Raw genomic sequence first — 144,179 nt, 5'->3', positions numbered from 1 at the left:
AGACATCCCTTCTGTATCCACCCGTTCTCCCTTCATCCCCTTCCCCCCAACCCTCCACCCCGTCCTCACCATTATTGAGACCACCAAAGAATCCTTGGCCATGGCCACTGAGGCGGGGGTACCTTGCTTGTCGGACCGAGGCAGCGATGATTGTGATGATGGTGATGGTGGTGATGATGGTGATGATGATGATGATGATGGCATGGTGATTTCGGGGTTTGGCTCTGGCGAAGCTTTCGACTCTAGCCTGCCCCCGACTGACGATGAAGATTTTTACACCACCTTCTCCCTGGTAACAGATAAGATCTTGACCACATCGGCCTATGAAGGCGGCTACAAAGCCCTCGCGCCCAAGTGGGAGGCCAAGGACTTGAGGCCTAGCAAAGCCTCTGAGGCAGGTAGGACTACACCCACCTCGCCTCTGCCCGACCTCCGGGGCACGCCGCCGGCGGCAGTCCCCTCGGACACGCCACCCAAGCTGCCCGCCGGGAAAATGAACAACCGCGAGGTAAAACCCCCGCAGCCGGACATAGTCCTGCTGCCCCTGCCCACGTCCTTCGATCTGGACGGCACCAAGCCACGGGGCCCCTTCATCACCTCGCCCATGCTGCGCACGGTGCCTGCCGCTTTGCCCACTGTGCCCGGCGTGGTGCGGCGGGTGCCCCCGGGGGCCTCAGAGGTGATCCGGGAATCCAGCAGTACCACGGGCATGGTGGTGGGCATTGTCTCAGCCGCCGCCCTCTGCATCCTCATCCTCCTCTACGCCATGTACAAGTACAGGAACAGGGACGAGGGTTCCTACCAGGTGGACGAGACGCGCAACTACATCAGCAACTCGGCGCAAACCAATGGCGCTGTGGTGAAGGATAAAGCACCCAGCGGCAGCGCCAAAGGCAGCGCCAGTAGCAAGAGACCGAAAGACAAGGACAAGGAATATTATGTATAGAAATCAAAAGTCATTTCCCAACACATAGAAAAATAAACTGTTTGGAACACAGTTATAAACATTTTGACAGTACCATATTGGCAACTGTGATTTAAAAAGGATAAAATCTCCTAAGAACTCAAGACTTACTGAGTCACTGAAACATTTACAAACAAACTTTGGCTTATGGAAGCACACTTACTATTGTAAGCATTACAGAGAGACAATGCAGTACAACTTCACCGGGACTCAACGTGGATCTTTTTAAGGAGTCCCTGCTGGAGACATTTGGCAGTGTGAATAACATCACTCTCTAACATCCACACGACCCCAAGTGACTGTCGAGAGGTGTGTGATCCTTGGAGCTCTATCGACCTTGTCCATTGTAACCCTGTAAAATACGATCACTGTCATTTCGGCCATTCTGAGCATGCATGTGAGGTGTATGTGACGTGGTGCTGGCATCTGTGTAAGTGAGGGACCTCAAGAAACTATGATTGTCGGGAAAGTTGGAAGTCAAAAACATGATTTCGCATCACAAACGGTTTCATTAAATGTAGCTTTCATGGATGCGATATGAGCTAAAGTATACGTGTACTTTAAAGCCGTCTTTTTATTTCCTTTTGTTTTTTTTTTATTTGTTCATTTTTAGTAAGTTATTTATGCATTTATTGAATTTAGATCCTTTTTTTTGAAGGATGATTATCAGTCAAGGTTGACTAGGCAGTGCTCAGTGACCACTCAGCAGGATGTGATACAGTCATGTATCTCAATATTTCTCTCTCTCTCCCTCACGTCTCAGCTAAGGATTGGACTGCTATGCACGGCAACCAAATTCCCGATGGTGTTCAAGCATGTAAGAGTGGATCCACCAGGCAAAATGCACAAAACATTGTTATTTCTCTGAATTTTAAATCTCTGATAGTGTTTTTCTTTTCTTTTCTTTCATTTTCTTTCATTTTTTTGTCCTCATTTCTGCACATTTCCTGAGATGCTGTGGCAAAATGGTTGATGTGTGTCCGGCGGAGATTTAACTGTTGCAGTCTTTAAAAAAAACAAAAAACAAATCGAGGCTGAAGACCAGTGTGAACACGTGTGATTCTCTCTGTTGTCACAGACGACTGTGTCAAAAACAGCAAATATGTTTACATATTTTATTACATCATAGCCGTTGTGCTTTGCAGGTCAATATTGTACAGAAAATTCAAGTTTCTGATGTTTTTTTTTAAACCCTCTTCTTGTATAGACAGACCATTTGGTTTTACTGCTGTAGCAACACGACAGAGAAATGATTTTTATTCTTTTGCCAGGAAAAAAAAGAAAAGATGTGCACAGGAGCATTTGTTTAGGCGGGGAGAAAATGTTGTTAGATTAGACTTCTCGTCTCTCTGGATGGTGTTTCTCTTCAGTCGCATGAATATTTGACCACGGGAAGCTGTCAGTCAAATAGAAAACACCTCCCTTAGATCTTGTATTAGGGACTCCTCCTTATTCTGAAATTACTTTCATCATGTTATTTATTTTTTTATTGGAAATTTAAAAAACAGAACGAGAGAATAAAGACAGATTGTGATGGATTTGGAGATCTATTGCTAGCACCTTACTGACTTACAGGTGTTTTTTTTCTTCTTTTTTTCTCTTCCTCTATTTTTTTTTAACTGACTTCAATGTTTTCGTCTGCTCAACTCATTATTTTGCTTTTTTTCTGTTTATTGTGTAATTTCGTGTCTCATTTTTATGACATCCTCTTCTGACAATATGTTGTTTTTTATGTCATTATTTATCGCTGAAGTTATTTGTTCTCATTTTCATGCAGAATCAGTCGGTGTGTATGTTCACTTTGATTTTTTGTGTTGGTACTTGGCTTTTTCGACCAGTTAATTATTATTGTCTTATGCTCCTTTGACTCCAAACAATTCCCAGAAATAAAAAAAAAAAATGTTGTTCCCAAAGTTTTTTTTTTTGGATGTTCGACTGCGGCTGGCTGTCCCTCTCTCATCCATGTGAAATTTGGAAATCCAAAGACATCTCCTGTTTTTGAAGTTTCTGGCTATGATAAACAGTGTAATTTTGGCAATTTTATTTTGGCAGCCCAGCTGGTTTGGAAGGCATGTTTTCTTTAAAAACCACCAAAAATTTTGAAAGTAAAACAGAAATTCAATTTAATACAATTTTAAAAAAATCTGAAAAATTTTATATATTACTTAAATATTTAAAAGAAAAGAAAAACGATCAAGAAATCACAAAAAAAATTCAACGACAAAAAAAATCACCAAAAGGTTTTCAAGAAAAAAATACTCAATAGTTTTTTTTAAAAATTACCCACATTTTTTAAATAAAAATAGATTGTCTTCTTTTTTTAAAGAAAACATAACTTCCAAACCTGTGGTCATGTTTTCTTTAAAAATCAGTGGCAAAATAAACAAGAAACAGCCATTTAAAGTTGCCCTTCCCCTAAGCCAAAAAAAGTCCCTCCCCAGTGCTTAAGGACTTAACTGACATACCTTCTTCTTTAAGCACCACCTCCTCCCTTCCCATAAATAACGAACAGTCCCTAATAATGATCTGATAATCTGTCTATACTTGTACTTAGATTCATCCACTTTTAACAGAAATAGACTATTTTCCCAACTATAGTCAATACATTTTTAATGATAGAAGTATTCTGTTTCTACTCAGTACTGTTTATTCACAACTGCTAATATTTTTAAACATCACATTTCATAATTAAAGTTTTTAAAAGGGGGTTTTATAAGGTACCAGAGTGCATGAAAAGCATCAAAATAGAGCTTGCTCTTTAAAAAGTAGGATCCCCCGGACCCCCCTACAGAGGTCTGTGCTAAGCCCCCAGAATCCTCAATTCCTAGAAACGCCCCTGCTGTAAAGACTGTAAAGGCTGTAAAGGCTGTAAAAGCAGGTAGATGGAGATAGATAACGCTCCACGCCGAAAACTATTCACCGAAACCACAATTTCTCATCCATTTGCGATCACTTCAATGATTTCCTTTTATGCCAAAAAGTGGTATCATTTCCATTCAAATGAAGTCCGGAGCAGAGCAGCTCAACACTATCATTTACCTATAGATGATTATGCAAATTCATACACTGTTCATCGATGCAACAAGAGGAAAAAAAAAGGGACGGGTGGAGAAAAGGGTTATTAGGTGGTCCAGAGTCTTCACAGCAGCAGAGGAATGGCTTTGGGTTTCTTTAGAGTCGGGCCTCTATGCGAGCGCACAGCCAAATGAGATTCTCCACAACCATATGGTCGGGTTATATGAGCTACTCAATGGCAGCAGCACCTGCTTTCCCAGCCCGTTTTTACACTGTCCATATTTCGTGCAAATGGGCCTTCAAAGAGCTGGTCATTAACTTGCAATAGCCCATTGATGTAGGATATCAGAGCGCCGTGTGTGAGTATATCCAGCTCCGCACAATGACTACATATTAACTCATTCATCCTGCCACAGGCGACGGGAACAAGGAGGCCAGCAGGGATTCGTTCCACTGAGGGACCGAGTTTTACATTCAGAGGCAGACCCACATTTCAAAATTCATTTTTTTTTTTTACTTCAACCAAAATGTGTGGAAATTTGTTCTGTATAAAGTCAACACAATAAAAAGTTAATGCATAAAGGAAACAACATTCATTCTAGCGAGCAATGATATTCAGTCCGCACTTCATCCTGCTGCGGTAAACTGCCCTCCAACAGCGGAGAGACTGAGGAATACAGATTTAACCCTATGAAACCTGGACTGACACATCAGATTTTTTTGCTGATTGAAATGCCTTTTACGATTATTTAAACCTTGGAAACATTAACAAATTTGTCTTTCAAAAACATGGGGAAAAAAATGAAATTTCTGTTCTGAAAATTGCAAATGATAAAAGAAAATTATCAACTAATTATGGAAAAATATCAATACAAACTGCAATTGTAGTTATTATGATTATATATTTAAGAATTAGGTCAGAGAAAAGAGGAGGAGCTGACTTTCTGGAGCTGAATTTCTGTTTGTGAATGAAAAATTTAGCATTTAAAACTGTTTTTTGGTTTTGCGTTATTCATTTTTTCAAAGCTTTATTAAACAAAAATGTTAACAAAATAAAAATCTTTAAAAATAAAAAATCAACATGGACAACACAAAAATAATTCATATCCATATCACATTTGGGGTTTTTGACAAATACATTTTTGTCTAAAAATTTGTTTCATTTTGTTTTTTGTAAGAGCAAGAGAGGAAATGTTAAATTAAGATCAACCAAGAAACAATAGCAAGAGGGTTGTAAACCTAAAATGTTTGTTTATGGATAACAAAAACTCCATTAAAATAAAAAATAACAACATAGTTCAAGCATTTGTTACTTGTATCATTGTAATAACAGATTAATATATTTTATTATTAATTCATTAATTTATGTTTTTAAAAACTGTAACATCACTCATGAATTTACCCTTAAAGACATAGATTTTACTTAATAAAATATATCAGTTAATATTACTTATTTATATATTCATAATAAATTAATCAATAAATTAAATAAATTGTGTTATTCCTTTACCTGCATGCTACCAGCCAATCAGAGCGCAGCATGGCAGGACTAGGTAATTTGCAAATTGCAGAAAAACCGCACCTAATGGGATAACTGTAAAAGGTCCGTTAGACAATAAACTTAAATTAATCATTTTTATTTACACTGACATCTTTTTATAACATTAATATTTAACTGAGCCACAAAAAAATTCACTGTGGTCATGAGATACGACGCTGAAGTTAGCTTTCGTTTCGTCCCCGAACTCTAACACAAAAACCTTGAATCGGAATCTACGAATCTAAAACAAACTTCAGCGACGCTTAAAACATGGCTGCCGCTGAGTTTTGCTCCGGCGGTCGCCTGTCAAGCTAGCAGGAATTTAATTTGCTTTTTTTCTCTCTTTCAGTGGATTTACTGCCTCAATTATATGTGGACTGACTTACGAAGACGTCAACTCGTCGATATAACGTAAGACATTTTTATTTACCGATAACAGCGAGGGACGAATGAGTCAATTTAACTTTAGCTTTAGCCGAGGTTAGCCGCTGCAGCTAACGTTAGCTGTGTGGTTGTTTTTTAGATTAAATAAACTAATAAACTGTTTTAAATTCTACATTTCTGCGGTAAAATATTTATAACAATAAGCAGATGTCTAAACGCCAGATTCCGGGTGTAAACAGGGCTGACTCACTCTAAAGCGTTTTATTTAGTGGGTCAGTTTGTGTTTGTTTGCAAAAATACACAAACAGAAATGATCGATAAACATAATTATAATTATACAAATGCAGCGTGAATATAAACAGTACAGACTCAGCTCCTCTCCAGGACTTTTTTAAAGCCTTAAAGACGTTCAAAGTAATTCATCGGAAAAATAAAGCTTTAATTCATATTAAATGTCTTAAATCAATCTTTCAAAAGTCTTAAAAATGTAAAGAGTTGAAAAAATGAGATTTTATAAACCTCACAGTACTTAAAAAAAAAAACTTTTCTTAAAAATAAGAGTCATAAAAACTCTGGCCTGAAGCTGTAGAAACCCTGTTTAACCCTTTGAAACCTGAGCAGATTTCTTTGATTTGGTTAGATTTCTTTCTGAAACACAGGGGAAAATAGCAAGAAATGTCCCACAAATTACATGAAATTAGTAAAAGGTTACAAGAAAATTACCCCCAAAAAAGTAATCTCCAAAAACGAGTATGTTTTGCTGCGGCCGTCCACCACAGTACATCATTTATCTTCAGTGGAGGTGTTGTGGGACTGTGCTTCATTTATTAGAGGGGGGTGGCTCAGGTGTGACTTTTTTCATTTCAGTCAAATATAAAATACTGTCTTTTCAAGTTTTATGTCTCTTACCAAAGCCAAAATTAATAACACAAGTCCCTTCTCAGTGCTTACTTATTTTTAAATGCCTTACTGTTGTGCTGCACCCCTTACCCCCCTCATAAATAAAGAACAGTCCCTACCTGTATCTGCGCAGAGATTAGGAGAACACGCAAAACACCTAGTTAATCTAAAGTCAGATTTAGGTGTTTATACGACGAAAAAACTTGACTTCCAATCAGATTATCTCGGTGTGTCAGTCCGATTTTCAGAAGTGTGATTGAGTCAGTCGGACTCAGGTGTTCAGGTGTGTTTTCAAAGTCCAGTTTTAGTCGGACTGACACAATAATTTTTTTCTCAGGTTGCACTGACTGTTACTGATCTTCTTCATGATCTTTTGCCAAAACCTGACAGCCTCTTTTGAAATTACTTAAATGTTTATCTGGTATTTTGTAAATTTGAGCCTTGAAAATATTAATTTTAGTCTAATTGTGAGATTATATAAAGAAGGGAAGCTGTAACAACTAAAGTCATCCGGGAATGTGACTGAGAGTCTGCTGCATTTATTTTTTAAATAGGAAAATGCTGTTTGTGACATCCTGAAAATATGAATGGCCTTTTCCATTGTGCAGAGGGCAGAGATTAAAATAAAAGCCAAATTCTATGAGGCACTTAACAAGACAATAACATCAAGAGAACAGAAACAAAAACAAGCACCAGGGAAGGTAATTGCACTTTAATCACCACCGAGAAACAGAAAAACATAAAAAGCATTATCGCGGAGCCAAATATTTCCCCAAATAAACAATTAATATTATGATTTTAATGATTTCAACTCCCCAAATAAGGACAGAATTAACGCTGAAAAGGAGCAGTTTACATTTAGCTCCTGCGAAGCATACTGGCACAAACCGTGAAACAGTGAGGTATTGCCGTTTTCACAACCATTAGTCACTTTCAGATTTACACCAGCAGGGTGCCGGCAGAGGAAACGTATCCATTTGATATTCACAAGCTATTTGCTCACACAGTTGTTGGCTGACAAAGTTTATTGATTTGATTTTATGTGTAGCAACTACTTTTCCTTTTAGTCAAATTAGTAGAAGTAGATTACATCAATCCCGCTGATGTCGGCTGGATAATTCATATCTTAATTGACAGAAAAACAATTTACATTTGCTAATGGCTTTTCCAAATGGATTTCTGTGTGTGTTTGACTGCATTAGCGCTGCCTTCGCCCTGTATAGGCTCTCTGGAACGGCAGCTCGGCTCCCCTTCACGCATTTAAAGGCTGACAGTTGACCTGTCATGAATTTTTACTTCAACTAATGAACTGGTTAATTCCACCTAAACGCTTTATGGCGTGTTTTTCCTCTCAAACAAACAGCGGCTTTATAAGAGCGATGCATCAGCCCTGTCAGTGATTACAGATGAAATCTGTTTTTGTTGCTTCCTCCACAGAGGCAGGATGCTGTAAAACACCTTGAGCACTTGGGAACGTCTGCAGCTGGAGCATTTTATGGCTCCCTCTGTATAGATTTGAGACGTGCGGCTTTTTTTTTGTCCCAGTAAAGATTCAGGAGAGATGCTGTATCCTCGGCGGACCGAAACAAAGCAGCTGTGAAGGTGATGGTGATCATTCCTGACAGGTAAAATATGAGCTCGCTGACCTTAACTCCAGCATTATGAAGGGCACACACATACACACATGTGCAAACAAAGGCGTGTGTCTTTTTGTCTGTGTGTGTAGACGTTTGTGCACATCGGGCATCAAAGTTCATGCGTGCACAGAGAGAAATGGTTGCACGCGCACAGGTTAGGCATTTATATTCATATGTCACAGTGGGTGCACACAGTGATACATTAGCAGAATAGTCAGGTGTATATATGTGCACTTAATTCACTTTTGTGTCAGCCTGCAGGGAGCACACCTCCTCTTATTCTTCCGCTCCATCACTCAGCAGCCAAAGCTTTCAGTTAGCTCCTCAGCCCTAATTAACTGCCAAGATATGAATGCGCTAATCTGGGCTCTAAATCTTCAGTTCCACTGACAAAAGCTTTTACAGGCTGTCACAGCTGCATGATAAACAGCAGGGCTGCTTTCTCGCCCAGTGGACACAGTGCCATCTAGGGACCAGGTCTGGCAGCTCAGGATTTGCAGACTTGAGGGTTTTTGTTGCCATGCATACATAATGCATGTGGTGAAAGTGAAAAAACCTCCACAAACAACCAAGTTCCACTGTAATTTTGAGCAATTTGGCAAAGTGCATCTACTAGTCGCTAATTGTCCTGACATTAGAGTAATATTACCATAACTTCGAATGGATTATCACTGAAGTGGAACAAGATTTGTAAAAATTCAAGGAGGTTAGTTTCCCCCAGATGAGACTGGGTTGCGAAATATGAATGAGAGCAGAAAACCTGAGCTGCACACCAAAACTCTGCTTTACTGTTGCTCTGCAGTCAAAAGCATCAGCAGGCTCGCCAGGATGGAGACAGAGTGCGCACGGATGCTGAAGGGTGCATGAGTACCATGAGTACGTGGGTGCACATTTTATACTGTACGTCTCCTTCTGTGTGTGTCGGTGAGTGATGTTCAAAACTGAGCGAGTGTGTGTGCTGTCTGCACTACCCAGGGAGACGGGCCTCCTATCCGAGCCTGACAGCGTGATTGGATCCAGTGAGAATCCCAACCAAGCAATGAGCATCTCGGCGGCGACGGCGCTCCCGGGGGCCCCGTGCAGTCCGCGGGCCGGCCCCAGCCCCTCAGACCAGATGTACATGAGGTGGGATGGGATCGTGGAAGCAGAGAAAAAAAAAAAGGTGAGTGAACTGCAAACCGTTTCAGCTGCTGTGAAGGTGACTGCGGCAGAAGCAGCTGGAAAGATCTGATCGTAAGCGATGGCGGCAAATAATTGTTGAGGCCGTCTGACTGCGGTTCTGTCTGTGCTGCTGTTTGAATTCATAAAAACTCAAGCTGGAGTTTGAGGTGGTTTGGATACATTAAGTGATACCGATCAAAAACAGAAAATTTCAGCGATAAGTGGGACATTTTTATCAAGATTGTCAAGAAAACTATTTTGGCTCCTTTTTTTGCTGCTAAAGGTGACCCCATAACACTCTGCAAATCCAATACTGAATTTATCATGAGGCCTTTTTTCTCTCGCCAGCCTCTCGCAGAAAATAATTAATTGAATGAATGCTATTGGCTTCTATAAAAAGCTAGTCTAATTTTACTCCCAAGTTGTATTAAAAAGTCTTAAAAAGTCTTGAATCCCACTTACCTTAAGCTGCAGGAAATCTGGGTGAAACAAACATCAACAACAGCAGGATTTAGTTGCTCCAGTTACAAAGTTTGTGGTTAAAGCCAGTTTAACCCTTTGAAACCTGGAGTGACATCACTTTCCTGTGCTGCTTTCAGACGCCTTTTCAGAAGAATTTAAACCTTTAAACCTGATGAGATTTTTTTTTCAAAAACATTTGAACCTCTTGGTAAGAAATGTTCCACAAATTGCAACATATTTGTAGATTTAGATTTTTTCTTAAAGCTAAAGAAAAATGTCAATGGAAATAAAGCTAAAGAAAAATATTTCTATAATTATCATAATTAGATATTTAAATTTATGTCACAGAAATATTATACGTTTTTAAGCTTCTCCATGTCTTGTTTGCCTTTTTTGATTTTTTCTCTTCTTTTTTTTAAATTATTAGTGTTTGTTTTTTTAATCATATTTCTTGATAATATTTGCAGTAATTGCTATTTTTGTTGCGTTTTGCCTTCCAATGTTTTTAAAAGTGATCGAGGCAATTTTCTCAGGTTTAGCCCAAATATGAGCAAGAAATAAGTAAAAGGTTCAAAGAAAATTACCTGAAAATTAGGAGGAAAAAAGAAAAAAAAACCCACAAAAACCCACAAAGAAGTGCTTAAAGATTTAAAAACATAGAATTTTCAGCTAATTTTCAGATCATTTTCTTGTCACCTTTTGCTATTTTTTGTAGGACTGTTTTTTTTTACTGTGTTTTTGAAAGAAGTCAAACTAACTTCTCAGGTTTCAGGAGTTTAACTGAAAAAGAAATTGCTTAAATTACTCTACATAGCATCCAAAAGTTGAATTTGAAGTTTTAATACAGATAATATATATGATACAAAACCAATACTTATTGTCCGTTTGACGTCACGATGTTACAGAAATATTGCAGTATTATACTTCAGCGATTTTTTCCCCACACGTAGTAGAAAGTAAATTTTAGAAAAGAATGCAATGATTTGCAAATCCATTTTGACCTACGCTCAGTTGAATTTGGTACAAAGACCAGATCAATGTCCGGACTGATCGATGTTTTTGTAAATATGCCGTCTTTCTCGCAGCGTCAGTCCGTCTCAGATGAGCTCAGAGAATCTGCCGTGTTTCTGGATGTTGTTGATTTATGGATTTCTCGCTCGTTAGAGCCTGAGCATTTGTAGATGCAGCGATGGACTGACGGTGGTTTTCTAAACTGTTCCTCAGCTCATGTAGTGATATCCTCCCTACAGTCGTGTCAGTTTTTAATGCAGTGCGGTCTGAGAGGTCAAAGGTCACAGGCACTCAGTTTTGGTCTTCAGCCTCGATCCTTACGTGCAGAGATTTCTGCAGATTCTGTGAGTTTTTTAATGATAATATGAATGATAGATCCAACAACCATCTATCATGTCACTGTAATTTTAGACCCTTTTGCATTTTCTTACATTGTTGGCCGCTGCTTTATAGTTCTCCATGTTTCTGGATAGAATCAGAATCAGAATCAGTATCAGAATCCGATTCTAGATCTGGTAATCGTGGTTTGTGGTAGTGAGATTCAACTGTCCGCACATCACGACCTCTACAAGACGACCACACGGTTGCTCCTCCCGTGCATAGACAGCGTCGCTCTGCGTTGGGTCTCTCTGGACGGGCTTCCATCATAGATTTGCACAAAACTTAAGCGATATTGTCGAAATGTCGATAAAACACAATTGTGAGATGACTGCGTTTCCACTGAGTGATGCTTTGCGACCTCTCCTCTGGTGATAACATCCCAGTAACCATGGCGATGGATGTTAAAAACAGGTTTATTTCCGTTGCGGCCACCGCACTAGCCGTCATTGTTATCAATTAAAGGTGACTTGTGTGTGTAAATGGAGCGACAATGGGAAGGCGAGCCTCTCATACGCGGGAGCGGCCACGTATGAGGGATTTCTGGGAGGTCAACCTGTTTACATGTGAGATGTTCCAAACATGTTTTTTTTTGGTGTTTTTTTGAGCATTTTCAGGCCCCCAAAATGCTGTTGTCATGTGAACAAAAGGCCAAACCCCAACAAAAGTTTAATGTTTCATGCAAGAACTGTCGCCGTGTAAACGGCCTCGACGCTCACCAGGGTCACTGATATCACTGCAGCTGCACAGACAAGTGCTTTTACTTCATTTTTTTGTAGATTTCATCCAAACCTGTTTCAGAATCAGCAGTTTGAAGTATAATATGCTGATTAGAAACGTACACAGGAGGATCACAAAAACAAATTCAGACCAGTCTTCCGTTGGGCCTGAGAGCCGGCACCTCAGCGCAGGCTAATCACACATTCATGTGATGCAGCGAGTGATAAGAAATAAACTAATGACACTGAGTGTGTGACTGTTACTGTCACGTCACTCAAGTCAACTCACAGCCGGGTCGTAGCAGTCACCGTCTGGTTGCTGCGAGGCCGTGCAGAGCTGCTCCATGCGCTTCAGCACAGGTCCTCGCGGTGATGACACTCGAGCGTGGCATAAAGGACGTGATGAGCCTCCCACTCGCAGTGCCAGGAGAGGTCATTCTGGCACGGCGATTGGCAGGCTGAATGACTGGTCCTCCACACCTGTCCGCCATCAAACATGGAAATCACCCCACTCATCCGTGACTGCTGCATATTCCACGAGCACACAGTGTGCAGCACTTCATCTTATTTCAAAATGGGTTATAAATACAAATTGTTGCACAACAATGGCACAAAAAACATGTTTTTTTTTCTTCCTCTAAGCCCAGGAGAAAATGAGGTTGATACGGAGACTCAGCTGCAATAACCCATTCACTTATTGAACGACAGCGGCTGGATACACTCTCAGCCTCCAGGCTTAAACGAAAAAGCAGAGCATGGCTGCCTGATTGAATGGGTTTGTAATGCAAGCCAAATAGGTTTGTTCTAATGGGAATCAGCCTCGGTGGCTGCTGCAGAGGCTTACGCCAGCACTATAACAGCAGTAAGCAGCGGTGGCAAACACAGCGCCGCTGTCTGATTGGCTGTGAGAGGCAGAGGCAACACTAAGGCGTTGCTGTGTTTACTAATGGCCGTTTTAGTGAGGTAATATTAAATGAGCCTTAACTTTAGGAATCACAGTATTTGTAAGGAAGGGTTTATATGTTTGTATGTGTGTGTTGTGTGACTGTAGGTTATATTAGCGCACCAATAATGTGAATTTTCTGTCTAGGTGGGTGCAAGGTAACAAAGAGTGAAATTATTCCTATAAATATTGAATACAAACCAGGGAAGCAGCTTAAAATTTTAAGATATGACACTAATAAGCACAGTAACACCTCCTGACCTCCACTGAATGTTAGTTTCATTTGCCCATGTTTTAATATATTCATCAGAGACTTACGCTGTTAAAAAAGACAATTTTATATGTAAAAAGACGTCATAGTATAGCATCTTGTAAAATGTAAAAAAAAAAAAAAATAATTCATTGTATAGCATTTTGACAAAAAGTCATGGTAAGGTATGTCAAAATAACTAAAAAAAAGTCTTAGTATAGCATGTCAAAAAAGTCAGTATAATATGGAGAAAAATTAGTTTGTGGGTCAAAAAAGTCATAGTTCAGCATAGCGAACATCATAGTAAAGCATTTCAAATAATGTTTTAAAAAGTCAGTTTATTATGTCAAAAATGTTTTAAAAAAGTGAGAGTATGTAAAAAAAAAAAAAAAGTTGTGTAGCATGTGTGTAAAAAAGTCAGTATAGAATCTTGACACGAAGTCTTTGTTGTAGTTTTAAACTTGCTATACTAAGCATTTTTTGGGCTTGTTTTTTAGGATATTGGTCATGCAGTGGTGAGTTGAGCTGACACTGAGGGTTCAACTACAAACAGTATTTTTAAATGTGCATCCGACACACATTTCTGTGTAACAGTACATGTAGTGGGGAGCTGAGTGGCGTTGTTGGTGTGTCTGAATGTTGTTTTTTTTGGCCCGGTTGTGTGTCGTGATTGTCAGCTCTAAACATGCATCACCCTGCTAATGACCTGATTTCTGAGTCTTTCTGCATTCATGCAGACAGGGGAAGAAGCCTTCTGTGAGTCCCTCTGAATAGATCTGAATACTTCTGGCACATTTTAAATAATTTTTACTTGTCATACTGCAATTTATTCTGACAAGCTCAGACAGATGTGTGTTACAGTTCTCATGCATGTGCAAATGCAGATTATAAACTTTTTTTTTTTTTTGCATAGAGGCGGTCTTTTCCTCTGTGGGAAAACACAAATAAACACAAACCAGTGGGAAGCTCTGCATTTATTCATTACCATCTCTCAACCTGACAAAGTGGAGTAAAGCTGGACTAATGATGGGGCAGAATGTAAATAGGGAAACTAGTCTGCAGGGAGCAGCAGGACTGATCTATGAGTGTGCATGTGTTTTGCAACCTAATATAGCTTAGATAAGCAGACACTTTCCTGGGGACAGAGTTACAGTATAAAGAAGCATATTAGGGAGCCACGGTTCTCTGTGAGTGTGACTGAACTTGCCAAATGTGATTTATTTAGACAAATGCGAAGATATCAGTACTGTGATGAATGAGAGGGCGGAAAAGCATAAGTCAGAGATTGCTCATTATCTTCAAATTCAAGTCTGAGCACAAGTTTGAGCCTTGATGGGGAACGCATATTATTGCTAAAACTCTGCTCAACAAAGCAAAAACAATCCTAAATCTTCAATTTCATAGTCTACAGGTATCTGTAAGACTCTCTGGACACCCCATCCGTCTGTGTTTAGTGCTAAACCCTCTAAGTGAGCCGGCCTCCATGAGTCAATAGATAAATGTAAAATCTACAGCATGTTTAAGGAGTCACTAAACAAGTGCCGTCATGTTTGCTTGGAGAATTGTTCAAGATTTTCTCTGGACCTCGGCTTTCCACATGTACCCAGAACTTAAAAGGGGAAAGAGGGATTGAGCGAGGGCTTAGTACAGCTTCGCAGCTCATTTTTGCTCTAAGCTTGGTTGAGCTTTGCTTTTCTCCGGATGCTGCTTCATAAAACACAGACACATTTTGTCCGTCTGGACCTGTAATCGCCCGGACTATGTGGAGCACTTATTTTTGCCTTTGTTAATAAGTCTGTAAAAAAAACTTTGCCTCAGTTAAAAACAAGGCTTTTCTTTTTTTAAAATGATGTTGAAGAGATACCAGCAGTGTTTCCTAAGAGGATGAGACAGTAAATTAGGACTGTAGTGGGTTCAAAAATGCCAAAACTCACATAAGCTTTGATTTTTATTAAGGAGACTTAGCTGTCAATTAATTTTCTTCTCTTTGAATATTACAAGCTGCTGTACAAAAGACACCTGCAGGAGCTTTTAAAGGATTTGTGTTGTACAGCTGACACACGCAAAGCTCCAAAAAACCCCACAAGCTTGGATTTACTAAAGGTACTTGAATCATTCTTCTTTTGGGAAGTGAACTTCCATAAATTCATACTTGCAGGTCTGTTTCACTCTCCAAAGTAGCATAAAATTAATTTAGCTTTTTTGGAGAGTAATCAACCGTTACAATGTCACAATACCAAGCTGCAGGGATGTCATTTTTTTGTAGGTCCTCCTGGAAGTAAATGGGGCTCGAGCGGGTTCTTCTGCCTCATCCCGTTCCTGCTCGGGCCCTGGACGGCACGGTCACACACCAGACCCTCCAGATTCCTATGCTCCTATCCGGTAACCACCGTGAGTCCATCCGGTTCCACATCGTCTGCGTCTCATCTTGGGTCACCCTTGGCTTCGCCGGCACAACCCCCACATCGACTGGGAGACCGGCACCAGGCCCCCCCATTACCTTACCTGCCTGAAGCAAGCCTCACTGCTCCGCTCCAGTTCCTCACAGAGTATCACAACTTCTGTCAGGTCTTCAGCAAAGCCAAGGCTACGTCTCTCTGCTCTGGCCCTACAACTGCGCCATCAACCTCCTGCCTGGCACCTCACCACGTAAGGGCCGCCTATACTCCCTGTCCGCCCCTGAAAGAAAGGCCAGAGAGTTATTAATAACTCTCTGGCTGTAGGCATCATCCGCCCCTCTTCATCCCCAGCTGGGGCGGGCTTCTTCGTCGAGAAGAAAGACAAGACTCTGAGATCTTGTATCGTCTGCCTTTGACCTGCTTCAGGGGGCCACCATCTTTACTAAACTCGATCTTCGCAACTCCTACCACCGTGTCCGCATCAGAACGGGAGTTGAGGGGAAGACGGCGTTCACAAGATCAGCCTCTGACCAGAAGCTCCACCCCTGTGCCTTCTTCTCTCGGCGTCTGTCACCTGCCGAAAGAAACATTGTGAACCGCTACCATCCTTCCTTCTCCGTGTCATCGCCAGCTTGACCTGGGACATAAGGAAAGAGTGAGGACTGCCGCAGCCTTGTCCCAGCACCTCCCTGCCAAACTGCCTGTGCATCCCACAAGCCTTGAGGTTGGACGTGCTGCAGTGGGCCTACACCTCCAAACTCTCCTGCCATACTTCTGCAGCCAACTCAAAGCCTCCCATCAGGCCCCAGCAGGACTTCTTCAGCCTCTCCCAGTCCTGCATCGTCGATGGTTGCACATCTCCTTATTCTCACTGTGGTCGACCCCTTCAGTAAGACGGCCCACTTGGTGCTGCTGTCGTCATGGTGTCCGACCGGGGTCCCCAAATCTCTTCTGTCTTCTGGAGGAAATTCTGCAGCCCTTCCCTCTTGCCCCTCCTCCCTCCCAGCTGGGGATGTGGACTGGTCTGGCTCCCAGGAGTTTTAGACCCGCCCCACCCGACCTGGTGTTGTTTTTGGGATGTCGTGAGGCTGGGGCGGGGAGGTTTCTGTCACAGTCTGCTCTGCCTCTCTCCTGCTGCTGTGGGATTTTTTCCACTTACTCCACCCCCCACCTCTCCCTCCCCCCGGCCACTCCCTTCATCATCCACCTCCACCCCAGGCCCTCTACGAACTCTGCTGGACCTCTGAACTCTACTCCATCGCAGAACTGATAACTGACCCTACTAACCTGCAAGCTGATTATACTCACCTGTGCTCCATTCAACCTGCCAAAAGATTAAATAAAGGTCATTACCAGCTGCTCGCTGCTCTGTTGTGCTGCAGTGGGTCCTACCGCACCCGTTACAATAGTATAGTACGTCGAACAATGTCAAAATATGACCAAAAAAACACAGCTGAAAACCACGTAGTATAGCATAGCACACTGGGGGCAGCAACCCCAAAAGATTGAATGAATAACAAAAGAGAGAGAAAAAAACATGTTTACTGTTCATATTTCTGTTGAATATTGTGAAAGCAGAAAGGACTGTTTATAACAGAAGAAAGACACCGATTGTTAAGACAATGTAAAAAAAAAGTGACTAAAGAAATCTAGAAAAAAATTTAGGAGAAACATATGTTCACTGTTAATACTACTTTTGAATAAGAAATGACAAGAAATTTTTAAACCAGAGGAAATACTATGAATAAAATGAGGCAATTATATTAAGAAGTTGCATGTTTGATTTTTGCCATTATAATGTACATGTAATTTAAAAAAAAAAAAAAAAGATTGCAGCAGGGGGTCCGCGCCAGAGGCTAATGCAATTTGGGTGTCCGTAGCATGGGAAAGTTTGGGAACCCCTGCTACAGCATGTCGAGACACATCGAAAAATGGCCAAAAACGTGATGCAGAATGCAAAATGCAGCATGTTGAAAATAAAACGTCACAGTTTAGTATGTCGAAGACGAGGTGAACAAGGCTGCTTTATTTGTATAATATATTTAATACAACAGAGTAATTCAAAGTGCTTTACAGAGCGATAAAATATAAAAACAAAAAAAAAACAAAAACAGATTTACACTTGAAGACAAAAGCGATAAGATCTCACCAAAACGTCATAGTATAGTATTTAGTCTAAAAAAGTCATACTATCATCTGTCATCTGTCCCCAACGGCACAAAAATGACACAGAAAACCACACATTTGGATTTATTGATATTATATATATTTCCTTCTCATTCTATAAAAAATAGATGTTTGTGCCTGTTTGTTTTTACAAATTCATATATACTGCAGAACATTAAAAAAATTACAAAGACAAATGTAATCAATACAATAAAAGAGGTGGCAAAACATGGATTAACAGATGACACATTTTCATGATGAAAACACAGTATGTTGGTAAAAGAAAAATCACATCTTGTTCAAAAGGCACCAGTGTTTCGTTTGCGTAGATTTATGCATAGTGCAGTAAAAATACATCATGATGATTAGCACAAGTTGTTTATGAAGTAAACAATATGAAATATTTTGTAGTTTAAAATGTTGAAAGAAATGTAACAAATATTTTGGTGAAACATTTTTCAAATCCATCAATATCACTGAAGTTATTGTGAATAACATTTAAACACGTTACAGTATATTCTCCTTCACAGTGTCCTAACTTTTCTCACATCCTCCAAAAGGATTTCTGAAGTTTGCTGTCAAATGTCAGTCCTACCTTTCTGCTCTTGAACACCTTCAGTGATTGCCTGGTTGAGGTAGTAGAGGAGGATTAGTGTTGAGTGCAGGGCCTCCTACTGCGCTCAAGTTGTTCCTTCGTTCCGGATGAGCAGGAGGCAGGTAAAATTCGCTGTACGCGCTGTGTGTTAGGGTTGGTAGAGATATAGAAAAAGGTTCACTTGAGGTTGAGCTAATCTGTGAGGGGTTTGGCCCCGTTGACTTGGGAGTCATCCAAGTCTGAAGTGGTCAGGCGTTTGTGAAAAGCTGCAAGACAGGTGACAGGAAGCAAACGACAAACAGTTAAATTCGCTGTCTGCAACCAGTCAATGACATGGTGGATTCAGGACACTGTAGGGAAAAACAATATGATCATGAAAATGCAGTGATAGAATAACATCTCAAAATACATAAACATCTCGGTTAGCTGGTAAAAATGCCATTATGACCTGAATCACTAAAATCACAGTGAAGACAAAGAACTCATGCATCACCAAGCCATATTATGGTGATTTTGGCCGTTTTTTTGCAACTTTCTATGCTATGGCGTGTTTTGGCACGTTATTTAATGCGGTCTTCAACTGTTTACAGCTGTTTTTGGAACATGTCATTTTTTGACATTTTTGCCTTACTATAGCCTTGCTTTTTGGGTCATTTTTTGGACATGCCATATTATGGTGTTTTTGGCCGTTTTTTTTGCAACTTTCTATGCTATGGCGTGTCTCGGCACATTATTTAATGCGGTTTTAAACCATTTTTAGCTGTTTTTTGAACATGTCATTTTTTGACATTTTTGCCTTACTATAGCCTTGCTTTTTGGGTCATTTTTTGGACATGCCATATTATGGTGTTTTTGGCCGTTTTTGGCAACTTTCTATGCTATGGCGTGTCTCGGCACGTTATTTAATGCGGTTTTAAACCAATTTTAGCTGTTTTTTGAACATGTCATTTTTTGACATTTTTGCCTTACTATAGCCTTGCTTTTTGGGTCATTTTTTGGACATGCCATATTATGGTGTTTTTGGCCGTTTTTGGCAACTTTCTATGCTATGGCGTGTCTCGGCACGTTATTTAATGCGGTTTTAAACCAATTTTAGCTGTTTTTGGAACATGTCATTTTTTTGACATTTTTGCCTTACTATAGCCTTGCTTTTTGGGTCATTTTTTGGACATGCCATATTATGGTGTTTTTGGCCGTTTTTGGCAACTTTCTATGCTATGGCGTGTCTCGGCACGTTATTTAATGCGGTTTTAAACCAATTTTAGCTGTTTTTTGAACATGTCATTTTTTTGACATTTTGCCTTACTATAGCCTTGCTTTTTGGGTCATTTTTTGGACATGCCATATTGTGGTGTTTTTGGCCGTTTTTGCAACTTTCTATGCTATGGCGTGTCTCGGCACGTTATTTAATGCGGTTTTAAACCAATTTTAGCTGTTTTTGGAACATGTCATTTTTTGACATTTTTGCCTTACTATAGCCTTGCTTTTTGGGTCATTTTTTGGACATGCCATATTGTGGTGTTTTTGGCCGTTTTTGCAACTTTCTATGCTATGGCGTGTTTTGGCACGTTATTTAATGCGGTCTTCAACTGTTTACAGCTGTTTTTGAACATGTCATTTTTGACATTTTGCCTTACTATAGCCTTGCTTTTGGGTCATTTTTGGACATGCCATATTATTGTGTTTTTGGCCGTTTTTGCAACTTTCTATGCTATGGCGTGTCTCGGCACGTTATTTAATGCGGTTTTAAACCATTTTTAGCTGTTTTTTGAACATGTCATTTTTTGACATTTTTGCCTTACTATAGCCTTGCTTTTTGGGTCATTTTTTGGACATGCCATATTGTGGTGTTTTTGGCCGTTTTTGCAACTTTCTATGCTATGGCGTGTCTCGGCACGTTATTTAATGCGGTTTTAAACCATTTTTAGCTGTTTTTTGAACATGTCATTTTTTGACATTTTTTCCTTACTATAGCCTTTGCTTTTTGGGTCATTTTTTGGACATGCCATATTGTGGTGTTTTTGGCCGTTTTTGCAACTTTCTATGCTATGGCGTGTTTTGGCACGTTATTTAATGCGGTCTTCAACTGTTTACAGCTGTTTTTGGAACATGTCATTTTTTGACATTTTTGCCTTACTATAGCCTTGCTTTTTGGGTCATTTTTTGGACATGCCATATTGTGGTGTTTTTGGCCGTTTTTGCAACTTTCTATGCTATGGCGTGTCTCGGCACGTTATTTAATGCGGTTTTAAACCATTTTTAGCTGTTTTTGGATCATGTCATTTTTGACATTTTGCCTTTACTATAGCCTTGCTTTTTGGGTCATTTTTTGGACATGCCATATTATTGTGTTTTTGGCCGTTTTTGCAACTTTCTATGCTATGGCGTGTTTTGGCACGTTATTTAATGCGGTTTTAAACCATTTTTAGCTGTTTTTTGAACATGTCATTTTTTTGACATTTTTGCCTTACTATAGCCTTGCTTTTTGGGTCATTTTTTGGACATGCCATATTATGGTGTTTTTGGCCGTTTTTGCAACTTTCTATGCTATGGCGTGTCTCGGCACGTTATTTAATGCGGTTTTAAACCAATTTTAGCTGTTTTTTGAACATGTCATTTTTTGACATTTTTGCCTTACTATAGCCTTGCTTTTTGGGTCATTTTTTGGACATGCCATATTGTGGTGTTTTTGGCCGTTTTTGCAACTTTCTATGCTATGGCGTGTCTCGGCACGTTATTTAATGCGGTTTTAAACCAATTTTAGCTGTTTTTGGAACATGTCATTTTTTGACATTTTTGCCTTACTATAGCCTTGCTTTTTGGGTCATTTTTTGGACATGCCATATTGTGGTGTTTTTGGCCGTTTTTGCAACTTTCTATGCTATGGCGTGTTTTGGCACGTTATTTAATGCGGTCTTCAACTGTTTACAGCTGTTTTTGGAACATGTCATTTTTTGACATTTTTGCCTTACTATAGCCTTGCTTTTTGGGTCATTTTTTGGACATGCCATATTGTGGTGTTTTTGGCCGTTTTTGCAACTTTCTATGCTATGGTGTGTTTTGGCACGTTATTTAATGCGGTCTTCAACTGTTTACAGCTGTTTTTGGAACATGTCATTTTTTGACATTTTTGCCTTACTATAGCCTTGCTTTTTGGGTCATTTTTTGGACATGCCATATTGTGGTGTTTTTGGCCGTTTTTGCAACTTTCTATGCTATGGCGTGTCTCGGCACGTTATTTAATGCGGTTTTAAACCAATTTTAGCTGTTTTTTGAACATGTCATTTTTTGACATTTTTGCCTTACTATAGCCTTGCTTTTTGGGTCATTTTTTGGACATGCCATATTATTGTGTTTTTGGCCGTTTTTTTTGCAACTTTCTATGCTATGGCGCGTTTTGGCACGTTATTTAGTGCGGTTTTAAACCATTTTTAGCTGTTTTTTGAACATGTCATTTTTTGACATTTTTGCCTTACTATAGCCTTGCTTTTTGGGTCATTTTTTGGACATGCCATATTGTGGTGTTTTTGGCCGTTTTTGCAACTTTCTATGCTATGGCGTGTTTTGGCACGTTATTTAATGCGGTCTTCAACTGTTTACAGCTGTTTTTGGAACATGTCATTTTTTGACATTTTTGCCTTACTATAGCGTTGCTTTTTGGGTCATTTTTTGGACATGCCTTATTCTTGTGTTTTTGGCCGTTTTTGCAACTTTCTATGCTATGGCGTGTTTTGGCACGTTATTTAATGCGGTTTTAAACCATTTTTAGCTGTTTTTTGAACATGTCATTTTTTTGACATTTTTGCCTTACTATAGCCTTGCTTTTTGGGTCATTTTTTGGACATGCCATATTATGGTGTTTTTGGCGGTTTTTGCAACTTTCTATGCTATGGCGTGTCTCGGCACGTTATTTAATGCGGTTTTAAACCAATTTTAGCTGTTTTTTGAACATGTCATTTTTTGACATTTTTGCCTTACTATAGCCTTGCTTTTTGGGTCATTTTTTGGACATGCCATATTATGGTGTTTTTTGCCGTTTTTGCAACTTTCTATGCTATGGCGTGTTTTGGCACGCTATTTAATGCGGTTTTAAACCATTTTTAGCTGTTTTTTGAACATGTCATTTTTTGACATTTTTGCCTTACTATAGCCTTGCTTTTTGGGTCATTTTTTGGACATGCCATATTATGGTGTTTTTGGCCGTTTTTGGCAACTTTCTATGCTATGGCGTGTCTCGCATCGTTATTTAATGCGGTTTTAAACCAATTTTAGCTGTTTTTGAACATGTCATTTTTGACATTTTTGCCTTACTATAGCCTTGCTTTTTGGGTCATTTTTTGGACATGTCATATTATTGTGTTTTTGGCCGTTTTTGGCAACTTTCTATGCTATGGCGTGTTTCTACACGCTATTTCGTGCTATTCTAAGTCGTTTTCAGCTGTTTTTGGAACATGTCATTTTTTGACATTTTTGCCTTACTATAGCCATGCTTTTTGGGTCATTTTTTCGACATGCCATATTATTGTGTTTTTGGCCGTTTTTGCAACTTTCTATGCTATGGCGTGTTTTGGCACGCTATTTAATGCGGTTTTAAACCAATTTTAGCTGTTTTTGGAACATGTCATTTTTTGACATTTTTGCCTTACTATAGCCTTGCTTTTTGGGTCATTTTTTGGACATGTCATATTATTGTGTTTTTGGCCGTTTTTGGCAACTTTCTATGCTATGGCGTGTTTTGGCACGTTATTTAATGCGGTCTTCAACTGTTTACAGCTGTTTTTGGAACATGTCATTTTTTGACATTTTTGCCTTACTATAGCCTTGCTTTTTGGGTCATTTTTTGGACATGCCATATTATTGTGTTTTTGGCCGTTTTTGCAACTTTCTATGCTATGGCGTGTTTTGGCACGCTATTTAATGCGGTTTTAAACCAATTTTAGCTGTTTTTGGAACATGTCATTTTTTGACATTTTTGCCTTACTATAGCCTTGCTTTTTGGGTCATTTTTTGGACATGTCATATTATTGTGTTTTTGGCCGTTTTTGGCAACTTTCTATGCTATGGCGTGTTTCTACACGCTATTTCATGCTATTCTAAGTCGTTTTCAGCTGTTTTTGGAACATGTCATTTTTTGACATTTTTGCCTTACTATAGCCATGCTTTTTGGGTCATTTTTTCGACATGCCATATTATTGTGTTTTTGGCCGTTTTTGCAACTTTCTATGCTATGGCGTGTTTTGGCACGCTATTTAATGCGGTTTTAAACCAATTTTAGCTGTTTTTGGAATATGTCATTTTTTGACATTTTTGCCTTACTATAGCCTTGCTTTTTGGGTCATTTTTTGGACATGCCATATTATGGTGTTTTTGGCCGTTTTTGGCAACTTTCTATGCTATGGCGTGTTTCTACACGCTATTTCATGCTATTCTAAGTCGTTTTCAGCTGTTTTTGGAACATGTCATTTTTTGACATTTTTGCCTTACTATAGCCTTGCTTTTTGGGTCATTTTTTCGACATGCCATATTATTGTGTTTTTGGCCGTTTTTGCAACTTTCTATGCTATGGCGTGTTTTGGCACGCTATTTAATGCGGTTTTAAACCAATTTTAGCTGTTTTTGGAACATGTCATTTTTTGACATTTTTGCCTTACTATAGCCTTGCTTTTTGGGTCATTTTTTGGACATGTCATATTATTGTGTTTTTGGCCGTTTTTGGCAACTTTCTATGCTATGGCGTGTTTTGGCACGTTATTTAATGCGGTCTTCAACTGTTTACAGCTGTTTTTGGAACATGTCATTTTTTGACATTTTTGCCTTACTATAGCCTTGCTTTTTGGGTCATTTTTTCGACATGCCATATTATGGTGTTTTTGGCCGTTTTTGCAACTTTCTATGCTATGGCGTGTTTTGGCACGCTATTTAATGCGGTTTTAAACCATTTTTAGCTGTTTTTGGAATATGTCATTTTTTGACATTTTTGCCTTACTATAGCCTTGCTTTTTGGGTCATTTTTGGACATGCCATATTGTGGTGTTTTGGCCGCTTTTGCAACTTTCTATGCTATGGCGTGTTTTGGCACGTTATTTAATGCGGTCTTCAACTGTTTACAGCTGTTTTTGGAACATGTCATTTTTTGACATTTTTGCCTTACTATAGCCTTGCTTTTTGGGTCATTTTTTGGACATGCCATATTGTGGTGTTTTTGGCCGTTTTTGCAACTTTCTATGCTATGGCGTGTCTCGGCACGTTATTTAATGCGGTTTTAAACCAATTTTAGCTGTTTTTGGAACATGTCATTTTTGTCATTTTTGCCTTACTATAGCCTTGCTTTTTGGGTCATTTTTTGGACATGTCATATTATTGTGTTTTTGGCCGTTTTTTCAACTTTCTATGCTATGGCGTGTTTTGGCACGCTATTTAATGCGGTTTTAAACAAATTTTAGCTGTTTTTGGAACATGTCATTTTTTGACATTTTTGCCTTACTATAGCCTTGCTTTTTGGGTGATTTTTTCGACATGCCATATTATGGTGTTTTTGGCCGTTTTTGCAACTTTCTATGCTATGGCGTGTTTTGTACGCTATTTAATGCGGTTTTAAACCAATTTTAGCTGTTTTTGAATATGTCATTTTTGACATTTTGCCTTTACTATAGCCTTGCTTTTGGGTCATTTTGGACATGCCAAATTATCGTGTTTTTGGCCGTTTTTGGCAACTTTCTATGCTATGGCGTGTTTCTACACGCTATTTCATGCTATTCTAAGTCGTTTTCAGCTGTTTTTGGAACATGTCATTTTTTGACATTTTTGCCTTACTATAGCCTTGCTTTTTGGGTCATTTTTTGGACATGCCATATTATTGTGTTTTTGGCCGTTTTTTCAACTTTCTATGCTATGGCGTGTTTTGGCACGCTATTTAATGCGGTTTTAAACCAATTTTAGCTGTTTTTTGAACATGTCATTTTTTGACATTTTGCCTTTACTATAGCCTTGCTTTTGGGTCATTTTTCGACATGCCATATTATGGTGTTTTTGGCCGTTTTGCAACTTTCTATGCTATGGCGTGTTTTGTACGCTATTTAATGCGGTTTTAAACCATTTTAGCTGTTTTTGAATATGTCATTTTTGACATTTTTGCCTTACTATAGCCTTGCTTTTTGGGTCATTTTTTGGACATGCCATATTATTGTGTTTTTGGCCGTTTTTGCAACTTTCTATGCTATGGCGTGTTTTGGCACGCTATTTAATGCGGTTTTAAACCAATTTTAGCTGTTTTTGGAACATGTCATTTTTTGACATTTTTGCCTTACTATAGCCTTGCTTTTTGGGTGATTTTTCGACATGCCATATTATGGTGTTTTTGGCCGTTTTGCAACTTTCTATGCTATGGCGTGTTTCTACGCTTATTTAATGCGGTTTTAAACCATTTTAGCTGTTTTTGGAATATGTCATTTTTTGACATTTTTGCCTTACTATAGCCTTGCTTTTTGGGTCATTTTTTGGACATGCCATATTATGGTGTTTTTGGCCGTTTTTGGCAACTTTCTATGCTATGGCGTGTTTCTACACGCTATTTCATGCTATTCTAAGTCGTTTTCAGCTGTTTTTGGAACATGTCATTTTTTGACATTTTTGCCTTACTATAGCCTTGCTTTTTGGGTCATTTTTTGGTCATGCCATCTTATTGTGTTTTTGGCCGCTTTTGCAACTTTCTATGCTATGGCGTGTTTTGTACGCTTATTTAATGCGGTTTTAAACCAATTTTAGCTGTTTTTGGAACATGTCATTTTTTGACATTTTTGCCTTACTATAGCCTTGCTTTTTGGGTGATTTTTTCGACATGCCATATTATGGTGTTTTTGGCCGTTTTTGCAACTTTCTATGCTATGGCGTGTTTTGGCACGCTATTTAATGCGGTTTTAAACCATTTTTAGCTGTTTTTGGAATATGTCATTTTTTGACATTTTTGCCTTACTATAGCCTTGCTTTTTGGGTCATTTTTTGGACATGCCAAATTATCGTGTTTTTGGCCGTTTTTGCAACTTTCTATGCTATGGCGTGTTTTGGCACGCTATTTAATGCGGTTTTAAACCAATTTTAGCTGTTTTTGGAACATGTCATTTTTTTGACATTTTTGCCTTACTATAGCCTTGCTTTTTGGGTCATTTTTTGAACATGCCATATTATTGTGTTTTTGGCCGTTTTTGCAACTTTCTATGCTATGGCGTGTTTTGGCACGCTATTTAATGCGGTTTTAAACCAATTTTAGCTGTTTTTGGAACATGTCATTTTTTGACATTTTTGCCTTACTATAGCCTTGCTTTTTGGGTGATTTTTTCGACATGCCATATTATGGTGTTTTTGGCCGTTTTTGCAACTTTCTATGCTATGGCGTGTTTTGGCACGCTATTTAATGCGGTTTTAAACCATTTTTAGCTGTTTTTGGAATATGTCATTTTTTGACATTTTTGCCTTACTATAGCCTTGCTTTTTGGGTCATTTTTTGGACATGCCAAATTATCGTGTTTTTGGCCGTTTTTGGCAACTTTCTATGCTATGGCGTGTTTCTACACGCTATTTCATGCTATTCTAAGTCGTTTTCAGCTGTTTTTGGAACATGTCATTTTTTGACATTTTTGCCTTACTATAGCCTTGCTTTTTGGGTCATTTTTTCGACATGCCATATTATTGTGTTTTTGGCCGTTTTTGCAACTTTCTATGCTATGGCGTGTTTTGGCACGTTATTTAATGCGGTTTTAAACCAATTTTAGCTGTTTTTGGAACATGTCATTTTTTGACATTTTTGCCTTACTATAGCCTTGCTTTTTGGGTCATTTTTTGGACATGTCATATTATTGTGTTTTTGGCCGTTTTTGGCAACTTTCTATGCTATGGCGTGTTTTGGCACGTTATTTAATGCGGTCTTCAACTGTTTACAGCTGTTTTTGGAACATGTCATTTTTTGACATTTTTGCCTTACTATAGCCTTGCTTTTTGGGTCATTTTTTGGACATGCCATATTATTGTGTTTTTGGCCGTTTTTGCAACTTTCTATGCTATGGCGTGTTTTGGCACGCTATTTAATGCGGTTTTAAACCAATTTTAGCTGTTTTTGGAACATGTCATTTTTTGACATTTTTGCCTTACTATAGCCTTGCTTTTTGGGTGATTTTTTCGACATGCCATATTATGGTGTTTTTGGCCGTTTTTGCAACTTTCTATGCTATGGCGTGTTTTGGCACGCTATTTAATGCGGTTTTAAACCATTTTTAGCTGTTTTTGGAATATGTCATTTTTTGACATTTTTGCCTTACTATAGCCTTGCTTTTTGGGTCATTTTTTGGACATGCCAAATTATCGTGTTTTTGGCCGTTTTTGGCAACTTTCTATGCTATGGCGTGTTTCTACACGCTATTTCATGCTATTCTAAGTCGTTTTCAGCTGTTTTTGGAACATGTCATTTTTTGACATTTTTGCCTTACTATAGCCTTGCTTTTTGGGTCATTTTTTTGGACATGCCATATTATGGTGTTTTTGGCCGTTTTTGCAACTTTCTATGCTATGGCGTGTCTCGGCACGTTATTTAATGCAGTTTTAAACCAATTTTAGCTGTTTTTGGAACATGTCATTTTTTGACATTTTTGCCTTACTATAGCCTTGCTTTTTGGGTCATTTTTTGGACATGCCATATTATTGTAGTTTAGGCCGTTTTTTGCAACTTTCTATGCTATGGCGTGTTTCGGCACGCTATTTAATGCGGTTTTAAACCAATTTTAGCTGTTTTTGGAACATGTCATTTTTTGACATTTTTGCCTTACTATAGCCTTGCTTTTTGGGTCATTTTTTCGATGTGCCATATTATTGTGTTTTTGGCCGTTTTTGGCAACTTTCTATGCTATGGCGTGTCTCGGCAGGGTATTTAATGCGGTTTTCAACCATTTTTAGCTGTTTTTGGAACATGTCATTTTTTGACATTTTTGCCTTACTATAGCCTTGCTTTTTGGGTCATTTTTTGGACATGCCATATTATTGTATTTTAGGCCGTTTTTTGCAACTTTCTATGCTATGGCGTGTCTCAGCACGCTATTTAATGCGCTTTTCAACTGTTTTCAGCTGATTTTAGTCAACAAAAGAATTGAAAAAGTCATACTGTCCTCATCTGTCCCGAAACTACATAAAAATGACACAGAAAACCACACATTTGGATTTATTGATATTATATATATTTCCTTCTCATTCTATAAAAAATAGATGTTTGTGCCTGTTTGTTTTTACAAATTCATATATACTGCAGAACATTAAAAAAATTACAAAGACAAATGTAATCAATACAATAAAAGAGGTGGCAAAACATGGATTAACAGATGACACATTTTCATGATGAAAACACAGTATGTTGGTAAAAGAAAAATCACATCTTGTTCAAAAGGCACCAGTGTTTCGTTTGCGTAGATTTATGCATAGTGCAGTAAAAATACATCATGATGATTAGCACAAGTTGTTTATGAAGTAAACAATATGAAATATTTTGTAGTTTAAAATGTTGAAAGAAATGTAACAAATATTTTGGTGAAACATTTTTCAAATCCATCAATATCACTGAAGTTATTGTGAATAACATTTAAACACGTTACAGTATATTCTCCTTCACAGTGTCCTAACTTTTCTCACATCCTCCAAAAGGATTTCTGAAGTTTGCTGTCAAATGTCAGTCCTACCTTTCTGCTCTTGAACACCTTCAGTGATTGCCTGGTTGAGGTAGTAGAGGAGGATTAGTGTTGAGTGCAGGGCCTCCTACTGCGCTCAAGTTGTTCCTTCGTTCCGGATGAGCAGGAGGCAGGTAAAATTCGCTGTACGCGCTGTGTGTTAGGGTTGGTAGAGATATAGAAAAAGGTTCACTTGAGGTTGAGCTAATCTGTGAGGGGTTTGGCCCCGTTGACTTGGGAGTCATCCAAGTCTGAAGTGGTCAGGCGTTTGTGAAAAGCTGCAAGACAGGTGACAGGAAGCAAACGACAAACAGTTAAATTCGCTGTCTGCAACCAGTCAATGACATGGTGGATTCAGGACACTGTAGGGAAAAACAATATGATCATGAAAATGCAGTGATAGAATAACATCTCAAAATACATAAACATCTCGGTTAGCTGGTAAAAATGCCATTATGACCTGAATCACTAAAATCACAGTGAAGACAAAGAACTCATGCATCACCAAGCCATATTGTGGTGTTTTTGGCCGTTTTTTGCAACTTTCTATTCTATGGCGTGTTTTGGCACGTTATTTAACACTGTTTTAAGCTATTTTTGGAATGTGGCATTTTTTTTGACATTTTGCCTTACTATAGCCTTGCCTTCGGGTCATTTTTTCGAACGTTCCAAATCATTGTGTTTTTGGCTGTTTTTTCCACTTTCGATGCTATGGCGTGTCTCGGCACGCTATTTAATGCGGTTTCCAACTAATTTTAGCTATTTTAGGAACATGGCATTTTTAGACATTTTGCCTTACTTGCTTTTTGGGTCATTTTTTGGACATGCCATATTATGGTGTTTTTGGCCGTTTTTGCAACTTTCTATGCTATGGCGTGTCTCGGCAGGGTACTTAATGCGGTTTTAAACCATTTTTAGCTGTTTTTGGAACATGTCATTTTTTGACATTTTGCCTTACTATAGCCTTGCCTTTGGGTCATTTTTTCGGATGTTCCATATGATTGTGTTTTTGGCTGTTTTTGCAAGTTTCTATGCTAAAGCGTGTCTCAACACGCTATTTAATGTGATTTCCAACTAATTTTAGCTGTTTTTTGAACATGTCATTTTTTGACATTGTTGCCTTACTATAGCCTTGCTTTTTGGGTCATTTTTTCGACATGCCATATTGTGGTGTTTTTGGCCGTTTTTGGCAACTTTCTATGCTATGGCGTGTTTCTACACGCTATTTCATGCTATTCTAAGTCGTTTTCAGCTGTTTTTGGAACATGTCATTTTTTGACTTTTTGCCTTACTATAGCCTTGCTTTTTGGGTCATTTTTCGGACGTTCCATATTATTGTGTTTTTAGCCGTTATTGCAAGTTTCTATTCTATGGCCTTACTCGGCACGCTATTTAACGCTGTTTTAAGCTGTTTTAAGATATTTTTGGAATGTGGCATTTTTTGACATTTTGCCTTACTATAGCCTTGCTTTTTGGGTCATTTTTTGGACATGCCATATTATGGTGTTTTTGGCCGTTTTTGCAACTTTCTATGCTATGGCACGTTTTGGCACGTTATTTAATGCAGTTTTAAACCATTTTTAGCTGTTTTTGGAACATGGCATTTTTTGACATTTTTGCCTTACTATAGCCTTGCTTTTTGGGTCATTTTTTGGACATGCCATATTATGGTGTTTTTGGCTGTTTTTGCAAGTTTCTATTCTATGGCGTGATTCGGCACGCTATTTAACGCTGTTTTAAGCTGTTTTAAGCTGTTTTAAACTATTTTTGGAATGTGGCATTTTTTGACATTTTGCCTTACTATAGCCTTGCCTTTGGGTCTTTTTTCGGATGTTCCATATGATTGTGTTTTTGGCTGTTTTTGCAACTTTCTATGCTAAAGCGTGTCTCAAAATGCTATTTAATGTGGTTTGCAACTAATTTTAGCTATTTTAGGAACATGGCATTTTTTGACATTTTTGCCTTACTATAGCCTTGCTTTTTGGGTCATTTTTTGGACATGCCATATTATTGTGTTTTTGGCCGTTTTTGCAAGTTTCTATGCTATGGCGTGTTTTGGCACGTTATTTAGTGCGGTTTTAAACCATTTTTAGCTGTTTTTTGAACATGTCATTTTTTTGACATTTTTGCCTTACTATAGCCTTGCTTTTTGGGTCATTTTTTGGACATGTCATATTATTGTGTTTTTAGCCGTTATTGCAAGTTTCTATTCTATGGCCTTACTCGGCACGCTATTTAACGCTGTTTTAAGCTGTTTTAAGATATTTTTGGAATGTGGCATTTTTTGACATTTTGCCTTACTATAGCCTTGCTTTTTGGGTCATTTTTTGGACATGCCATATTATGGTGTTTTTGGCCGTTTTTGCAACTTTCTATGCTATGGCGTGTCTCGGCACGCTATTTAATGCGGTTTTAAACCATTTTTAGCTGTTTTTGGAATATGTCATTTTTTGACATTTTTGCCTTACTATAGCCTTGCTTTTTGGGTCATTTTTTGGACATGCCATATTATGGTGTTTTTGGCTGTTTTTGCAAGTTTCTATGCTATGGCGTGTCTCGGCAGGGTACTTAATGCGGTTTTAAACCATTTTTAGCTATTTTTTGAACATGGAATTTTTTGACATTTTGCCTTACTATAGCCTTGCCTTTGGGTCATTTTTTCGGACGTTCCATATCATTGTGTTTTTGGCTGTTTTTGCAAGTTTCTATTCTATGGCGTGATTCGGCACGCTATTTAACGCTGTTTTAAGCTGTTTTAAGCTATTTTTGGAATGTGGCATTTTTTGACATTCTGCCTTACTATAGCCTTGCCTTTGGGTCTTTTTTCGGATGTTCCATATGATTGTGTTTTTGGCTGTTTTTGCAAGTTTCTATGCTAAAGCGTGTCTCAAAATGCTATTTAATGTGGTTTGCAACTAATTTTAGCTATTTTAGGAACATGTCATTTTTTGACATTTTTGCCTTACTATAGCCTTGCTTTTTGGGTCATTTTTTGGACATGCCATATTATGGTGTTTTTGGCCGTTTTTGCAACTTTCTATGCTATGGCGTGTCTCGGTACGTTATTTAATGCGGTTTTAAACCAATTTTAGCTGTTTTTGGAATATGTCATTTTTTGACATTTTTGCCTTACTATAGCCTTGCTTTTTGGGTCATTTTTTGGACATGCCATATTGTGGTGTTTTTGGCCGTTTTTGGCAACTTTCTATGCTATGGCGTGTTTCTACACGCTATTTCATGCTATTCTAAGTCGTTTTCAGCTGTTTTTGGAACATGTCATTTTTTTGACTTTTTGCCTTACTATAGCCTTGCCTTTGGGTCATTTTTTCAGACGTTCCATATCATTGTGTTTTTGGCTGTTTTTGCAAGTTTCTATTCTATGGCGTGATTCGGCACGCTATTTAACGCTGTTTTAAGCTGTTTTAAGCTATTTTTGGAATGTGGCATTTTTTGACATTTTTGCCTTACTATAGCCTTGCTTTTTGGGTCATTTTTTGGACATGCCATATTATGGTGTTTTTGGCTGTTTTTGCAAGTTTCTATGCTATGGCGTGTCTCGGCAGGGTACTTAATGCGGTTTTAAACCATTTTTAGCTATTTTTTGAACATGGAATTTTTTGACATTTTGCCTTACTATAGCCTTGCCTTTGGGTCTTTTTTCGGATGTTCCATATGATTGTGTTTTTGGCTGTTTTTGCAAGTTTCTATTCTATGGCGTGATTCGGCACGCCATTTAATGCTGTTTTAAGCTGTTTTAAGCTATTTTTGGAATGTGGCATTTTTTGACATTTTTGCCTTACTATAGCCTTGCTTTTTGGGTCATTTTTTGGACATGCCATATTATGGTGTTTTTGGCTGTTTTTGCAAGTTTCTATGCTATGGCGTGTCTCGGCAGGGTACTTAATGCGGTTTTAAACCATTTTTAGCTATTTTTTGAACATGGAATTTTTTGACATTTTGCCTTACTATAGCCTTGCCTTTGGGTCTTTTTTCGGATGTTCCATATGATTGTGTTTTTGGCTGTTTTTGCAAGTTTCTATGCTAAAGCGTGTCTCAAAATGCTATTTAATGTGGTTTGCAACTAATTTTAGCTATTTTTGGAATGTGGCATTTTTTGACATTTTGCCTTACTATAGCCTTGCCTTCGGGTCATTTTTTTGAACGTTCCAAATCATTGTGTTTTTGGCTGTTTTTGCAACTTTCGATGTTATGGCGTGTCTCGGCATGCTATTTAATGCGGTTTCCAACTAATTTTAGCTATTTTTGGAACATAGCATTGTTAGACATTTTGCCTTACTATAGCCTTGCTTTTTGGGTCATTTTTTGGACATGTCATATTATGGTGTTTTTGGTTGTTTTTGCAACTTTCTATGCTATGGCGTGTCTCGGCAGGGTACTTAATGCGGTTTTAAACCATTTTTAGCTGTTTTTGGAACATGGCATTTTTTGACATTTTGCCTTACTATAGCCTTGCTTTTTGGGTCATTTTTTGGACATGCCATATTATGGTGTTTTTGGCCGTTTTTGCAACTTTCTATGCTATGGCGTGTCTCGGCACGCTATTCAATGCGGTTTTAAACCATTTTTAGCTGTTTTTGGAATATGTCATTTTTTGACATTTTTGCCTTACTATAGCCTTGCTTTTTGGGTCATTTTTTCGAACGTTCCAAATCATTGTGTTTTTGGCTGTTTTTGCAAGTTTCTATTCTATGGCGTGATTCGGCACGCCATTTAATGCTGTTTTAAGCTGTTTTAAGCTATTTTTGGAATGTGGCATTTTTTGACATTTTGCCTTACTATAGCCTTGCCTTCGGGTCATTTTTTCGAACGTTCCAAATCATTTTGTTTTTGGCTGTTTTTTCCACTTTCGATGTTATGGCGTGATTCAGCACGCTATTTAATGCTGTTTTAAGCTGTTTTCAGCTATTTTTGGAACATGGCATTTTTTGACATTTTGCCTTACTATAGCCTTGCTTTTTGGATCATTTTTCGGACGTTCCATGTGATTGTATTTTTGGCTGTTGTTGCAACTTTCTATGCTATAGCGTGTCTCGGCACGCTATTTAATGCGGTTTCCAACTAATTTTAGCTATTTTTGGAACATGGCATTTTTAGACATTTTGCCTTACTTTTTGGATCATTTTTCGGACGTTCCATATTATTGTGTTTTTAGCCGTTATTGCAAGTTTCTATTCTATGGCCTTACTCGGCACGCTATTTAATGCTGTTTTAGGCTGTTTTCAGCTATTTTTGGAACATAGCTTTTTTGACATTTTGCCTTACTATAGCCTTGCCTTTGGGTCATTTTTTCGAACGTTCCAAATCATTGTGTTTTTGGCTGTTTTTGCAAGTTTCTATTCTATGGCGTGATTCGGCACGCCATTTAATGCTGTTTTAAGCTGTTTTAAACTATTTTTGGAATGTGGCATTTTTTGACATTTTGCCTTACTATAGCCTTGCCTTTGGGTCATTTTTTCGAACGTTCCAAATCATTGTGTTTTTGGCTGTTTTTCCCACTTTCTATGTTATGGCGTTACTTGGCACACTATTTAATGCTGTTTTAAGCTGTTATCAGCAACTTTTGGAACATGGCTTTTTTTGACATTTTTGCCTTACTATAGCCTTGCCTTTGGGTCATTTTTTCAGACGTTCCGTATTATTGTGTTTTGGGCCTTTCTTTCAACTTTCTATGCTATGGCGTCACTCGGCACGCTATTTAATGAGGTTTTCAACCATTTTAGCTATTTTTGAATGTGGCATTTTTGACATTTTGCCTTACTATAGCCTTGCCTTCGGGTCATTTTTTCGGACGTTCCATATCATTGTGTTTTTGGCTGTTTTTGCAAGTTTCTATTCTGTGGCGTGATTCAGCACGCTATTTAATGCTGTTTTAACCTGTTTTAAGCTATTTTTGGAATGTGGCATTTTGTGACATTTTGCCTTACTATAGCCTTGCTTTTTGGGTCATTTTTTGGACATGCCATATTATGGTGTTTTTGGCCGTTTTTGCAACTTTCTATGCTATGGCACGTTTTGGCACGTTATTTAATGCAGTTTTAAACCATTTTTAGCTGTTTTTGGAACATGGCATTTTTTGACATTTTTGCCTTACTATAGCCTTGCTTTTTGGGTCATTTTTTGGACATGCCATATTATGGTGTTTTTGGCTGTTTTTGCAAGTTTCTATGCTATGGCGTGTCTCGGCAGAGTACTTAATGCGGTTTTAAACCATTTTTAGCTATTTTTGGAACATGTCATTTTTTTGACTTTTTGCCTTACTATAGCCTTGCCTTTGGGTCATTTTTCGGACGCCCATATCATTGTGTTTTTGGCTGTTTTTGCAAGTTTCTATTCTATGGCGTGATTCGCACGCTATTTATTTAACGCTGTTTTAAGCTGTTTTAAGCTATTTTTGGAATGTGGCATTTTTTGACATTTTGCCTTACTATAGCCTTGCCTTCGGGTCATTTTTTTGAACGTTCCAAATCATTGTGTTTTTGGCTGTTTTTTCCACTTTCGATGTTATGGCGTGTCTCAGCATGCTATTTAATGCGGTTTCCAACTAATTTTAGCTATTTTTGGAACATAGCATTGTTAGACATTTTGCCTTACTATGGCCTTGCTTTTTGGGTCATTTTTTGGACATGCCATATTATGGTGTTTTTGGCCGTTTTTGCAACTTTCTATGCTATGGCACGTTTTGGCACATTATTTAATGCAGTTTTAAACCATTTTTAGCTGTTTTTGGAACATGGCATTTTTTGACATTTTTGCCTTACTATAGCCTTGCTTTTTGGGTCATTTTTTGGACATGTCATATTATGGTGTTTTTGGTTGTTTTTGCAACTTTCTATGCTATGGCGTGTCTCGGCACGCTATTTAATGCGGTTTTAAACCATTTTTAGCTGTTTTTGGAACATGGCATTTTTTGACATTTTGCCTTACTATAGCCTTGCTTTTGGGTCATTTTTTCGGACGTTCCATATCATTGTGTTTTTGGCTGTTTTTGCAAGTTTCCATGCTAAAGCGTGTCTCAGCACGCTATTTAATGTGGTTTCCAACTAATTTTAGCTATTTTTGGAACATGGCATTTTTCGACATTTTGCCTTACTATAGCCTTGCCTTTGGGTCATTTTTTCGAACGTTCCAAATCATTGTGTTTTTGGCTGTTTTTTCCACTTTCGATGTTATGGCGTGTCTCGGCATGCTATTTAATGCGGTTTCCAACTAATTTTAGCTATTTTTGGAACATAGCATTGTTAGACATTTTGCCTTACTATAGCCTTGCTTTTTGGGTCATTTTTTGGACATGCCATATTATGGTGTTTTTGGCCGTTTTTGCAACTTTCTATGCTATGGCACGTTTTGGCACATTATTTAATGTAGTTTTAAACCATTTTTAGCTGTTTTTGGAACATGGCATTTTTTGACATTTTTGCCTTACTATAGCCTTGCTTTTTGGGTCATTTTTTGGACATGTCATATTATGGTGTTTTTGGTTGTTTTTGCAACTTTCGATGTTATGGCGTGTCTCGGCATGCTATTTAATGCGGTTTCCAACTAATTTTAGCTATTTTTGGAACATAGCATTGTTAGACATTTTGCCTTACTATAGCCTTGCTTTTTGGGTCATTTTTTGGACATGCCATATTATGGTGTTTTTGGCCGTTTTTGCAACTTTCTATGCTATGGCACGCTTTTGGCACATTATTTAATGTAGTTTTAAACCATTTTTAGCTGTTTTTGGAACATGGCATTTTTTGACATTTTTGCCTTACTATAGCCTTGCTTTTTGGGTCATTTTTTGGACATGTCATATTATGGTGTTTTTGGTTGTTTTTGCAACTTTCTATGCTATGGCGTGTCTCGGCACGCTATTTAATGCGGTTTTAAACCATTTTTAGCTGTTTTTGGAACATGGCATTTTTAGACATTTTGCCTTACTATAGCCTTGCTTTTTGGGTCATTTTTTGGACATGCCATATTATGGTGTTTTGGCCGTTTTTGCAACTTTCTATGCTATGGCGTGTCTCGGCAGGGTACCTAATGCGGTTTTAAACCATTTTTAGCTGTTTTTGGAACATGGCATTTTTTGACATTTTTGCCTTACTATAGCCTTGCTTTTTGGGTCATTTTTTGGATATGCCATATTATGGTGTTTTTGGCCGTTTTTGCAACTTTCTATGCTATGGCGTGTCTCGGCAGAGTACTTAATGCGGTTTTAAACCATTTTAGCTGTTTTTTGGAACATGGCATTTTTGACATTTTGCCTTACTATAGCCTTGCCTTCGGGTCATTTTTTCGAACGTTCCAAATCATTTTGTTTTTGGCTGTTTTTTCCACTTTCGATGTTATGGCGTGATTCAGCACGCTATTTAATGCTGTTTTCAGCTGTTTTCAGCTATTTTTGGAACATGGCATTTTTTGACATTTTGCCTTACTATAGCCTTGCTTTTTGGATCATTTTTCGGACGTTCCATATGATTGTATTTTTGGCTGTTGTTGCAACTTTCTATGCTATAGCGTGTCTCGGCACGCTATTTAATGCGGTTTCCAACTAATTTTAGCTATTTTTGGAACATGGCATTTTTAGACATTTTGCCTTACTATAGCCTTGCTTTTTGGATCATTTTTCGGACGTTCCATATTATTGTGTTTTTAGCCGTTATTGCAAGTTTCTATTCTATGGCCTTACTCGCACGCTTATTTAATGCTGTTTTAGGCTGTTTTCAGCTATTTTTGGAACATAGCTTTTTTGACATTTTGCCTTACTATAGCCTTGCCTTTGGGTCATTTTTTCGAACGTTCCAAATCATTGTGTTTTTGGCTGTTTTTGCAAGTTTCTATTCTATGGCGTGATTCGGCACGCCATTTAATGCTGTTTTAAGCTGTTTTAAACTATTTTTGGAATGTGGCATTTTTTGACATTTTGCCTTACTATAGCCTTGCCTTTGGGTCATTTTTTCGGACGTTCCATATCATTGTGTTTTTGGCTGTTTTTGCAAGTTTCCATGCTAAAGCGTGTCTCAGCACGCTATTTAATGTGGTTTCCAACTAATTTTAGCTATTTTTGGAACATGGCATTTTTTGACATTTTGCCTTACTATAGCCTTGCCTTTGGGTCATTTTTTCGAACGTTCCAAATCATTGTGTTTTTGGCTGTTTTTCCCACTTTCTATGTTATGGCGTTACTTGGCACACTATTTAATGCTGTTTTAAGCTGTTATCAGCAACTTTTGGAACATGGCTTTTTTTGACATTTTTGCCTTACTATAGCCTTGCCTTTGGGTCATTTTTTCAGACGTTCCGTATTATTGTGTTTTGGGCCTTTCTTTCAACTTTCTATGCTATGGCGCCACTCGGCACGCTATTTAATGAGGTTTTCAACCATTTTTAGCTATTTTTGGAATGTGGCATTTTTTGACATTTTGCCTTACTATAGCCTTGCCTTCGGGTCATTTTTTCGGACGTTCCATATCATTGTGTTTTTGGCTGTTTTTGCAAGTTTCTATTCTGTGGCGTGATTCAGCACGCTATTTAATGCTGTTTTAACCTGTTTTAAGCTATTTTTGGAATGTGGCATTTTGTGACATTTTGCCTTACTATAGCCTTGCTTTTTGGGTCATTTTTTGGACATGCCATATTATGGTGTTTTTGGCCGTTTTTGCAACTTTCTATGCTATGGCACGTTTTGGCACGTTATTTAATGCAGTTTTAAACCATTTTTAGCTGTTTTTGGAACATGGCATTTTTTGACATTTTTGCCTTACTATAGCCTTGCTTTTTGGGTCATTTTTTGGACATGCCATATTATGGTGTTTTTGGCTGTTTTTGCAAGTTTCTATGCTATGGCGTGTCTCGGCAGAGTACTTAATGCGGTTTTAAACCATTTTTAGCTATTTTTGGAACATGTCATTTTTTTGACTTTTTGCCTTACTATAGCCTTGCCTTTGGGTCATTTTTTCGGACGTTCCATATCATTGTGTTTTTGGCTGTTTTTGCAAGTTTCTATTCTATGGCGTGATTCGGCACGCTATTTAACGCTGTTTTAAGCTGTTTTAAGCTATTTTTGGAATGTGGCATTTTTTGACATTTTGCCTTACTATAGCCTTGCCTTCGGGTCATTTTTTTGAACGTTCCAAATCATTGTGTTTTTGGCTGTTTTTTCCACTTTCGATGTTATGGCGTGTCTCAGCATGCTATTTAATGCGGTTTCCAACTAATTTTAGCTATTTTTGGAACATAGCATTGTTAGACATTTTGCCTTACTATAGCCTTGCTTTTTGGGTCATTTTTTGGACATGCCATATTATGGTGTTTTTGGCCGTTTTTGCAACTTTCTATGCTATGGCACGTTTTGGCACATTATTTAATGCAGTTTTAAACCATTTTTAGCTGTTTTTGGAACATGGCATTTTTTGACATTTTTGCCTTACTATAGCCTTGCTTTTTGGGTCATTTTTTGGACATGTCATATTATGGTGTTTTTGGTTGTTTTTGCAACTTTCTATGCTATGGCGTGTCTCGGCACGCTATTTAATGCGGTTTTAAACCATTTTTAGCTGTTTTTGGAACATGGCATTTTTAGACATTTTGCCTTACTATAGCCTTGCTTTTTGGGTCATTTTTTGGACATGTCATATTATGGTGTTTTTGGTTGTTTTTGCAACTTTCTATGCTATGGCGTGTCTCAGCAGAGTATTTAATGTGGTTTCAAACCATTTTAGCTATTTTTGGAACATGGCATTTTTTGACATTTTGCCTTACTATAGCCTTGCCTTCGGGTCATTTTTTCGAACGTTCCAAATCATTTTGTTTTTGGCTGTTTTTTCCACTTTCGATGTTATGGCGTGATTCAGCACGCTATTTAATGCTGTTTTCAGCTGTTTTCAGCTATTTTTGGAACATGGCATTTTTTGACATTTTGCCTTACTATAGCCTTGCTTTTTGGATCATTTTTCGGACGTTCCATATGATTGTATTTTTGGCTGTTGTTGCAACTTTCTATGCTATAGCGTGTCTCGGCACGCTATTTAATGCGGTTTCCAACTAATTTTAGCTATTTTTGGAACATGGCATTTTTAGACATTTTGCCTTACTATAGCCTTGCTTTTTGGATCATTTTTCGGACGTTCCATATTATTGTGTTTTTAGCCGTTATTGCAAGTTTCTATTCTATGGCCTTACTCGGCACGCTATTTAATGCTGTTTTAGGCTGTTTTCAGCTATTTTTGGAACATAGCTTTTTTGACATTTTGCCTTACTATAGCCTTGCCTTTGGGTCATTTTTTCGAACGTTCCAAATCATTGTGTTTTTGGCTGTTTTTGCAAGTTTCTATTCTATGGCGTGATTCGGCACGCCATTTAATGCTGTTTTAAGCTGTTTTAAACTATTTTTGGAATGTGGCATTTTTTGACATTTTGCCTTACTATAGCCTTGCCTTTGGGTCATTTTTTCGGACGTTCCATATCATTGTGTTTTTGGCTGTTTTTGCAAGTTTCCATGCTAAAGCGTGTCTCAGCACGCTATTTAATGTGGTTTCCAACTAATTTTAGCTATTTTTGGAACATGGCATTTTTTGACATTTTGCCTTACTATAGCCTTGCCTTTGGGTCATTTTTTCGAACGTTCCAAATCATTGTGTTTTTGGCTGTTTTTCCCACTTTCTATGTTATGGCGTTACTTGGCACACTATTTAATGCTGTTTTAAGCTGTTATCAGCAACTTTTGGAACATGGCTTTTTTTGACATTTTTGCCTTACTATAGCCTTGCCTTTGGGTCATTTTTTCAGACGTTCCGTATTATTGTGTTTTGGGCCTTTCTTTCAACTTTCTATGCTATGGCGTCACTCGGCACGCTATTTAATGAGGTTTTCAACCATTTTTAGCTATTTTTGGAATGTGGCATTTTTTGACATTTTGCCTTACTATAGCCTTGCCTTCGGGTCATTTTTTCGGACGTTCCATATCATTGTGTTTTTGGCTGTTTTTGCAAGTTTCTATTCTGTGGCGTGATTCAGCACGCTATTTAATGCTGTTTTAACCTGTTTTAAGCTATTTTTGGAATGTGGCATTTTGTGACATTTTGCCTTACTATAGCCTTGCTTTTTGGGTCATTTTTTGGACATGCCATATTATGGTGTTTTTGGCCGTTTTTGCAACTTTCTATGCTATGGCACGTTTTGGCACGTTATTTAATGCAGTTTTAAACCATTTTTAGCTGTTTTTGGAACATGGCATTTTTTGACATTTTTGCCTTACTATAGCCTTGCTTTTTGGGTCATTTTTTGGACATGCCATATTATGGTGTTTTTGGCTGTTTTTGCAAGTTTCTATGCTATGGCGTGTCTCGGCAGAGTACTTAATGCGGTTTTAAACCATTTTTAGCTATTTTTGGAACATGTCATTTTTTTGACTTTTTGCCTTACTATAGCCTTGCCTTTGGGTCATTTTTTCGGACGTTCCATATCATTGTGTTTTTGGCTGTTTTTGCAAGTTTCTATTCTATGGCGTGATTCGGCACGCTATTTAACGCTGTTTTAAGCTGTTTTAAGCTATTTTTGGAATGTGGCATTTTTTGACATTTTGCCTTACTATAGCCTTGCCTTCGGGTCATTTTTTTGAACGTTCCAAATCATTGTGTTTTTGGCTGTTTTTTCCACTTTCGATGTTATGGCGTGTCTCGGCATGCTATTTAATGCGGTTTCCAACTAATTTTAGCTATTTTTGGAACATAGCATTGTTAGACATTTTGCCTTACTATAGCCTTGCTTTTTGGGTCATTTTTTGGACATGCCATATTATGGTGTTTTTGGCCGTTTTTGCAACTTTCTATGCTATGGCACGTTTTGGCACATTATTTAATGCAGTTTTAAACCATTTTTAGCTGTTTTTGGAACATGGCATTTTTTGACATTTTTGCCTTACTATAGCCTTGCTTTTTGGGTCATTTTTTGGACATGTCATATTATGGTGTTTTTGGTTGTTTTTGCAACTTTCTATGCTATGGCGTGTCTCGCACGCTATTTAATGCGGTTTTAAACTATTTTTAGCTGTTTTTGGAACATGGCATTTTTAGACATTTTGCCTTACTATAGCCTTGCTTTTTGGGTCATTTTTTGGACATGCCATATTATGGTGTTTTGGCCGTTTTTGCAACTTTCTATGCTATGGCGTGTCTCGGCAGGGTACCTAATGCGGTTTTAAACCATTTTTAGCTGTTTTTGGAACATGGCATTTTTTGACATTTTTGCCTTACTATAGCCTTGCTTTTTGGGTCATTTTTTGGATATGCCATATTATGGTGTTTTTGGCCGTTTTTGCAACTTTCTATGCTATGGCGTGTCTCGGCAGAGTACTTAATGCGGTTTTAAACCATTTTTAGCTGTTTTTGGAACATGGCATTTTTTGACATTTTGCCTTACTATAGCCTTGCCTTCGGGTCATTTTTTCGAACGTTCCAAATCATTTTGTTTTTGGCTGTTTTTTCCACTTTCGATGTTATGGCGTGATTCAGCACGCTATTTAATGCTGTTTTCAGCTGTTTTCAGCTATTTTTGGAACATGGCATTTTTTGACATTTTGCCTTACTATAGCCTTGCTTTTTGGATCATTTTTCGGACGTTCCATATGATTGTATTTTTGGCTGTTGTTGCAACTTTCTATGCTATAGCGTGTCTCGGCACGCTATTTAATGCGGTTTCCAACTAATTTTAGCTATTTTTGGAACATGGCATTTTTAGACATTTTGCCTTACTATAGCCTTGCTTTTTGGATCATTTTTCGGACGTTCCATATTATTGTGTTTTTAGCCGTTATTGCAAGTTTCTATTCTATGGCCTTACTCGGCACGCTATTTAATGCTGTTTTAGGCTGTTTTCAGCTATTTTTGGAACATAGCTTTTTTGACATTTTGCCTTACTATAGCCTTGCCTTTGGGTCATTTTTTCGAACGTTCCAAATCATTGTGTTTTTGGCTGTTTTTGCAAGTTTCTATTCTATGGCGTGATTCGGCACGCCATTTAATGCTGTTTTAAGCTGTTTTAAACTATTTTTGGAATGTGGCATTTTTTGACATTTTGCCTTACTATAGCCTTGCCTTTGGGTCATTTTTTCGGACGTTCCATATCATTGTGTTTTTGGCTGTTTTTGCAAGTTTCCATGCTAAAGCGTGTCTCAGCACGCTATTTAATGTGGTTTCCAACTAATTTTAGCTATTTTTGGAACATGGCATTTTTTGACATTTTGCCTTACTATAGCCTTGCCTTTGGGTCATTTTTTCGAACGTTCCAAATCATTGTGTTTTTGGCTGTTTTTCCCACTTTCTATGTTATGGCGTTACTTGGCACACTATTTAATGCTGTTTTAAGCTGTTATCAGCAACTTTTGGAACATGGCTTTTTTTGACATTTTTGCCTTACTATAGCCTTGCCTTTGGGTCATTTTTTCAGACGTTCCGTATTATTGTGTTTTGGGCCTTTCTTTCAACTTTCTATGCTATGGCGTCACTCGGCACGCTATTTAATGAGGTTTTCAACCATTTTTAGCTATTTTTGGAATATGGCATTTTTTGACATTTTGCCTTACTATAGCCTTGCTTTTTTGGGTCATTTTTTCGGACGTTCCATATTATTGTGTTTTTGGTCGTTGTTGCAAGTTTCTATTCTATGGTGTTACTCGGCACGCTATTTAATGCCATTTTAAGTTGTTTTCAGCTGTTTTTGGAACATGGCATTTTTTGACATTTTGTCTTACTTGCTTTTGGGTCATTTTTTCGAACATTCCATATCACTGTGTTTTTGGCCGTTTTTGCAACTTTCTATTCTATGGCATGTTTCGGCACGCTATTTAATGCTGTTTTAAGCTGTTTTTGGAACATGTCATTTTTGGACACTTTGCTTTACTTTTTGGGTCATGTTTTTGACATGCAATATTGTGGTGTTATGGGCCGTTTTTGCAACTTTATGTGTTATGTCGTGTTTAGATACATTAGTTAATGCTGTTTTCAGCTGTTTTCGGGACATGTCATTTTTTGACATTTTTACCATACTATAGCCTTCTTTTTTCTTGGGCAAATTTTTGATATGCTATATTATTGTATTTTTGGCCATTTTTGCAACTTTCTATGCTATTGCGTGTCCGGGCATGTTATTTAATGCGGTTTCCAGCTGTTTTAGGGACTCAAATTTTACAATTTTAGCCATACTAGCCTTGGTGTTTTTAGTGTTTTCAGACGATTTTTCGACATGCTATATTATGGTGTTTTTTCCAGTTTTTGCAAAATTCTATGCCATGGCACGCTATTTGATGCAGTTTCCAGCTGGTTTTGGGACATGTCAAATTTTGACATTTGTCGCCATACTATTGCCTTGGTGTTTTTGACATGCTATCTTATGGTGTTTTTGGTAGTTTTTGCAAAATGATATGCCATGGTGTGTCTTGGCATGCTATTTTATGTCCAAAATGCCATAAAAAGTCATATGATACCATGATGTCCATAAGACCGTAAAAAACTCATGGTGTAGTGTGTCATCCAATACAGCACAAAAAAGTCATAGCATAATATGCCGTCCAAAATAACACAAAAAAGTCATACTTTTGTATGTAGTTCAAAATAGCACAAAAGTCATACTGTAGCATGTCGTCCAAAATAGCGAACAAAAATTCATACTATAGCATGTTGTTCAAAAAGACATAAAAAAGTCATAATAAAGTAAATCACAGTCCAACATGAGGGAGTACTATACTGCCTTTGATCATTAATTGATAGACTCCAATGTAAGAAGTACTTCAGTGAATAGCGCGTACTGTTCCTGCCAACGCAGTCAGGAATAATTGTGATAACTTTATTGTATATTAACACTCGTGTTAAACAGCCACAGATATGTTTTGGACACTATAATTCTTGGCGGTAAATCAGACACAAAAAGCCACAGAAAAGTACGCTCCTCTCACACTGTGCCAAACATCAGTAAGCAGCTTAGCAAAGTGCTACAAGTGATTTTGGCTCCGAGCCACTGGCAGTGATACAGACAGACACACTTGCAGAGAACTGATGGAAAGTTTGAGCTCCGGGTGTCGAAATACTGAACGGAGAAGTGACAGTGTTTTCAGACAGAAATCCATCGTGTGTAATTATGTATATCACAACTTAAGCTTTATAATGATGTGCTGTGCTTTGGAATTAGCTGTAACCTGGATTTTCTTTTTAGCCGCCATTGTGCAGACCTGAGGTGCGCATTTGAAAGTATCGGTACACGTTTTCTAATCATCTGGCGATGCAGGAAACCATGACAACCATCAACACAGCTGATAGATAAGCTGTCAGAGCGCAGCGCCTGTAGCTTTTAAATACTCACTCAGTGTGTCGGATCTCGGCGAGCTGCTACGGAGAGTGCCGGAGCCTTTCATGGAGGAGGAAAGAGCAGCCAGTCTCAGGCTCCTGGAGGTGGCGTCCAGCTTCTCGTCCTGGAAGACAAGAAGACACAAGAGCTGTTAAAGGCTGAAGGTCTGCAGCGGCACTGTGAGACCGTCATGCACATTTACACACCTGAAAGAAATGTGCCTCTGCTTTGTTTTCAGTAGATGGAAGTCAGAAACTTAAGTCCAACACATTTACCATCATGAAAGGAGGAGAGACGTCACAGGAAAAAACTGTAGTTTGTCCACTGAGTTTATCGTGAAAGACAGTTGGTTTGAGTTTGTTAGATAACTGATGATAGACGCGCTAAGAATGAAGTTTAAGCTGTTATAATAACAATAAATATTAATTAACAGGACTACAGTTCTGTTTTTTTATTCACATGAGAAGTTGTATTGTAGAGAAACCTTGCAGTTCACTCAGTTTGTGGAAATATTTGTCAAAGGATATTTAAATAGCCAACGTCACGAGGAGTCACACAAATCACTGAGTCACCCACATGTAATTTCTTTATTCCTGACTGAAACTGACAAAATTAAATATGAATAAATAAATGCCTCAATTAATAAATGAAAATGCCAAAAATGAATATATGTAATTGCCCATTTATTTTTCCATTTTATTTATTAATTTATTTATTTTCATATGTATTTGCTTATTAATTTATGTATTATTTTCCTCTTTATTTGAACTCCCATTTTACAAATGTATTTATTCTTTTATTTATTTATTTATCTATGTATCATTTTACAATAGGCGGAAAGTTGAAACCCCCGTGACACACAGACCAGCCCCCCTCATTTGCCTGTGGAGGCAAATAGGGAAACTAACACATTAAAAAATGCATAAATAATAACAAAAATAAATTTAATCAATTTAAAAAAGTATGTCAAATGGAAAATAAAATGGGGATTAAATTAAGTAGAAAATAATACATACATGAATAAGCAAATAAATATGAAAATGAATAAACTGCTAAATAAAATGGGAAATGAAATGTATTTACTTATTAGGAAATTGTATTTTTTTAACCTTGCAACCTCATATGTTTTTGTACACATTTCTATTTTGTTATTTGGGTTTTAATGTTCTTAATTTTGGTTTTGTCATTCGTGGGCAGGGGAGCGCTGCATGGGTGTCATTTATTTTATTCTGTAAACATTTTTACTTGTGAAACGCTTTGTGCTTGAGCTTGAAAAGTCCTGCATAAATAAAGATTACTATTATTATTTTTATTTATTTATTTGTTTATTTTTAGCTAATTTTTAACTAATTTTTGGGCCATGTCTTGTTTGCCTGATGATACCTTCTCCCCGTGTTTTTTTAAGAAATTAAACCAAACTGCTCAGGTTTCAAAGGGTTAAAGTGGAGACTGCAGACTATTTTTTTGATTTATGTTTTGATAATTTAGTCTGTGAGGGAAATATAAATCAGGCAAAAGTGAAAAAATGCTTGTTGCAATTTCTCTTCGTCTGAGGTGACGCCTTCGAATTGTTAATTTTTGTCTGAAAAACAGCTGAAAGATATTTAACCCTTTAAGGCCCCCTCTAATATTACAAACACTTGTATCGCTCTGCACACAAAATGTACTTTAAATCTTTTCACTTTCTACTTTCAATTAGTTAATTTTTTTTCTAATCATAAATATCAAATGAATCGGTTCCAAATATCGGTTATTGGTCTCATTAACTTAATTAAAGGTATCGTATCTGCCCTGAAAAACCAACATTGGTCGAGCTTTTACTCTCTCTGTCTGTCCATGTGTTGGTGAAAGACAGAGGATCTGGCCACACCGTTTGGTCCCATAAAATTCACAATTTAAAAGCAGTAACCAAACAGTGTGAGTGTCTCTGTGTGAGGTTTGTCTCACAGTTACACACTTTACGGCGCACACCGGCGACACAAAAACAAATTCAAAGCCCCTTTAAATGCCAGTAGTGGGCCAGATTCGGCTTGTTTGAGCATCCCAGGAGCTCGACAGAGTGATAAAATATTCTGTTTGGGACGTGAGTGATTTGAGTCCCTCTATGCGGCGTTTGCGGCCATGTGTGTGATAAAAGCTGTTTTTGCAGATGTTTATTTGCCTGTAAACATGCAGCCACGAGCGTCCGGGCCTCAACACATATCTCTTAATATTTTTTGATTGTGTTGAAAGGCCTGCCGAGTCACTGCTGCCTCTTGAAGGTAGAAACATATTACAGATTTCTTTTATCATGTGTTTATAGATTATTAACATTACAGATATCCTGTAACGACGGCCAACAAATAATCCCGTCTGAACGCGGCTTTACACACTGCTGTTGTGAGCCGCCGTTCAGAGCGAAGGCTGTTTGTTGTTGTTGACTCTGATTGAGATGGAAGTCTTGTAAGGACGATCCATCCATCCGTTTTCCTTAAACAAACCCCGGGTGGGCAGCAGCTATTAAGCTAATGCAATCGCCACTTATCACTCAGCACGGGACTCATTTGGCAAACCGACGGGGTAATCTGGCAGATTAAAACTATTTAAAAAGTGACTGTACGGCTGTTTAGGGGAAGCTGCAAACTGCTGATGGCAATCAGCTGTCAACAATGACGTCTTGATGGTTCCCCTGAAAGCTTCGAAGATGACTGCAGCAATTAACAAACACGCTTATAACTCAGGTTTAGTTTGAACGTACGTTTGTGCCAGCTTGTCCCTCTCTGTCCACCCGTGATGCATTACCAGCATCAGGAATTATTCATTTATTCATACAAGTTGCAAATGAGGTGCGCTGCACACATCGGCACTGATGTGGGCGAGCTCGACTCAGAAATGGCTCTCATGTCAGGCGATGCTCGTCCAAACGGCTGCTGTTTGAACAAAGCGCCGCAATTAGTGACTGAAATAGAAAAAAAGTGTGGGCTGTTGTTTGGTAGTGCGGCTCTTGTAGGGCATTAGAGAGCTCATTTTTCTAGACGACTGGACTCTGTGTGTGTGTGTGTCTGTGTGTGTGTGTGTGTGTGTGTGCAGTACTCTGTACTCCTGGATCCTGCGTTTGGACTCGTCCAGTTGGTGCTGCAGGTCCCAGACGATCTCTTTGTATTTGGTGTAGCGCTGCTCGACCAGCTCCCTCTGCCGCTGAGACTCCTGTTGGCACAAAACGAAGGCTGCGTCACTGTAACCAGCCAGACGAAACGCCCGCCTAGAAATAACTTTTTACCTCATATTGGCTGAAACTATATTGGAGCTGGGCATTTTGAGTAACTTAACACACTCGTATTAATTGTGAAGTGCTGGAATGTAAATCAGCCGACAACCAACAAGCGCAATTTGAAATCTATTTATTGAACGCTTCAATTAGCATTTTAAACAATAAATTTAAAGTAAATATAAGAAAAATCAGCGAACGCTCTGTCGCTGCCGTTAATGTTACAGGTCAAACACAGTCTCCTGACCGTCTCCTGAGTCGCTCTCTAAGTCAGTTAACCCTTTGAAACCTGAGCAAATTGTTTTTTATTTCTTTTAAAAATATTGTGTGCAGGCAACAAGTAACGAAAAGAAATGACATGAAAACAAGCAAATAAATGGAAGAAAAAGGAGTGAAAAAACAAACAAGAACAATGCCTTGAAAAAGCGCTGAAAATAATTTAAAAAAGTCTTCATTTTAAGTATTTTATTTTTTCTGTAAAATTATCTAAATACAAAATTATTATAGATATAAATATAATTGTCTTGTCACTGTTACCTATTTTTTGATTATTTTCAATTAATTCTGCCCTTTAAAAAAAGTGGGTAAACTTGCAGCTTTACATTCAAATTGGAAAAGATTTAAATGAAATAAAATGGTAAGAAAAAATTAAATAGTAAAAAAAAAATCTTAAAAAGTCATGTTTACATGTAGGAGGAGCGTCAGCAAGAACTCCATATATTGAACCAATAACGACTCCGACTACGAATAACCGTAAGTATATCTGTGAATAAAAACATAAAGACACGGCTGTCAATCACTCTATAAACTGCAGTAAAAGTAGGCAGCGCTGATTATATATGAATATATTATATATTATATATGTTTTAGAGTGCTGCTAAGATGTAGGATGAGAAAGTTTTCAAACTGAGTCAAAAACAATCAAACTGTAACAGAGCTCCTAAATTTAAAGCCGAACAGCAGCAACAGGAACTCGAAGCTCTCTGTTAATCCACACCTGCTTTGTTTTTCACAGCCACACAGCTGGAAGTGAACTCACATCATCCCTCTGGGCTGAGGAGGTGCTGACAGACGAGCTAACACCACATCAACTGTTTGGATATCGTTAAAGCGCCGAAGCGCAGAAAGTGACGGTCTGCAGTGACCACACCATTTTATTATGTTAAATGTTTACATATAGTTGATAAGTAGGGAGATATTTTAGAAATATTTTACTATGAAACTATTTGAATGCCATCTATATGATTTTGTGCCATTTTCATCTTTCATTTTTTGATAATTGTGTGTGTGTTGATGCATATGTCCTAAATGTAGTCCAGATTGTGTATTTGAGTGTAATCAGTGAATTTGCAGCTCAGCTCCTACAATAAGTCTAAAATACACTGTGGAAACTAAATAGTTACATTCAGACTGTTCAGGTCAAAAAATGCTCCATTGAAACCCATTCAAACTGACATTTTTGATCCCACAGCCATCAGAGCAGAAAAACAGGACTTGTATTATTTCTGGGTGTCATTCTGGGCTTTTGACTCTGAATTTGTCATTTTGACTATTTTCCACCTGATGAGGTCATTTTGACCATATTTGGCATATGGAGGAAATACATGCTATTTCCACTAGGTGACCTGTCACAATCAATGTAGCTGCTGATCACTGACATATCCCAGACTGTGATCATCAAAAAATAATTATCTACTTAGCATTTAGAAAATTATACATTTTTGTGTTTTTTTTTTCATCTAAAACATAGTGGTATCAGGACAAAAGCCTGTCATTTAAAGGGTTAAATGAAAACTAACGAATATTTGATATTAGATTAAGACTGATGTTGGTTTAAAAAAACCAAACATTTTATTTATTTATTATTGCCTATTTCTTTATTTTTATCTTTGTATTTATAGGCTTTATCCTACCTCTGGTGTTTCCTCAGTTCCTGATTTTTGGTTTTTTTTTTTGTTTTTATTTTTTTTATTTATTTATGTGTGTGTGAATTTGGTTTTATTGTTGCACAGTCAAATGTTATTCTATTTTGTACAATTAAATAAACTATATTCTAAAATCCTCTGGCTTCAGTCATTATCATGATGCTCTTCAAACTGGCAGCACAATCAGATTAAATATTGTGTTAAACATCCATTAATACGGAAAAAAATACTGCTATATTATTTGTTGCCGTATGGTCCAGCCCTGGCTTTAACACTAACTGATGACAGTAAGAGGACATTATTTAGTGGTTTTCTGCATGATATTCATTTGATGTGTTTTAATGTTTTCATTTTTTAACGCACCTTATTTAGAAAAAAATGAGTCTTTAAATGGACCCACCTCCAAATCTTTGAAGTTCTCCATCAGACACTGTTTGTCAGGAATCGACTCCAAGTGATCCAGAGCGACTCTCGTGTTCTGAAGAAAACACACATGAACACATAAAAACTGTTCATTTAAATGGCATTTTTAGTTTCTTGGTTTGTCTGACACTGATATTTAGTCATTTAACTCAAACTATTTAAATCTGTAACAACTACAAACATGACTCACTGTAAAACCATTTAACTGAGCTCTCGATGATGACGTCAAAATGCTGCTGCTGTGTTTGAACTGTTTGTTATGAGTGGTAAACTGCGAAACTGAATTGCCCATCTGGGATCAATAAAATTGTCTAAATTCTGAATCTGATCTGCATTTGTGCTAAAATCATAAAAAAATGCATAAAAAATATAAATAAATAAATTTTAAAAATTCAAAAATAATGCATCTAAAATGTGACCAAGAAGTTTAAAAAAAAGAGTAAAGACCCCCAACATCATATAGTAATAATTATCATTTAACGGATGAGCACGACAGTGCAACAACTAAATATCAAATGGAGAAATGTCCACAGATAAATACTTTGGCTGCATCCCAATTCCCTTAATTGCCTCCCTGTTTCACTCTAAGATGAAGGAGAAGGAGAAGCGGGGAAGAAACAATCGATGAAACACACATTTAGTAAAATCGCTCCCGGTCCTGGGTCACCTGAAGGGATGATTACTGGCGGCGGCTGCACAGCTGGATCAGCTGTCCGTGGGCTCTAACTGCTCTGTGGCGGCTGCTGAGCTCTTTGTGTTTGCAGAGATAATCTGGGATGAAATGCCCAAACGACGAGGGGGCACAGCTGATACTGTTTTGTATTATTTATGTCCTCCCACATGATAAAACACAATGTGGAATATTAAGACATACAGCCCACTTAAAATAAACTGTAAACATTCATCCGTATGCACAACAAACCTGCATTCAGCCCACATAAAGCTCGAGTGCATTTTTAAATGAATCACTTTTTATGTTCAGATTTACAAAGAGTGATTCCATATTGTCACTGACTGAATAATAGATCTCAACAGGCTGCTGGGATGCAATGATCCAAGAGTTTCCCACATATTCATTTACTATTACATCTACCGCTTCATATAGAGTTTATATTTTTGAAGATTTTTTTTTCACACCTCTTTGCATCGGCGAGGTGCGCATGCTGTCTAAAATCCCACACTGGAGCGACATGATGCCGATGTCGTTTGGTTCAGTCTAAAAAAGAGACTTTGTCACAGCTCTGTGGTGCGATCTCTGTGAAAAGTGTGAAAGTCAAACTGAAGACGGCAACAGAGTTCAATGAGTTTACAAATCTGTTTTTTAGGGAAAACTGAGGACGTGGATTGATGTGGAAAAATGGACGAAGCTGCAGGTAAATAATAGATGTCAAAGGGATCGAAATTGGGCATGTTTCACTAATATAGTATCCACCTTAAAATTCTGAAAATTAATGAATATTTGATAATTATGATTAGGTTTGATGATGGTTAAAAAAATAAACTCAATTAAAGTTGAAAATCATATGAATGTATTTTATTTTTGATAGCCTGATTTTGAAAAGCGCATTTTGTGTGCAGAGCGGTACAAGTCTGAGTATTTGACACTGCACAAACGATAATTATGTTCAAAAATGAGGCTGTGATAATAAAAAAGTCTACTTTGCATGTAGTATGTCAAAATTAATTCTTTTTTTTTCATCTTAAAACTTAGTGGCATCATGACAAAAACCTGGCATTTAAAGGGTTAAAATTCAGAAAATTATTTAATATGTGATAATTATAATTAGGACTGACGTTGGTTACAAAAATAAACAAAATGAAAGCAAAAAAATAATATTTATGTATAATACTTTTACACTGATTTTAAAAAGTGCGTTTTGTGAGCAGTGTACGAAGTGTGATATTAGAGCAGGCTCTAAGGGTTAAAAAATAAAGACGGAAACGTGACGTAATGAGCGGACGATGCTGTCTTTTAGGGAAAACTGAGGATGTGGATTAATGTGGAAATGTGGATTATAAAGTAGGGAAATGATGGATAACAAAGACATTGAATCGGGCATTTTGCACTGATACAGAATCCACCTTAACTACTTTATGTTTTGTTTATTCCGATGCTTTGGGGGTCGAGCGCCAGCCGAGAGTCACATGATAAATCTGAAAGGGTTTGGATTGTTAGATGGTTAATGGGGCAGGAAATGGACACTGATTTGTATTTACTGAATGGAATTTGGACAAAATTTTGGCATGTCTGATGAAATGTAGAATAATTTTACCTCTTTTGATGCTGAATGGTTTAAACCACCCGGTAACAAGAAGGACGTGAAAGATGTAATTTTTAGTCGTGTATTTGTTTAATAAAAACCTCTAGGCGATATTGGTGCTTGTTTTTTTCCATCTTAAATTTTTTTTTCTGTGAATGCAGTTAATAAATTTCCCCTTCAAACCTTCATGTTAACAGACATGAAGTCAGACACTCTGATCAATTCAAGCTGAGAGCAACCTTTGATTAAGTAACCGCTCGAGCTCTCCATCCTATTCATCTCTCCGCTGCGCATTTCAATAGCTTCCAGTTCCCATTCACGCGGAGCATTAAAGCATCAAAAGAGCCGGCTGTTACGAGGTGTCACGCTGATTGCTACACTGAACGGACTTACTGAGCTGACTTACAGCTGAGACTCTGTGGTTGATCCCGAGCGCCCGAGCCGAGCGGCGGATGAGTCGATGCATCCTGCCGCTCTCTGTTGTTGTGGTAAGCAGAAATTATTTGACTCAACGGTGGGCGGAGGTATTTCCTCTTCTTCCTCACGACAGCTAATTTAAGGTTGAAGTGGCCAAGCGTGCCACATAATTGTGATGGATGGACAGTGCACATTAGACAGATTTATTTATTTATTATTTCAAAGAGTAAAAAGGGCTCGGGTCAATATCGGCGTTCAGTAGAGCTCGGTAATTTCTGTGATCTAATCGCTGATTAAGGATGTTGGTGGTGGACGTTAACCGCTCGGACCTCGCTGAGGTCAATACTGCGTTGTCAGTACAGCTCCTCTCTTAACCCCGTCAGCAAGACTTATGATGATTAACAGAGCTCTGAGCCTTGACTAAAGCAATCATTTCTAACCCCGCGTTAGCCTCGACGGGCTGCTAAACAAACACAGCCTGAGGTGAACATGCCTACACAGCTGCACCGAGTCAGGCTCAAAGTCAACACCACTTCTAATTTAATAACTCCGGGGCATCTCATTACTGCCAGCTCTATAAACCTCAGCATACATACCATGTCACATTCACAATCTACACTGAAAAGCCATTAAAATGAGCTTCTGTCTTATTATCAAAATCAAAGCAGGATCTGCACAGCTTGAGCAGGCCCACGCTAAAATCAAATCTGATTAGATAATCGAAATGTGAGACCTCACGCCAAGGATGCATGAGAATATCAGCACGTAGGGCCGGGCGATGTGGCCTAAAAATAATATTGCGATATTTAAAAGCTATATTGCGATACACGATAAATATTTACATTTTTAAATGTCCTCTAAACTAATGTTAACTCCTAAAATAAAAAATACTGAATGGACCGCAGTTACAATAATGTCAAATAAAGTACAATAAAGTAAAAATAGCTACTGTCAAATAATTGAGTTAAAAAACAGCTGTTATAATAATTAACAAATAAGGATATAAGTTAAATTAATCACTTTTATAATGGGGTTTTAAGACGTATTGTTGTAATTAAATCAAACGAGGACCCATGGTGCTTTTATTTTGAAGGACCTGGCTCGTCTCAGTCCGTAAGTGTCGATGTTTTTGCTGCCGGCTTTGAAGCCTCCTGTCAACAGTTTGTTGTCAGCAGTTTGTTGTCAGCGTTAGCACATTTAAACAGACACCGCAGCGTCTTAAACCCGAGGATTCACTCCCTGTGAGCAGCAACAAACTGACGGCACTCCGGTTCATGTATTACTGATATTTGCAAGTCGCACTGGTGCTCCGTGGTCGCAAAATGTGACTAAATAGTCGCGACTCGAACTTTCCAGATACACACGCCTCACCTGTTCGCACTACTCCCACCACCACTCATTAAGTTCACTGTAAGCTGGAAACATCTACTAGCTCTTGAGATAATATATTAATAGTATTTTCAAATTACAGTAGTGCTCCAAAATGTGACTGGAGTCCTGCAGAACCCCTGCTGTGTGTGTGTGTGTGTGTGTGTGTGCGCGCGCGTCTGAGTGAGGCAGAGAGCTGTGCTCATGCACCTGAATGATCCGTAGTCGCAGTTGACTGCTTCTTTTCTTCATCTGCACATTTTTTGGGGCTGATTACTCTTCATTAATAAATAAGAAATGTTGGCTTTTTGCTCACAGGTCTTTCATTTCTCTTCTCAGTGTTCAGTGTTTCTTTAGGAAGCTGCACACCGCTGTCTCTGCTCAGAGCAGAGCGGAGAAACACCGTGCGTTACAGCCGAAAGCAAAACGCAGCTGAGATAAAATGAAATGAGTGCTCATAATTTCGGTAAATGACGTAAATAGGCAGTCTTACACTGTTTTTGTTAATGATGTTTTGCGGTGGGCACGGCTCAGCTGCTGCTCTTAAGTTCAGCAGAGAGGAGAGACAGAGTTTAGTGGAGCGGAGCTCTGTGTTGCTCTGCGTCAAAGTAAAAGTATCTGTGTGACAGCTGACATAAAACAAAGGATCAGAGGCTCTGCGAGCTAAATATTCCCGATGCTCGGATCGTGACATCCCTAGTTTTATAAGTAGCGCCCTGCCATGAATAAATGTGGGAAACCCTGCGTTAACTGTACTCATTATTTTGAACAAAGAAATCAAACCTTACCATCTCCAGATCCAGAACACGATCCTGCAAAGACACAAAAACACAGAAACATTAGAAATAAAGTAAGAACCAACGCCAAAGCAAGGTTCAAACTAACAAAACGAACCAGACCGTGAGTCCAGATAACATTTTAAAATGGTAGAAACCCTGTGTGTGTGTATTATTGTGTGTGTGTGTGTGTGTGTGTGTATTATTGTGTGTGTGTGTGTGTGTGTGTGTGTGTGTGTGTGTGTCTATTATTGTGTGTGTGTGTGTGTGTGTGTCTATTATTGCGTGTGTGTGTGTGTGTGTGTGTGTGTGTGTGTGTGTGTGTGTGTGTGTCTATTATTGTGTGTGTGTGTGTGTGTGTGTATTATTGTGTGTGTGTGTGTGTCTATTATTGTGTGTGTGTGTGTGTGTGTGTGTGTGTGTGTGTATTATTGTGTGTGTGTGTGTGTGTGTGTGTGTGTGTGTGTGTGTGTGTGTGTGTGTGTGTGTGTGTGTGTGTGTGTGTGTGTGTGTGTGTGTGTGTGTGTGTGTATTATTGTGTGTGTGTGTGTGAATAGTGACAGGAGAGAGGAATAGAGTGTTCCAACAAATAGGTAACAAGGGAAGGAAATGCGGGGGCTGGGGAGTCTGTAGCACACAACAGGCCTCTTATCACACACACTGAGAGACACACAAACACACACACAGAGACAAACTGCACGCCGCTCGTCCCGCTCCTGACTGATGTTCCCTCTCTAACGATGCATAAGTGATGCTATGCCTCTTATCTGCCACTCAAAAACACACCTGCTCTCCCCCCCGGCCGGCTGCCGCTCCCCCTCCGCCTGTAATGTGTTGTCACTTTGTAACAACGGGACTTTCTTTTCCTCAGTCCACCCTCCCGACTTTTTTTTTTTTTAACTCGTCGACGTCTCTCACTCTATCCGTCTTCCCTCTCTACATCTCTCTCTCCTCATCCTTCATAATTAAAAGCTCGGCTGGGTCTGAGAAGGCTGATTAATTGCATGCGAGCTCTGGCAGGTGCCATCATGCAGCCACAGATGGGACAACACACACACAACACGCACACACACTGGGGTGCACAAACACACGTTTGGAAAGAACGAATGCTTAGCAGACACTTTGCTGTGTGTGTGCGGGTCTGTGTTTTGCTGTTTAATGGTGAGCAAAGGGTCGGCGAGGCGCTGGGGGCCAGTCCAATCCAGACTAGGTGAGCTGGTGGCCTGCCAAGTGTAGCTGCTGTGGTGCTGCGAGACGGAGACAAGGTCTCTGGTGGCTTTTAAACTCCAAGGCCTCGTGTCTGCAGTAATTAGCTACTTGTCCAAGCAAGGCTGCGAGGAGTCTGTCAGGCCCGCGGCTGTGTGCTAATGTTTGTAGCAGAACTCAGAAGCCCAGCAGTTACTCGAGAAACACCCCAACAGATATGCAAAAAAGGATTTGAAGGCAGCGTGCTGTATAAATAAAAATAGTACCAGCTGTCTGGTTTTGGCAGCGTGGTTGAAATCAGGCCAGCTGGATATTAAAAAATCTTCTGTTTACGGTGCAGATTTACAGACACAAACAGATAAGGATTAATAAAGACATAAAATGCTAACCTGAAGGCTCCTCATTTCTTCCTCCTTCCTGCGACTTCGCTCCAGCAGCTCTGAAAGAAACATCACGGCTGATGAGTTGGGAAAGCAGCAGATTCGCCGGCACAGTGTCAAACTGTTGACATTCAATTAAGGCATATGTCGACTTTATTCTCCATCTGTAATGTGAGATCTATACTTTGTGTTTTCATTTTAACCTCATGCAAAAGAAAAAGATTCAAGGAAATTTGCCATCCAGGATTAGAAACACTTTAAAAATCCTGAAAATATCTACATAATTAGGTACTAAACATTGGGAAAATAGAGATAAGGTTCTAAAACTAAACTCTAAACAATTACTGCAGACTTTATTCTTCATTTATGTTGAATTACTCTGCCATGAGCCCAGTCCTTTTTACAAGTCCGGTGTGGCGACACATTTTGACAAATAATGCCTTTTAATTAGAGGCTCAGTCTGGTTACCATGCAGTTCATTTTTAAAGTTATTTGGATGTTAAAAAAACGGGTTTTTGGATACCTGCTGGAGATAACAATAATTAGCTGCTTAGATCACACATACAAATATGCATATATGTAACTTTGGTCAATATGGACACGCTACACACATCGTTAACTTGGTAAGAGTCTCTACAATTCAATTATTCAGTTAATTTTACTGACACCATGAGCACTAAAGAAGAAGTGTAGTATTATCTACATAGTAAACAACAGATGCAAAGAAAAAGTAGATGTAGAAGACTATTTTAGAAAAAGTCAGGGGAAAATGTCTATCAAACTATATTCATAATGATCACAATTATAGATTTAAAATAATTTTGCAGAATTATTATAATTTTTTAGCATTTTTTTCCAGGTCATTTCTCTCATTTTTTAAATTAAATTTTATTTTTTAACTTTCTCATTTTCTGTTGGTTTTTTTTTAGGTTGTTTGGCAAATTTTCAGGTAATTTCCTTGTACTTTTCACAGATTTCTTGCTTACTTCTGGGTAATTTCTTCTTTTGATGCTCATTTTTCCCATGTTTTTGAAAAATAAATTAATAAACAAATAGAGCCCATTTGCGGAGGTCTCAAAGGGTTAATTAAATAATTTGCTTTTTTTTTCTATCTTTGCTGAACAACAGTTTTGTGTGAAAGGAGTTAAAAGCCTGTCCATATAGACACCTGCTGAGTTAAATGATTTAAACAAAAAGTAGCCTGGGCTTTTAATTGCACTTTATTTTAACTTGTCTCGTTTTTTTTGTTTTCTTATTTGCTGCTTATTTTCAGATTTGCTTGTAATTTTTTTTTCTAATTTCTTGCTAATTTTTGGCCAGTTTCTTGATTAGTTGCTTGTTGTGTTCTTGCCATGTTTCTGAAAGAAATCCAGCCAATTTGCTCAGAAGGTTTCGAAGGGTTAAACGACTTGGATCAGGATTAGTGGCAGAACGAGTGAAGTGGGACAGACACACACCAGCAGCAGCAGCAGCACGCCGCTCGATGATCGGTTTTATCCGTTTTAATCAATAAGGATGAAGAAAACAGGCCGAGTCTCTAAACCTTCCAGCACACACACACACAGCAGTTTGATCACGTGATGAATGACGTCCATCCCGACATGTCTCAAACACAGCTTGCTGCTCGTAGATTATTTTTACTCGAACAGGTGGAGGAGAGACAAACTCTGCATGTGTTTGTTGTTGATTGCAACAGCAAATTGTTTTTAATTACAATCACTGGCTGGTTGCTTAATGAGGTGTTTATTCAAAGGAATAACTCTGATTTCATTTAGCAATAGAGTCTTATTAAGCAAATGCCACAATATTTACTCGACTTTACTCCGCTCTGCATTATGCTGAACAAAACAGGCTCTGCACTGACTGTTTTAATGAAATGCTGGAAAAACATAATGGGGAGAATAAAAAAGAAAGAAAATGGTCAAAACATTAATTTTTTTAATCATTATGAAGTTGATATCATAAAGCAACTTAACAATAACATTTATTGTGTAAAGTTCTGTGTTTTGATTAGTTTGTTGTTTAAAGTGACTGTTGCGATGTTTATGGCGGCTTCAAACATGAGTCAGCCAATGAGAAGTGAGAATCAGACACAACCTTCATAATGTGAGAAGCTCTTCACTGATACAGAGCAACATGCTGATGTCTCCTTAATGACAGCAGGGAGTCTATATGAGTGTGTGTGCAAATTTAGGTCGAAACCTTTAAGGTATCAACCGAATTAACAAAGTTAGAAGTTGGATCTAAATGTCTCCAGTGAAACGACAACCGCATTAGATCATTTTTACTTCAGCAGTCTGATCTCAGACTGTCCTGAATTCATGCCAGATTAGAGCTGAATGATACGGCTTTAAAATAGTATGCTTAAAGTAAAAAAATAAAATAAAATTTAAAAAGTAAAAAGTAAACATACACATGTATACACACATATACATACATATATATACAGTATATATATATACATATATATATATATATATATATACACACATACACACACACATATGAATAAGGGCTGGGCGATTATGCCTCGAGTCAATATCACAATTAATTGTTAATTGAACATTTTCCCTCGATGACGATTAATTAATGATTATTTTCTTTTTTGCTTTTTTTTGGTTTGTTTTTTTGCCCACATAGTTCACTGACACGGTTTTATTTGACCATGGTTTGTTGGAGCGTAAAAAACATATGATGCATTATTATTCATTTAAACTTACCAGTATTATATGAAAATGAAAAGCGCCATCTTAAACAAACTTCAGGTAAATTTAAGCACGTTGTGCTGATAAAAGGCCAACTTTTGTGCTATTAATCATTTTACTTTGGGAAAAATGTTGAGTCTGCCTACTTCCTCTGTAGCTGCCAATTCCCAGTTAGAGAAAGGGTGAAAATAAGGTCATGTGCTTGTGGGCCCCGGGCCCCCCAATCACTGTATCTGCCCCTGGTAATAAGAATGAGAGCTCAGCGTAGGAGTCACAGCTATATACACACTTTTTTTTAAAAAAATGTCCTTTAAACTAATATCAACTACTAAAATACAAAATTATTGGATGACCTATGTAATGTATTTATAATGTTTGAATATAGATGAGTGAAACACCTGGCAGCGTTTTGTGGATTATAAAACTTCACCCAACTTTCCATCGGCATGAATGTGAGCAGATATTAACTCATTTTCATTTTCGGGGTGAACTATCCCTTTAGACACAAAGCGAAATTTCTGGCTGATCTGTTAAAATCTACCTTTAAACAGATTTAGCATAGAGGTGTTGTCTCTGTTGACTCACACTCAATCACATCTCACCTCAAACTTTGCCCTAAAATACTAAAACTGCAGTTTTCACAGTCTTGTTTTAGAAGAAAAGGCCAACAGAGAGCTCGGAGTAAACGATGAAATCTCTGAAGGAAAAATCACACAGACTGCAGCCACAATCTGACAGTAATAAATTCACTGCCAGACAATTACTGCACATCACACGAGGGCTGTGCAGAGTGCTGGCATTAACAGTTAATCTACTGAGATGAGCAGACAAGTAGGTTTAAGGAAAATAAATCCTCTGAGAGTACAATTTCCTGTTTGATAATGTGAACGGCGGCATCCCCCCACCCCCTCCCAAAAAAACAAGAGTCAGTTGCGAGTAAACTTATCCAGTGTGTTGTTGTAAATGCATCATGTCATTACGGCTCATCATAACGTGCGAGTTGATGCGTGGGAGGGATATTTGTACATCTTGTTTTGCTCTGAAATATTACAACAGAATCACTGACAGGCCGTATTACCGAGGAGCCGCACTCAAAGCACAGCTGATAAAATCTTAATTCGCACACCTTCAATTCAGATAAGCAGATATTTTAGCTGCTGTGGCGCACACACTCTGAGCTCTAATTACTAAAGAGACCGTATCAGTGTTTCAGCCGGCGGTGAAGACGGACAAGACGACTCCTGTCAGACGGCTGATTGGCTCTACGGCCAGAGTGAAGTGTGGGGACGAGGCTGCATCATCAGATGTTATCTGAAGGTGTAATGTTCCCGCTGTAGCCAAAAAACAGAATGAAACTAAAGGAGCACTCTGGGCACAAACCTGCACTACCTTATTTTCATCTTCTTTATTACATTTAGTACTTTGGCTGCCTTTTGTGTGATCTGCTTTATTTCATTTTATTCCTTTTATTTGCTTTATTCTCGTTGACATTTTGCATTTTGTTCTGGCCTTTCTCAGTTTGTTCATTTTTATTATTCATGCCTTTGCTTTGTCTGTCAAAGCACTCTGTGAACAACTGTTTTAGAGGTGCTATATAAATATATTATTGGTATTACTATTGTAAGGTAGCGATTGGGATCGTTAATTTTTATTGATATTGATACTACTATCGAGAATCCTTGATGATGCCAGACTGATAACAGATACCACTATCAATACTTTTCTATTCATTTGTGGAAAGTAGTTTTAATTATGCATCATAAGTTGATAAGAGCTCATTAAAGGACGATAAACAGACTCTTCTACTGTCCGTTTTTCATCGCTCTTTTTTATCGCTTTTTATCGAAATCTCTCACCCAAACAACTGCATAATTCAAGTTTCTCACCAAAAACTAGAAACTTTCTTTTTTTTTATGTTACTTTTGAAGACATCATGATGATGTTTTATTTTCCTTTGCCTAATGGTCATTTCATTGAACCTCGTTTATTTTATTTAACTCACTCTTATCGTGCAGATTTCAACTTGGACTTCAACATTGGAAAACTGACGGGTCTTGCTACAAAGTTTGGGCGAGCTTACCACTGCTGCTGTGAGTGGATGATGATGAAGAATGTGCCGACTGTGCCACAGCAGCAGCTGACGGAGTTGAAGGAGTTTTTTCGACCTGAAGACAGTTGAAGGTTTAATTAATTAATTTAGGTTAAATTCGATGCACAATGTTGATGTTTTTGGCCATGGAAGTCGTGTTCCTCCCTTGCAAGAAATTATTTTGCAACATAACTTGCTTTTCTCTTCCTCCTTATCTTTTGCTTCGGTAAAATTTAGCCAAACTTTAGACCTTTTTGTACGTTCAGCCAACAGACCGATGACTGGATTGAAATGACATGACTCAAGATGTAATGACCCCCAGGACTCAACAGCAGTATTGATGAGCTCAAATGTTACTGATTTTCAGGTTTTGAAAAAAGCTGAACTGGGTCCTCAAAAGAACCAGGTTTCGATCCCCCCCTCCCACACCGAGGACAATAATAACGTCTCCTATGATGTGAAAATCTGCAAGCATAACCTCTGTACGTCTGTTGAAAGCTGCTGGGGCTCTGAGCTGCAGTTGTTTGATTCTGCAGCAAAAATAAAAGAAATTGAACCTTCATTGGTGTTTCTCAGAATTTCGAACCCCCTAAAACACATCAACACACTCAACGGACGCAGAAAAATGTGATCACTGCCGAGCAGAACTTGCATCATTTCAGGTCGTCTCCCTGATGTTTGTTCAAGTGCCGTTTTTCTGATGAATACACACACACACACACACACACACACACACACACACACACACACACACACACACACACACACACACACACACACACTGCTTCTGTTAATATTGTTCTGTTTCCCTCTTTTTTCCGCTCATTTTTCACTCGTTCATTCACCTTTATTCATATTTTATATTCTATTCTATTTATAGGATTTGTATTTAAGGTTTACATAGTGTATTGTCTCATAATTTGAGCTGCTGGACACCCGAATTTCCCTTTCAGAGATAAATATCTTCTATTCTATTCTATTCTCACACACTGCAGATATCGCTGCTGCATAGACTGCGGCTCCAAATGACATCACTGGTGCAAGATGGCAGCGGCCATGTCCCGAATATTTTAGCACTTAACAGTCTGTGTTCCTGTCGCTCTGTACAGATGATCCAATCTGCAGTTCATACACCTCACTGATAAACCAGACATTTCTATAGTTACATTCAAAACCACCAAACTGCTGAGAAAAAGAAAAAATCCAAACCGCCACAGCTGTCATCCTTCCACCAAGTTTTGTTAAAATCAGGCCAGCAGTTTTTGTGTAATTCTGCTGAAAAACAGACAAACAAACAAGCCAACAAACGAACGGACAACAAACGCTCCTTGGCGGAGGTAATGATGGACAGTTGATTGTCTCTGCACAGTCTTCCATCTCCCTGTCCATGTCTCGCTCTGCCTCTCTCTCTGGTCTCACTGCGTCTTTTAACTCTCCTTCTCTCCGTTAATGGAACACAAATTAGGCCTATTTCCCTGCATTGTTCAGATGAAGCGCTAAAAACAAGTCGTTCTTCCTCTGGCAGTTACAGCTCATTAGAAGAAATTCAGTCAAAAATGGGACTCGGGACGGGGGAAAAAACAAGTCCATTTTCTACAGAAGTCTCAAAGTTTACACACATTAAGATGCCTTCTCAAACATTTGTAATCATAAACAGACAGGCCAGTGCACGCTGCCTGAAAAAAACCTCAAAAAAATGCATCCGATGCAGAGGAACAGGCTCAGACAGCCATTTTAACAAGCATCGCATCACACACACACACACACACACACACACACACACACACACACACACACACACACACACACACACACACACACACACACAGAGCGCTCAGTGACAAAAACCCCTCAGTAATATGCAGCTATTAAATCAGTTATTGCTTTTAATGATGGTGTGATTGTATTAAAAAAAGGAAGTCTGCGTCTGACTCAGTCAAAACAACCATCGGTCCAGCAGCCACAGTTAGAGCTCCTATGGTAAGTATGCACGCCGTTTCATCACCCGAAATTCTTCTTCAGTGTTTTTAATAATCAGACATTAGCTGCCTAATAAAGAATGCGTCGTCTGATTAGTCTCACATGATGCAGAGCTGTTTGCTTTGACAACAACAAAACACCACACGCTGCCTCTCACCTGCCTCCAAAGTGTGACTGTTATTTTTTAACCCTCAGGGACTGTTTGGCATATTTAATGTGCTTTTCATTCTTCATTTTTTGGCTGTGTTTGGGCATATGGCATACATTTAGTCCAGATTGTGTATTTGAGTGTAATCAGTGAATTTGCAGCTCAGCTCCTACAATAAGTCTAAATTACACTGTGGAAACTAAATAGTTACATTCAGACTGTTAAGGTAAAAAAATGCTCCATTGAAACCCATTCAAACTGACATTTTTGATCCCACAGCCATCAAAGCAGAAAAACATGACTTGTATTATTTCTGGGTGTCATTCTGGGCTTTTGACATGGATTTTTTTGCTATTTTCCACTTGATGACATTTTTAGCATATCTGGCATATGGAGATAATACATGCTATTTCCACTGGGTGACCTGTCACAATCAGTGCTGCTGCTAATTATTGTAAAAAAAAATCTACTTTGCATGTGATATATTGAGAATATTTCATTTTTTGTGTGTTTTTTTTTCTAAAAACATAGTAGCATCATGGTAAAAAAATGGCACTGAAAGGCAAAAAAATCTGAAAATTAATGCATATTTGATATTTATGATTAGGAATAACGTTGGTTAAAAAAAACAACTCAATGAAAGTAGAAAATAATATCAATTTATAATATTTTTTATAGCTTAATTCTGAGAAGCGCATTTTGTGTGCAGAGCAGTATGGGTAAGTATTTGACACTGCACAAAAAATAATGATGCATAAGTATAGTCATATGATAACAAAAATCTGGCATTTAAAGGGTTAAAACTCTGAAAATGAATGAATATTTTATATTTATGATTAAATAAATAAACTCAATAAAAGAAGAGAATCACATTTAATTTAGAATTTATAGCCTGATTTTGAATCGTGCATTTTGTGCTCAGAGCGATGTGAGTGTGTGCAATATTAACACGAGCCCTGAGGGTGGTTGAATAGTTTGTGTACCTCTCTTTTCAGCGCTGAGGGACTGCAGCAGCTTCTCCTGTTGGTCCAGGCGCTGCACCAGAGCCTCCTGCTCCGAGTCGCGGCTCTGCCTGAGGGCCTTCAGCTGATCCCTGCTCTGTTGTTGCTGCTTCCTGAGGCGTTGCTCTCTCGTGTTGCACTCACGCACCTCCTCACACAGCCAGCGTATCTTGGTCTGGTTGGTTCATTAAATACAAAATTGGTCAGAACGTTCACATGATGTTAGAAAAAGTCAAGTAACTATGTTAGTCCAACTATAACTGGACTTTTAAAATACATGTAAACATGTTAGTCCGACTGAAATCAGACTAAAGCGAATTTCTGCGGCTTTCTGCACTTCCGTCCATTCATTTTTATGATAAAAATGGATTTTCCTTAAACAGTACTGTGCTTCAGTTGTCAAAGCAACAGAAGCTTATTAAGTCTCAAACACTGCCCGCTGTCAGAACAGCACGAGTGAATTCTGATTTGCTTTCAAGCCAAATCCTTTCATGAAAAAAAGTTTTAATGTCGCCTATATTCAACATGTTTATAGCTCCAGTACTGTTCAAACTGCAATTTTAAAACTCTCTTGAAATTTTTGACAAAAAATAAGTCTATCATCATTCTGACCTTGGTGTTTAACTGAAGTTTTATAAAAGGGCACAGCCAAAATGAGTGTGATTAAAAACTCAGAGAAAAAACGGCGACCCAGTCAAAGTAGAGCGGTGCAGGCTGTCAGTAAATAAATTGACGATGTTTCACACACGGGGTTGTTACGGCCGAGCTATATGATTGGTTAAATGGGTGTTCTAACTGTGCGCTCTGAGCCTGTAAATCAAATCAAGATTTTCTCCAACATAAAAACTGCTAACTAGGGAGATAATTATCTCTCTTGCTCTCCAGTGTTTTATTCTTGTAAATGCAGAGTGCTCTGAAAGCCTTTCTGACAGGAGGTATACGTTATGGTGATAAACACTGAGAAGGGTACAAACACATTTTAGCAAAGTGTCGTGCATCACTGCCGCAGCCTTAATTACATGTTTCTTTTGTACAGTTCATCACTGCAACACTAAACGGGAACTGATTCGTCTTGGAAGGCGACCAAGTGGCAACTATTAGTGTAAAAGACGAGAAGACGACAGCAAGAAGGCAACACAATAAAGAAAAACCGCATCTTGTGATTTCATCAGTTACTAGAGCCTCAGTAAAGCAGAACGTCATGCTGACCCTGACACTGGCTCCGAGAGAAACGCTGGCACTGTGACTGAACCTCTGAGGTTAGTACAATTTACAATTGTCCTTGCCCTTAAACTTATTATGGAAAGACATCCTGTCAGAAATCCCTGAACTTCACAGTTTCATTATGATCAGTGCTGACTCTCAGCACACATCGGTGCGCAGCTGTGGAAAGTGGTTTCCTCAACAATAAATCATCTTTTCCTGAGACTTCATGCACCCATAAATGTTGGTTTTAACAAGCAAAACTGGTTGGTACCTTTTATTTTTCAGTTTGCAAGGACAAAATCATATTAAAGCAGGTTTCCATTAATCCTCAAATTGTGCAAATTTAAATTGTGAAAATAAAATACGCCTGATGGAAACATGTCAATTAAAAAAAAAACCTCCCATTTATCACAAAAAAATGTTTTCACTCTCGCATATGGTGGTATTTCAGAAGATTCAAAAAAGCCATACTTAACAAAACTGCAATGGAAACACTTTTTAGTCTTTTCTAGGTCACGTGATGCTGTGTCTATGTGCTTGTCAGTAGGAACTGGCTCCCTCATGATGCAGCAGGAGCTACAACAGCTGTTATTGCATCACATAACTCTGAGAAAGTTGAGCGGATCATCAGGAAGTTTTTAATCCACAATTCCTCTGTGAAATCGTGGACTATCAGCTCCCAGAAATCCCTCATACATGGCCGCTCCTGCGTATAAGGGGCTCGCCTTTCCATCATGGCTCCATAACACGCCTACATGGCCTTGGATTGGAAATAATGACGGCTAGTGCGGTGGCTGTGATAGAAATAAAGCTGCTAATGTTTTGGACATCCATCACCATGGTTACTGGGATGTTATCACCAGAGAAGTCGCAGAACATCACTCAGCGGAAACACAGTCATCTCGTAATTATGTTTTATCTGCACTTCGAAAGGTATCGCCTAAATTTTGCACAAATCTGTGAAATGAAAACCCACCTATTGCCTACAGTCTGCGGCCACTTTATGAGGTATACCTATTCAACAGCTCATTAACACAAATATCTAATCAGCCAATCACATGGCAGCAACTCAGTGCATGATCAAGACGATGTGCTGAAGTTCAAAACGATCGGTCCAATCAGAATGAGGAACAAAGGTGATTTCAGTGACTTTGGACGTGGCATTTTTGTTGGTGCCAGACAGACTGGTCTGAGTAGATCAGCAGCTGCTGATTTTTATTGTGAACGCATATCAGTTCCAAATATCAGTTATCGGTCTCATTAAATACTAATAACCAGTAACAGTATCCGCCCTTTAAACTATTATCGGTCGACCTCTTCACTGCTGATCTGCTGGGATTTTCACACACAGCCATCTCTGAGGTTTACAGAGAACGGTCTGAAAAAATCCAGTGAGTGGCAGTTGTCCTTTGGGATGAATGTGCGGCCGACAAATCTGCAGCATCGGTGACGTTATCATGTCAGCGTGGACCGAAATCTCTGAGGAATGTTTCCAGCACCTTGTTGAATCTACGGCACGAAGAACTAAGGCAGCTCTGAAGGCAAAAGGATCCAACATGGTACAAGCAAGGTGTACCTAATTAAGTAGCCAGTGTATAGCGAGTGTGTATTCTGTGCTACTTTCTGTCATTAATCTTCTATATAGTGTCGGTCTGGGAATGAGCATGTTGTGTCCCACACTAAATCTTGTGTTTTCTTGATTATATAATTGATTATTTGGACAAATTTCCTGTAAGGAAGGCATCACAGAGTCATGTAATAATCATACCTTTGTCTCAGCCAACCAGCGGTGAGGGTCTTTTACTAATCCAGGTTTCTGGGAGATCGCCTGTTAAAACACAACAGAGATTAATGCAATAAATCTGCCTCCCAGGCCCTCTTACTAGCGCAGCGTAGTGACACAAATAAAGGCCTGTCTCAATTAGAGGCTGAGTCTGGTCATCAGAAAGTTCATTTTTATACAAGTTCTTCAGATGTATAAAAGCCTGCTGGAGTTAACGTTAGTTATCTCCTTACACGCATTCAATGCATAAATGTTTAAACTTCTGTCAATATGGACATGCACACACACTGTAAGCTTGGTAAGATTCTCAATACAATTCAATAATTCGATTAATTTTACTGAAACCGTGAGCACCAAAGAAGACTGTTTCATCGTCATGTAAACAAGAAAGATACAAAGAAGAGGTTAGGAGATATAGGAGGCTATTTTTTAAAAAGCTAAGGAAAAATGTCCAGTGAACTATATTCAGAACTATATTTAAAATTATTTTAAAGAATTCATGTATTTTTAAGCATTTCATTTCCATTTCTCACTGTGTATTTTTTGTTTGAATGTTTGCTTGTTTGTTTGTTTGGTTTCTTTTTAAGCAAATTTTAAAGTTTTGTTCTGGTACTTTTCACAGATTTCTTGCTAAGCTCTGGGTCATTTCCTCTTTTTTTGCACATTACCTTCTTCCCAAGTTTTTGAATAAAATAAAACCAATTTGCTCAGGTCTCAAAAGGTTAAATAAATAATTTGATTGTATTTCAATCTTTGCTGAGCTTCAGTTTTGTGTGAAAGGAATTAAAAACCCATCCCATATCGACTACTGTCCCAAATATAATCCTGCTGAGGAAAGTGATTTAAGCAAATAAAAGCTTGGGCAATAATTTAAAGTATTACAGTAATTTAAGAGAATTTGTAGTTAGGATTTTATGAATGTATAGTGAGTTGTCTAATAGGGTGTGATGACTCTACAAATCCACGGTTCAGGTGATACCTTTATTTTGGAGAATCAAGGAAAAAAATGGGTTTTATTAAATCAACTATGAGGGCACAAATGGACATTGAGGAAGATTAACTTTATAGATTTACCATAAAACTCCAGTTTATAGCCAAAGCTATTATTTGCCTAAACCACTCAAGTCAATACTTGAGACATGCATCTATAATAGGACGTGCTTTTAATTCCTTTTACATAAAACTGTTGCTCAGCGAAAATGGGAAATACAATCCAATTGTATTTGTGATTTAAAAAAAGCCATATGTTGTTGCTGTGCTGTTGTTTTGTATTAGTGTTCAGCTGTTTCTTTTTACTTCTCCTATTGTCTGAATACCAATCAGTCAATTAGATTTTATTTATATAGCACCTTTCAAACAAATCACGTTATTCAAAATGCTTTACAGTTTGATAGAAACAAAAACAAGAACAGCACATGAAATGAGCAAAAATGGATCTTAAAGACATAACATGAAAGACAATCTAAAAAATAGGTTTTTACTTTACAGTTAAAAGTATCAATATTTGCAACTCTTCACAGATTTTCGGAAGGCTGTTCAAGCGTACAGAAAGTAAAACATAAGGGGACGACAGATTATTGGCCTGGCCAAATATCGGGGCCGATATTTGGCAATTTTCCAATTATCTGTATCAGAATTTTATTTTAATGAACAACAATAAAATTAATTATTTAAAAAGTACAAAGAAAGTATCAGCATGGGAGGAAGTTTTACTCTGTAAAACAGATCAGGGGGCTATTTTTATTTAAATTTTCACTTGACTTTATAAAAAAAGTTGCAGAGAACTTGCTGCATTTGATGTTGAAAGCTTCAGTTTTGATTAAACATTTGCTAAAGGCATTTAAACAACGTTTTTGTTGGAGTTTGTTATTTCCAAATTCTAAATATTGAAAAAGATTTTCATTTTTATTGTAGGTGCAGATCGATTCCAAGTAACGGTTACCCATCTCATTGACTGTTAATAATCGGTATCGGCCCTGAAAAAACAATATCAGTCAACCTCTAAAAAATATATGAATAAACATCTGCGTAGTTCCAGACCGTAAAGAGAAACAGAGATTTTAAATGTGAGTGGAGAAACAGCAGAATACAAATCAGAACAACAGCCTTTTGTCAGACCCTTAACTTTTGTGAAGAACGGCCTCTGCCAACCTAAATTGCCGTGCGTGTGTGTTTAACAGCCTGTGACACGACGTTACACTTGTGCATGCACACACGCCTAAGCACAGAGGTTGTGTGTGTGTGTGTGTGTGTGTGTGTGTGTGTGTGTGTGTGTGTGCATCATAAAAATGAGCTCAGGGACTATGTTCCATCCTTCCCCGACAAGCCTGTCAGCATCAGCAATACAAACTGACTGTCCGCCAACTCCTAATGACTGCTGACACACACACATACATACACACACACACACACACACACACACACACACACACACACACACACACACACACACACACACACATACGCACACACACACACTCTCTTAAGACAAAAGGACACTCAGATAAACACAGTCACATGATGAGATGGCACTCAGTTAACAGCACGCCTACACCAACACTATGCAACCGTTGAGATGAGCCGGCTGCAGATGTGGACTTCTCACCAAAGGTTAACAATCCCCACTATGCATCATTACTCGCCTGTTTCACACCAGGAGACCAGCACGTGTGAATGTCAGTACCCGATATGGAACATTACTGTACATAAGCCTGCTTTAATTTGGAGTATTTTTGTATATTATCGTCACCTCGTGTAGCTAATGGAGTGTCTGTTCAGGGTTCATTAGGGCTGCGCTTTAACCACAGCAGCAGGTTTGGGAATAACTGGGAGGTTATTAGACTGTGATTTTTCTGTAAATAATAACGTCAAATTGTAGATATTTAATTTGGGGTGTGTGGGTGTATGCATATATATTTCACTAGTTTTAAATAAATGAGGAACTGGAATACATAAACCAAGTCATTGTGTGCTTGAGCATTTCTTTTGCTTTTTGTTTTTTTTGTCTGTACTGGTATTAATTTTTTGTCTGTCTGCTTGTTTGTAAAATCATTTCTCTATTTTCTTTTTTTACATGTTTGAAATAAATCAAATCAAAATAGTGCTGATACAGACAGGAAACATGAATAAGGAGAAGGTTAAGACATGCAACCACAGGGCCTCCAGCACACCTAAAAGTGGCTTTTTTTTCTTTTTAATAGTTTTTTTATATCTTTTTTGGGCTTTACTAGATAAGACAGCTATAGTGTGAAAGGGGAAGAGAGAGGGGATGACATGCAGCAAAGGATGAGGTCAGAATCGAACCTGCGGTCACTGCAGCAAGCACATAGCCTCTGTACACAGGGCGCCCGCTCTAACAGGCGAGCTTGTGGGCTCCCCTAAAAGAATGAAAACAACCCTTTGTTGGGTCACGGTGTGCAAGTTGTCACAATTCTTTGTGGTGAAAGATCCTGTAGTGTGTAAAACCCCGGTCGCCGGTCAGTAATGTGGTGTGAAATAACGACGACTTCAAGATCACAAGTCAGCAAGTGTAGTGTGAACAGTGCAGAGAGCTGCCGCCTTTGAAAGTTGTAAAGTGTGACCTTTAGCTTTAGTTAAGCATGTTGTCATGATACTGTGACATCAGCACTAAACACAAAGTAACACCGAGGCTGGTAGTTTTGCCAGTATTGGAAAAAATAAAAAGTCAGGGGATCACCGAAGCTAACTGAATTCATCCTGCCAGAAACATGAATCTTGCACCAGATCTCACGAAAATCCTTCCAATAGTTATCGATACGTTTCAATCAAAATGAAAACAGCAAAAAGTCAGGCGATCCCTCAAGTCCCAAAGAATTCATCATCTGAGAACCATGACTGTCTGAGCCAAATATCAGACCAATCCTTCCAATATCTGTTGCAGTATTTAAGTCTGGGTCAAAGTGGTGAACTGACCGTCTATTTTAAGTGACACGGCAATGGGATGAAAGTCACGCGCTGCTGTGGAATATAAAAAGTAAACAACTGCGTCGTCGCCCCGTGACAAACCTTTCTGAGCCGTTTTGTGAAAATCTGTTTTTTAGGGAGGAATCCTGCCACCCTGCAAACACACAGAGAGAGCACAACCGCAACTCCCAACCTGCTACAGGTAAAAACAAAAGAGCCAGAAGACACAACAAACACAAGCTCGCGCGTACAAACTCTCACACAGCCATGAACAAAGTCAACAAAAAGTACAACCCCTTTTTTTTTTTCAAGTACACCCTTGTGGCAAGGTGTTTACGCATGATCAACAGACACGGAAAGCACACAGCGGGGTTTTTTTGGACCCTTTCTGTCCCGTGCTTTGGCAAACAACATCGTCACTGCAGAGGTGTCAAGCAACTTTTTCAAGCTGTCATTCAAAACCAGATCCAAGCACGACGAATTTCCCAAGTTGTTGCTACGGCAGCTCAAAGTGCAGCGGTGGAGTGCCGCTGTGCAGAGGTCCCCGTCTCAGGGAGTGTACAACCGCATGGCAGAGCGTGCGACTGCGTGGGAGGATAAAACATGCCTCTGTGCCTCCGCTCTCTTTACTCTTTCCCGAACCATCAAAGGCGGCGCCGCACAGTGGCAGACAAAAAGGAGGTGAAACTGTTGAAAAACTGAACAAGTAGGCTGGGAGTTGAAAGTGCTGTCTGTGGGGTTGAAGTGAAAGAAATGCCACTATTTTCTCAGCAGCGGCGCCGTGGAATCCAAACGTCTGCCACCTCTAATTTAAATGTGTGACTGCGAGGTTTTGTATGTCTCTCTCAGAATGCGAGTAAATCTGCGACTGTGTGTCTTTGGTTACAGTTTGTTTGTTTCGCCTCCCGCTGAGAAAACGGTAAAGATGGCAAAGTTTAGAGAGCGGCTGAAGGAGGAGATGTTAAAGACTAACAGCAAGTGGAAAGGGCATGGTGAGATGTTGTTACAGAGATAAGCAGCTGTGGCATTTCTCCTCATTAAATGGCTTAAAGGGAGACGGGAAAGACTGAGATGGAAAAAAAAGGACAAATGTCCGAGACTGGATTCAAATTTTGCAGTTACATATTGACTAGAGAGAGCTAATTCCAAAAGAAAAGATGATGTGGACAGGAATTGGGCTGGGTATCGGTTATCGATACTTTTAAGGTATTGACCGATATAACTCTGATCCCAGTTGTATCTAAACTTCTCAGGTAAAACAATATCTGAATGTAATCATTTTTTTACTCAGAACTTGAAATAAAATGACTATTTGGAAATAGGGCTGGGTGATGTGGCTTTAAATTAAAATTGCGATATTTTAAAGCTATATCGCGATACGTGACACATATCACAGCATTTTTACGTCCTTTAAACTAATGTTAACTACTAAAACATAAGATTAATGAAAGAACTGCAGTTATAATAGTTCAATCAAGTAGCTATTGTCATATAATAAAGTTGAGGACACTACTGTTATAATGACATTTAATAAAATACAGTTATAAGGAGGTTAAATAAAATACTTTTATAATGCAATAAAAAAAGGTATAATAAAACAAATAAGAGCAGGATCCATGGTGCTTTATTTTCAAGGACATGCTTTTTATATATTATATAATAACATCAGCTAAATGTTATTATAACAGTGGTGTATTCAACTGTTATTTGACCGGAGCTACTTTATTTGACTTTATTGTAACTGCAGTTCATTCAATAATTTTCTAACATCTAATTTTTAAAGGACATTTAAATATTGTGATATATATCCTGTATCTTGATATGGCCTTAAAATATTGTGATATTATTTTAAAGATATTTCACCCAGCTCTAGTTTTAACCCATTATGCTATGGACTGACAATGCAGATTTTTTTTTTGCCTGTTTATTTGTTTTTTGGTAAAGTCTGCACCAAGATAAAGGTCTGTGGTGCGCACATCCCCTGAAGTCTACATGTAGTTGCAGTACACATACCCTCGGGTATGGACTACATAAAAATACAATTTGATTAATCACCCAGCTCTACTGAAAAGCAGACTTAGCATTTTGTTGCTAAGCAGTTTTACTGATTGAAAATCCTCCTTGGTGAGTGATTTATCAAATGCCAACACACAACATACTAGTCTCCGATGTGACAGCGCACTGCATCTATTAACTCGTCCTTAACTTTCAGTGTACGCTCTGCTGTCTTACAACTTCCTGCATTAGTGCGCCAACAGAGGAGGACAAAGGGAATCATGAAGTAACTGAAACCTAATACAGCCTTTAACTGGTAATGATTCCCCTCATTAGGCCGAACACCAGCGAGTTGGACTTCTCAACATGACAGATTACAGACGAGGCGATGCGCTGACTCGCATGTCTGGCTGCAGCTCTGCTCGACCAGACTGGGAAATCTATACGAGCAGATAAGAGCCGGCTGAGTTCATTAGCTCGGTGCAGCTGAGGAAAACTACTCTCAAGCATGTAGGAGTGCAGTAAGTGTGTGTACCATGAGTTTATCAGTGTACTGCGGAGTGTTTAACATTAGCTTTCGCTTTAGTCCTTGTAATAAGCTTTAATGTCTAACATCTTTGGTGCATGTGGTTGTATAGTATGTACGTACTGAACATTCAGTTGTTGGGTTTTTTTGTGTAAATACTTAAAATGTTAAAATTCCTTTAAAAATAATGTGGAAAAAAAATAGCTGCAATAACAGAATTTTACGGGGAATCAGCTGTGTTCATAGTTATGGTAACTGGGTTTATAACAATTTAAAATTCCTTTTAAGTAATGAGGAAAAATGTGTTGGAACAATTTAATTTTTACTAGTAATCAACCTAAAAATGTGTCTTTGTAGTCATGACTACAGTTAGGGCAGCAAAAATGAATTGATAAAATCAATTACAATCGATTATTACGTGTTGGCAACGAATAATATTATCTATTTGTTGTGTGGCGTGATTGTTACGTCACTCGCAGAGTGGAGAGGCCAGTGTTTTGAAGAGGCGTGGGGGAGGCAGAGAGGACGTTAAAAACTTCAAAAGTTTGGGAGCACTTCATGTTATGCAAAACAAGGAAGTGTGTTTGCTGCAAAACATGCAAAAGTGACACGGCACGGCACACGAGCACGACGGGCATGATGCAGCATCTAAAACGAAAGTGAGGAGGAGGAGAGCTTAATGGCAGCACAAATATACACTTTTTATGTCAGAACAACACCAGACAAATGAGGCTTTTTTTCTCTTCTGTTTTTCCTCTAATGTGTCCTCATCTCTCTGTCTCTGAGGACCGCCCACTTTAAAGCTTTAATTATGAAAAAGACATGTGAAATGAATTATTGATATTTGCATTAAATCAAATGAATGTATAATGTGAGAGAGCTGCTAATAGTACCAAACCCACTGAGAATTAACACCAAACTGCAGCTCTGTGCAGCTTCTCTCATTTTGATTCTGTCGGCCTCACGGATACAGAAAAGTTGAGTCCCGCCGCTCTCAACAACCTTCCTAAGTACAATAAAACTGTATCCAGCAAACACAGAGGAGGTTAGTGCGTGCTACTGATCTGACAAAACACTGAGGTAGAGCTGGGACGTATGGCTTTAAAAAAAAATCACTGTATCTTTAGGTTATATCGCGATACACAATATATATCTCGATATTGTGAAACCTCCTCTAAACTACTGTAAACGTATAACTTACGACTGCTTGTTAATTATGAGGGGGGGTGGAGAAAGGGTTTGTTTTGGCTGGAGAGGCATAAAGCTTTAAATATCTGTATTTTGTATTTATTTTACTAAATCTTGGCAATATTTCTTTCTTAATTTTTTGGGGGAAATTTTTTATTTTTTATTTTTTTTGACGATTTTAAAAGATTTTTTAAAAAATCACCAAAAATTGCGCCATTTAACTTGTAAAAACATACAGTATTGTTGGATTTTTTTTAAAATTTCCAATCACTCCTTGAACACATCATGTATAATTATACAGGTTTGTGAAACAAAATTCAATGACTTTTAAAAAGATTTCAGGGTATATTTAGTTTTCATGAAATTTTCCAGACTTGGAAATTGCTATTTTACAAATTCTACGATTTTTCCAAGTTTTTCATGACCGTACAAAGCCTGGCAATACAGCTTTAACACACACGACAAACAATAAAAAATAAAATAGTATAAAATAAAACAAAACAAATGAAATAGTAAATATACAAAAAATAAAAACAGATAAAATGTAAAATAATAAATACCTGTAGTTTGTCTTCACCGTTCCTCGCCAGGCTGCGACAGGCTGCATCCAGTTCCTCGCCCATGGAGGTGAGGACGGCCTCCTGCTCCGCTTCCATCTGTAACAGCTTCTCCTCCAGCTTAACGAACTCCGACTCTGAAGCACGTCTCCGCTCACCTGACCTGACCTGTGGAGGACGGCAGACAGCTGAGTGGAGTACTGCGGATTCAAATTAGCCGCTGTGCGGTGTTTTTAGCTGTGATTTGAATCTTACAGGACATTAAGAAGACATTATTTAGAGCAGATTTTCTGTAGATGAGTGCAGGATTTCAGTTTTTCTTCCCAGAAGATCAATTCCAGTATTGTTTGAGTTTACTCAATAATAAAACGCAGAAAAACAGACAGTCCCTGAGCATCAGAGAGGCTTTCACACCAACAGACCTGGTTAAGTTTCGTCCTCTGACCTGTGCTGTCAATAATCTCGGGTACCTACCAGAACACATTGGATCAATACGTCCGGCACAGGAACCAACAGATCAGTGGTGCCCGGGGACGGTGGATCATTATCCTGTCTCTGGGATAATAAACTACCCATGTTACATTAATAAGAGCCCTTTTACTCCATTCACCCGATTTCAGATCAATACATTGATCCCAAAAGAGCCCCGCACAACTTATCAGGGGCCTGTCAGAGGAGTGAATAAGAGCTCAATACTTCATCTGCTGCTGTAAAACACCTGAGGAAGTATTGATGAGGCCCCTCTAAAAAATACTGCTGATTTGGCACCACTTAACCTTTCGAACCGCTCTTAAGTTTGTTTGATCATGTGACCTCACCAGACAACCTCGTAATGCCAGGAGGGAAGGAAGGAAGACAAGAGGGGAGGAGAGCAATGTCCTCGTAGGCTAATGTTTTATCTGCTTTTGTTGCAAAGCCAGAAAAGGAGATAACGTTCTGGTGATTTGTTTAAGAGGATCCGTTCTTCTTATTTTCAGGTACAGCTAAAATCCAGGAGCACATCAGGAAGATGGCCCCAAGTGATGACTTTCTAAGTGAATGTCTCAGGCAGCAGAAGCCTGATGAGGAAGAGGAGGAGCTGTCATGGAAGGACAAGCCCCTGCACGGGTCTGTACCACAGACAGATTGCAGAAGTGGCTGATATCGAGAAATCCTACCAACGGCTGGAAAAGGCTGGTCTAAAGGACAGCACAGAGGCTCTGATCATGGCTGCACAACAACCAGCTCTCAGCACAAGAACCATAGAGGCCCGGGTCCACCACACCAGGCAGGATCCCAGGTGCAGGCTGTGCAAAGAGGCCCCTGAGACAGTCCAGGCAGGCACAGTGTACATGGAGCGCCATAACCAAGTCGCTGGCATCGTGTACAGGAACATCTGTGCTGAGTTTGGGCCACAAGTCCCAAATGGAGGACTCCTCCAAAGGTGGTAGAGAACGACAGGCCCCGATCCTGTGGGACTTCCAGACCCAGACCAACAAACAGGTGATGGCTAACCAACCAGACATCGAGGTGGTCGATAACGATCCAGAGCGACTGCAACATCAGGAAAAAGGAACACGAGACGCTCGAGAAATACCAAGAGGTGGTAGAGAGGGTGTGGAGGCTGAAGGCAGCGGTGGTACCACTGGGGATAGGAGCAATCGGGGCAGTAACCCCAAAACTGGGACAAACTGGGACAGGGGCTCCAGCAGATACCAGGAACAACATCTGAGATCTTAGTCCAGAAGTGTGCAGTCCTAGGAACAGCTAAGATACTGCACAGCACCATCAAACTCCCAGGCCTCTGGTAGAGGACCCGAGCTTGAAGGAAGAAATCGCTCAAAGGGGATCGGCCGAGAAGGGAAATTTATATATATATAAAAAATTATACAACAATAGACCCCCTTAAACCCCCTTAAACAAAAAAAGATAACTTTTGACTGCTGCATTACTTGCCAGTCATCTAGACTAGAGATGCACCATTAGATTTTATTCATCTTTTAACCAAACACCTTGTATTTTTCCCCTTATGGGCTACATAAATGGTATCAAATAATGTTTCAAAGTTACAATGTCAAACCTGCAGATTCAGAGAAGAGCATAGTTCTGTTAAATCTGGAATATAGTGGCTGCTGGCGGCACTCATGTCTGTACCTTTACTATTTAAAGAGCCTCGGACTTCATCTGTCACAGTTAATTAGATTCTGCACAAGTATTTCAAATCTCCTGCTGAGGATGGATGTGTTTCCCTGATAACAACAGATACCCCTCGTGTATTGGAAGTGTCACGTCATTCAATATTAGTCACTCCTGGCGAAGGAGGCAGGGCTTACTTTGTCATCCAGTTCCTGTTTGAGTAGCTGGTACTTTCTGTGGAGGAGTGCGTGTGTCTCGTCTTTGGCGCTCAGCTGTGCTGCCAGCTTATCACACTCATCCTTCATCCTGTCCAACTTGACGTGCAGCGCCGCACACAGCTCCTTGTCCGATGCTGCATCCGCCTGCAAGAGAACGTGTGTGTTTGAGGACGTGATGCACACAGTCAGCAATTTGAGATAATGAGGACTCACAGTTTATCTGCTGCAAAAATACATCCACTTAAAGCAGGTTGCAGTAATTTTCAATCCTTTGAATATACTGGGAGTATGAGCTCGTGGTCCTTGACTTCTTAATGACTTTGAGGCACATTTTAAAGAGAATACATTCTCTGAAACAACCATCAATACTCCTGATCGGTCTTTTCATTACTATATCGTAGCTTTTTTAAATACATATTATTTTTTAAATATAATGACTTCAGAACATTAGAAATTAATGTTTAAATATAACTTTGGCACTGTTCTTTATTTATGAGAGGGGAGCGGTGGTGCAAACTGGGGGAGGGATGTCAAACTATTTTTATTCACTGGAGAGGGATTTATGTTTCCATTTTGAATGTAGGGTACAGACAGGGCTGGGTGATATGGAAAAAACTCTTATCAAGACATATATATATTTTTTTTTACATCAAATCACTATATCTGTCCATCTTAAAGGTTCCCTTTGACTCCTAAGTGAGATATGAAGATATTAAAAGGTTAATTTTGGTTTAAATATTTATTTTCTGTTAGACATTGAACATGACAAATACACTGTAGAACAGGCATCACCAACTGGAGGACCTATTCTGCTAAAATTCAAAAAGGTCCAGTCACTAAACTTTCCTCCCAGCAAAGGTCCGAGCCTCATACCTAAATATCACTAAATATCATCAATATCACGATTAATTGAACATTTTACTTCATTTACGATTAATGAACGATTATTTTGCTTCTTTGTGGTTTGTTTTTTGCCCTCATGGTGTGTTGGAGTGTAATAAACACATGATTTATTATTATTTATTAAACTTTCTAGCCAGTCAGTCAGTCAGTCAGTCATTTTCTGTAAGCGCTTGTCCTCGTAAGGGTCGCGGGGGGGCTGGAGCCAATCCCAGCCGACACATATAGACAGACAACCACACACGCTCACAGTCACACCTAAGGGCAATTTAGAGTCACCAATCAACCTGAGCTGCATGTCTTTGGACTGTGGGAGGGAGCCGGAGACCCCGGAGAGAACCCACGCAGACACGGGGAGAACATGCAAACTCCGCACAGAAGAGCCCCCGCCCGGACCAAACCCCGTTCCAACGAAGGACCCTCTTGCTGTGAGGCAACAGTGCTAACCACAAAGCCACCGTGCCGCCCTAAACTTTCTAGCATTATATAAAAATTAAAAGCTCCATCTTAAACTTCAGGTAAATTTAAGCACATTGTGCTGATAATAGGCCAACCTCTCCTGACTGCAGGACTCTGACTTCAGCTTCTGTCAAACTTCTGTGCTATTAATCATTTTACTCAGGAATTAAAAACTTTTGAGTCGGCCTACTTCTCCTATAGCTGCCAACAGCCTGCCAACATTCCCAGTTAGAGAAAGGCTGAAAATAAGCTCATGTGCTTGTGGCCCCGGGCCCCCGAAACATTACATCTGCCCCTGGTAATAATAACGAGAGCTCAGCAGGAGCAGCTGGATGAGACACGGAGCGATGTGTCCTGGTGTTTCTAAATAATTCATCCAAAGTCTGATTAAAGCTGAAACTAGTAGTCTGTAGAAGTCTAATGAAGTCACTTTCCATCTCTGCAGATGTGTCTGTTTCAGACACTTTGGTGCTTTGAGGAGAAGCTGCGCTCTGTTTGTCTGTCTCACTGTGCTGCTGTCGCACCATCAGCTGTTTGACCCGCGATTATGAAATGCTGTGGCTGTCAAACACTCAGCTGTTCTAGAGTGAAAGTCTTTCACTGCATTTGGTTTAGTTTCGCTATTCTTATTACCATTGGCTGTCAAAACTGTCAAAACTCTGTCAAAACTTGGCTGGATCAACTGTCTCATATTTCAATCGAGGAAAAGTTATATTGCGATTGATATCATTATGGTTTTATCGCCCAGCCCTAGCTATAGGTATCCAACTTTAAAGGGCTGTATTTTGTATTGATTTTCCTGCAATTTTTTAAAGATTTTTAAATAATTTTGGCAATTTATATGTGTAAAAAGAATTGGTGATTTTTAAAGAAATCATTTTGGCAATTTTTTTCTTTTAATTTAATTTATTGGCAATTTTTAAAGAAAACATTTTTACTTAGTTTTTTGGGAGGGAAATTATTACAAAGAAATAATTTAGCCATTTTTTTAGGAAAAAGAAAATTTCTTTAATTTTTATTGGGTCAATTTATATATATATATACAGTTATGTAACACTTTTCCAGGCCTGGAAATGGCTATTTGCAAATTCCATGAATTTTTTTTTTTTTACTTTGTTTTTCATAACCGTACGAACCTTAATAAATACTTTTAAAATTTGCCAGTGGACCCCAACAATTTACGAAAGATCTTCAGTTATGTCTGACAGGTACAGGGTTTATTCACATTAGTGCGATGTGACATTATGAACAACACAGCATCATACAATGGGTCAAAAGAATGCAGAGAGTCTGAAATCATGGTCTAAGTCCTTAATTCACATCTCAGTCTGGCTGAAGCTTGCAACGACAAATCCAGCCTCATACATACGCTTTCTGTCGACAATGATCACGTTATCACAGACAGCTGAAGATACAGTAAAGTGACTGAGGACTGGGAGTGACGGGAGTGACACAAACAGAGAAAAAAGTGGAAAAACACAAGTGCTGCAAGTGCGAAGAGAGAGAAAAACAGATGGAAAATGCTAAATTAGAACTGGAGGGAGGCAGTAAGAGAGGGATTAAGGAGGGAGAAACGGCGAGCAGGAAGACAGAGTGGAGGAGAAATCAAGAGTGAGAGGACAAGGACAAGAAAATAAGAATATTTTAAGCTTTCTCTGACAGTTGACTGTATCAAAATCGCAATACAGGCCTCTGGCAATGCTGTGCGAATATTGGGTGGGCTTCTTAGGGACATCTGCGGCGCCTGTAGGCTGGTACTTTAAAACATTCCAGCAAACGCCCTTGTCCTCACCGCGCTCGGAAATGACACCATTACAATGAGCTATGTCAGATATTAATGCCATTCAGCACCGCTAATGGGCTAAACTCAACCATATCAGGGAGGACCATGCCCCTTAAGAAACAATGTACCCACGAGGGCCCATCACTGGAGATATGGAAAGGAGGGAGGCGGGCAGGGCACTGGGGGAGGAAGTCAAGTGGAGTCCCCTATCTGCAGCTCTGCCTTGATGAGACTGCTGCGGTCTGATATCGGAGGGTGTTTAAATATTCACGCTCTGAGCTGTGGAACGGCCGCGAGGATCCACGGGGCACCACACACCATTAAGAGCTCAGCTATCCTCGATTCACCCGCACTCAGAGGACAGAGCCCCGGCCAATGAAGGAAATTACTCTAAATGAGGATTTTGTCTGTGTCTCGCTGAGTCGGAAATATGCCAGATGTTTAGTGGCTGAGGCGTGTTGCCCCCGCGCTGAATTTGAAAGCCTATGCCAATGATACTCGAAATGTCAATTAGAGGATGGCACCCTGTGATCCGTACCCAGGTGAGAGGAAAAAACATCTTTGTGGTTGGCTTACGACCTTGGCTTCCCAAAAGATTTGATGAAGAATGTGTGTCACATCTGGTACATGATCTAGAGCTAAGCAATGCTTTTTAGAGGTGTGAGGTGTGTGTATGTTGGAAATGCACTTTCTTCCAAAAAGTTTAACCCTAAGCGCCCACACATGTTACACACGCTTGTATTGTTCTGTGTACAAAATGCGCTTTTGAAAATCAAAATTTAAAAAATAAGAAACATTAATATTATTTTCTACTTTCAAGTTAATTTTTTAACTAACATCTGCCCTAACATGTCACCCTGGTGCTCCATGACGGTCAAGATCTGGAGCTCTGCAGATAACAAAACACACACCTCACCTGCTCACACTACCGCCACTACCACTCATTAAGTTAGACTGTTACTGCAGCGCCGTTAAATCATGCTGATTTATTCTCCGTAAGCTGGAAACAAACTAACGGCTCTCCTGTTCAGATATTAATAGTATTTGTAAGTAATAGTGGCGCCTCATGGTCGAAAAATGCGACTAAATAGTCACAGTTTGAAGCTCTGCAAAAGCCCTGCTTTGTGTGTGTGTCTGTGAGAGAGAGAGAGCCATAAGAGAGAAAGGGAAAAATGAAACGCCAAAGCCAACTTCATGCCAGATGCAGAAACCAAACAAACAAAGCATAACACAAAAAAACCAAAACAATGTTAGTGTCTTATGCTGAATCCGCACATTCAGTATCGCTTTCCTGCTCGTCCATGCTTGTTTTCTTTTGGTGCTGTGCATTGTGCAGACGGACAGTAAGCATTATCAGATGATGTAATTGAAATCAACGATATAGCACAATACCAAACAACAGATGTTTTACTGTCGGACGACATATCTCGTCATATCGCACAGCCCTACAAAAGACAAGAAATAAAGAAAAACTGTTCCTGTTCTTTTTTGTTGAAAGCAGATGATCTAAAGATCCAACGTTCAAGATAAAAATAAAGTTCCTACAGATACTGAGCAGCATCAACAAATCGGTCTTTTTATTTTAATGCTATGGTAAGCTAACAAGGTACTGGCTCTAAATACCCATTTACTGTACAGACATAAGAGTGGTTATCATTTAACTCTCTGCAGAACAGCCAATAAGGGTATTTCCCAAAATGTCCCAAAACTCTCTCTACCCGTACATGAAAGCATCTTACCTTTACCTCCTTCAGGTGTGCCTGTATTTCATCTCGCTCCTGACGGCAGATCTTGAGCGTGTCCTGAACTTCCCGATACTTCTTTGTCCTGCTGTCTTCCATCATGGCCTTTGTGTTGTCCAGCTCTTTCTGATGCACCTCCCTCTCCAGCTGCAGCTGCTGGCCCAGTGCGGCCCGCTCCTCCTGCACCGCCGTCAGCTGGGCCTCCAGCTTCTTCTTGGAGCTCTCCTCCTCGGCCAGCTGCTGGAGCAGCTGAGAACGGGACGAGGTCATCTCCTTCAGGGCGGCCTGGAGCTCGGCCTGTGCGTCCTGGTCCCTCTGAAGGCGACGGGCCTGAGTGTCAGCTCGATCCTCCAGCCTCTGGTTCTCCTCCTTCAGTCTCGTCTGGACGGCAGCCAGACACCGAGTCTCCTCCTCCAGGGCAGCCGAGGCCTCCCTCACCTAGGGTTAGGATCTGTTAGCGTCTGATCAAAGCTCTCTTAATGACTGTGAGCTGAGGTTTAAACATTTCTGTCCTTCATCAACACCTCAAACTGAACATGACAAATTGTACTGCCAACAGAATTTAATCAAACTCTCAGCCCTGTCTGTGCAGATACTCTGTACCAGAGTGCTGATGTGCCCACAGTGTTACTACTACTACTACTACTGAACTCAATAAAAAAACAAAACAAATTGGGATAATCGTGAGTATCTTGTCCAGCAGCCTTAGGGGTGGGCGATATATCAAAAATATTCAAGATCTCATGGCTTGTTTCATGTGTGGTTTATAAAATAACAATATCACGAACATCGAGTACAAATTGTCTCGTCGCTTTTACAAGCCACCGGCATTTTGGTTCTCTTGCTCTCTCCAAGGGCTCTTTACCTCTTACACGCAAAAAAGCAAAAGTTTTACAGTAAATGTTCGGTGTTTCCCCACAGTCTACAGTCCAATAACATGGATTTTTTTTTTTTGCGTCTCTGGTGACTTGAAGGATTTTTTTGTTCTTGGATGCTCAACCCCGTACCTCCCGGATTTCCTGCTCCAGTGACAGCTGGCGCTGGCGGGTCTCGGACAGCTCCACGTCCTTGCGGTGGAGCTCTTCTTCGCGCTGGGCCAAGCGGCCTAAGATTTCAGCGAGCTCCCTGCGGGCGGCCTCGGTCTGCTGGCTCAGCGCCTTCAGCTGGGCCTGAGAGCTCTCCTTTTCCCTGGCTGCCTGGAGGGAGAAACAGAGAGAGAGAGAGAGAGAGAGAGAGGGGGAAATGAAGAATGACAAATGAAGAGGAGGCGGAAGATGGTGTACAAAAAGGAGCTCTAACAATAATGATGAGTGCAGGAGAAAGAGTGACAGAGAGACAGAGGCAGAGAAACATATGCAGTACCAGCTCTGGCGCTGATAGGAAAATGCTCGCACTCAGCTGCCTGATAAGGGACAATGGTCAGGTCTGTTCAAGGCAGATTGCTTCTAATACTCTGGCTTTGACTGGAATTTGCAAAGACTTTGCTGTAGCTCAGAACCTAATCATTTAATTGAGCACTTGATTCTCTCCCCTAATTCATTAAGGGGGCAGAAATGATTTTGTAATTAATTCGCGTCACGTCGAGTGTGCCAGGTGGGAGTCTGTCTGTGTGTGTCTGTCTGTCTGCGAGGCGCGAGGCTGCTGACTGCGAGTTTGGAGGTGACTCAGTTCAAAAGGAATTTACATCAACGGGAGGTGACTTTCAATCTAATAATAATTGCCAGCCGTTAATTATTCAACTAAGCACAACTGCTGTAACATACCTTGTGAAGGCGCTTAAATCACTTGACTTCTTTTTTTTTAGCTTTATTATCAAATTCAGTCAATCTATACAGTTTCGATCCATTCGATCCATCCTGCCAGAACAAACGTTGGCATTTTAAGTTCCCAAAAACACGGTGCTGTGGTTAACGTGGTTAAGTTTAAGCAAAAAACCCACTAGGTTATTGGTTTGCTTAAACACCCACTTCTGGTGGCACAATCACAGCTGAAAATGCTCCTAATGTCTCACTAAAAAACACATAACTTCTGGTGGCACAATCAAGGCCAAAAATGCTGTTGGTGTCTGTTTTAGTTGCACAATCACAGCAGGAAACACTCCAGATGTCTCACAAAAAACATCCTCTTTTGGTGACAAACTAACAGTTGGAAATACCACCGATGTCTTGTTGAAAAACACCCATTTTTGATGGCTCAATCATGGCCAGAACTGTCACGTTGTCTTGCAATAAAACAGCCCCTTTTGGTGGAAAAACAGCTGGAAATGCCGCTGATGTCTCAATAAAAAACACCTGCTGTTTGTTGCATAATCACAGTTTGAATGCCACTGATGTCTTGCTGGAAAACAACAACTTTTACTGCCAAAATCATGGCTGGAAATGCAGCAGATTTCTCACTAAAAATCAGCTGCTTTCTGTGGTACAATCACAGCTGAAAATGCCGCCAATGACTGCCTAAAAAATCCTGCTTTTGATGAAAAAATCACGGCTGGAAATTCTGCCAATGTCTCGCTGAAAGAATATGAGCTTTTGAAGGCACAATCATAGTTGGAAATGCTGCTCGTATCTCGCTGAAAAACACCTATTATGATAGCTCAATAAAGCCTGAAATGCTGCCAATGTTTAATTTACATGTTATCAGAACTTTGTTACTTTACAAACATTAATATAATACATACAAAACATACAAATGTAGCGTATCACTGGTTTACAGATCTTACTTTGCCAACATTTTTTTCTAGCAACTGGGCTTTAGTCTGACTTTGATAAAAATAAGAAATAAAAAAATCTTTGCTATACAGATAAAAAAAAGTATGAATTAAAATGAGCACAAAAGCAAGCATGAGTACCCAACCATTTTTCTTAGTTTGGGTTGAATAGCAACATTAATAAAAAGCTCCAGAATGTTTCTTATTACTATTATTATTAATATTATTCGTATTACTTTCACTGGTGTGTTTTTAAATGTATTCAGTAGTTTTCAATAGCATTTTCCTTTCATTCTGTCCCTGATTACTGAAACACTTTTCTTCCTCTTCATCATCAGACGACTGCATGTGACATACAATGCAGATTGAAATGAATATGTATCTATATTTCCCTTTCACAATCATTAAAGTACAGAGGGTGCTGCTTTGGCTGATTTTCCAGTCTGCGTCTGCTGTGAAAGAACATGGAAGAATTGGACCAGAAAAACTCATAAATATTTTATCATGTGTATTTCCCCTGTGATAAGAGGGTGTTGATTTATTTTCTCTAAAACGAGAACTTGAGTGTCCTTCGTTCTGTGATGTAACAAAGTCTAAAGGACCATTGCTTAAACACACAGCAGCTAAAAAAATAGACTATAACATCTGAGTAACAGAGTAGAAACTGCTGGTGTGTCCACAATGTTCACAATGCTTTGCAGCATTGTGTGAATCCCTGCAGCCACTTTCACCACCACTGCTGCACTCTGACGTCATCGCGGAAAGTTCTCGCCGCCTGGGGCTTCACCACAAATCACTCCACCACTGGAGCTGAGACACGCATTTCAGCACAGACATTATTGATTACTACAGTTTTTTTTTTTAAGAACACACTGTCAAAGTCAAAGCAGGTATGCACGAGCCAGAGTCCACTGCTCAGAAGATGCAACAAAGACAGTCAGTTGTTGTTGATAGTGCTGCCAGCTGGCTCGCTGTTAACTCGGCCGCCAGCAGCAGCAGCAACGGCAGCAGCAGCAGCATTATCCGGAGCGTTTGAGACGGGCTGCTGGAGCCGATGAGTAGAGCTGATGTATTTGAGCTGCAGTTGCCCACCAGAACCAATTGATACCTAGTCAATAAGCCGCAGTGAGATTTGCAGTAAACTTTTGCTGGATTCTGTGCAGCAGCTGAGAGCTTTTATTTTGTTCAAAGATAAGCCGTAAAAAATGACTATCGCCGACAGGAACAAAAAGCAGCTGACCGCTGAGCAGTTTTGACTGATATCTTCAGTCCTCTGGAAACAGACACAGTCTGAACGTTTACACGATGTTAGAAAAAGTTGAATGATGATATCAGTCTGACTAAAACTGGACTTTTAAAGTACATGCAAACACGTTAGTCTGAGTGAAAGCGGACTGAATCAAATTTCTCAAAACCGGACTAACACACTCAGAGTGGAAGTCAATTTACTCCGTCATGTAAACTCCTCAGACTGTAACTACAGTCGGCGTTCTGCGTGTGCTCCTAGTCACTGCGCGGCATCCTTCTGTGTTTACGGATAGGGACTGTTTGTCATTGATGAAGGGGGAAGGGGCGCTGTAAAATGGCTCAGGCATTTAAAAAAAAAAAATGTAAGCACGAGGGACATACAACTTGAAAAGCTGGCATTTTATATTTATTTTAGATTTAAAAAGGTCACACCCCAGCCACCCCAAATAAAGTACAGTCCCACAACACCGGCACGAAAGCTAAGTGATGTCCTGCTGTGGACGGGGCCGCAGCAAACCATATTTCAGACACTTTAAAAAATAAATACCAAAATCATCACTGTTCAGTGGATAAATGAAAAATTTGACATAATGGCTTCAAATCCCCGTCGTTAAGGGCTGCAACAGCAAAGGAAAAGGATGAAAATATTCTAAATATAGCATAAAATTAAAAGGATATTGACTTTTTATAGGTGGCTTAAGACTAATCAATGAAGGCAGAGTTTGCTGAGCGCTGATTGATTATATGTACGTGACACGGCGGTTTTTAAGTTCACAGTTGTGATTGTGATGCCTTCAATATCCTGACTGTATATATAATATAGGTTTATAGCAGCTAGCTGAAAGGGGGCTTATCACCACGTACTTCCGTCAACAAATCGATTTCCCCCAGTGCATTTATACAAGAACAAGAAGTCAGAAGTGCAGTTAAATGACCTAATCCAGCTATGACTGCAGCTCCACTAAACTGCACATGTAAACATACTGACTACAAGGTTTAGGTAAAGAGTGGAAAAATGGGAGAAGCTCAGCAACATCAAAGCAGCGAGCAAAAAGCTCACTGAAAGCTGATTCATTACGCTCACCTGGGCCTCGCAGGCTATAAAAGCTGGCCCAGGTGTTCACTCTTTCTCTCCCTGCCTCCAGCAGACGTCCACCCTGCACGGCTGCTTCTGGTGCAGCAGACCTGACAGCACGCCTGACACACATCCACATATGGCTTTCACTACTGACTTCGCTGATTTCCACACGCCGATGTTCATCTTTGAATGTCTTAGTTTAATAAATTACAAGTGATTTAAATAAATCTCAACGGCCAGCCGCCATGACAGTCACAAAGACAGTGGGAGGGGCGTAACCCTAAGTGGGGCTGAGCATAACGAGAAAATCAAATCTGATATTTTTGAGCAAATACCTTAACCCTTAGGGCACACTTTAATACCACACACACTCGTATCGCTCTGCGCACAAAGTGTGCTTTTCAAAATCAGGCTATAAAAAATATTATACATCAATATTTTTTTTAAACTAAAATCAGTCCTAACCAAAAATATCAAATATTCATTAATTTGCAGAATTGTAACCCTTTAACTGCCAGGTTTTTGTCATGATGCTACTGTGTTTTTAGATGAAAACAACACAATAAATGAATTACTTTCAATATACGACATGTGAAGTAGTTTTTCAGGGTTTTTATGATCAATCTGGGATATATCAATGATTTGCAGCAACATTGAATATGACAGTGCATCTAGTGGAAACGGCATGTATTTTGTCCATCTGCCAAATATGGTAAAAAATGAGGTGGAAAACAGTAAAAAATAGCAAATTCCAAGCGAAAAGCCCAGAATGACACCCAGAAATAATACAAGTCATGTTTTTATGCTTTGATGGCCGTGGGATCAAAAACTGAAGTTTGAATGGGTTTCAATGGCACATTTTTTGCACTTAACAGTATGAATTTAACAATTCTGTTTTCAGAGCATATCAGAGAGCTGAGCTGGAAATTCCAAAATTAAACAAACACACACAATCTTGCCAGAATGAATGCCATATGCATAAACACAGCCAAAAGTATTTAAAAAATGAGTAACGAAAAGTTTGTAAAATGCACCAAACAGACCCAAAGGTTTACTATCGATATTGTAGGGTTAACTATTGGTGCTTTCACAAAATATTCACACAATGAAATTTTTGATAAATAATCATCAGTAAAATGGATATAATGACAAGTGGGTTAAGACATATAATAGAGTTGCTAGAATATTCTGCTGAATTTGGAAAATTACATCATTTTACTGTAATGCAGCTTTTAAAACCAGAAAAAGAAATCACTAGAAAGACTTAAAATATTAAATTATTCAAAATGTAAGACGATATTGCCCTGTACTACTTTAAAGCACACGGTTATGATCATTTTTCCCCTTTAGATGTTGTTTTAAATTCCACTCCTTGCACTTGGAGTATTTTTAAAAAAGGGCAGATCAGTTCATTGGACTCGGTGAGTTTCTGAGATGTCCGTTTTCGTTATAAAGATCAGTGGTCACTTAGCCGCAGCTGCTACTGTAGGCTGCGGGGTCAAAGGTCGTGTAACTAGTGTATCTGCCTTAACTGACCTGCGAGGCCTTGTCGGTGTGGAAGTGAGCCTCAGCCCTCGACTCCTCCAGCTCCTTCTGCAGCCTCCTGCACTTCGCCCTCCACTGCCGCACGGCCTCTTGGGCCCTGGCCTTCAATTCGTCTCTGCTCCTCGTGCTCTCCTGGAGCAGCGCCTCCGTCTCCCTCCTCTCCGCCTGCCCTCGGCTCTGAAAGGATGAGCGAATTCATAAATACGGTGCGTATTCATTCTTTATAATCTGAATCAGTGTTTTAAAAGTGTGGGGCGGATTGTTAAACGTCTAACAGGCTTAATTCTGAAGGATCTCATTACCGCGGCGTCTTTACATTGTAATTTTGTGAACTTATGGCACAGAATGAAGCGCTACACTCAGCATGCTTCCAATTTAAATCTGCCACTAGAACAAGCACCCTTCGTTTGAAATCCTTGAAGTAAATTACCTTTCTGCTGATGAAAACAGTATGATGCGACATGAAAAAATACCTGCATCTCCTTTAACTGCTCCAGCATTCGGAGCTGCTGTTGCTCCCGTCGCGCCAGGTCTGATGACAATTCCTGAGAAATAGAGAAGAGAAAAGGTCAAGGACGTGTGTGTTTGTGTGACCACGACTGCTGCTAATGGGAGGAAAAGGACAGAACAGCGTGCGGGGTGCAGAGGAAGGGGTTTAGGGCGATGGAAGTGAGGAGAATGAAGAAAAAGATAGACGGATGTAAAAAAGAAAAAGTATGAGAGGTTTTAAAGGAGAAATTCACCATGTTTTACGTGGATACCCAATTAGTGTGGATGATAAAACCTCAAATACTAAAAGGCGTCTGAACAACTGACTTCACTGTTCGACTACGCATCGGAAGAAAACAACATAGATCTACTAAGTGGTACTAAGTACTGTTATAGTTAAGTTCAATTAAGTATTGTTATGATTAAATTAAAAAAACAACCTTGGAAACAAACTCGCTGCTCTCAGGTTCAGATTCTGCAAAGATTTGCAAGTTGCTCTGGGGCTCCGTGGTCACAAAATGTGACTAAATGGCTGCGATCAGAGCTCTGCAGATACATTCACACGCTACTACCACTCATAAAGTTAGACTGTTACCGCAGCACCGTTAAACGTGATGATTTATTCTCTGTAAGCTGGAAACAAACTAACAGCTCTCCAGTTCATATAATTAATAGAATTTGCAAATCACAGTGGTGCTTTGTGAGTGCAAAATGTGACTAAATAATCACAATCTGGAGCTCTGCAAAAGCTCTGTGTTTTGTGTGTCTGTGAGAGGCTGAAAGCTGTAAGAGAGAGAGGGTAAAATGAAACGCAGAAACGAGTCTCTTAGCCGGTGGCTAAAAAAAAAACAAGACAATTTACACTCCCCGTGTTCAAAGTAATTTTATGCATCACACTTGAAACAACCTCAAGTACAAGTTACTCGGTAGATTTATCTGTTTTATTCATTCATTCATTTACTTGTTTATTACTTATCAACAACATTATATTCGATAAGTCAGCCACCCCTTGTTGAGACTGTATTTATGCTGCCTACCACTGGATTATCTGCAGTGCTGGTCTAAAACTCATTCAGAAAGGAAGAGTTTCACTGGATTACCTTCATATCCAAAGAAAATCACAATCACTTTAAAGTTCGATTGAAGTTTTAAGTGAAGGGCAGGTGAGGTTAGCCGGGTGCCGTTTAGGTATTTCTGCAGAATAAGGCTGCCAGTTTGGAGTAATTAGTCATAGCCTGATTAGTCATAGGCCTATTAGACTGTGTATAAATTCAGTCACTGAGAAAATTGAATCTTCCACCCTATTCTCCTCATTATACTCCAGTTTTGCTCATTTACTGTTAAAATGAAACATTTTCAACGTCTATTTTGATCTAGACATAAAAACCGTGAGAGACGCCCCAGGTGATACATGCAAACACCCACTTCATCTTTTAACACCTACTCGGCAATAGGGGAAACGTGGGAGTTTAAACACATTTTTCGGTGAAAGAAACATCAGAGATTAGAGGAGTGTGCCAATGCTTTAAGTGCAGCTCTTCCTACTAACATTTTATTGATACCCACCGCAGCCTTGAATACCCCTGCATAGCAAGGGAATTTTTTTTCTTCATGTTTTTATGTCTTGTTACAGTGATGGAAGTGACACGTCGCACCAGTTTGAGGAGGATAAATGACTGCTGGTTGACTCCTGATCTCCTATTCCAACTGTCACTTCATCTGACGATTCTAAGAGGATCAAGTGGCGTGGAGTTGGCGGAGGATGCGACCACGGATGAGAGGCACCCGACAAACGGAAATAACCGCGCTCAGGGTGGAGACGCCGACACGGGAAAAGTCAGAAAGCATGCTTCTGTTGTTTGCACTCCTGCTGAGAAATCCTCCGTGTATTTATACGTGAGGGTGTACTGCAGAGACAGCCGCGTAGATGAGTGAAGCCATATTCGCACGGGACTCGTATTACCAGGGGACCTCGTGTGATTTAGAAATCAGCCCCCCATGTCTGTGTTTTGTGTGCACAGGATGAGCAAAGTCTATGTTTTACTCAAATCTGCTGACATTTTCCCCAGATATGATGTGAACAGTCATTTTTAACTCCACTCTGCACAACACAAAACATTATAGTAGACATGTACAGTGTAAACAGCCATTTTCAGGGAGGAGACGCCAGACGCAGTGCCGGTTAAATATAAACCGATATCTTAAGGCTATAACACTATATATATAGATATTTTTAAATGTCGTTTAAACTAATGTTTACTAAAATACATTACTGAATGAACTGCAGTTACAACAAAGTTAAATAAAGTAGCTATTGTCATATAATAAAGTTGAATACTTTACTGTTATAATAACATTTAATAAAATACGATTATAAGAAGGTTAAATTAAGTAATTTACAATGAAATTTAAATAGTATTGTTATAATTAAATAAATCAGAGCGGGGCCCATGGTGCTCTTTTATTCCCACTGCAATACACTTTATAAACCATGCAAGATCGTCATTGCTTTTTTTCATGTAGCTTTGCACACGTTTTTGTTTTTATCTTAAGAACTGTGAGAGGCTTTTCCATGTTGTTTGAGCCCCAGAGCGAAGGCAATTTCCTGTCACTATGTGCTGGACAGTAACGTTTTTCAAATCTTGAATAAGCTGCTACACAATGAGTATATTTGATATATATCGCCCACCCTGAGTTCATATACACATATTACCCACACTGTTATGACCAAAAGCTGGTTAAAAATCAGCAAAGTTTCCCTTTTAAGGAATGACATGCGATGCCTTCCCTGAACAGCTGCTGCTAAAACGTCATTGTTTTATGTAAAAACACACTAAAACACAATTTATGTGACACACACCTCCACCTGTAAGCTGAGTTGGACCCTCTCCTTCTCCTTGCGGTCCAGAGTCCTCTTCAGTTCTTCAACCTCACCAAGTACCGAGGCTGTGCGCAGCTGGGCTCGCAGCTCCGCCACTTCTTTCTCCAGGCTCAAACGATCTAAACATACACACACACACACACACACACACACACACACACACACACACACACACACACACACACACACACAGGCACATAAAGTGTTACAATTGATTTCTACATGTGGAGACAAGTAACATAGAACGAGTGACAGCGAACTTAAGGTGATTGATAGAGAACAAGAAGTACACTGCGCCTTCTGCAAAAAGGCTAAAAGCACAGGCATGAGATAAACATTTTAAAGAGACTCATTATGATTTTCTCATTTTCTGCACATTATATAATCAGGGCTTCTACAGGTTTCATACACTTGAATTTAATGCATTTTAAAACTTTCTCAGGATAATTTTCAAGCATATTTAAGACTCATTTTTGGACAAATCGTCATATTCATATACAAACACTACAGGTTAGGTTTTTTTCTAAATTATCATTAGTATATATATATATATATATATATATATCCTGTATGTTAACATTTCTCCAGTAAACCTCTTTGTGTCTGTGATAAATAAGTAAGTAAATACATTTTAACTTTTTATGTACTTTTAAAGGAGCATGCCATTTTTGTTTGGTTTTTGTTATCAGATTAATGTGTAATATTTTTTATAGCTTGATTTTGAAAAGTGCATTTTGTGCACAGAGCGATATGAGTGTATGTGACATTAAAGTGGGCTAAACAATGTTAAAATGTTCTAGCAGAAACCCAAAATGCAAGTATGAACCTGAGACAGGCCCCCTCAAAGCACAGTCAGTTTTTCTAAGCTGACTCTGAGATTTATTTCACCTCTTTACCTTCATATATTGGACCACTTGACTCGGTCACTCGAGGCAGACTGAGCGTTTGCAGACGTGAGCAGAATTTAAATGAAGTGGTGTGAGATGTGAATGAAGGAAGATTCTCTACGATAAACCAACATGCTGATAGTAAATTATTTCACCTATTTACCAAATCAGTAAAAAAAAAAAAGAAAAAATTCTTATTGAGCGAGTACAGAACTTTATACGAGCTTATAAGAATCTGTCATTTTCAAACTTTCACTGCCTTTAAAGCCCTTTGATGCCTTCAAATCAATACCAATAAAAAATAAAACTGAGGGGTATTGATGGATGAGATTTCCAACACTTTTCTCTAAGCAACTCACAATCTTCTCTCCTATTTCTGCCGTTACGGAGTTGGCAGTAATCTTTAAACCCGCCCATTTAACCTGCATCCAAATCCTCTCTGTCTTCCTGTTTTTTTGTCGTTCCTTCACCTCCAGACTTAAATCCGGTACCTGTCCCTCGCTGTCCCTCCTCCCTGTCCGAGTGGTTGCCGTGTGGCTGAGAAGTCTCCGGTCGGGCCCTCTGCAGCTCAGTCCTCTCCCTCTTCGTCCTCAGCAGCTCACCGCGCATGTCCTCCACCTGGAGCCGTGCGAGCAGACACAGAGAGACATCCGGCTGTAAAACGACACTGAAGCTCTTCAGAAGACGCTGCTCTGTTTACAGTTTTGTCCCCCGAGGTTTAATGTACGTCTGCATATACAATCAGGCACAAACAAACCTGTTGGACGAGGGACTCTCTGCTGTCCTCAGACTGCTCCAGACGTCTTCTCGCTCTCTCCAGCTCCTGCTCCATCTGACGGGAGCACAACAATAACAATGTCAGGACGATACATAATTTATTTATAAAGTTCATTTGATAGGGACAAACAAACAAGCTGTAGTGACTTATGTTTCACAAATATAGAGATCATAGCTAATACTAGTTTCCAACTCCAGCCCCAATTAGGCTTTTAGTTAAGAGAAATCAAAATGAAAGAAGATATCAAGGTCACATACAATAACAGTTACGGTAAACAGAAGACAAAAAGGTAAATATGTTAACACAGAAAAACAGAGTAAAAAAATATTTAAAAAAACACACCAATATCAATGTTACATGCGCTTACAAAACTCAACTATAAGACATTTCAAAATAATTAAAATTGCTCACATCTCTGATTTTGCTTCAGCCAACCTTTAACACTTTTTGTTAAAAATCTTAATATCTTGAGTTAAATTTATTTCGGCTGGCAGTGTGTTTCACAGGAGAGCCTGTGGAAGTGTTTTGGAAATTGCTGGAGAAGCAGCAAGAGTTTGGTGTGAATAAGCTTCGTTGTCAGAATGTCATTATGTGTGCAGAATTTATTATCTACAATCTGAGTTGAGGCAAAGTTGAGAAAATATTGGGAATATTCTTTTTCGGGAGTTTTTCTTGGGTGATGTGAGGGTCTAAGGGCAGAGGGATGTCGTACACTGTAAAGCCCTCTGAGGCAAACCATGTTTTGTAATAATGGGCTCTATAAATAAAACTGACTTGACTTGAAAGGGGTTATATTTAATTTTCAGCTAAAAAGTGTCGATATACGAACTGCTTCGGTAAAAACATGAATGCTAACTACCTTACCTGCCTGGTACAGGGTTCCTGCAGCTTAAGGTAAGGTCGATTTAAGAGGACATTCAAGTAGAAGCCCAGTCCGCTCTGATTGGTCAGCTGGCTCTCTCTATGCACAGTCTATATTATTTGTTACACTGTGACGTCACCAAGTTACAGAAGTAAACACTGAAACTCAAACGAGCTGTTTCAGGCAGCTCAGGAGCAGAGAGGGGTCCCTTTGGCAGGGACTTAAGGCTTTATTACTTAGGAGACCTTTTACAACCACTACAATGCTACACAAAACAACAAAGAAAAGGGAAAAACCCCAAAAGCATAATAGGGCCCCTTTAAAAAAACATATAAAAAATGGGGGCACAGTTGCAAGTTGCTCCCAGTTATAAACTTTAGTATCATTGTCTGTCTGGACTACAAGTGCTGCCAATTCAGTAAAAAGATGCAGGAAGAAATACGCATCATCTTTATAAAGCAAACTTTCATAACACTAAGTTCATAACAAGGTGTAGGGGTCGCCCGATATTGGTTTTTCAGGGCAGGTACTGATACCGATTATTAGTACTCAATGAGACCGCTAACCGACATTTGGAACCAGTATGCATTTACAATAAAAATGAAAACATTTTTGTCAAAATTTTGAATTTGGAATATAACAAACTCCAGCAAAAAACCTTGTTTAAATGCTTTTAGCAAAGGTTTAATCACAACTGAAACCTTCAACATCAAATACAGCAAGTTCCCTGCAACTTTTTTTATAAAGTTCAGTGAAAATTTAAATAAAAAATATCTCCCTGAGGTTTTACAAAGTCAAAGTTCCTCCCATGCTGACACTTTCTTTGCATGTATTGCAGACTGCCTGCTGTTGGTTGAGTGTAATACACACACTTTTTCATTAACTAATTTTATCGGCGATCATTAAAATAAAATGCCGACACAGATAATCTGCAAAATACCACATATTTTTAACACAAAAACCTTCCTGTGAGACTAAATATATTCACCTTGGTCTTCTCCCTGTCTGCCTTCAGCAGCCGGGCTGTGAGGGCCTCCTCTCTCTCAAGGCCTTGAACTTGACGTCTCCCTGAAGTCTGCAAAAACACAATTTACAGGCTGCAGCATGTATCATTACAAAAGCACACACATAAGAGTAGTGTAAGAATGCAACACGAGAGGTGCTGTTGCATCACAGCTTCCCCCATCTCGTCGACTTGGAAAAAGATACTGGCATCATGGTGGATTTGTACAAGAGCTCAGATCCCACTCAATCCCACTCATAGCGAGCGGGCTGTGATGATGAATTACCGGCTGCTAGCAATAACATCTACCCAAGTGACTCATCATCTATTTGATTCACATCACAGCGGGCCCATCGGTGGGGAATAAATGTGCCCTCTGCTCTCCCTCCTCTCCTGCTCTTTAGTAGTAAAAGAGATTATTTTCCTCTTCATGTCCTCATGCTTGTTTATTTACCCTTAATTTTTGGACAAATGCATTATTTCCCATCGCCCTGGGCCCTGCTGGTGTCCCATTAGGGCACTACCGAGGAGAGGATGCAAATGAATTGGAAGCTGCTATCATTAAACAGTGTGGTGAAAAAAGGCCTAATTCACAAAAGGTTATCAGTCGGGTTGCAGCTACACAGCGCCCCTCTGTGGTCTGCTCGTGAACTGCAGCAGAGTCTAAAGGGCCCCTTATTAGCTCCGACAAAACGCTGTCCTCAAAACCAGCAACCAAGAAATAAATGCTTGAGTTATTTCATAAATGAACTAACATTATGTTGATGGTTGTGTAATATGGGTGATTTGTGTGGCTAAATGGAGAGAAGCAATGTAAGACAGCAATAATACAACATAATGTGCGACTGTGGGCATCAAGCTTTGAGTCTACATCACCAAAGTGCACCTAATGACAGAGCTCTCTCAGCTATAGTGCTTTGAGACAAATGTACGCCTGATGAAAAAAAAAAAACATGATTGGCATGAAATGTGGGAAAGCAGCAACTGCTTGCTTAGCGACCATTTGCACTGCATCCCAGTAATTGCCTAGGTGTGCTTTATAGTCTCGTAAAGGTGACACAGTGGGAATGCTGCTTTCACAAACAAGGGAGCACTGCAGTACATTAGAGGAAAAAAACCCTCAGTGACGAGCGTGGAGGAATCTGGAGATTTTTTTTTGCATGCTACAGACAACACTCGGTGAACAAATGCATCTAATACCAGCATTCATACACATTTTTATCAATGGGTTTTTTCCCTGGATGGGAAAAAAATGGCCAATGGCGCAGGCTTTTTTTGTCAGTTATTAAATTCTAAAAAATTGACATTTTTTTTTCTTTAAACTTTTTTGTTAATTGTTAAAGAAAAAAATGGCATTTTTTTCACTTTGAAAACTCTGGTGATCTTGTTATTCTTTACAAATTCTCTTGATTTTTTTTCTTTTTCTTTAAGAATTAAAAAAAAAAAATTAAAGAAAAAATCGTCAGTTTAGGAAACATCAGAAAGCAGCGTGGAGGCCTGTTAAAATGTCTCAGTGGTTACTCTCTTTATGTATCTCTTACTTATTCAGTCTTTCTTTCAAACTCGGTGCAGAATAGTCTTAAAATATTCATCTCTCGTGTTCACCTGGGTGTTGTGTTTCCATCAATGGCGATTGAAGCTGGAGCCAATAAAATGCCACTCATAGCCATTACATTAAAAAAGCCAGATGTTAGCGGGTGTTATTTTTTTTGTACGGTGCAAAAAGGGGTTAAATTGTGTGGAAGATTACTGATCGCACCAATTATAGTGTGTGGTTTTTGTTTTGTCTTATTTTGTAAAATAAAGAATCAACAGAGATCACCTGTGAATGTTTCTGCATCCACATTTTACTGCGCTTGCATTTGACCCTGTTTAAGCCAGAATTGGCAGCCTAAATAGCTTGTGATTTTATTTTTTATATTGAGCGTTCATAAAGCGTTCTGTAAATGTCAGCGGTCTGCATTATTACTCAGGAAAATCAACAAGCATTTATTGCTGCTAATGGTCACGCGTGGGTCGAAAGAGTCCTGCAGACTTGCTTTCTCTTGACTGCCTCGTGTTGAAAAGATAGATTTTCACTGAAAATTAGAATTATTATGAAAGTCTGCGTGTCGTATGTGATGTTTCTTTGTTTGCCTGCTTTTTTATTTTTTATACATGTGTGCTTCATGTGTCCTTCACGCTGGCTCGTGTTCGTTTTAAGCGCTGACACATACGATCAGTGCTCCGTCACGGTTTTCACTGGGTTTCCTTTAACGCTGAATGCTCCTCTGTGAGCTTGGGTGTCGTTCTTCTGTTTTGGTGTGACTTGTTTCTTTAGTATAACATTAACCTGCTCGGGGACTGCAAATAAAAATTGGCTTTTGATGTTAATTAATGTGTGTTGTCTCTGATGAATAGTTAAAAAAAAAACAACATTTAAAGTGTACTTCACCCCCCAAATGACCACCGATCTGATTCGGCGGACACGACTCTGAGTCGGCTACAGCCCTGTTCAATTCAGTTATAAAAAGTACGATTTTAGCAAAACTGCACGTTTTTGGAAAGTACTGAGCACGTGACTGAATAAATGAGACTCGAGCTGTGTGAGCGTTTTCAATAAAACATTTGATAAACTGTAAAACCTCAATTAATAGCCCGGGCAATTATTTACTTAAATCACTGAACTCGACAGGCTTATATTTGGGACAGGCGTTTAATTCCTTTCACACAAAACTGCTGCTGAGCAAAGATGGGAAATATAATCAAATTATTTATTCAACCCAGAAGTTAGCAGGAAATTTATTTAAAAAACTACAAGAAAACTACCTGTACATTTGCCCAAAAAAACTGGAAAGAAACCCACCAGAAATTAAAAAGAAAATTCATACAGATGACAAAAAAATCAACAAATGACCTGAAGCAATGCTTAAATTCAGAATAATTCTGTAAAATAATTTAAAATAAATAATTATGATAATTACAAATATAGTTGACTGGACATTTTTCCTTTGCTTCTTAAAAAGTCTCTCTCTTGTTTACTATGCTGGTATTACTAACACTGTGAGTAGTATGTCAATGTTGCCAAAAGTGTAAACATATATACATATTTGTATGCGTGATCTAAGCAGCTAACTAACTTTATCTCCAGCAGGTCGCCAACAACCCGAGTTTTTGTGTCCTAAGAACAATAAAAATGAGCTGCACGGTGACCAGACTGAGCCTGTAACAGAGACAGGCCTCTATGTGTCGAAATGTGTCGCCACACAGAGCTAGTAAAAGAGACTGGGCTTTTATTTGAAGTTTTACGGTAGTTTTGCTGTTGTTAAATATGATGTTAAATAACTTTAAGGCTTCAATTTTGTTCATTTTTGGGACTTTTGATTCACTGTTGAGGCATACGTGAAAAACAAAGTTTTCTTCGTGGACGAGACGTCACACGAGGAGTTTTGGATGTGAAAATGGTGATTTAAAGGGTGAAGTATTTCTTTCAGTATTGTTTTATTCCATCTTGTCTACATCTCTTCCCTGAGTTTTGTGCCATCATGTCTCCAGATTATTTGTCAGTGATCTTTTCGAATGTGAGAGAACACGCGAGTGTCAACCACGAGGTGTGGGATGGAAAGATAACAGCAGATGAGTGGTGAGGAGGAGTGTCACCTCCTGCAGCTCGTCAGACACGGCCGCCCGCTGATCAGGCCTCCTCTCTCTCGCCGCGCCGCTCTGCTCGCTGTGCATCTCTCTCTCCAGCTCCTGCAGACGCCGCTCCACACGAGACGACACCTGCAGACAGAGAGACGGAGGACGCCTGAGGTCACGCAAACATCACCGGCGCGGGGATGGCAGCAGGATATGATAAATGAGACAACAGGAAATTAAAAGTGTGGGTGACAAAAATATATAAATATCTTCCAGAGCTGAGTGGAAGTAGGACATTCACGGCGCGAGAATTCCCGTCTGATCAGGAAGCGTCACATCTGCCTGTAAAAGACAGTTAATACCTTTATCTCGTCACGTTCGCAGACGCTCACGGACGCGACGAGATAAAAAATATTAAACATGTTTGCTGTCATTTGGAGCAGCGTTTGTGTCACAGTAGTGATGGTGCAGCCATGTACCTCAAAATTAGACTGAATATTTCCTAAAGTTAGACTGTTTTTCCTTAAAAAAAAAAAAACCAACACAAAAAAAGTAAGTTCTGTGTCAGAATCTGAAAGATTGTTTTTTTGTGATGGAAATGGATGAGGATGCTGGAGAGAATAGAAAATATGAATTGGTATTTGATCCAAATGGATTATTTTTATTCTTTTTTTTGTTTATTCTATATACTGTATATATATACAGTATTCTATATACTGTATATATACAGTATATACAGGGTATGAGGTTTGGCTGAGCTTAATGACAACAAACTTATTTTTAAACTTGATTTTAAATCATTTTAAATTATCTTTTTATCTTTCAACCTCGTCTGCACTTTTGCTATTTTCAATAGTGATTTTTTAAAAGCATTTAGTAATTAATTTTGCCTTGTATATCTCATCTCTTTTGTCTTTTATTGTAAATCTGTGTCTTTTATTATGTTTTTATATTTTATTGCTCTGTAAAAACGCTTTGAATTGCCCTGTTGTATGAAATATGCTATACAAATAAAGCTGCCTTGCCTTGCCCATTTGTTTGGTATGGGGTATAAATGTATTTTCTACTGTCTCTACAATAAAATAACAGAATTCATGATCTTTTCAAAATTTGACCTTTAGTTTTCAAATTACAGTTTGTATCTCCAGAGGTGTATTGCCCACTATACATTTAAAACTTTAATAATTAATTAATTTGCAAATTTTATAAATATTTAAATAGCTACTTTCTTTCATGTTTTGCATACATTTTTAAGTGAAACAAACTGACTGTAATGTTCTGAATGCCCGAAACAAATCTGAGCTTTCAATGAACCGCAATCTATTAACATTTCTCAACAAAACATTTAATTCCTGTTTTTTTACTATCATCGTCACTGTGGTGCTGCTACACTTTCAATATCCCATCAAGGACAATTGTGGTTAGTGGAGAATTTATCTGATGCAGTGAAACAAACTGGAGTAGCAGCTAAATCTGATGACCCATCAGGCAGAAAAATAATAAGAACAAATAAATAGCAATAAATGTTTTGACTTTTGTATTACTGATCATCTGTAGAGAATAGGCCTAAAAACATAAGTACATCTGTGTGTGAGTATTGCTAATGTTACAGCCTTATCTGGGCAAAGTATCCTCCAGGATACAGATACTGAATACCTAGTAATCAGAGTCGTAATAATGCAAACTATTATTTTTCAAAAAAACAAATACAAGTGTTGAATTCTACATTCTGCACACAGATAAAGCACTGTATGCAGAACAGTTTACATGCTACTGTTAACGCACTTTTGTCCTCTGTATGAATTGTTTGGTTTTGTTTTGTTTGTTTTTCCTCTTTCTTTTTTCTATAATCTGTTACCTGCCAAAGGACAACGGATGTAAATTAGTAGTCCTGCTAACTCCGGCACATTTACAGTAGTATTTTATACTGATGTTCATTAATATGCTATGTCTGGTTTAAATTAAATTATAATTAATCCAATTAAATTAAATTGAAATCATGCAAAAACAATGGACAATTATACATATGAAAAACCAACACATGTACCTCATGGCCATCAGCACTGTTACATTTTGGAATTTGATACCATTGACTATATTTTTTGCAGGAAGTCACATGACCTGAATAGTTCACCCGCCTCCCCCTTCAGTGTTTCACATTATTATTAAATTCACCCACTCAATGCCCCTCCCCCCACAGCCTGTCAAATGACTGTATCTCCAAAATTACAGAAACTGTTATTCAGGATGCATCCGCCCTTCCTCTGAAGTCCACAGAGCTAGAAAGCAAACTTGACGGTGTTTGAACGCGCTGCTACGACTCACCGCAGTCTGCCTCGGGTAGGTTGTCATGTGCTCTGTGAGGCTCTCCATCGCTCGCCTGGTGTCGATATCAGACCTATAAAAAAAAAACAGACAAATCAGGCACACTGAAAGTATTCACACATCACAGCTGGCCGGTCGTTTTTGAAAAATCATTTCCCAGAACGTCATTGATCAGGATGTGAATGCATAATCTGACGCCGCTAAAAATAATGATGCGGCTTCAGATGTTGAAATATAGCGGCGGATCAATTCGGTCTGGTCAGCGGCAGCAGCGGGGAGGAGAGATTTTTTAATAACCCGAAAATGTCAAATTCTAATGTGTATTGAGAGAGAGTGAGATCGGCTGTCGTTCGACTTTCTAGAGCCACATCTTTAAGTTCTCGATGATATTTTATCTTCTCTCACAGACCCAATAACCGTGCATTTGTTTTCAAAGCTCAAGCAAAACTTTTAATGTACAGAGAATATAAAAAAAATTCAATATCCTGCACAGGCCCAGTAAGAGCTCAGACATAAGATTATGTGGGAAATAATGATGAAAAACTCTAAAAGAGAGACTAAGAGTCCCCTTGAGTGTGGATGACTAAATCAGTGTGTCGTCAATTCAGAAAGCTTAATTCAAACTATTTTTCTCTTTGAAACCGGAGGATATTGACTTGATTTCTTTAAAAAAAAAACATGGAATGACGACAAGCAATGTAATTAGAAATCGGCCACCAATTACCAAGAAATTGTTAAAAAAAAAATTACAAGAAAATTAGTGGGGAGAAAAAAATAAAGTAAAAAACAAATCAAACTAGAAAATGACCTCAGCAAAATGCACAAAAAAAATCTATAGCATAATTTCAAATTTACAATTAGAAGACTTATAAGTACAGTTTTCTGTGCATCTTTTCAGATTTTTTAAAAATAATGTCCTTGTCACGTTTAACTATTTTTCGCAGTTTTTTTCCCGTAGGTTTTTACTGTTTTTGAAAGAAATCAAACTATTTTTTTTTCATGTTTCAGAGGTTAAAATGATTGTAAAAAGGCATCTAAATGCAGTCAAAGAAAAGTGATGACAATCCAGGTTTTAAAGGGTTAAGGACATGCAGACTGAGGAAAGCAAGGTGATTTAGTGTTTCATTTTAATTTATGTTCAAGACAAACTAAAGCTAGACAAACCATTTGTGCTTATTGTTAAAATGGTGGGAGACAAAACAACTCAGTTCTAAAAACCACCTTGTCTTATAAAAAAAGACAAAAGCTGGTGAGTTCAGCCGTGTCCTAACTTGTGTGCTTAGTGTAAACAACATAGAAACATACTTATTTCTCCTGAGGATTTCTCGATCCAGGTCGTCCGATATTCTCTGCTGGTCACAGCGCAGATCCCTCATGGATTGGTGCAAAGTGTGAATCTACGCGGGAAAGACACCGAATACAAAACGTCACACACGAGTAAACAGGGTTTCTACCGCTTAAAGACAAGTTCGATTTAAGACCTTTGAACGCTGCTCAAAATACCATTTAAGACTAATTTTAAAAAAAACGAAACTGAAGCAAAAACACAAGCTTACATCAATTATTTAAGGTTAGTGACAACTTGACGTTTTTTGAAACATACAACCTGTTTTTTTGTTGTGACGCAGACACAAGTGTAACAGATGTAGGAAATATACGGCTATTGTTGGAGGGTTTTTGGGTCTTTTTTTTTCTATTTCTCTCTAAACGCATGAGTCTGATTCCTTGACTCTCATTTTACAGAGTCTAAAAAACTTTAAAAAACTTTAAAAAACGTTGCAAAAGACTTTTTGCAGTTATCCCGATCTGTGCCACATTAATGCGCGAGGCATTCAGTTAAGTTTGGGGTTTTTTTTAAAGAGATTTTTTTTTAACATTTTACATTCTACGTCAGGAGTATGAAATCTTAAACTTCTCATTTTTAAGCATTTTTAAGACCTCTGATACCAAATAAGGCCTTATTTTCAGATTTATGGATCCTGTGCTTTTTAAGACTTTTTAAGGACCTATGGGAACCCTGGAAATGTTCTTTCATTTCCTTTACAGTTATACACATGCTGCAACCACTGCGGAAACAGCATTTTGAAAAAAATAAGAAAGAGGCGCTCCTGAACACACCATAGACCTAAATACTCACACGAAAAGTATGTAAATGAAATCTTAAGCCCTTTTCAAGATTAGCATAATAGTGTCACATCAGTGTTGTTGACTCAGTGTGCCCTCCTGTGGAAACTTCCTGACACTACTTGACAGTGACGCGTGACACCGATCGGTCTGTCACTGCTCTTACATCCTCTCCTGTCAGACCGGCATCCCTGAAGCGAACGCCGGCAGACTGAGACCTCCTCCTCCGTCCTGGCGTGCTCGTGTAGTCCTTCAGAGGAGATGTAGGGAAGAAACGCTGACCATCTGAAAAAACAAATGTTCATAAGTTAAAAAGTGTTACAGGAGGAGCACGAGAAACAAGCATCACAAACTCACTGTGGAATATCTTCAGTGTGCTCTTTTCATGCTTTTTTGGTCTTTTTTGTAAATTATTTCTGTGTTTTCAGCCTTTCTGTTCCATCTTGTAGCAAATAAACCAGAAGTAAGAACGGGATTACTTCCTGCAGATTTAGGAGGTAGATTGAACTTTTTTTAAAGCCACTCAGACTTAAGTTTGAGTCAGATAGTTTTATATATAATAATCAAAACTGAAGGACAAATTTACATTGCCCAAATTTTTATTGTAATATAATTTTTTTTTTTTTGTCCAGTGAAAAGTTAAATTATCTGTCAAATGTTCAAAAAACAAACTTTTTTAAATTGAGATACATAGAGGCAATGAATATATTATGTCTTCATTAAAATATTCATTTGGTTTATGAAAAGAAGTGGGAAATATCTGGCATTTCTGGCCGGATTTTGTGTTTCTCACTCTGCATGTGAGATTTCACTGCCTGGATTCCCATCATGACAAGTTTAAGGAAAGAAATGTATTACATTTTTTAACAAAAAAATAAATGTTACCAATTAATTTGAGATTTTACAGTGCAACATCAGATACAAACGATTCATAAAATTCTACCACACATGTCTGAGTAATTTTGAAAGACTGATTCATGTCAATTCAATACCAATTTAAGCCTTATTTTTAGATTAATGAATTCAAAGCCTTTTAAGACTTTTTAAGGATCTGTGGGGGCCCTGGAGAATACAATGAGCAGACAGCTGACAGTAAAATCCTTTCTGTTTCTCCAGACCTGATCCTGAGAAATCCTCCAGGTCACTGGTGTGCAGAGTGGAGGCCGAGGCCGAAGCGCTCCGAGCCCCGTTGGATCTGCTCATCCTCTGAGTCCGCAGCTGACTGATTGACTCCTCCAGGTTCTCCTTGAGCTGTGCAGGTGTGCAGGTACAAAAAATCAGACATTAAACTGAGAATTATTTAAAGGTATCAAGAAGCCAAAACAGGACTGGTAAAAAAAAAAAAATAGGGAGAATAAATTCAGAAAAATGGATGGTGTTTTTTGTTTGTTTGTTTGTTTGTTAAGCACAGTTTAAATGATGATTAAATTAAAGGTGGTAATACCAACCGCTTACATTTTTATCACAGTTTATCATGAAACCAGTAACTGCTTTATACCAAGTTGCCACCACAACATTCATAGAACTAAAGGGAAAAAACAGCTCCAATAAGTACTAACAAAAGTGTTTTCGTGAAACCACAACATGTATCTGCGACAAATCTAACTTCCAAAATGTAAAGACCAAAGTCTTTTTATCATCTGCATCTTTTAGGTGTGTAATGATCCCAATTACATCATAATTAACAGAAGTGTCTTACCAGTGCCAATTCCTCAGCCTGATCATCTCGATGTTCCCTGTATTGGCCCAGCATCCGGTCCACTTTGGTCAAGTTCCTGCTGGTGTCCTGCCCGAGAAAAGAAGCTTTCAGTTAACAATTATTGAGATAATGAAAGACTTATGATTAGAAAAGGATATTACACCATGAACCTGAGCAGACTGGTCTGATTTCTTTCAAAACACAAACAAAAGGTAACAAGCAAGAAATTGGTAAAGTGTGAAAAGAAAACAAGAAAAAAGTGTTTTTAAAGAGACAAAAAAAGAGAGAAAAATTATCTGAATTTATTTTTTCTTTTTAAATAGGACAGAACCCTACATTTTGGATTATTGTTTCATACATACAGCAGTTATGTATGATTGTTTTTTGTTTTTTTTTTGCTTTTTTTATGTCATTTTGTTTTTCATTGTTTTCTTTTTACTATTCTTTTACTGCTAATTTTCAGGAAATTTGCAGGAAAGTTTTTTTTTGTTGTTTTTTTTTATTTTTTTTTAGAGTTTGACCAATTTATCAGTCAACTGATATTACTGGCTGACATCCGTCCTTTCACTTTTTTGAACACATACATTACTGATGTTTTTTTTTTATTTATTGTTTTTTTTTTGTTGGTGTGTAATGTTAAATAAGTAAATTGTTAAACAAAAGTTGCATGTTTTAGAAAGCAGCATTATGAATATTTTGGGATAGTCATATCAGTGCAAAATCAGTGCATAATCCACATAGAAATGATCTATTTTCATTCCAGCACAAAAATTCACTATATCGGTCGCCATATTGGTAATCGGTGAATTTTTCACTATAAAATCAGTATCACATTGGTCTCAAAAATCCCATATCACTTTTGAAAATATATGTATGATTTTGTTTTTGGTTTTTTTGGAGGTTTTTTTTTAGCTTTTTTCCCGGTCATTTTCCTTGTTATTGCTGTTTTTTGACGATTCTTTTATTGCTAATTTCCAGGAATTTGTTACTTTTTTGGGTAATTTCTTGTTAAGTTGCTCACTGCCTTCTTCCCATAATGCTAGGTGTGTCTCAGTGTGTCTCATCATGAGGTACAGTACCTGTAAAGTGCTCGCCAGTGTGCTGATCTTCTCGGAGAACTCCTCGGCTCGACCATCACCTCCTCTCCCGCTGACCCTGCCCCTCTCCCGGCCAGCACTGCGGTGGTCTCCCCGCCCCCGGGGTCTGTGCACCGGCGTCCTGTCCAGAGACTCCGAGCCGCTGGATGTATCCATAGTTTGGTACAGTTTAGATTTACTGTAAAACGGCCGACTCTGCAAATCTGACGATTAACTGTTATCTGTTAACTGCAACGTTAATCAGATTAACGGACAAACTGGGCGGATTCGGAACTTTCTTTAACGTTACAACATCTATTTTTGACATAGCTAGCGAAAATAAAAGCTTTGTCATTGTTACTTTAACAACAAATAGACACAGAAAGCTATCTGACCGACAAAACAACACAACTCAAGCAATTCAAGCTGCCCTCCTCACAATAAATCACAGAGCTGTGCATTGTTTATTGTGATGCTAGCTACAGGTGGCAACTACTACAGCTAGCTAACCAACCGCAAGCTAACTAATTTAGCCTTGTAACAACACCGTAAAAACGACAAAACACGGTACGTGTCGAGCGGAAACACAAGAAATAAATACCGCCGCCATAAACACGTTACATAAAAGCCGCTGGATTTTCGTTTAGAGAGTGAAAAGTTTGCAAAAGAGCGACTCCCAGCTCTGCTGTGCTATGGCAACTTGAACTAGCCGCGTCTGAGCAGGAAAACAACAGACGATAGCGACCGCGAAGGATGCCGGGAAGTGTAGGCCGCCCACCACGGAGCAGTGTGGGAATGTGATGTTAGTGGACTACATTGTCCAAAGGCATGCGTTTGCGCCAGTGTTACCGCTCATCAGTAAGAAAAGAAAAGAAAAGAAAAGAAAAGAAAAGAAAAGAAAAGAAAAGAAAAGAAAAACAAAGAAAAGAAAAACAAAGAAAAGAAAAGAAAAGAAAAGAAAAGCAAAGCAAAGCAAAGAAAAGAAAAGAAAAGAAAAGAAAAACAATAACATTTATATATAGCCATATAGAACATTTACACTATACAATTGACTAACGCACATAGAATAATAAACTTGGCATAAATTAAGTTTTTAAATGATAAAAAAAACATTAGAATAGGCAGTTTACTTAAATTATTTTCTGTGCAATAATAATAACAATAACAATAATAATAATAATAATAATAATAATAATAATAATAATAATAATAATAATGTTTATAAAATTGATCACATAGAAATAAAAATCATTCAATTATCAAATCAATTCTAATAATTTCATTTTAAAGCTAAAACGCTTGCACTTTTTCTTACATTTGTATGCAAGACTTGTAGACTAAAAAAATACTTTGGACCAACCTCAAATATATTATTTTATATAATAATATTAAAAATAAACATAATAATTATTATTATTATTATTTTGTTTATTATTATTATTACCAGTAGTAGTCATAGTAGTAGTAGTAGTAGTATAGAATTGACTAGATACAATATATATAGCCTATATATGTATATATATATATAAATGTATAATGTATGTTAACTGACTAGGCTACCGTGCCCACTATAACACATTGGCTTGACATATATTGAACTAAAAAATTGCTTGTAGAAATAATGATTAAGAATTCAATTAATAACAATAATTAATTAATATTGTTATATTTTCTTATTATTTATTTACGTGTTTATGTATTTGGATATTTATTTATTAATAACAAAAATAATTGGAATAAGCAGCTTACCTCATCTATTTTCTGTGTTGTAGTAATAATAATAATCATCATCATCATCATCTTCTTCATTTATCGAGTGCTTTGCAAGACAAAGTTACAAAGAGCTCTACAAAAACAAAAAACAGAACAGACTACAAGAAATATGACTCAAGGGGAAAAGGACAAGAAAAGAAATATTCTCGAGTCTAACACAAGAGTGCCTCAGAAGTCCACCACCCTCCCCTCAAGTTGTAGACCACCTCCAAACCCACCACAGAGCCGCAGCTGCGCGTCCTCCAGCTGCTTCTCCACCTTTCACAACCTCTCAGAGACTCCGGGGGCCCTGAGCGGAAAACTCACACTCTCCACCTGAGGAATAACTCACAGACAAGCATTACACACTGCTTAAAAATTGATATAAATACTTGTTGTTGTGGGCATCAAGAGAACTGTCAGGATACAGAAAAAAACAAACACAGCAGTGAGTGTGCGGATATTTTGAGCCGACACTGACAGCGCGCAGCTCTCCAGCATGCAGGTGATAACGTGCGCCTTGTTTACGCTCGTCAGCCTGCCGCTCAGCGCCGCGGCGGAGGCTGACTCCTGCCCCGCTGTCTGCCAGTGCCTGGAGTGGGAGACTCGCACCATCTCCTGCCTCGACATTGATATTCTCCCCAGGTTTCCAGCCAGCACGGAGACACTGTAAGTAGGCGTTCAGCTGCAAAAGTGATTTCTGCTGGTTTTGTCTTCATGCGTCTTGAATGTAAAGTGCACTTAACCCCGAGGAAGAAAAAAAAATCATTAATATCATGAATATTCCTTCAAAGTGCTCCCACAGGGACTTTTAGGCTGACTTTGATGTTAAGTGGTTATTCTTTTTGAAGGTTATGATATTTTTTAGATACTTCGTCAGAGGTTGTCAGTGTGACCTCTTGAGTTGGAGTGAAATGTAGCAAATCTTATAATATGTAGAACAGATATTAAATTTATGAATAATTGATAACTGGGGGAAAATGGCTTGATTTATTTCAAAAACATGGGGTGAAGGTAATGAGAAACTTAAGAAGAAATGACCCACAAAGTTGCAAGAAATAAGTTAAAAAATAATAAATAAATAAAAATTAAAATAATAATAACAAATTCCTAAAACATACCAGAAAAGGAAGGTAAAGGGAAATGACATTAAAAAGTGCTTACAAATAATTATAATTCTTTTTTATAATTTTAATGTATTTTTAAATATATATATATATATAATTAAAAACAATTAAAATATAATTTTTAACATTTCTTGTCATTTTGTGTTGTCTTCTCCCCATATTTCCAGAGGAAGTCAAACCAAATTTCCCAAAAATATTTAAATACTGAAAGGCATCTCAATGCAACACATGGAAAATGGTGTTGATCCAGATTTCAAAGGGTTAATGACTGTAATGATTAATTTTTTTTTGCACTAAATTTTATTTAACAAGACAAGTGCTGGAACAAGATGAAATAGCAGCCCATACAGTGCAAAAAATACTCTTTTGTTTTTATTTGTTTGCTTTGTGTGAATGTAGTTTTTTTTCTCTGAAAATATATTTTTGATTTATATCAAATCATAATTTAAGGTTTTAGACAAATAATAAATATAATTTGAGGGAAAACTGCTAAATATGGCTGGAACAAATCAGAGTATCTTTTAAGTTGGTCCAAAGTATAAACCTTTTCAGTGAACAAGTTAAAGTTTTACATTTAAAAGTACAAAAGTGTCCTCATCAAAATAAAGTAAAATGTGGGAATTTGGTCCAATCAGAATAATATTACAGGATTATAATTAAAGTATTGATGCACTGATGTGTTCATCACTTCATTGCTGCAGCTGGAGCTCATGTTAACAACTTTATATACTGCTGGTTAGTTTAGTTTCATATTTATGCACCACAGTTTATTAGTTTATTAGTAACTAAGTCTATCAAATAAATGTAGCAAAAAAAAACAATATTTTCATCTTTTCATCAATAGTGAAGTCAAGAACCTCAAGGTTGTACTGAAGTACTTGAGTAAATGTACTTAGTTACTTTCCACCACTGAAAAAAGAACTGAATCATTATAAAAAATTATCCAAATTAAAGCTGAAGGGGTAAAGACGACCTCATTTTCCCAAATATCTAGCTGATTTTCTCTTTATTTGTGGTTGCTTCGGGCTCTAATGCACCTCTTTGAGTAATATTACAAATTTAACTTTATTTTCTAACATCTTATTAATTGTTCCTAAGTGTCGCCATAATAAATTTACTACAAGGATGGACAGATGGAGAGACAGTGACAGAGAGAAAAAGAAGAAACACAGAGTTCAGAAGATTTCTCAGGAGGCTGCAGGGTATTTAAACATTTCAGCAGCCTGCAGATGAGACATCTTTAAAAAAAGGATGATTTTTAGTGCTTAATTAAAAATTCTTGCTCATTATATCTATTTTTCCCCATGTTACACACAATTTAGGGATTTCTTAGACATAACTAAGCCACCATCTTCCCCAGGCAGCCACGAGGACAACTCACTGACTGTGCAAACAATTAATTTAGATTTACCTGCATTTATATATGGACATACTGATTTAATTTGATTTGTTTGAATTTAAAAGTAGAACGACTCCAAGGAGCATCATGTTGAAAAAAAATCTCAGAGGATAGCACGTAGAAACTTTAATAAAACACTTATATCCAAAGTGGTCCTCTTTGGAAATGGCAAACAATTCACATTATATTGGTTCATCACTGCAGAGTGCACCAGAGCCAAAAACAACAAATCAAAGTATCTCTGACTTAAAAAAAAAATTAAAAAAAAAAATCTAAGAAATAAAATAAAATAAAATAAAATAAAATAAAATAAAACAAAATAAAATAAAATAAATTAAAAAAAAAAAAACATCCACTGACCTCCCTTACTCCTTTGTCCAAGAGAACAAACTAGGATCCGATCTTTAGGAAATTTAAGAAAAACAAATATCTTTTTGCATCTATTTGCAAGCAATCAGGCACTAAAGTGAAGTGAAATCACAATACACCCACTCCCATTTCCAGTAACAGTAACATGACAGCATAATAATATAACTGTCAGCTTTTGCCACAACTAATAATTACTTTCATCAGTGATTTTCTGTTTATTGCATGTTTTTTTTTCTCGAATAATTGCAACAAAATGCCCAGCACATCATTCAAAAACTCAAAATGGCATCTTAAAAAACTTAAACTTAAAACTGCTTATTTTGTCCAACAAACACACTAAAATCCAAAATTTACAGCGTCAAGGGAAAAAAAAAGGTCTTTGCATCTTTTTGTACTCATGTGCTACATAGATGACAAATCCAAAATAAAAAACCGTATCATCGTGCAGTGGAGAAGATGCTCTGCTGTTTTTGATTCTTGTGACTAGGGACTGTTTGTTATTTATGAGAGGTGAAGGGGGCGTAAACGGGGGAGACCCTTCAGATAATACTTTTTAAGGGGAGAGTTATGGTTTTTATTGGCTCAGGGGAAATTAATGTTTTTTATTTCATTTTTAATTTCCTAAGAACCTAAAGTGGATTTTAAATGCATGTTTTCCTTAAAAATCTCCAAAATCATTTATCAGAATCTGTGATATACGGTTATTTATGGTGGAGAGAGGGTCATGCATTTTCACTCAGCGCCTCCTGTTCTCATGCCAAAGTCATCGTAAGCTGCATTTACACTTCCTGTTCAAGGCGGGAATATCGCGACGTTGTGCTGCTTCACGTTTCTGTGTTTAACGTTCGATCGTGGAAAGAGGGAGCAGAGTTGTCCCGCCTCTGAGCAACAGGTATGATACCCACCCTGAAATGAGGTCTGTGTAAAGCCAGAAAGACGTGACCTTGGGTGAGTAACGTTTTGATGATGTGTTTATGAGTGCGTTCCCAATTCAGCTCGAAAACACGGCGAGAACAACAGGACTTCTGTATAATAAATGTGTATCAGCCATGACTCGATCCATAACTTTTTTCTATGTTTTGGTTTCTCGCTGCAAAACAAGACGCACACAAGTGCAGCCAGCTGACGACGGCGATCCTCCTCCATATCTGTTTTTCTTCTGAAGTCACGTTTGATCACGCGAGATTCTATGAGATCCAAAGTCTGTTGGATCGCCATTGTGACATCTTAAATACAAACGGCGAGAGTGTGGTCTCACGATCCGGCCAAATCGTCTAGTGTGTGCGTTTCGACGATCATAACATTAAAAATCGTTTGAATCTGTCATTACGTCTGTGGTCTCACATGTTTAAAAAAATCGGTTAACATTTTAAAATCCTCTAGTCTGTACCAGCCTTTACGAGATTAGCCGCCATGTGACATTAAGTTATTTAGTACGCCGTCACTTTAACGTACGCTGCAGGATCTGAGTTACTAGTTACGTTCTCTTCATGTGTCAACACGTACAGAATGACAAAAAAATTAACCTTTTTGGAATATATTGTTCAGGGAGGGTCATGATATAAAAGAAACCTTAAAGTCTCACCTCAGCAACTCTAATAAATAAAGCACAGTCCCTTAGCAGCGGGCAATAAAACCAACTGAACTGTACCAAAACTAACAGCAGACCTGTGAGCAATCTGCCGTCTCGTTATCTGAAACCCCCTAAAATCTGCAAAGAATCCCAGGAGCCGACATGATGTAACACGTCAGGGTCACTTCTGAAAAATGTAGAGGGGCTTTTACACTTCCTAAATTGCTTAAGTACGGGACAGAAATTATGCAACAGAGAGTTTGCCTCGGCCTTGAGTGATGGAAACACATGCCCTTCAGAGGGATGTGTGGAAACATAGAACTGGAAGACTTAGAGAGGCTGTTTCCATTCAATTCAGCATTCTTGAGTGATAAATCAGACCGTGCTGTTACATCGTATAATGTGAACTTTTGGTGATGCTGTTGTGGAAATGAGCGGTCCTGGGATTTAAAATAGCTTTCTCACTGATTCTTTTATGCAAAATTCCTCAAAAGCAGTGATGTAGGCTCACCGATAACGATTTATTTAAAACCGCACCATGTTTTGTTAATCGTCATTCCTTTCTTAGACTTTATTGGAACATCCTTCGGTCCCAAACACCACTTTGCATCGCCTCCAACAGCAACCATCACATGAAATTATCTCCCCGTCACTGCCCCAATTCACTTGACCACGGGCCCCGAAGTCCCCTACGATTTCCTCACATTCCTGCCCGGCGTTTACCCAGAGCCCTCCAAGAGGATCGAGAGAATAAAAGCACACCAAAAAAGCAGCGGATCGTCACCCATCCTGATAAAAATATCTGACAAATTCGCCCGAAATAGACTGTGTATTGAGCGGGATGTTCTGGCAGATGAGGCGTGAGAGAGTTTGATTTTGTTGTACAAACACTGAGGAGGGAGTGACCCCGCTGCCCGGGTCAGAGCAGAGAGATACTGACTCCAGCCTGGCTGAGACTCACTAAAGCCTCTCTCCCACTGCACTAAAAACCTGCTAAAACCTGCTTACATCTGGATTTTAATGCTATGGGAACGCATACAATCTGCATTCACACCTGGGTCCTCCGGCTGCTATCGGCACTGATGGGAGTGCAACACCGGGGTGAATGTCGTTATTTAAGCTCCTTCACCGGCTAGATGCAATGACGGCCGTCACTAATTACCCGCCGTCTCATCGTAGGCAGCACTAAAACGCTGATCCAAATTTGTCTACACCAAGTTTGAAAGAGAGATTGAATAAGTAAGAGATATAAAGAGAAGAAACCACTGAAAAGTTTTCAAAGAACTCTGATCCTGCTGCTGTCTGACAGAAAGGCCGACTGGTGCGGCAATACAGTATTTAGTGGGTTTACCCGTGTCTGAAAAACCTGTGTGCACGTGTTAATTTTGGTGTGAAAGCGGTATATGAAAAAGAGGGGTTGCACAGTTTCCCAGTGATGGACTCGTACGTGCGACTAGGCGGTAGGCGGGTTTCCATTACTGATTCAAGCAAAACTCAAAAACTCTAAAACACAACTGTGAGCTGACAGTGTTTCCACTGAGTGACGCTCTGCAACTTCTCCTCTGGTGATAACATCCCAGTAACCATGGCGATGGATGTTCAAAACATTAGCAGCTTTATTTCTATTGCAGCCACCGCACTAGCCGTCATTATTTCCAATCCAAGGCCACGTAGGCGTGTTATGGAGCCATGATGGAAAGGCGAGCCCCTTATACGTGGGAGTGGCCACGTATGAGGGATTTCTGGGAGATGATAGTCCACGATTTCACAGAGGAATTGTGGATTCAAAACTTCCAGATGATTTGCTCAATTTTCTCAGAGTTATGTGATGCAATAACAGCTCCTGTAGCTCCTGCTGCATCATGGGAGCCAGTTCCTACTGACCTACTAGACATAGCATCATGTGACCTAGAAAAGACTAAAAAGTGCTTCCATTAATATATATATAATTATATATATATATAAATATAAAATACAAGCTTTTAAAGTTGTATGTTCTTTAGCTAAGCTGAAATTAAAAACACAAGTCCCTCCTCAGTGCCTGCACCCCTGCTTCCCTCACAAGTAATGAACAGTCCCTAACCACCGAGCGAGGCCGGTGTTGGGACGAGGAGCACGCACAGAACGACGAGTCCAGTTAAAGTCCGACTGAGGTGTTTACGTGACGAAGGAGCTCGAATTTTCTGGGTCTGTTCGTCCAATTTTGAGAAATTCGATTTAGTCCGATTTCAGTTGGACTAACATGTTTACATGTATTTCAAAGGTCCAGTTTCAGTCGCACACAATTATTTGACTTTTGGTAACATCAGACAACCTCTGAATCATAGAAACTGAATATCACATAGAGCTCCTTTAAATCAACTCCGCCAGAAAGCGTTAACATGCGATTCCAAAAAACGCTCCTTTTTTTCAGAATTGGTGGACGTTTGTGTTCATGAATAAAAGCCTTCTTTGTCAATACACTTATTTTTAAAATGCCACACAATCTGCAAAAAGTGTTTTCACTAATTCTTTTATTAACATAAGAGTTTGGTTAGCAGAGAAAAATTTGTACAAGTCCTACTCACAAAACAACGCGTGAATGCAAAGCAGACGTCTGTGCGTGTCTATGTGTGAGTGTACATATGTGGATACTTAAGAGTTTGGAGTCCTTTGTGTGTGTGTGTGTGTGTGTGTGTGTGTGTGTGTGTGTGTGTGTGTGTGTGTGTGTGTGTGTGTGTGTGGTGCAGGTTACTCCATGTGTCACTGGGAGTCAGAGAGGTGGAAAGGAAAGCACAGACACGCTTTAAAAGCCTGCGTAGCGTGACTCCCGACTGCGTCTGGACGATGCATTCAAATACAATATTTACCTTTTACAGCACATTTCTCAAACACCCGGAGAGCTCCATTTGAGAATAATTAGGAGGGAAAAAAGACTTCAAGGGGAAAGGAGGGAAAACACAGCAGTTCCAGTCTTTCAAAAAAACCTCAGAAATTTTGGATTGGAGTTTAAACATGTGATAACTCGTGATATTCGTCGTCCCTCGACCTCTCGTCTAATAAAACCGGCTGAAGAGTGAAATCCTAATGCTGTTTCCTGAATGGTAACAGATGAGCACTGGGACTGATTGTAAAATAAGAAGTGGGACGTCGAACATGATGAGCTGTAGCCGAGATTACTGGAAATACTGACAGTTTCCCAGCTATTAATTTGTACCGATGGATCGTGGAATGGAAATTGTTACTGTAACTTCACATTCTGCAGTAATTAGCTCACGTATTTATGAGAAAACAAATGTAATCTTATTTAAACCCTAGAACAGTGATACTCGATTTACAGCCCATGGACCAAATCTGCCACTAATTGAGTGCTGGGTGGCCCCCAAACCATTTTTAATTCACAATAAAAAATAAAGTGAATCAAACTAGGAATTGGTTTTGTACTTTAAGTATACACAAGGTGCCAGAGTGCATAAAAAAGCATCAAAATAGAGCTTGTTTATCAAAAAAGTGTCAGTGGAGGATCCCCCACACCCCCGACTGAGGTCCTATAGCTAAAATGGTCAGTGGACCTGCTCTTGTAAAGCGCTTTTCTAGTCTTTTGACCATATAAGGAATTTCACACTACATGTCACATCCACCCACTCACACACACCGTCACACACTGGTGGCCGAGGCTACCGTACATGGTGCCACCTGCTACTCAGGAACCATTCACACGTACTCGCACTGATGACGCAGCATCGGGAGCAATTTCAGGTTCAGTATTTTGCTCAAGGACACTTTGACATGATACCAGGATCAAACCGCTGAACTTCCTCTGAACTACAGCTGTCCCAATGTCCCTTAATGTCCAAAAATCCTAGAAACGTCCAATATCTCTGAAATATCCTAAAGTCTTAGAAATGTCCTAGAAACATCTTATATCAAGTCCTCGAATGTCCTAAAATCCTAAAAACATCCAAAAATTGTAGAAATTTTCTGAAATCCTAGAAATGTCCTAAAATCTTTTAAATGTACTAAAGTCGAAGAAACATCCTAAAATCCCAGAAATAACCCAAAATCTTAGAGATGTCCTAGAAACATCCTCAAACATCCTAAAACCCAAGAAACATTCTAAAACTGTAGATATTTCCTGAAATCTTAGAAATGCCCTTAAGTCCTGGAAACGTCCTAAAATCCTAAAAATGTACTGAAATCTAGAAACATGTGAGGGGTGCTGCGACGGGCCCCTGGCCTCCTGTCATTTTGCAAAAGCGAAGCATGTTGAGTCTCCCTGCTTTTGAGTAAAACTCATTTAAAAGGTAAATCACTTTACAGCCACGTGTCCTCACAGTTTTCTTTTTCTGCGTACACTGATGAGATCAGAACAACAAAACTGTAGTAAAAAGTAAGCCTTTATGGAGGATTTTTAGAGACAGAATCACACTGGAGGTTGAAATGTGCAGCAGCACGTGTAAGCGTCCCTCTGTCCCAGCCACCGCAGACCATTACACACCAAAATAAAACACAGCCCATAGTAAACACTGAGATGTTGTCAACCCAACGCTGTCAATATTAGGAATTATGCGGCTTCTCCCACTTCAAACTCAATTCCCACCCTGTTTGTTTTCTCGGGTTTCTATCCAAAATGACAAATTGGGGGAGTAATTTTCTCCTTCTCCGAGATGGGCTCACTGGTCTCCTCTCTGCGCTCTTTAGAGAAAATGCTGGTGATTTGAGCGGCGGCGGCAGAGAAGCAGTGCGGTTGTGACGGGGGTGTTTGGTGTCAGGGTCTGCTCTGTGTCCCTGTGTTTGTTTGAGTTTGTCAGAGGGCGCAGGGTGCCGTGCTCCCGCGTCTAGTGACTGACGAACCCCCCCATGAGAGCGTGATTCAGCCTCGCGGGCCAGATCTCGGCCTCTGAATTAGTCTATTGTTCCCCTGATGAACCAAAGGTGCGTGAAGATGGTGGCTTTGGCTGAGTCACTTTTTGGTACCTGATTCCAAACGGATGCACGCTCTGTTGCGTGTTGAAACCGGATGCAGTGGAACAAAGTCTGAATGTGTATCACACTGCAGGGTGGCCCAACATGACATCAACACATGTGGCTACCATGCTAATCTCTTTTCTCTATTACTATGTTGTGATTCCTAAATCCACCACAACAACATCTGAAGCACGATCACAGGAAACAAATAACACATTTTGACTAGAGCCAACAATCTACCCTTAACCCTTTGAAACCTGGACTGATATCAGTTTTCTTGTGCTGCTTTCAGATGCCTTTCACAAGCTTTTTGACTGTTTGATGTCTGAGAAAATTGGTTCAATTTAATTTGCAAAATATGGGAAACAAAAAGGAAACATTGCAAGAAGCTAATAGCCATAGCATCATGTGACCTATAAAAGCCAAAAAAAAAGTGTTTAGTAGTACCTCATAGTACTCGGTCAGCTTCTTTTGGAACCACAGGAGAGCAGGTACCAAAAAAGGTGGTACCAGGTACTTTTTCCTAATGGAAAACCAAAAAAGGCGAGTAGAGTAGGGCTGGTACCATGTAGTGGAAACATGCCTTTTGTGTCCTGTGTGAAATCAAAAGTCAACGTCAAAAGTCAACCAACACTAACTCTAACTCACACCATGAACTTTTCCAAAACTGAGCCATGAACTTTCTCGTGCCTAAACCAAACAAAACTGGTTCAGATGACAATAACGACCTTTTACTGGGCTGATAACGCTTTCTCAGCCTCCCAGTAGGTGTATGAGTCCCTTTATAACCCACACAAGGACGCTCATTCAGTTGAGTGACAACATTTAAAAATGGTGGATCTCCGATCAGCAACTGGTAAGCTTAACCCTTCAACCCATATCGTCAAGTCAAAAGCCCAGAACGAAATAATACAAGTCATGTTTTTCTGCTTTGATGGCTGTGGGATCAAAATGTCAGTTTGAATGGGTTTCAATGGAGCATTTTGTGACCTTAACAGTCTGAATGTAACTATTTAGTTTCCACAGTGTATTTTAGACTTATTGTAGGAGCTGAGCTGGAAATTCACTGATTAAACAAAGATACACAAGCTGGACAAAATGTATGCCACATGCATGAACACAACCAAAATTACCCCAAAAAGAGGAGAATAAAAAGCATTAAAATGGTATGGTTAATACACAGGATTCTTTTTAAAATTTGAACAATTTCTCCCCCTTTTCCTAAAAAAACCCTGCAGAAAGCGAAATGTTTGACTTGTTGGTAAATGTAGGAATATAGAAATGATACTCGTACCCAATGTTACAGTGTTTCTGTAACATTGGGTACGAGTTTATCCTGAACAATGTGGAGGTCAGTTTAAGACTGTTTGTCTCAATCTTAGGTCCTAACCTTACATTCTCAAACATTGTCCTAAACAGACCCAGACATTGTTTGATTTGGCTGCCAGCTCAGGTCCACTCAGATCCAAGTCTTTTTTTTTCCTCCGTGTTCCTAGAATAGTGGGGTCTGTTTCACCATGTGCTTCAAAGAAACCTTTCATCTGATACTGACATTTATCAGCGCTGGGCCTTTATCTGTCTCTCACTGTTAGATCTCCTCTTGTCCAGAGCTGATGGACGAATGTAAAGAGAAAAAAACATAAAGAGAGAATCTTGAATATCGCTGTACTGAATGTCGTTACACTCAGAGAGAGATCTTCGTCATGTCCATATTCAAGAAAATGTGTGATATTTTGGGAAATACTTTTTTTTTTTTTTTTTACTATAGGGGGCCGTTTTCATGGCAATGCTTCTCGCATGAAACGTTAAACTTTTGTTGTGGTTTTGCCTTTCGCTCACACGTTAACGGTATTTTTGGGGCCTGAAAGTCGAAAGTTTTGAAACTGTGTTCCAGAGTGTAATTTTTTGAACCCTCTTATTATTATTATTAATAATAATAATAACAATAATAATAACAATAGTAACCATAACAGTAATACTACTACTACTACTACTATTAATTATTATCATTATGATTATTATTATGATTATCATTATTATTATTAAAGGAAAATTTTTCTTCCTGAATTCGGCATGACACGGGGTGAGTTGCTGATATTTGAGTATTATTTTAGCGGATGAAGAATTCCTTTAACGAAACAAGTATTTTTGAGGTTTTATGCATCATTTCATTTAACATTAGCAAGCATTTTAACAGCACAGAAAACCTCACCGGAGCAGGTCTTTAACACCTTGAAACCTGGACCAACATCAAATTTCTTTTGCTGGAGTATTTCCCAAAATATTTAGCTTCGTACCTCTTTTAAAATTGTCAAAGAACACCTTGCTGATGATAAGAAAGCCATTAGAAAACACTGAATAAAAAATGTGTTTGTCTTTATCTTTCAACCAGATGGCTTTTTGAGACGCGGCTGTCGTCCGTGCCAACAGACGCCTTTGCCAACATGGTCAACATTTCGAGGATGTGAGTGGCGATTTATTCAGTGGGATTATTCCATTGGAGGCTGGTACACTTCTCATGAACTGCTGTTCAAACACAAAACACTTCACAGTCGCTCTCATCCACCTGTTGCCTTTCAACTGCTCAAAAAATGGGAACCAATCCCAGCTTCAAACTGCCCAACTCTTTTCCTCTTTGTCTCCCACCCAAGCAGCTGATACGCTCTCTGTTTAGTATCACCGCTGGCTCCTAATCACAGCTGGACGCGCTAATGCTTTCCATCAATAGGAATGTTGCTCCGTAGACCGCAGCAGGGCTTGGACACCGGCTCGATATTCCAGCAGAGCGTTTTTTGGGTGTGTGGTGATTTTAGACTCCCAGTAGAGGTGGAGTCTCTGCGTAGAGGTAAATATACACTCGAGTCCTCATCCCCAAACACAGAGTCCATCTGCGTCCAAGTCATGAATGAAGGGAGACGGAGAAGTTTTCTGTAAGCCTCAAAGTGCTCAAAGTGTTTCCATTCACTTTTTTTTGCTGTCCAGATAAAATGATAGAAATCAAAATTCTCAAACTCTTTTTTAACTTTGTGAACACGGAGGTGTGTTTTATTAAGTGCCTATAAGCGAACAGAATACAAGCTTTTTTTTCTAGTCATTTCTAAGGTTGATCGAGTGCTAAGTTGGTTTATTTAAAGAGTAACTTGTTACCAAGTAATAACAAATGGGAGCCGGGTGACTGATGACTGGGTAATGTATATGAGGGCACATACCTGTAAAATTACCCGTGACTTAGGAGGCTTTAAGGTGGGTCGATAAATTCAGGAAACAGTTGCTTGAGGATACTTTTTAGAGCAGCACACTCAAACTCGTTTATAAAAACACGTCTTATATTTCGCCTCTTAGAAATAAAGGTGCTAACATGAACCGTAGGGTTCTTCAGCTTGTCCCCACAGGAGAACCCTTTCTGGTTTCTGTAAAAACAGATAGATGTCAGAGGACTCTACCTCAAACCCAACATAAAGGGTTATACCGTAGACTGTTTGTAAAGATGGACGACATGAAAGCGCCGTAGAAGTGAAGCCAAAACATCTCGATCGCCCCCTGGTGTCTGGCTGCAGTATAGATCATAAAGCCTGCCTCCTCCATGTGAGCAGATGGGACATGTGCCAAACTAGAAACTCACAGTATACGGCAAATACATTTTCCAAAAGACTGTTTATGTCATTTAAAGTACATCTTACCGCGCTTATGTTTGTTCAAGTGTTTGTTTTTCTAAGTTTGGTTTTAGTGAGTTATTTGATGCTGTAAAAACAGGGTTTGACGTCATGATCGACAGCTGGGTGAGCCAATCGGTGTCCTCGCAATCAGTGTGCTGTTTATGATTGGTCAGATAACTGTATAGGCAGAAACTCCCCCAACATGGAGACTGCCAGTACTCAGACTCTTGCTCCAAAATTTAATGACGTCACCAGCACAAGATGGCAACGGCTTTTCACCTTTCTAAGGTTTTAAACAAAAACCAACCCAGGAGGTTCTTGCAATAATCTCTGACACTGAAAAATGAAGCCAACATGGAAAAAACAAAAAATGCAGTTCCTCTAATGGCCACTTGAGGCTTGAGACTCCAAGAGTCAGTCAGTCTCCACAGACCCCCATGTTAAAATGTCCAACTTTACAGCAGAAATCAACAAACTGGTAAAAAATAAATAAATAAATAAAATATGGTTTTGGTCTCAATAGTTAAAGTGATAGTTCACCCAAACATGAACTTTCAGTCATTATCTACTCACCCTCATGCAGGTGTAAAGTTGGGTGAGTTTTATAGTCCACAAAACACTGCCGGAGGATCACGAGGGGAAAGGCGCAGCACTCATCTCCCACAACAACAACTGAAGCAAATGGTGACCAGGATTCAAACGTTAAAAAAACCCACAAAATGTGTCCATACTGCTCGTCTGAAGTAATCCAAGCGCCCTGAAGCCCAGATATGCCAAGTTGTTTTGAAAATTGTCACAGACATCATATTTTTAGCCTTGTTGTTGTCTTTGTAGTACAATCGCAAGTAAAGTATATAAGTAAAAATATTGGGAAAACAAACTAAATGCTTATTGTAAGTGTCTCATTGGTCAAATTATTGTACATTACGACACTTTTGGAATTATTGATCGCACATCGTAAAGAGGGCAAAATTATCATACAAATACGATAATTATCATACATCTGGCAACACTAATGACGGCCGAAATGCCAAACTAAAGGCCTCAGAAAAGCAGTCCACAAACCAATGGGTGATGTCGGGGTAGCTACATCCATTATTTATACAGTCTTTGGATAAAAAAGGTTCCTAACGGATTCTTTAAAGGTTTCTTCAGAAGCAAATGGTTCAGCCATTTAGGAAGAACCATGTTGGAACCGTTATTCTTCAGAGTGTACACGGTACTTTCATTCTTACAACTTAGACGGATGGTTGAAAAACTTCATTATATTGACATTACAAAGACAGTTTGTCCTCTAGCTTTGTTGTAAGCTCTGTGTGTTTTTTTTAAAGATATATATCTGTGGACGTGACGCTGCAGAGGCTGGAGAGGCACTCGTTCCACGGCCTGAGGAAAATCACCCACATGTGAGTAACTAAAGGAAAAATGGCACACTCTTCATCGATCGCGATCGATTAAGCCGTTCCATTTGCTCTCCGGGGAGTGAAATGCTTAATTTTGAACCTCGCCAGCAGCAAATGAAAGCGAGGAAGAAACACATTAGAAGCTTATTTTCTCTCCTGCGCTCCACTTACTGCTCCTCATCTGACACACTCACAACCGTAAGAACAGTTGTAGGAACATGCAAATTAAATGAGAGACGATTCAATTTCACAAAATAACCCTTTATCTGGACCATTACTGTCTGTTATAGGTCTACTGCATCATGGAGCAGTCTCCAGCATAGTACAAGCTCAATCAAAGGAAAAGAAGGTTTTAAAAATACAGTAAGAGCTTATTTAGGCGTACAGGATTTAATAGGAGGTTTTTGTCGTGTTTTTTGGCTCATGATTGCAGGTGTGTGTTGGTTGGTTAATGATATTTGGCTGTTTTATGTTGATTTGAGTAAGAAAATTAAGACTTTTATTGTGTGTTTATTTTTGTTTTGTTTCTTTGAATTTTTTTTTTTGGGTTGATTTTGGTGAATTAATTATGATTTTCTTTTAATTACTATTTTTTAAAATCGTTGTTTCTATTATCATTAATGATATTATTTTTGATTTGTTCACTTTTTTATTGTATTGATTACTTTTATTATCAGCATTACTGTTTGTGTTGTAATGTAACGTTATGTTGTTTTGGACCCGGGGAAGACTAGCTTTCACTTAGGCGTCAGATAATGGCGATCCTTATAATGACCAATAATTATAACTGGCTGAAAAAGACGGTGGGAATAAGCATGTGTGAGCAGAGAGGCCCAGCAGCAGCCAGCATTTGGCTTCTCTCCCCGTCCTCTTCATGCTCCAGCTCTCGTTGAAGCGGCTCAGGGGAAAAAGTCTAGCAAGGTGCACTCTATTCTCAATTATAGGATAGAGATTTATGGCTGAGTCTCCGGGTGGACCACACACTTTCCAGCAGAGCACCTCCTCGCACTTCATATATTACTGCGAGACTTCCTGCCCATGTGAATGATTTGTTCCAACTTACAGCATCTCTGCAACACAGCCATTTTTTTGTGTGTGCTGAATAAAACGTGTGCAGCCGTTTGAGACGGTAACTATGATTAACAGCCGCAGAATTTAATTCGACACGACTCAGTGCGTGTGTGCGTGTCATTTTTATCTTAATTATCCTGCCTTTTAGTCTTTCCTTATTAGCCGCTGAATTCCAGACATCCAAAAGCAGACAGAAACAATAACTCAGACCGCTCGCTGAGGGTTGTATCAGTGTTCTGGGGGTGTGATTTGGATCTCCGGGGCCTATTTGCCACTGATTGGTGCGGTGTGGTGCCATACATCAGATAATGGCATCTCTCTCAGGTTTCCTTCAGGGTCAGACACAAATTAATGCTCTGCTTCCTGTTGGCTGCTGCAGGCCGACAGCAGCTGTGGATCTGAGACTGAAGTCAGAGGAGCGGAGGATTCAGAGGGGGCTGGGCGAAGCTTGTACCACCAGTGTCAAGAATTCTGGGTTTTTTACTGGGAATTTATGTAACAGATAAATCTAAAGTTTCAGTCATCTATTGGCAAATGATACAGTGGATGCACAGTTTACTAACAACAACATTCTCGGCCATTAATAGGGAAAATAAATAAAATAAAAATAAATGAAAAAAAGAGGACGTAACACCAGAAACACACTGGCTGCTAACACAAGGAAAAAGCTACTTTTAATGGGTAATAAACTCAAATGTACGAGTTTTAGTGTGACCTGCAGAGGTGCACAGATGTGAGAGCTCTATAAAAATGTCTCTGCTGGTTTAAAAACAGCTTCAGACAACAGCTACGACTCAAATATTTTCATTCCTAGAACCTTGTGTGGCTGACGACTTAAAATTATTTTATTTTTATTATTATTATTATTTTTATTATTATTATTTTATTTTTATTATTATTATTTTATTATTATTATTAGGGATGTAACGATTCGCTCAACTCACGATTCAACGATACTGTTATTTTAATACAAAATGAGATTAAAGAAAAATTATTACTGAAAAATATTCTGTTAATTGTTTCAAACAAAAATGATACAAAATACTGCATTTTCTCTCCTTTTCTGTGTCAAATTAAAGAATCCCTTATTATTTCTGAGGTATAAATGCAAAACACAAACTATGCAATGAATGCATTTCTGGACATTTACGATGTCCCCTGCTGTTAAAAACCCCTTTCACTGGGACGGGGTGGTCTCATAAGAACGACCCTAAAATCATATTAGGTTCACTTTTTTCCTGTGTGTTTCGTGACCCGTCCACCACGCCAATATGACTTGTTACACGGATTTACTATTTTACGTAAGCGCATTGCTCACATTATCGCAGCCTTTCAGATTATGCGGGTTATATGAGGATTGCGGCAGAATTATTTTCCGTCGGTATTCGTGCAAACAGTGCATGATGGGAGCAGCCTGTTTTCCTGTGAGATGACGGTACTGTTTGACTTGGCTATCTACATGAACCTGATTCTACGTTTTAGTGAGGCTGGTTTTCAGACTGCTTAGTTAACACGACCAGCCAAAATCACCAATGGAAGAAAAGACCACCCAGCGGCCACAGAAACACAAACTTTATCAACAGAAAATCTAAAGACAAAAAGAGAAACTCTCTCTGTCCCACTAACAGATTCACTGAGTGAAAAAACCTCATCATCCAATCAGAGGACTGCTGAGAACGATGATCTCCTGCAACTGCTTTGTATCATCAGCTGAAAACTACAGTTAAAACATTTTTAAAAACGTTTTCTGTTTTAATTTCTAAAAACGTTCTCTAAAAACTTCTTAAGTTTTTCTTTCTGAAACATTTTTCTAAAAATTTCAACTGCTGTTTAACTAATCTCTTGTACTTGAGTATTTATTTATTTATTATTATTTTGCTCTATTTGTTCAGACGCTTGAAACTTGTGATATTTTGAGATTGTGATCTATGAAAAAAAGGTTTTAACTCTATTTTGCTATTTTTCATTTTTCATGACACAAAGCGGTTGCAGGTGATCATCGTTCTCAGCAGTCCTCTGATTGGATGATAGAAGATTTAAGGCGGTCTCTGTTTGTACATATATATTTATGTAGAAATATTCTGATGCTGCCATTATACCTGATAAAGGTCCAGACCAAAACTTTCTTTCACTCAGTAAATATGTTAGCAGTTTGCGGGACAGCATGCAGGAGTTTCTCTTTGTCTTCAGATTGCTCCTTTCTCCAACACATGTGTCACACATACAGGTGTGCAGAGATTTTCTTCATTCATCAACAGAAAATCCAAATACAAGGAAATTAAATTCAAAAACAGCTCCGTGTAACCGAGTCCAAAGAGTTGTGACAAAGACTCAAACTCTTCACCTCGCCTGTTTGGCTCGATGCTGAGTTTCCCTCCGACCTGACCTCGTCTGTCTGCCGGGCTGCGTGCGGTTTGTCAGGTGTGTGAAGGAGGTCCAGGACGGGGCGGCGCACACACCATCAGACAGCAGAGAGAGGTGTTCTGGGCGGACCGGAGTAAACACACTAATGAAACACTAATTGGACTCAACTTCCGGCGCTGGCTCTCTGCACCGAGTTTCCTCGTCCTGCACGCTGGCATGCGACCTGTTCTGCTCAGTCAGCAGCTTTTGAAGACCACGCAGTGTGTTTCTAAACCGAGCCATGTCACAGCGGCCATCACACACACTTCTGTCTTTTTTTCTTGTCTGTTCTTTCAGAGAAATACGCAACGCAAAAAGTCTGACATATGTCGACCCAGAGGCCTTTAAAAATCTCCCAAACCTCAAATACCTGTGAGTATTTTATTTTTTTAACTCAGACTCTTTTTGTCATTGATTTCCACATATTGATAACATTACAGTGATCCAAAAAGATGAGGGGGTCTTTATTTAAAATGTTTAAGTCTGGTTATAATTCATATGTAGCGATCTATTCATGGCATGCGTGTGTACCAGTTTGGGCAAGAATGAGTCATGCTCCATTTGAATGTAATGATTCAGAAAAGTGGCTGCACACTCGAAAACTTCTCAGAAGAATTCAATGTGTTTGTGATTTCTTTAAAAAACATAAAAATAAGGCTATGAGAAATAATAGAAAAAAATGACCCAAAAATTGGCAAGAAACTAGTAAAAAGTACAATAAAATTTCCTGAATAACAAAGTTTAAAAAAAAGAAGTAAACATGAAGGAAATAAGTGTTTAAAATGTACAATTATTAATTTTATAACATAATTTTAAAAATGTTTTTATGGTTATTTTCCCTAGTTTTTTTCTTTTTTCCCTAAATATTTTTCCCTAGCTCTGGCTGCAAACATAACAAAAAATTTCAATGTATTTTTGATTTCTTTCAAAAACATAAGAGGAAAGCCATGAGCAACGGCAGAAGAAATGACCCAAAAATTAGCAATAAATTAGTAAAAAGCACAAAAAATTACCTGAATAACAATGATGATAATAATAATAATAATAATAATAATAATAATAATAATAATAATAATAATAATAATAATTCTTAAAGAAAAAAACAAAAAGAAAATAAGGTAATGACCTGGAAAAAGTGATTGAAAGCAACACAAGAAAAGTTATTTTTGCTCCCTGTTTCAAAGGGTTAAGAATATTTGGCTTGTAACCAGACAATTAATATGCCAGTATATGAAGTTTTAGTTACTGTTTTTGTAATAGCAATGCTCATGATACTTTTGCATTACAATGTGGTCTAATATACTCCCACAGAGGGTTAATAATAATCCCTGATAATTATTATAATAATTATAATAATAATAATTTAAAGCAGCTTGTGTTGTCTCTGTTGAGTCTGCATTAGGTCCTGACTGTTTCTGTGATTTTGTTTTTCAGAGGGATTTTTAATACCGGCCTCTCCTCCTTCCCCGACTTGAACAACATCCACTCTAATGACATGAACTTCATGCTGTAAGTTGCTGTTAATGTTAAATTAAGCACACAGCTCAGAAAATATCGGCATTGTACCTTTCTGCAAATATCTAAAATTTGTTGGTTTCATGCCTTTCTGACGTGATGTAGTATTTGAGCTGACTTTGTCATTGGGAGGTTAAGGGAATTGCTAATGCTGTGACACCAAGCTGCAGACCAGCTGCAAAACACCGATAGCCCAACGAAGAACAAAAGCAGTTCTTTAACGTGTTGTTGCTGTTTCCAGCAACTTTTTGGCCACCAAATGTGGGTGTTTTTTAGCAATTTATCACTGTTTTTCCACCAAGACGTCACTAGGCAAACATCAGCTGCTTTATTTCTATTGCAACCACCGCACCAGCCGTCACTATGTCCAATCCAAGGCCACGTATAGCCATAGCATCATGTGACCTAGACAAGATGAAAAAACGTTTTCATTGCCGCTTTGCAAAATATGGCTTAATATGGCAAATAGTACAACTAACATGATGCAGCATGTGAGCTGGCATCATGGTGAGGAGCTCCGGTCAGCTCCGCCTACACACGTTACTCCTTAACGACGACTACACGGCCAAACTACACTGACAAGCTGCAAAACCGCTCACCCAAACGAGTCTAAGAGCCGAAGAGCCCGACTGATCACCACGAGTGAGAAAAGACCAACTCAGTTCTTCAAACTCTTCCTCTCTGCTTTTCCTCTAAAGCAAACCTTTCCACAGCCGCCTCCTCTGTCCCGGTGAAAGGGCTTTTAACAGCAGGGGACAGTGTGAATGTCCAGAAACGTATTCATTTCATAGTTTGTGTTTTGCATTTATACCTCAGAAATAAAGAGGGATTCTTTAATTTGATACAGAAAAGATTAGAAAATGCAGTATTTTGTATAATTTTGTTTGAAATAATTAATAATTAACATTTTTTGGTCAGAATTTTTTGTTATCTCATTTTGTAATTGAGAAAATTGTTTGAAAATTGTATCGTGAACCTGGTATGGTGAATCATATTGAATTGTGAGTTAAATGAATCGTTACATCCCTAGTTATCAGTATACCAAATATTACATGTAAGCAAAGTTTGTACTTTGTTTCAGTCATCTGTCTCTCAGTGTAAAACGTCTGCCTGTCTGCATGAAATAAGCAGCTATTCTCACAACTTCACATCTCTCTGTCATCACCTTCTCAACTCTAATTTAATTTTCCTCCTGAGCCATAACACTCGAGAAAACATTCATCAGCTACGCTCCTCTCTTCACCACTTTTCAGTGAAAAGTATTTATTTACGACACCACTTCATTTCCTCTTTTGCAGGGAAATTGTCGATCATCCCTACATCACTGAGATACCGGCCAACTCGCTCCAGGGCATCACCAACAACGTGCTGACAGCGTAAGATATCTGCACGAGCATCAGCATGCACCACACATGCGTGCATGAATCTACAAAAATGCTTAACCCCTTAACAGGCATTGTAACAGCATGCCAGACATTTTTTTTGCACTGTTAAATTGCCTTAATAAAAAGTTGGAAAAACCCAATTTAATTTTTTTATATTAAATTGACTATTTGTTTTTTCCAACCATACATTTTAATCAGATTATGTTACTAAATCCATTATTATTTATTATATTTATTTTAACATTTTTATTTTATTTTTTTGTTTCTTTTATTAATTTAATTTAATTTTCATATTTTTATCACATAACATTGACAACCATAAATTCAATAGTTTTTTTATTAGATTCATTTTTATTTTTTCATGTTTATTTTTATATGTTCATTTTATGACCATAATTTTACTTTTTTAGTTTCCAATTTTATACAATGGATTTTGTAGTTTTTACAATGCCTTATACCAGGAAAAAAAATTTTCTTAATAAATTGATACATATTCTACAGTAATGTTTCTTAGTGTGACTGTTAAAGGGTTAAACCCAATGCAATTACATGTATATTTGTGTTGTACACTTATACACAGAACACATGAGGGAAATATTAACCAGATATAAACTGTAATAAATACACAGTGGGTGTTTTTTTTATCCCCAAATCTAATCCAAACCCTAAAATAGCCACAAGAAGACATGCAGATTGGCCAAAGTTACCTCACTATAAAAACATGTATTCGCTCTGAACTCACTCCAATCTCTCAAAGATTGCAAAAACCGAGTCCACAGATGCTCACTTACGACAGGCAATCACATGTGTGCGGTGAGGTCTGAGAGCGAGGGAAGAGGGATTGCAATTTTAATCCACAAAACAGCACGATTCAGAAAAACGTCGGGCGAAAAACCACAAAATTGCAGATGAAACCTCACCGTAGACTGTGAAATAAGTAGGTGCTACTTATCGCTGTCACTGCTGCTCAGAGACGAACTAAACATCGACACATGGAACAGATTTTCATTCAGATTAAACCTAAAGAGGCAAAGTTTTTAATCAGTGCTATTTTGTGGGTGTTGCAGGATGCTGTACGGAAACGGCTTCAGAGAAATCCAACATCACGCCTTCAACGGGACCAAGCTCGATCAAGTGTAGGTATTTTTACACAGCGGCCTCTTTGAAAGGAGCAGCGTGAACAAAACATTCGTATGTGTGTTTTAATCAGTGTATAATCGCCTGAAACTAAAAAATACTATATTTGTTAACTTAACGCTTTGAAACCAGACACCTTTAAAAAGTATTTAAATCTTTGAACCCCAAGCAAATCGCTGCGATTTTATTTAAAAACTTGGGGGAAAAGGCAATTAGCAACTTGGGAAGAAATGTTACAAAAAATTGCAAAAAAAAAAAAAAGTAAATATAGAATATTAATTTGAAAAAGCCAGGGAAAATGTCTAGGGAATTTTTTTTTAAAAAAAAAGAAACAAATTATAACAAATTTTCACAATTACATATTCAAAATTATGTTACAAAATTATTATATTTTAAAAACTTTTTCCAAGTTATTTCCTATTTTACTTATTTATTTATTTAATTTCTTGTACTTTTTACTAATTTCTAGCAAATTGTTGTGTCATATCTTCTTCTGTTGCTCATTGCCCTAAATTCCTGCTTTTGAAAGAAACTGAGCCAATGTGCTCAGGTTTTAAAGGGTTAATAAACTCATCAGATCTACACAGGGAGCCGGCCCTCCTCACTGAGTCTGCTGTCAGTCAGCACGTTTACATGATGTTCGAAAAAGCCGAATTATAGAGTTTGTCTTTAAACCTTTAAAAACTTGAGAAAATTGATGAGATTTCTTTCAAAAACCTGGGAAAAATGCAACAACAAAATCTGGTAAGAAATTCCACAAACTGCAAGAAATTAGTTAATTTATAAAATGATTTTAAAGACACACAAATGTCTTGGGAATGTAGTAATTGCATATTGAAAATTATGTCACATAACTGTAAATTTTAAGCAACATTGCTTTTTTTTTTTTACTTTGTTTTTCTTTTTTGTTTGTTTTGTTTTTACTAATTTTCAGGTAATTTTATTGTTTTTTTTAAACTAATTTCTTGATTTTTTTTTGTTGTTGTTAACCGCAAGGCAAAAACAATATATATAGCAAATTATCATAGTTGAATTCTTAAAATTATGTTACAAAAGTATTATTTTGAGCACTTTTCCGGGTCATTTCCTTTTTTTAATGTTTATTTATTTTTATTTATTTTACTAATTTCTAGGTAATTTTCTTGTACTTTTTACTATAAAAACCGTGCATGTAAACTTACACAGTTAAGACTTTTAGAGATAATGTTTACAAATGGAGAATTCCTGCATAGAAAACCTTTAAAAGTCACATTTTTTTAATCTGATACAAAATCTTTCACTGGGACACCAAAATCAGTCGTTTTAGAGGTTTTACATCTCTCAGTATTTTGCCTGGATTAAACCATTTTCTGACATCTGGCATGCGTATTTCTTTCCCCAAAATTGCACTACAAAAGCAGCTGGGCTCCTCCAGGCCGTCTCATATGTACTGAAAAAGGGCCGGAGCCCAGCGCTTGATTAGTGCGCTGGAGTTCTCATGGGAAAATATGTTTCCAAAAGTGGGTATCAGGAAGTCTGCATTAAGAGCCCCCCCCCCCAAACTCTCAGTGAAACTCAACCAGAGAAACCTGTTCATAACTTCAAAATGAACATTCCTCCTGTTTTTTATGAAATCTTAAAGCCTTTCTGTGTGAACAAAATAACAAGTGACAAGTAAATGTGCATTTTGTTTTTTTAGCTTTTCCTGTTATTTTATTCAACTAATTTATTCTCTCTTTATTTGGGACTTTGTGGGAATTTTATTTTTAATTTTGAATATCCTTGTGACTAGGAGTTAAATGGAAATGGACTTGAATCAGGATGTTTTCTCTCCTCTTTTTTTCCCTTTTCTTCTCCTTCGTAATTATTGTTATTTATTATTATTAAGTATTAATAAATTTATTTGTTTATTTTACTAATATACTTTTTTTTTTAAATCATCTATCATTGTGTGCTGTCACTTGTTTACCTGGTAACTAGTCTTTTGGCCTACACTTTTATTTATTACCTTTACACGTTAAATTGTGTTGTGATTTATTATCGTCAAAACAGGCTTAAAGCAAAACTTTTGCAACTGTCTTTTTTGGTAAATCTTCTGGTTGTCAATGAAAATAAAATTTTAAAAAATAAAATAAACAAAACAAAACAAAACAAAATAAAACAAAATAAAATAAAATAAAACAAATTAAAATAAAATAAAAACAATCAATGACGCTTGACTCTAGATCTGTTCCCGACTTAAAGAAATAATTTTGCACTATATATTCAATAGCATCAGTTGCAAAAATGAGTAAGCATCACTTCCTTTTCCTCTTTTGTGGAAACGTGTTTTCTTTTTTCTTGTCGCACGCTGGTTCAGAGTCCGGCACATTCAGGATATGAGGTATAATGGTATTAATTTAAGGCCCCTCTCGTCTTTTACAACACCTACACACATCCAGGTCCCTCTAAGAGCCTAATTAAGCCGTTGGTCTGTTCCTGGTGAGTCTTTGCACTCTGGTGTTTGTGTTGGCGGCCGATGTGCTCTGAGGGGAGAACTGATCCCAGCGCAGCTCGACCAAGACAAACACACCCCTCACAGGTCTATTATCCTTATTAGATTTAAGGGATTCGGGGGAGACGTGTAGTGAGGGTGCAGTGTATTTGAGGCCGTCACATCTTTTACTGTCTAATTTGAATCAACAAAGTGAGCGAGACCTTTTTCCTGTCATGTTTCACCTCCAGAAAGGAGAGAAAATAAACAGAGAAATGTGCGGTGATGAGGCTCGGGGAAATATTACGCCACGCCGCGCCTCTGTCAGTCTGATTGAAACGTGAAGGATAACTTTTGTCCTAATAAACTCAAATTTGTGCTTTCCTGTCCAGAGACCTGCACAGGAATAGATATCTCACCAAGATGGATGAAAGAGCGTTCGCAGGCTCCGTCAGCGGCCCCATGCTTCTGTAAGTACATCTTAGCCGCTCTTATCAACTCATCAGTTATTTTAAAGCACCACTCAGACCTAACTGCTCTTTTAAACATTAAATCCTCCTCTCGTCACACACGCTCACAGGAATTTTTATCCCTTCAAACTCCTCAGATCAGCACTGAGCTCGGTAAATTTCAATAAATCAGTAAATAAATATGTGGAACAAGTTACAAGAGGTATTGAGATGAGAAAGGCCCGTGTCTATAGATCTTTTTAAGTGTGTGACAGATAATATGATTACTGTACTGTAGTCCTTATTCAAAGACATAACCTTTATTTATTGTTTTTATTGTCATTATTTTTAATGTTTTTATTCTTTTGTTGTGTCGTTATTCTTATTTTCAGTAGTTGCAGATTTGTGATTTAATTTATATTATTTATTTATTTATTTATTTATCTATTTATTTTATATTATTTTTTATGATTTATTTATATATATTTATATTATTTTTGTTTAGTTTTTTTATTTGTTGCTATCAGATTTTATGTTAGCAAAAAAGGTAAAAAGTACAAGAAAATTATAATAATAATAATGTAAAATCATTTTAAATGAATAGTTATGATAATTATAAATATACAGACATTTTTCCCTAGCTTAAAAAACAAAAAACTTCTACATTATGTCTTTTGTGTGTGTGTGTCTCTTGTTATGCAGATGATACCGTCTTCTATGTGTTCATGGTGTCAGTAAAATTAACTGAATGACTGAATTGTATATATAAATATTTGTATGTGGCCTGATCTAAGCTGCAGGTAGCAAACAACCTGATTTTATACGTCTAAAATATTCTATAAAAATGAACGGCATGGTAACCGAGACAGGCCTTTATTTGTCAAAATGTGTCACCACACCTGGCTAGTGTAAGGGAGTGGGCATTTAATTGGGGCTTATATTTGAAGTTTTACGGTAATTTGTTAATAATATATTTAAAATTCATACGCAGCAAAGCCTTCAGAAAGCGTATACGTAAATAAATAATAGGCCTAGTTTGGTAATTTCATTATTCACACCATGTCAAGGTAGATTTTAACAATTTCCTCGTTCATAATGTGCAGACTGGATGAGACGTGTCTGTGAAATGGATAGCGGACCATCAAAGACTGAGACTCATTGCTGCACAGCTGTGAGCGGGAAACCTGAGACACATTGTGTGCGAGCGTGGGAGGAAAAGACTTCCGACGTTTCTCTGATACTGTCGTCGTTTTCGCCGTTCCCTTGATTTTTTTTTAAAGCCAAGTCCCTGTTTTAAAGGTGATCGCCAAAACCTTTTACCACGGCTCTCCGGTTTTGGTTCTGATTCATAGACATTAAGTGTCTGGTTAGGTAAACGGGGTTCGTGCGCAGGTCGTCCTCCTCTGTTCCACTGAGGAACATGTCCTGAGTGAGGTCACCTCCATGAGGTCATGAGCCAAACATCTGGGAAGTCAGACTGACACTCAGAGTCTGTGCAGATTTTTATTTTTTTTGAAGCCTTACACAATGTGTCCCCTGAGAGGAAAAAGAGCAGAGGGCAGAGAAGCGGGGAGAGCAAATGGGACTAAAAAAGAACAACTGAGCTCTGAGCAAATATTATATTAACGGCAAAATGTTTTGGCTTGAGCTTCTCTTTTTTAATCGAATTAATCTGAAGATACAATGACTCTGAGATTTAATGGGTTAGGAAACTAAAGAAAGCAAAAGAGCTCTTGCCCTCCACTTGGCCCCTGTGAGGGGGGCTGCGTCCGGAGGAATGTCCTGACAGCGCGATCACACGGGATGCTGGTGAGAGTGTCGATCCCCTGCACGTCTTTGTCCCGATGAGGTTGAGCTGGCTTTGGCACGACGGCCGAGCGAGAGAAATACCACGTGTAATAGTTTAAAGATGATGAAGGAGAGAGGAGCTCACTGTAGGAAACAGATGGAGGGTGTTGTTTTATCCATCTGTGAGATCTCTGCTCGCATCATGTCTGAGTCCGCTGGAGGTTCGCTGATAGTATGAAGAGTCTTAAAAGGTACTGGGGGGCTCTTTCAGATGGCCAAAAGAAAGTATTTATTCCAGAAAGTGCATTCTTACAGAAAGATGAATATTATCAGGGACGTAGCTTCTTTGCTTTTTAAGTTTTGACAGATCCGGGGAAAACTGCATTGTCCTACTAATACGATGATTTTCTGCGACTCTTATTCAGCACCGAAACACTGGGTGATGCTTCAATCAGGAAACGTTTAGTACGAATACGAGTACAAGTATGAATACAAGTACGAGTACGAGCCCTCAGGTCAGTACAGACAGTGACGAGACACAAAGCAGACAAACTGAAAAAGAAGAAACAGAACTGCAGTGGTGTTTATTAGGGCTGTCAAAGTTAACACATCAACGCAAATCTAATTTTTTGCCGTGCGATTAACACACGCACGTTCTGTAATTATGATCCTCTGAAATCAGGAAACGATACAACACAAAAGGTGTGAACGGCAGCAGAAACAAACCTCTGTGTGCAGAAATGGATAAAGAGCGTGTTCTTTAAATAAGTTCTGCTATAAAGCCTCCAGAAGGTTTTCTCAACAGGACCAGAGTTATTTACATTTACTGTCGATGTGAAGTGAGTTACCATCAGAGCACGTTACTCGAAAATGCCACTTACAGGCCAAACACACAGCTGATGCAGACAGCGGGACACGGAGCATAAAGGACAGTGCAGCTGCACATCTGCAGCGACCAGGCAGCTGCTGTTCATGTATGTGCTCTGCGTCACACACACACACACACACACACACACACACACACACACCCAACCAGCCGTCACAGTTTCTCTACAGAAATATGCTCAAGTTTCTCTTTCGGTTTATTTTTTGAGCATGCAGAACCTTTAAGGTTTTTCTGGAGAATATTCTCGAAATTGATTGTTGCAATAATAATAAATGCATAAAGTAAGCATATTTGTCCACTCCCATATTGATGAAGAGTACAAAAACTTGAATAATAATCCTTTAAGTTACTTTTAGAACACATAAAAAAATGTGCGAATTTGCGATTTAATTTGCAATTAATCACAATTAAATACTTTAATCGACTGACAGGCCTGGTATTTATGCATCTCACGGTGACACATTGTTACTATCAGTTACCAACACGTCAACTGTCAGAGTCCTTAGATGGATGTAGAAAGTGTTGTCCACTGTTGAGGCTCAAGTATCCAAAGACATGGTGTCTACGGTCACGACCTGTCCACTACAGCTTGCATAATCAAAGACTTTGCTATAGAAAGGTATGAGCTTACCTGAGGTAGATACAGATGATGCATAATCTTAAGAAATTAATACTAACACCTATTACACCAGCTCATTTTCGCCCTGAAGTCGTCACATGGTGACACTCGGTCAGTGACCGTCAGCGTGTTAGTGTGACGCCAAAAGCCACCTTCTGCATCCACATGCAACACATGCAAATTCAGCGAGGAAGTCACAAGAATTATTGTTCTTGTGCATGTAGGTAACTGTCAGCCCGTACACTTATCACCATTCTATCATCACAGGAGCCAAAAAAACCCTAAAAATCTATCTTAATGCATCGAATCTTCCTAAATGCTTTTGTTTCCTTTCTGTCTTTAAGAGACGTGTCTGAAACGGGGATCACGTCCCTGCCGACCTCGGGGATGGATTCTCTGCGGGAGCTGAAGGCGCGGGACGCCTGGGCTCTCAAGAAGCTGCCGCCCATCAAAACCTTCAAGCACCTCACCATCGCCAACCTGACCTACCCCAGTCACTGCTGCGGCTTCAAGAACCTCAAGAAGAAACGAGTGTGAGCTGTTTCTCATTCGCCATTTATCAAATGTACTTATAAGAGTCCGAAAAGTTAAGTGGAGAAGTGTGCCTGTAGAGTAGCGTCCAGGTGAATGCTCTCGTGTTTTTCGTGTTTGGACGATCGACCGCAGCGAGCGGGGCAGCTGCACTTGCATGGTGTGGATTTTGGCAAAGATTGAATCAACTCTGTGACGTGTTTACCTATAAGTCCTGAAAGTGCTGCCATAATTAGTGTCACTCATTGCTGTTTTTGTAGGAAGAAGTTTGAGCCAGACTAATAATGACTCTCAAAACAGGAATCACTTTTCTTCAACTGGATGTTTAAATTATTTGATCTGATTTGACACTCGGTGCGTGTGTATTTTTACATTTTTTCCTTTTAGGACTACAGTATTGCAACCTCATTTCCAAAAAAAGCTGCTTAATATGCAAAGACAAACAAAATGCAATAATTTGCAAATCTTTTTTGACCTATTTTGAATTGAATATATCAGAAAGAGTAGATCTTTGATGCTCACAAAACTTCTAAACTCGAACCACGAATGCAGGCAGGTCAGTCTCGTTCCTGCACTCTTTGACTACGAAGCCACACTGTTGGAACGCGTGCACGAACTGTCTCAGTATGCGGTTTCCATGAAACCTGAATTTGTGCAAATTGAAATTAAAAATATAAAATACGCCTAATGGAAACGCATCACTTTTGAAAAAAAATTCCATTTATCGCAAAGAAGTTTTTATGCTTGAATGAGTTTTTTTTTTTCAAGTGATTCAAAAAAAATTTGCAGAACTATAGGCAGTGTAATTTATCGCTTCACTTTGGCCTTTAACTAGCGCCGAACTGCTTTGCATTTTGCTTCGCAGTTACGCACTGCTGCACCGCTTGTTTTATTTTCCTTAATTGTTTGCATTTAATACGCTCCGTTTTTAGCCTTTTTTTAATTAATAATAACTCAGTGGGTTTTATGTTTTGCATTCTGTGCTTTCTATTTTTATCCTTATTTTTTATCTTACTTTTACGAGTATTATCAAGTGGATTTTATACATGTGAAGACGCATTCTGTATTTTCTTTTGTTTTATTATGTTTTAACATCTTTTGTCTTTCCATAGCATTTGGTGCGTGCCATTTTTTGTTGTAAAGCACATTTTTTGTATGAAAGATGCTATACAAATAAAGTTTACCATTAAAATGGTTTTTTTTTTCAAATAATGATTAATGGGTTAATCAATTGTTAATTTTACCGATAATCGATTAAGGAAATTTGCGACCCTATTTGTCCTGTATTCAATTGAATATAGGTAAAAAAAAAAGATTTGCTAATCATTGCATTTTGTTTGATTAAGTCTCAACGTTTTTGGAATCGAGTTGTACTTTATGGAATCACTCTTAGATTTATTCGTGTGTTTTTCAGTTTTTGGGAGTACATCATCTGTAACCTGACTGCTTTCTACGACCAGCATCACAAGCGCTCCGTGGGGCCCCTCGGCATGCCCTCCCTCCAAGGCGACAGTGTGATGGAAACGGTCCCAGACCAGGAGCCAAACGACGGGAGCCACAGAGAGTCCCGGCAGGACTGGAGGAGAGGCGACTACCACGGCAGCCTCCACTACCACGCCTACTTCGGGGGCCAGCCAGACGAGGATGTGGGTTTTGGCGAGACCCTCAAGAACCCCCAGGAGGACACCAGCCAAGACTTTGAGAGTCGGTACGATTATGTGGTGTGCGAGGAGGGGGAGGAGGTGGCGTGTGCACCAGTGCCCGATGAGTTCAATCCCTGTGAGGACATAATGGGTTTTGGCTTCCTGCGAGTGTCTGTGTGGTTTGTGAGTCTGTTGGCTGTTTTAGGAAACGTGGTGGTGCTCCTGGTGCTGCTCACCAGCCACTACAAGCTGTCCGTCTCCCGCTTCCTCATGTGTCACCTGGCATTTGCGGACCTGTGCATGGGGATTTACCTGCTGCTCATCGCCTCTGTGGACCTCCACACACGAGCCGAGTACTACAACCACGCCATAGACTGGCAGACGGGCCCCGGCTGTGGGCTCGCAGGGTTTTTTACGGTCTTTGCCAGCGAGCTGTCCGTCTACACTTTGACGGTGATCACTCTGGAGAGGTGGTACGCCATAACTTTTGCGATGCGCCTGGATCGTAAGCTGCGTCTGCACCACGCGGCCGCCGTGATGCTCGGCGGATGGATCTTCTGCCTCCTGCTGGCCCTACTCCCTCTGGTCGGGGTGAGCAGCTACCAGAAGGTCAGCATCTGTCTCCCGATGGACACCCAGTCCACTGTGGCTCAGGTCTACATCTTGTCAGTTCTGGTCCTAAACATCTTGGCGTTTCTTGTTATCTGTGCTTGCTACTTCAAGATCTACTGCGCCGTGCACAACCCTCACTACCGCTCCGGATCCAAGGACACCAACATCGCCAAGCGCATGGCGGTCCTCATCTTTACCGACTTCTTGTGTATGGCGCCGATCTCTTTTTACGCCATGTCAGCCGTGCTGGACCGGCCGCTCATCACCGTCTCAAACTCCAAGATTTTACTGGTGCTCTTCTACCCATTAAACTCCTGCGCCAACCCGTTCCTCTACGCCATCTTCACCAAAGCGTTCAGGGGGGACGTTTTCATCCTCCTCAGTAAGGTGGGCCTTTGTCAGCAGCGAGCACAGCTGTTCAGAGGCCAGACCGTCTCGTCAAAAGGCAGCAGCGGGACGTCTCAGGTCCGCAGGGACAAGGATAAAGTTAGAAAAGGTGGAAGCGGAGGACATGAGGACGTACCCATCCACCTGAAGAAGTGCTCCGGACATACCTACCACCAAGCCGTCTGCCAGCAGACGAGCCCTGAAGAGAGCCAGAGCCTGAACACGTGAGCCAAACGCCAGCTCGAGGTCGTAAAGCTAGAGAGGCTCAGGTGGGAGAGGAGAGGCCTTGAAGTGTTTGTGGACAGATCTGTTTGGATATTTAACAGAAAGCTCCGGTATTCTGTATCTGCTTCAGTTTTCAGGCCAACTTCAGCTGTTTTCACAATTTGGGCTGTGATGATTTTACGGTTCCAGTTGTTGGAGAATATCAAGTGTCACTGAAACATGAGCCCGACTTCATCTCACTTATAGTCCTTTGTATTCAAAGGGACAGGCCAGAAAGGAACGGAGATTATTTGAAGGGAAAAAAAGGCAAAGATACAAACAAAACTATGTAACTATGAATATTAGTTTCCCTCTGTGTCTTTAATTTAGTTTAGAGTTTAACTTCAGATTCTCTATGCACAGTCTGGCATTGATATACAAGTAAATATAACATGTTTTTTTTAATTTTCCTGTGATAAGACGACCTTTCTGAGGCGCTCTGTTCATACGTGGTTATTGTGTTCAAGGACAGCCTGCAGGCTCAGTGCCGTTCACAGTGGAAACTTAGTGAAAATGTAAAAACACTGCATATTTTATTGTTTTATCAATACGTCTGTATATAATGTAAATACTCATTACTGTGTGCTGATTTATTGATGAAAACAGGACGCATTTTTGGTGTTGATTTGTCTGTTATCAGAAAAGTCAATACGAATAGTTATAGTTTTATACTTGACTGGGATGCAGAAAAGTGTTTTTACAGTGCAGGTGGACTCTGATATTGTGCTTTTATGTGACTTATATCTGCACCAAATTGATATATCACTTCATAAAATATTTGAGTTATTGTGTTTTTTAATGTAATCACTTTCGCTTTCTTCACTCTGATCCAGCAAAAACACTCTGCAGAGGTATGTCCTCGTCTCCCGAGAGCATGTGATCCAATTACAAAAGTAAACGCGAGACACATTTTGATTATTAGCAATTTTCTACAAATTACACACAGGTATGATAATCACAAATATATGCCGCTGAAGCCTCGTCTCTCCTCTGGAATGTCATGGTTGTTTTTTTAGCATGATCGTGATATTTTTCCATCCTCTTACGGAAACGAGTGACTTATACAATCAGCAGAGATAGCTTCGCCTTCGCCGTGAGAGCTTAAAGCAAATACAGCTGAGACACGTGCGAGCTGCGCCGCCGTTAACTGCTGCGATATTGAGCCATTATGAGTTAAAGGACACTCTGCCAATGACAGCTTAACATCTGGTTAGCATTTCATCTGCTGGGTGACATTTTTTAAAGGAAATATAAAGATGAACAGGAGGGACTTTTCCAGGAAAAAGGGATTATTTCAGGCCTTTTTTTCATGTTTCTTGCAAATCCAGAGTGCTGGACAGTTTGTTTCACTATGGAAAATATACAGCACAACATGCCCAACTCTATATCACTGGTTTAAAACCGCAAAACTGGAAGGATTTCTGGTTTTTAAAGTTGAAAAAAATTAAGAGTGGCATCTGCTCGCTGCGTTCCAGACTCGACTCACGATGCAAATTCCTCACAGACTAACAGGACATCATTTTCAGCCGAATGTTTTCCACAGCTCCGCGTCCATCTCCTCCAATCACCCATTAACAACAATCCAGCGCGGACCCTTCAAACGCTAAGCACAGGGAGCTGGAGCATGATGTGCCTGGCTGCGTTTGTGAGGGGCCTCCTCCCCTCCACTGCCAGCTAATGTTAGCCCGTACTGTGCGGAGTGTGTGCGCGTCAGGTTTGATCAAAATCAAAATCACCGCACACTGACGTGGGCGAGCGCGAAGAGCCTCGGGGTGGTGACATACCTGCCCTCTAAAACTCCACTTAGAACTCATGAAGTGTTTTCTCAAAGCCGCCATCATACAGAAAATCAGAAAGAAATCAACGAACAGAAAGGGCCGAATGAATTAATCGAAACTTGGACTGGATTTATTTTGACATTCTTCACCTAGCTGGCTCTCAGGCCCGCCTGATCATTCCTCTGCGGGTATTTCAAACAAACCCATCGCCGAGCCGTTCCTCAAATAAGCAGGGACGATGCGCCTCGCTAACACCAGATTATGTTGCTGAACTCAAATACAGTGAGAAAGAGTCCTGAGAAGGACTGAGCAGACACGTTTTCTATCAGGAGCTTTAGAGAAGCCTCGGTCACTCGCAGAAGGTCACGGACTTCAAGCATCCCTCCAGCTCTTGTTCCTGGGAACATAAAATCCCTAAATTTATGACGTCATTCCTAACGTTATTCCACGGGCCAGTAGACGAGCACGGTCCTCTTGAAGAGTCAAGTTTCTCTCTCACACAGACTCTTGAATGACCGCTGGAGTGAACCGCAGAGTGAAAACATTTCTCCCCTCGCTGTTCTGAAAGTGGCTCTAAGCATCGACCAAAAAATGTATAACAAGAGTTTTATAATTTCTGCTTTCACCAAATAATTCATCACATACACGAGAACAATCTACATCCATGACCTGATGCGCCACGTCCTTATTTTTGGGGGGTATTTAATTTGCATTATACATTTATAATTAATTAATTTGCTTTAGAAAATATTTTGGAGATTCATCTGCTGACCACTTGAGGGAGTTCACGTACCACTGCTGGTACACGCACCATAGTTTG

General features: G+C 38.8%; 3 protein-coding genes, 1 long non-coding RNA gene and 1 pseudogene across 13 annotated transcripts in view; 4 read left to right on the top strand and 1 right to left on the bottom strand.

The window, feature by feature from the left end:
• The window catches only part of nrxn3b (neurexin 3b), a 407,716-nt gene extending 404,847 nt beyond the window's left edge, over nucleotides 1-2,869 (top strand). For 7 of the 8 annotated variants that reach the window (XM_088089476.1, XM_088089474.1, XM_088089471.1 and 4 more), the window contains one exon: nucleotides 1-2,869. This exon is cut by the window's left edge and continues 40 nt beyond it. In XM_088089476.1, coding sequence (XP_087945602.1) covers nucleotides 1-946 — 946 coding nt within the window. In that variant the 3' untranslated portion in view covers nucleotides 947-2,869. The other variant, XM_088089477.1, reaches the window with a different exon arrangement.
• Nucleotides 2,870-5,788: 2,919 nt separating this feature from the next.
• On the top strand, nucleotides 5,789-9,596 carry LOC148186792 (uncharacterized). Its single transcript, XR_015779100.1, has 3 exons — nucleotides 5,789-5,930; nucleotides 8,241-8,428; nucleotides 9,416-9,596. It is a non-coding gene; the product is annotated as an uncharacterized LOC148186792 (long non-coding RNA).
• A 19,119-nt stretch (nucleotides 9,597-28,715) lies between these two features.
• cep128 (centrosomal protein 128) lies at nucleotides 28,716-108,953 on the bottom strand. Of its 3 annotated transcripts, none has more exons than XR_006106646.2 (25): nucleotides 108,217-108,953; nucleotides 107,138-107,224; nucleotides 106,557-106,689; nucleotides 105,605-105,723; nucleotides 104,620-104,711; nucleotides 103,315-103,387; nucleotides 101,011-101,133; nucleotides 97,357-97,443; nucleotides 95,486-95,560; nucleotides 95,199-95,346; nucleotides 93,821-93,960; nucleotides 90,945-91,016; nucleotides 90,463-90,648; nucleotides 84,901-85,089; nucleotides 83,891-84,331; nucleotides 78,989-79,153; nucleotides 76,680-76,844; nucleotides 68,472-68,531; nucleotides 65,480-65,672; nucleotides 57,584-57,633; nucleotides 56,001-56,024; nucleotides 51,144-51,221; nucleotides 48,651-48,757; nucleotides 45,587-45,695; nucleotides 28,716-29,505 (listed from the first exon to the last, which is right to left on the bottom strand). XR_006106646.2 is itself a non-coding variant. In XM_042504011.2 (25 exons), exons 1-25 carry the CDS (start codon nucleotides 108,388-108,390, stop codon nucleotides 29,432-29,434), a joined length of 3,171 nt encoding a protein of 1,056 aa, XP_042359945.2. In that variant the 5' UTR covers nucleotides 108,391-108,953; the 3' UTR covers nucleotides 28,716-29,431. The 3 variants fall into 3 exon arrangements, 2 of the variants coding, with proteins under 2 accessions (XP_042359945.2, XP_042359946.2); XM_042504011.2 differs by having other exon boundaries at nucleotides 48,644-48,757; XM_042504012.2 differs by having other exon boundaries at nucleotides 48,644-48,757; nucleotides 95,220-95,346.
• On the top strand, nucleotides 76,853-78,978 carry LOC148186791 (uncharacterized; annotated as a pseudogene).
• Nucleotides 108,954-109,998: 1,045 nt separating the features above from the next.
• tshr (thyroid stimulating hormone receptor) lies at nucleotides 109,999-142,557 on the top strand. Its single transcript, XM_088089432.1, has 10 exons — nucleotides 109,999-110,634; nucleotides 121,773-121,844; nucleotides 124,368-124,442; nucleotides 128,211-128,285; nucleotides 129,348-129,422; nucleotides 130,727-130,804; nucleotides 131,881-131,949; nucleotides 134,795-134,872; nucleotides 138,489-138,677; nucleotides 140,090-142,557. The coding sequence occupies exons 1-10, from the start codon at nucleotides 110,465-110,467 to the stop codon at nucleotides 141,543-141,545; spliced, it is 2,337 nt and encodes a 778-aa protein (XP_087945558.1). The 5' UTR covers nucleotides 109,999-110,464; the 3' UTR covers nucleotides 141,546-142,557.
• Nucleotides 142,558-144,179: the final 1,622 nt, after the last annotated feature.

The sequence above is a fragment of the Plectropomus leopardus genome, chromosome 16 (assembly GCF_026936395.1).
Source record: "Plectropomus leopardus strain MGB_pleo_1.0 chromosome 16, ASM2693639v1, whole genome shotgun sequence".
Taxonomy (NCBI): domain Eukaryota; kingdom Metazoa; phylum Chordata; class Actinopteri; order Perciformes; family Serranidae; genus Plectropomus; species Plectropomus leopardus.
This window is presented reverse-complemented; position numbering and strand designations above follow the sequence as displayed.

Coding starts and splice junctions, on each gene's coding strand:
- tshr (XM_088089432.1), top strand. CDS start 110,465: ATGCAGGTGATAACGTGCGCCTTGTTTACGCTCGTCAGCCTGCCGCTC. Junction 121,845..124,367: donor ATGGTCAACATTTCGAGGAT/GTGAGTGGCGAT, acceptor TTTTTTTTAAAG/ATATATATCTGTGGACGTGA. Junction 124,443..128,210: donor CTGAGGAAAATCACCCACAT/GTGAGTAACTAA, acceptor CTGTTCTTTCAG/AGAAATACGCAACGCAAAAA.
- cep128 (XM_042504011.2), bottom strand. CDS start 108,390: ATGGATACATCCAGCGGCTCGGAGTCTCTGGACAGGACGCCGGTGCAC. Junction 95,561..97,356: donor CAGACAGGGAGAAGACCAAG/GTGAATATATTT, acceptor TGCTCCCGTCAG/ATGGAGCAGGAGCTGGAGAG. Junction 68,532..76,679: donor ACGGTGAAGACAAACTACAG/GTATTTATTATT, acceptor GTGTTTTAACAG/GCGATCTCCCAGAAACCTGG.